Here is a 144,179-nt window from a genome sequence, read left to right on the forward strand (position 1 = left end):
AAATATTGTATAGATATTATTAGGTTCCTTCGAAAAATTAATGTGTTCAATCAAATTTAAATTATATTATTATAAAAAACAAATGCAAATAATCAAACTTAAAAATGTGTACTTATTATTGTGCAACATACAACTAATGATAAAAAATAATGTAAGAAAATAAACTATTTCATTTGTTTGCGTCTTGCTTTTGTTAAAATGGTTATCTGTGGTTAGTATTTAGATAATAGATATAAGTTTCGGCAATCGTTCGATAATTTATTTACTTGGACGTCTATTGTTATGTATTATAAAATAAAGAAGAAATGTTAATTATATTAACAAGAATAAAATATTATATTTAAATATTAAGCATTTTTATTTGCCATTCTTTAGAGCAATCACCCTACATTAGAAAATCAAAAAGAAACCTAGTATTTTCAATAAAATATTGGCCTAAAATTGCCGCACCTAAAAATTTGCGGCCCAAGGCAACTGCCTACTTTGCCTGACGCTAAATCCACCACTGCCAGGGGATTTTTTTTCCACGATTAGGACAATTTATAGATAATAAATTAATAATTATTATCGGTGGGTAATCATTAATTATCCATACCAAGCATGGGCAACTTAAAGTTACTTGAGGGCCAATTTTTAGAAAATTAAAATCTAGCAGGCCAGAGCAGAAAATACCGCCCATGTTTTTAACGTACCTACCTACCTATACCTACCATTCAAGCAAGCATTCAACAAAGTACGGCACTATAGCCAACCAATTACATTAATTAGAGACCTTAAGAGGACATAGCACTAGTATTTGTTGTCGCCGTCTTACCCGTGCGTAATATAACAAAATTACTCTCGGCAGAACACTTGTAGCTTCTTTAGTTTAAAAATTAGAGTGAGTCGACCTATTATGAAACTTGATGGTAAGAACATTATCTGTGCTTGTACGTTGGTTTTTTGTAATAATTCAATTTTTAAGTGAATTATGAACATTTTTAATTTACCGTATATTATATACATATAACTTGCTAAAAAATTGAATTACCTTCTATTCAAATCTTATCTAGAAAATGGATTTTTTCTTAAAAAAAGAAAAATGTGTATGCATAAGACCACACGATAGAAGTGAAAACTTCAACAAGGCGAAATTAATAATACGAAATACAAACACACACACACCCACCCTAACATCTTAAGCAACACACCCTAACTTTACCTAACCAATTCTTCCGAGCAAGTATGGCAGTGACGCTTCGACTATTTTTCACTCTCGCTCTGCTGACTGTTCCTCTCATGCTTAGTCGACTCGAGCCGACTTCATCCGAATGGGCGTTACATAGCCAAGTGTGACGGCTCAGTTCAATTCAGTACCCACAAAGTGCTAAACGCGCCTAAAGAAGTTTTCACTTCAAAAAGTGTCTTTCAAAATATACATTTTAATTGGTGTAAAATAAATCATACAGTATAGACTATAAAATATTGTATGATGTAATTTGAAAGTATAGCTCGGGACAGATAAAGCCACACGGGCCGCCAGTAAGTTACCCACCCCAGATTTATACCATATATTATAATTTTTCGTAGCCCCTGTCATGGCACAGCTCCGCGTTTTGCGCCAACCACCAAGAATTTTCTTGGTTATAACACGATTATAACATGTTGTTAGCGTACATCAATCTTAATTTTTATAATCAGCCTGGACATTAAGATTTAAGATTACTCATCCATTGTCCGCGGCACAAGCATAATAATTATATGTGAACATTGTGAACGCTGATCTGCTTCAAACGTACAGCAAGCACATTTCACCTTAATCTAATTTAGTATTTTATTGCGATTTTCAAAATTACAAAGAATTTGACCTATCATAGCATTTCGAAGCAAAATTATTATCCAGAATATCCCGGAGTCATTTGTTGATATTTTAATTAGTCTTACCTTAAAATTATTCTTTTTTAGTTGGTAAAAAACCAGGTTCTCTTGTTAAAAATAATTATTTATCAACAACAAGACTGATGAATTTATCTGAAGGAGAACACCATTGTGGTTTAAAAATCATTTTAATCGTGTAATTTTTGAAGTTGTCAATTTCTTAGCTTTGACGTATAATTATGTGTGTATCAAAATAATGTGAATGAAATAAATTGTCCAACGATAATGGTCTAAATTGTATCCATTCATGTTACCGTCGAAAAATATTATAAACATTAAAATTTAGAATTGACTATGTAATGAAAGTATTATCTAAGATAAGCAACAAATTATTTGCCACGTTTGAATTTTTCTCAAATCATTGTACTAAATAAACCAGTAAATAGCTCTCCCTAAGAGTGGCTTTCAACAAAAAGAACCTACTGTATGCATTGTCATCTATCGTATAATAAGTCAGCAAAAAATTTTGACGTACCTGACTGCCTGAGCCAACACTTAGGAGATACTTTAAAAAAAGTCCTGAGGTCAATTGATAACTATTTTAATTTAAAAATGTATTTATATCTAATGACTTTTATAAATTATTGTCTAAAATTGTAGAATTATTATCTCATACCTGGTGGAAGGTTCAGAAATATTCTTTTAAATCAGCAATTAGCACTATTAGTTTAAATTGGTATCATGTTACTATTATTAACAGTAACCAAGTTTATAGGAGAACAGGTAAGTGTTCTAAACTGATACATGGTGCACACCCATCCTTTCAAACTACTTTACTGTTATACCATCCCTTGCGCCCTCCCTGATTAAATCTATGCTTCTACATTTCTGCCTTTGTAGCATCCATCACAATTACCTACAGATTCATTAAGTTATTCAATAATTTCTAAACAATCTCATTCTAGTATTTAAATTTAAACACAAATAATAAGTTTTTTTTTACTTACACACGCAACAAATGAAATTAAATTGTAGGTCTTTTCAAAATTTATTTTGTACAAAAAGTTTAATATAAGGCCACATAAAAATGAAGGACAGGGTAAATAAAAAGTTGAAAAAGAATATTTTATTGAAGGTAGTAATAAACAATAAATAGGTTACATAAATTTTTTATAAAAAAGTTACAATGTACAAATAAGTGATGGAAATTGTGAATGAGAGGGGAGCGCATTGAAAGATGAATTATTCTTTAAAAATTGTCAAAAAATAACCTAAAAAATTAATGTCTTCCAATAAAAAACTTTTTATATTAAGTACTTAATATTGCATTATACTGCAGTAAATACTTGATAAGGAATAATTTTAAGTACAATGATAATTTACAAATATTTTTAATTAATGGTTTAAAATCGTAAAACAAATGTTAATAAATCCTATCACAATGAACAAATAGAAGATTAATTATTATTTGAAGATTAACAAAAATAAAATCCTGTCATAATATAAAACACTTTTTATATTAATTACTATTTAACTATACTGCAGTAATTATTAAAACAAAGGTTAATTATAATTACAATGATTATTAAAAAAAATTTTGTATAAATTGTTCGTATACATGAAACAAATATTAGTAACTCCTATTATAATCGATCAGAAGAGCGTAACTCCAGTAGTTCAAGATGAAATCTTAATTGGGTAAGAGCTTCAAATAGTTCCTGAAAATTAAAATAATATATTATTAATCATTGAATAGTTTTTTTATAATCTAAAATCTTAAGAGGATATCAACGTACCATTTGTTTTCTCCCTCCAACACAAGAGCAACATACCAAATTTACATTCAACTGAATCAAACCCTATGTTTTTATTTTTAATATTTAAGTGAATTCAATTAATATCAAACTTTAAGATAAGAACATAACCCATGTTTCTAAATTAGCTTTTAAATAATATTTTAATTTTTGTATAAGTTTAAATATTGTATAAAAGCCGAGGTAGGGACACAGGTAATGTTATTAGATTTAAGTTCGATAATAAGTGAATTCACAGAGTTGGTTAACAAAAATATGCTGAGAGAAAACGAATAGTGAGCTGACACCTTTTATTCTACTTTTAGTTCTGATCAGAGGTGTAAAAATTAAGAATAAAATAATCATATTATATTTGTTGAGATGTATTTCTTTTATACTTATTAGTTAATTTTAAGAAAAAAAGGTTATTAATATGAGTAGTTATAATGTTTATGTTTCTATTATTTCATTTAACAGATTAATGAGTTTTAAATTGTCTTAATAGTTTATTGTGTTCGTATAACACAGAAATAATAAAAAAAAATGTTTATATTTTTTTTACACATTTATGTATTTTTTATGGACAAGAGAAAAAAATATCTGGTTTTTAAGTGCTTAAAATGTGAGTATTTTGTAAATATATTATACTAATATAATTTAATTTTTAGTTACTAAAATTAATTACATTTTTTAAAAATTATTTGTTAATTACGTTTAAAAATTGCTTTAAGAGGACGTGATACCCGCATGAGTTGTCTCCGTCTTACAAGTGCGTAACATGGCAAATTTTACGCTCAGCAGAACACGTGTAGCTCCGTTAATTTAAAAATTAGTGCGAATTGACCTCTTAAAAAATCTAAAGGTAAGATTATTATCTAGTCAACCTCATAGGTTTTTTATTATATTTTAATTTTAACGCAAGCTATGAGTATTTTAAAATTGTAAATTTTTTATACATCTTAAATGTGTACACATATATTTGTTAAAAATTAAACTTACATATTAAAGCATAGGTATTTTGAACAATTCATAATTGATTAGTTGTGCATGAAAAAAAAAACATATAATTTTAATATATTTTAATTGCAATTAATATTGTAGACAAATATAATTAATTATAGCAAGTCATCCAAACCAATATATAATTTGGAATCATATTTGTGTAAAATTCCTCTTTAAACACTTATTTAGAGAGTTGATAAGACCAAACACTATTTGAATGATATGTTAACATCTTATGTTCAAAATTCAATAAAAAATTCATTAGCATAGTGCGCAACTTGGTGGCGAAATGTCTAAAGGAGGTGACATCCTCCTTAAACATAGACATTAAATTATGAAATAATTATGATAATGATCAGATCACCAATTATATATTTATTATTTTTTGAAATTGGTTAATTATTATCCTTTTTATTTCCAAGAAATGTTCACTGGAAACAAAACGCTTTCAATCCAAGTACCCAATCACGTAATGATAGGTTGTATAGTAGAAGTGGAAATGTTGGCAATTGTTTCCGGTATGTTTGTTACATACAATGATTTCATGGTTTCATCACAACAAAAATAAGTTTGTTCATATCCAAAAACTCATTTCAAATTTCTTTCACAAAGCAAGTTGCGTGGATCAAGTTTGGATAGAAAATATTTAGGGCTACTCCAGTTTTGGTGGAGCACATAAATGAGATACACCGAAAACACGATAAGGTATAGGTATCATACAATGATGGCAGTAGAAACTCGTCTGGTCAGATATATTTTTATACATTTAAATCAGTTTTTACATGAAAGAAATTCAAATGCACATAATCCACAGAGTAATAATCATTATAATTATTTTGAGTACCATTTAAATATGACTTTCTAGATTTTTTTTTGATATCACGAGAAAATTACTGTGGCCCTCAAAGTTTTTAAAAAATTATATTATTAAAAGAATAAATTAATTTTACTTACAGATTTTTTTTTTCCAATTTTTTCTTCTGTTATTGAGTTCTTGATTAAACATTTTAGAATAGCTATGCTTAGGATAAATAGATCTTCCACGCAGTAAGACAGAAAGTGGACATGGTATTAAATTTAAATATGCTATATGAGCAAAATATTTTGCAATAATTTCTGCTCTATTTGATGCAAAACTGTCACTAGTGACATAACAATATATAAAAGTAATTTTTATCATATCTGCAAAACTCTTATTCAAACAACAAAATTCCTAAAAAAAATTAAGTATTATTGAGACAAAAATAACCTGAAAAGTGACATAGTTTATATATTATATTATGTTATCTTTACTACAGTAAAACTTCCATGTAATGGTCACCAAAGAGATCAAAAATAATGACTACTATTTAGAGGTGGTTGTCCTACAGAGATGACTGTATTAATAGAAGTACAATACTTCCAGATGAAAGCTATATATGCTGTTTGTCAAGAGACTTAGACCCTTTTGAGCAAACAACTGACGGAAATATGGGAACTCTGTTAAATATCCCCACTTTACGATTAAAATTATTTTGTACACGTAGTAAGTTTGAAAAATGTCCGTGTCGGCTATTATAATAATATGCTACGTATTATACCAATGATAATAATACAATAATATTATATTATTAAGTCCATACAACACATTTTTGTTATTAATTATTTGAAAAATAACACGAAACGAGCTCGAACATATGAATTAAAATCACTATAAAATGACACTGTAATGCATGGCCCGAATTCTGAGTAAAAAGTGGTGGGGATTGACGAGTTTTTGACAGAGTATAAAGCCCATAAAAGAAACCAAATACATACACAATAATATGCACATACTACAAAAGGTATTTATGACAAAAGTCATTCACTTATATGTATGTATGAACAATTTAAAATTTAAAAGTTGTGTATATTATAAGCATGCACATATTAAAATTAAAAAAATTGAGTAACATTAATTCTCCCTATTCCAAATCTGCGAGAGCATGCACACTCACATTTTATTTTTTATAATATTCTAACGGCCTTATTATTCTGCTGCAGTTAGATGTTTTTGTTTGGACAAAACAAATATCAAGCACTTCAAAACTGTTGATCTACACTGACAACAAATGAAACATAATAAAATACAAAGATCTGGCTTGTTCATAGTGCTATTGTGAAAATTAAATAAGATAACTATAGTGCCATAAATAATAAGGGCAAACCATACACATATATAAATTTTCTATTATAATTTGACCGTTATTTAGAGTTATATAAAGGTATTAATGTATTATTAACCGTTAATGGAAGTTTTAATGTGTTATGTAATAAATGATAAAGAAAATTTAAAATTAATGATTTTCATACTTTGGGAATATCTATAATCATTTATAGAGCTTAAAAGAAACCTTTCAAATTAGTAAAATACATAAATTTGATTTAAAAAGCTATGGTATCTAAATTAAATTTTTACTTTTGTGATTAGACCATATTTCGGTTCATACGTTGCTTGTTCACAACATATATCCAATAGTGAAAAATATAAATCCATGTCACCTTGACAATGTTTTGCAATTTTTGGTACAAGCTCCGCACAATTCATTGAGTTTATAAGGCTTATAACTTTTTTTAGACACATTTTTTTTAATGATAACATGTTTTTGTCTTTTTCTATGTCATTAATATATTTCATTACTTCGATCACTAGAAAAATAATATCACTGATTAAAGTTAAAAAAATAATTTAGACTTGTTTTATATTCCCTGTGAATATGCAAGCCATGAGTACAAATTATGAAAATAAATCAGTTTGAGTTGAAAGCCCATTTAAAATATAATTATGCAAAAAGAGTAGTTTTTAAATTTGATTTATAGTATAATAAGCTAATATTTAGATTAAAAAGGGTCTTACATTCTTTTTCACCATCAAATTGATTATTAAAATCATTTACAGATTCCAATTCACTTTCTTCTTCATTATCATATCCTTGTAATGTTAATACTAAATTCTTATACATTTCTTCATTAAGTTCGAATTCGGGATCATAGCGGTAACCTTCATTGCAATTAATATAAAATTTAAGTTTTAATTTTAATTTTAAATATATATAATATATATTACCTATTTTATTTGATTTAGTAGATAAAATTGAGTGTATAGATACACAATGAGCGACTTGACACTCATTGGCTGGTACTAAATCAAATTGTTGAAACTTAAATCCATTTTTTTGTAATTTCAATATCTTTTTCAGTTCATTTGCATCCTAAAATTAGATGAATTATTTATATTAAGAATAAAAAAAATCTAATAAACCTCAGTAGTTAGTTAGTAGGTACTACCAGTACAAAATTTATGCAAACATGGAATGTAAAAATATTTTCAAAAAGTAAAAAAAAAATGTTTTAAACATTTTTTTCTTTAAAGGTACCAACAATCATTTTTATAACAAATTTTAAGACCCAAATACGAATAGCATGAAAATGGTAAAAATAAATAAATATACTCTGAACTAATAAATAACATAAAAACAATATTATTTACCTCTTCGTAAAGTTCTTCATTATTCAACAATTTGCATACCCGATCAAATACTACATTCAAAGTATCTTCATGGATTTGGCTTAATTTTTTACCACATACTTCCAAAATTACAATAGCTATTTTAATAGCTAATGAATCTCCGCAATGAAAGAAAATTGTTAATAATTCTACTGCCACTTTTTCATCAGCCTAAAAATAAACTTAATCAAGAACTGCACATTTTTCAAAATTAATTAAAAACTTACAACCCCATGGTTAACCAAATGTCCAATGAACATTGTAGAAGCTATACAATCTGATACTACATTACTAAAATAAGAACTTTTGAAGTTCTTATAACATCTTTTCAAAACTAATTCTCCTACTTCTGGAAGCTAAATACATAAGAAAGTGAACTTTTACAAATCAATTATATACGATAAATTTATTGAATCAAATCATATTACTAAAACACTAACTACAAGGTTTATGACAGAAATTAAAGTTGCATAAACATGAGTATCTTTGGTTGAAGTCAGTTGTTTTTGAATAATAAGCTGAGAAAACATATTATTAGCTCTTTTCATATTTAGCTGTAATAACTCTTTTTGCACAGTTCCAATATTAACACCATTAACTTTGTACACTAAGTAAAAAACTGCCACATGCAATTTATTCCAGGCAGTTCTCTGATAAACATCTCTAGAAAATTGAAAAAAAAACAAATTAATATTTTTTTTGTTTGATAAATTACAAAATATACATCAACTAACTAAAAAACTAAACATACTTCTTAATTGTTATTTTTTTAAGATTAATATATTAGAAAAATCTTTATTAAACTGGATAACTGTTTAATTTAGTTAGTTATTTATATACCAAATACTTATACATCTTATTTTTGTTAAATAATAATTTTGTAATTTTGAATTTTATAATTTGTATACTTTATTATAAATACGTCACTACATCAGTGATTCATCCTTATTTTAACATACAATAAATCAGTAATTTTTTTATTACAAAGCTATAATTAGTGGCAATACCAAGTATTTCATCATAATTTTTTTTTAAAATGGGCCAAATTTAATTTAAGCTTTCAAAAACATGAATTTGAATTTTATTCAAACTTTCATACTTTGACCTAATAAATTTTTTTTAAATGTAACGGTTCAAAAGTTAACCATTCCTACTTTCTTTAGCAATATGGTATTCAAAAATTATGTATTTTTTAAATATTCCAAAAGATTATAAAAGAAGCATTGTGGCATCAAAAATTTACATATTTATTTATTAAATACATCTAAAGAAACCTAAGATAAATTATATCATATAAATATTTTTCATATTATAGCTCTTATGATATATTTTTTTAATTGACAAAAATAATTATGAAATATAACAGTTACCTTGATTTATCTATAATTCCTTGCTCGTCAATATCATCTGAACTTGTCTCTGTAAAGTAAATTTCATGATTATAATACGGTTTTTAATTTTATATATTTTTGTAGTTAGTACAGAAAAATATAATGGCAAATCAATAAATGTAAATTTTACATATGAAAATTGATAATATAGATCCTGTTTAAAATTATGATTTTATAGATAATTAAGGAAACAGAAGGCTATATATTTTAATCATATAACAAAACTAGGGCCTCAAAAGATAATCAACTCCTGCAACACACAATATTTTTACAAATTTTGATGAAAACTCATAAAAAATATTAAATTTACTATAAATGAACAATGCAGTGAGCAATCTATATTATTTATAATGAATGCTATTAGCTAAAAATATTTTATTAAAATAAGTACAACCATAAATAAATATTTTTAAGAAAATACTATACCTAATATATACTACCTAAAAAGGATAAATTGTATGGTCATATTTAAAGTAGGTTATGATTCAATAGCTAAGCCATAAATAAAAAATTTAACTTAATATATTTCAAAAACAATAAATGACTATTAAGAACTAACAAAATATTTTTTTTAAGTTTTCATAGTCCTTAAAAATGCTTTTTTAAATAACTTAAGTATTTATGGTTTTAAAAAAATGGTTCTGGGTCAATCAACCGACAAATTTCACTTTTAATTTATATTCTTATATTTAAAATCTGTGCATAATGTATATTATTGACTAGGTAAATAATACATTTTTTTAATAATATTGTGCAGTAATAATATTTAATGATAAAAATAGTCTCATAGTAAATAGCAATGGCTAATTAAATATAATTTAATCGGGGACCCATGTCAAATATTGCTGAACATTTTTATAATGTATAGTTTTTTAGTTTTCAAATATGGGTTTCACTCAATTTTAATAATTTGTATAATAAAAAACACAGGTGAGAATCACTAATAGTTAAGTATACCAAGAGCTTTTATTTCCGAATATAAAACATTAATCATATATTTTAGGGAAGAGGAAGATCTTACAGTAGTGAATACATTTTGTAAATTGGTGACACATAGACTTTTCCAAAGGATCAACCCGTGGAACTGTTAGGAATCAAATTGACTCCATGCTTATTCCTTTGTACATTCCTAAAAGATTCTATAATAGTTGTTTAAGAGTTAAAACATATTTTGGCACAGACATTGAGTCAGATATAGTCGGGAAATTTAGAGTGGGACTTCAAATATGTAAAAACCACAGCAAACAAGCAAATGAGACATGAGAGCATTCATGAAAAAAGAACTACTCAAAAAAGGTTAAGAAAGCTATATCTAAGGAAAGTGGTAGGGCGCAACTAATACTTTAAGGAAAAATAGAAGGTAAGAGAAATATTGAAAGACGAATGACATCGCTCAAAAATCTCTGAGACTCATTTGGTACAACAACAAATTAATTTTTTCATAGGTTAATAAATAGTTCATTGCTAAAAAGAGAAACAACATTCAACATGATTTCCAACATCCAAAATGGATAGAAACTCTAAGAAGAAGAATTAAATATTAGTGTAATACAAAATTAAATCAAACATCAAGAACTTGAAGAGTAAAATTGAAAGTATTTTAATAGATTAGAATTACCTAATTAATAGTTAAATTATTAATGTACAACATTTAAAAAATGTAAGGAGTCGCACTAATATAACTGTATATCAGCATTATTTTTTCTGCATAATATGAAGACTTTAGACTACCTATTACTCTTCAAAACATTTAAATGTTTTACACTAATCTGTGAGTATTATAAGGTTACAAGTTTGACGGATGATAAATAATTCTGTAGGTACCAATGTACTAGTACATATATGAAGTTATCTATAAAAAAATGTAAAATTTTTATGTCAAATGAATATTTTGTAGAGTTCGTAATAAAATACCTAAATGGGGGTCTCCAAACTTGTTTATTCAAGAGCTATAAAAAAATTAAAAATATATTTGAGGGTCAAAACACATGGGTATACTAATTATAACACAATTAAGGTCGTCAAAATAAAAAATAAGTAAATAAAAGTAAAAAACTAAGTATAGAGTATAGAACTCTAAACCTAACCTTTTCTTATAATACAATTTTATAATACATAATTTTTTACTTACACTAAATAGTATATATTTTTGGTTTTTAGTTTGGCATCTTAATTTCATTTTTCGAATATAACTATGAAAGTACCTACATTTAAATATACTTTGTATGTTATTACAAATATGAAATAATCTCTACCGATGGAAATATGGAATTATTATATAGCAAGGACTACCACTTGCCAGCTATTTCATTAGACTCGGATGCGAGGTTAAGACTAATCCAAATAAGCGATGAACACGGAATTTCGATAAAAAACAAAACTAAAAAATGTGTTGAATAAAAATAAAGGCCATCAATTGATGATAAAAATTTCCAACATTTTATGGGCAGATGAAGAAATTTTTAAAGGATTACCCAAAGATATAAACATTAACGATTTAACGTATTTTAAGTACGCGCCGATCATTTAAGTGGACGTTGAAGTTTTTTTTCTGCATACAAAAATATATTGACCGATAATCACCGTGCATTCAAATTTGAGAACGTAAGAAAATGCCTTATCATACAGTGCAATAATTATTCGTAAAATTACGAAAAAAATAATTTAAAATGATCCTACTTATATTTTTTTTTGTGTTACAGATGAACATGAAGGCAATACAGATGACTAGATCCCCAACAAAAACATAACAGTGAAAAAAGGCCAAGTTCCAAACTCCTTCCCAAAAAAGTCGGCCTATCTAAGTAGTGAAATCTATATTGTGGCCAAGTCTGCTATTTTTTAATTCATAACCTCAATGCAATCCTACATTAAAGAACAACACTTCTCTTTTATTTGTATTGTTTAACACTTGGTCAGTTTCTGAATGAGGAATAAACTAGACTTGGCCGCAATGTAGATACCACTACTTACTATGATTCGCTGTCTTTTTTGAGAAAAAATCTAAACCTTTTACTTTTTTCTGAATCTTCTTCTCCCCATCACCCTCGTAAGTCGTAAGTCATAAGTGAGCACATTCGATAATGATGTTTTATTCCTCATTCTATTTATCCCTCATTTTATTTATAACTTAGCTATGTTTATTGATATTTGTATATAATTGTAAGGGGGATGCATAATTTTCGATAAAATAAGTGGAGGAATGGAAAATGTCGGTGCATCCAAATTGCGTGTGAAAAAAATAAATATAAATTGGGATGTCCAAATTGCATGCCGTCTCTTTTAGGGAAATGTCTGAATAAAATGACTAAATAACTAACTTTTCCACTGAAGGAACGGGCTTTATGTTACATTACCATACAATATATACATATTGTAGAAGACGACACTGTGGTCTGTGAATAATAAATATTAAATAGGTAACACTACTGTAGTTTATGGTAATCAAAGAAATGTATTTTACATTTTTACATGGTATTTCAAATAAATAATAATATTTTTAATTTTGGTTTGATATTTCAAGCATAGAATATTATATTAATAAATACAAATATTTTAAAATACAATATTAATAAATAGTAAACTAATACAGACGACAGTTCCAAATAATAATCATAATCGATAATAGAAAAGCTCGCATAAGACTCCGACAATTAAACAATAGCAGATATTGATCAGTTTAAAAGAAAAAATTAAAATAGCTCCGTTATTCAAATATTATAACAGTAGAAACTGGGCACTTTTATGTTGATGATAAAACGACACGTTAGATATCTTGCGATTCGACCATTAGATAGTTGGTTGATGGCATTTCCTGGACCTTGTACTTACACAAGCGATAGAAAAAGGGGATCAACGCTATCTTATCGATAGGAGAGGACTAGCAGAGATTAGGCCTATATAGTTGAGACCCAGGCACCCAATATTCAGACGTGATTTGTTAAAAAGAGTCCAAGACTCTGAAAATATTCAACTACACAAAAAATATTCAAACAGTTTTACGTTCGCAATCATGCTAATAATGATCAGATTGACTTGTACTATTTACAAATTGTCTTTCATCACCTTGTACAATTCAACATCTGTAAGAGGAATCGCTACAGTTTGGCGCAGTCGGAAAGTCCTCTGAATAACAACAGGGAGCTTTAAGTCAAAGAAATTTTTCTAAAAAGTTTAAAATTTTTTTTTTTAATTTTTAACTTCACTAATTTCCATGGAAATAATTCATTTGAACCACCATTGGAGGACTGACCTTCAAATAACTTCGAAAAAAAAAGAATCTACAGTAAAACGCCAGCTAAGCAGATTAGTACAAGAGACAACATGAACACTTAAGCCGCAGTAATGTAAGTTGTAGTTTATATTGATTATTGTGTTTAGTTTTGAGCAATTATATTTTTAAGTCACGTCTCTTTTGGACTTGTATGTCCATCGTATAAATTTTTGGAGAAGGTGTACATATATATATGTTAACTACTCAAAGAATGAAAGAAATAATACAGTAGGGTGATATAAATATATATATAGGAAATAAATAAATGTAATGAATAACTGAGTTTAAAAGAGGAAATAATTGTGTTGAAAATAAAGAGGAATATATTAATATAATAAAACGCACATTATTTGAGAGAATATGAAATAAGGAAATTTGTATTGGAATAAATTACAAAGGATAATAAAGTTGGAAGAGGGGAGTAAAGTGAATCAATGCTCGAACTATCACTATTAAAAAAATCAGAGATCGTTTGGTAACGATAATACTATCTAAAACGTGGGTATTCATAAAAGAGACAGATATATAGATGTAAGGAACCAGGTTATTTTAGGAAGAGGAGTAGATCTTATACATTGGAAGAGGCCCACGGAATAATATGTTGGAGCAGCCATGACAATCCAAAAGGTATGTCAAGTATAGCGCTGATGTGCAATGTCTCGTAGAGATATTAATGGAAGACAGTGCATGGAATATTTCAGAAAAACCATTAGTATAAGCAGGGGTCAAAGTGGGAGGGGGCGCAAGAGGACTCAGTCCCCCTAGCTCTGACGGCGGTTAAAAGGCGCCCCCTTTAACAAATTAGGATTTTATACATCAGACATAATATATAAAATTATATAATATGGAATGCTTAAAACTATATGGAGACATTAGTCCCCTCTGGAATTTTTTTCCACTTTAAACCCTGAGTATGAGAGTATATCAATGACGTAGCACAAAGTGACGACGTTTCAAAAGTGGGCGTTCCAGAGAACCGAAAACAATTAATCACGTATAAAAAACTGGTAGTATAGCAAACGAATTTTACAAAAACAATCCAAACTTTAGAGTAAATCAATGGAATAGATTCGAAACGGGTTGTATTTCAAGAATTAAGGGTAGATCAAGGCATAGGTCAGATTAACATATATCATAAGGCATGTTACTATAAATTAAGTATTCTAACCGCACAAATAAAAAACCGATATTAATATATTAACAGAAGAAGACACAACGAAGCAGGTGGGCGTTACGGCCATTTTTTATTCCAATGAGCAACCATTGAGACTGACGGGAGACGAAACAATAAAAGAATTATAAATGTACGAACAAATGGCAGAAACAGCACTAAAATGAGTAAAATGCTTTAAGGCAACTAAAGAAAGAACGCGGGCTTTTCCGGACTATAAAAAATGGTTTAATCTCTTATTGGATTGTGATAATAGAATTTCATATTTAAAAATGCCAGATACGCGAGAAAAATATATAACAGGGACAAATGTACGAATCAATAGGTTATCTACAATTATATTATATCTATCCAAAAATAACGGGGAAGCCACCACAGGACCTTTCAGGAAGAAACAGGGATTAATAAATGTTATAGGATCCGCTATGAAAACGTTATTTAGAGTATGTGATGACGATTGTGCGAAGGAAGCAACGGAACAAATAGACAAAATAGAACATAGTAACGAAAAAATGATACATATAGGTACTTAATAATCAAATAACTGTCGTAAAATCAGCGATAACAGGTATTAGTAGCGCGTTAATTGCCCGTTCTGGGCAGAAGACAGACGGGAGATGGAGCAATGCATCGGCCGGCCACTACAACCTAATGATGTGCCGGATATCATCCTGGGACCGGAACAGGAGCTCCTCCCAGATGATGCATCCAGGAGGCGGCGTATCGAGGCGATGGCGGAGGGTCTGAGGTTGGCATTTGGCAGAATGGTGGAGGCGATTCTCGGGCGGAAGGAGGATGCAGAGCGGGTTAGGCAGGCGCGTTTTTTATTTGTGGGCCGAAGGCCGAATTCCTAGGGTGGTTAGAGGCCCCCATGTATGTATACTTTTTTGCTTGTTTGTGATGTTGTTTGGTGAATAAACGATACGGGTTCGGGTGGCAGTATTGTGCTAAACAGTTCCCACCCGTTCCCGGTTTCAGAAGGAAAAAAAAAAAAAGGTATTAGTAGCGCGTCTACTAAAATAAATAAATTGTATTCAGAATTGGGGGAAAAGCAGGGAAAGCTATATGCAAGAATTGAAGAACTGGCAATAATACACACACTTTGGAAACACTAATTTTAACAAACCGAAAACATAGTATTTTTACAGCACTGTTGACACAGTAATCTTATGAAACAACAACAATAAGCGCAATTATACTTGCAGCCAAAACAGAGGTAATACATCCTTTACTAATAACACCACATGAACTCGCTAAACATTTAACCGAAATTAAATTAAGCTTATCATTAAATTTAAATTTACCTATGGGAGAACCTATCCAAGCGAAATATACGAACTAAGTAAAATTACTAAAATGGCAGTTTTCTAAAGTGGAAATCAGATTGTTACTTTAATCAGAAAACCGCTGATACATAGGAAATAGAACTAACATTAAATAGTATTGTACAGATATTACAACCCGTAGAAACAAAAGTAAAAGGGGAAGTAGATGATAAACATAGTATAATTTTGAAGCCAGAATTCCAATATGTAGGAATAACTAGGAACCATCGACAGTATACCAGTTTCATGGAAACACAGTTATTACACTGTCCCGAAACAGAAATATTTCCAATTTGAACTGAATTCCAACCAATCCAATCCAGCATGAACCTAAATATCAACCATGTGAGGTATCATTTTTTGAAAATTAGGACCAATTACCATGTGAATGAACCTAACCATTGATGCGTGAAGTGAGAATAATAATATTATCAAAAAATATACTTCATAAATTTAAGTATTTAAAGGTACAACACATGGTGAAACATCAACAATTACATGTTAGGGAAATAAAGAATCCTATATAGAAAAAATTAAAAATCAAGGTATAATAAAATTAAATCAAGAATGCAGGGTATACACAAGAGACATTATATTAAATCCGGGCGCGTGTAAATTCCGCGGTTCTAGGTCACTTTGTACGGTCGGTTAAAAAGGTACATTGCAGAACGCGGACACTTTGTACGGTAGGCTGAAAAGGTATATTATTATAATAATAATTATTATTAATATTATCATTATAATTCCGCCCGAAAATGGTAAATTCCGCCCAAAATGAACTACAGGTAAAATAAGGTACATGTAAATTCCGCCCGAAAAAAGTACAGGTAAAGAAACATACATGTAAAATCCGCCCGAAAAAATGTATTACTGTTAATAAACAAATTTGTGAAAGTGTCTTATTAATCATATTATTACCAGTGGTGTATTGGTACGGATACGCGGGTATACGCCGTATACCCGTCAGCAGATTTTCGATTTTCAGCGTATACCCAATGTAAAATATCATTTTACGGGTATACGCTCTTAAAATAACTCGAAAACCAATTATTCATAGGAAAAATTGTTATTTTAATATAATAATGAATTTTAAATTAAATTTATTAATAACATTTTGAAAAATAGATGTTATTAAAATATTATGTAATATTACCAATATGGAGTATGAATGCTCAGTCCATGGTTCTCAACCTGTATTATGTCATTTATAAATTATAACGCGCGGCAAATGTGTTTCTTGCGATGTTATGTTTTTGTAACCACTGATGTTATTAAGTGTTTATCAGGCTATGGCCAATTAAATGGTTTATGGTGTTTATTTATAGATTTATTTATAAATTATTGTTACTGCAATAATGGGTATTTTCCTTCTTGAATCTTGCTATTCGAGTTTACGACTTATTGTACTTATCGTAGTATCGTTTGACAAAGAAGAATGAATACTAGTCGGTTCCATTGATGATCAGTGTTAATTTTAATATTATTATATTAGTAAAAATACTGAAAATTTAATAAAGAAATAAAATAAAAATAATATAATATAAGAGATTAAGTCACCTAATTATTGTAATGATTATTGACTACGAGCGAAGCGAGAAAATTTTTTTTTGGTAGATTATACATATTTTATTAGTGCGTATACCCATAAATATATTTACCAATACACCACTGATTATTACTGACATAACATAGATTAAACATTATAATTTAGAAGTGAGTATTTAAATAAATATATATTTCACATATTAAGTCAATAATTACAACATAAATCATGTATAATCGTAAGAATAGTAATAATTATAAAAGTAAATATAACAATCATAATATTATAGTAAAATTAAATCATAATCAATAATTAGCACAATATATATAAAAGTATTAAAAATCGTAAAAATCATAGTAATAAATACGAGTCAAAATAAAATCATCATCAATAATTAGCACATATTATTATAAGTCGTGTATATTGTATAGCATATAAAATTGTTAAAAATTGTTAAAATAGCAATAATTATAATAATAAATACGAGTCAAAATATCACTTCCATACTATTTATTTTTTGTTCGTGTTCGAACATTTTGTGACTTCCCAATACTGTAAGTTATAACACGTGCTGCGTCGCGAAAAGTACGGTCGCGTCGTAGTCACGGAACGCTTAGTTTAAAACTAACTAACAACTTAACTATTTTTGTACCTGTATATTTTTCCGGGCAGAATTTACCATAGACCTTGTTTTTACCTGTTCATTTCGGGCGGAATTTACAATCTCCCATTAAACCCGACACAAGACATAAAATCAATTACTACAATAATTTTATAACACAAGCAGGGACAGGGAAGCTATCGATAATTCTCCCTAGACAAATAAAAAATGTAGAATTACCAAAAATAAGAAATAAATATCAATAAATCTCATAAATTAGACAACATGCACGGAATAGCGCATTCTTTAGATGAAGTACAGGATATGATAAATGACGAAATACATAGGCAGTCAGGGTATGTGGTAAATAATGACAGTCAATAGTTATTTCATTTATGCAATAATTGGATGATTAATATTACTAAAATATTACTATTCATATATATAACATACAAGTGTAGATCAAGCACTTGGGAAGCAGTTAGAACAAAATACAATCTAAACCCTATAAGTCAGAGTTAATTTAAGTAGAAACACCAATAATTATTGAGGAAAAAGATAAAAATCCACTTTTGGGGTTTACACCTAGAGCGGTGATACCAACAGCTCTACCAAGGATAAAAGATTAAAAAAAAAAAATGTAAATAAAATAAAATTATAGAATAAAACTTAGTTATAGTTAAACCTAACAATTAGAATAATAACATATGCAAATTAACCAGGCATGATGGTAAAAAAAAAAGAGAAGGAAAATATATAAACAAAAAAATTGATTAACAAAAAGAAATCACAAAAGTTTGTGACCATGGACTTTGAATTTTCCATTATTGATAGAACCAGCACGGTCCTGATATCCAAGGCCATGCCAAATAGTCTGGATCGTTTTAAAATTCCAAAACTCGAAGGGAGACCACTGGCTCTTACCAGTCAATGACGGGGTCAGACTTATGAAGAACCGGGAAGTTGTACTGGTGATAAAAGAGTATTCAAATGTAAAGAGGCTTTAAGAGATACATTAATAATACATGTTATATTATTTTAAATATAAAATGTTATGATTTTCTATTTAATTAACATTTTAGTATCCAACTAGAAAAGATAAGAGTAAAGAAAAGAAAAAAAAATAGAATAAAAAGATAAGAATATAAGAAAAATTATACTTAAATTAAATATATGGACATTTAATAAAACCTGATTGTTACTGAACTTGGAGAAGACCCACAATATAATATGTCAGAAAAACTATGAAATAACACATGAGCACAACCCAAGAGCAGACGTAATATTAACTACAGTAATCTATATTCGATTATGTATCCAAAACAAGAGTATGATAGACTAATACAGTATTTCTAAAAATTATAAAACAATAAATTTAAAAAAAAAAAATTAAACAAAAAAAGGGGAATTAAAGTAATGAAATAATGTATGTAGTAGGTACAACAGTCTGTTTTTTTCGAAATATGAAAATACAGATCGCAACTCATGTTAATTTAAAGGAGTGGTAATATGTGTTTTTATATGTCGAATCCAAAAACAACCCAATTGAACATTTTGAAGTATAGCAACGAATCATGACTTATATACGAGGAGTTGGGGTGTGAGAAAAATCGTTTAGTAGGAAACTTGGAAAATCTATAAAAAGTTAAGAGACAAGGATTCTTATAGTGAAAACGGAAAATTAACACAAAGAAAAGGAAGTAGAATAATCATTTTGAATTAGGATCAATGTTGTGACAATTTTTATTTTCTTATGGTCAATACATTGAAACTGTAATTAGTTTGATAAAATATTAAATCAAAGTAGAGGGGAATAAAAGAATAATAATTAATTCAAACAATGTTGGCTGGGACAATAACTTTTGAGAATATAAATAGTTGTCCATACAGTCAATACCACAGTCAATACTATGTCAATACCATTTACCAATTGAATAAAAAAAAAATCAACAATAACTAAGTAACCATTAATAGGAAATTGTATAAAATAAAAGGTAAATAAATATATATATATGCACACTGGAAAATATTATTTAAGTCGATAAAGTAGATTAATACTAAGTAAAAAAAAAATAACGGGTCAACACTATCTTGTCGATAGGAGAGGAGTAGAGGAGATTAGGCCTGTATAGTAGAAACCCGGGCACCCAACATTCATGTGATCTGTCAGAGTGAGTACGAGCACCTTCACACCAGCAGATTCTCTGAAAATATTCAACTACATAAAAAATATTCATTTATAAAAAAAAATTAATGGTGCATTATTAAATTATCCACTGCAGCTTAACAGTCAGTAAAACTTGTGCACAAGCTGTAGTTTGGAATTTTCTGTAATGGAACCATATTTATACTACAATCTATTAAATAACCATAACCATTTTTAATGTTGTTGGTATACAGCATACAACAATGATGCCAATATAATAACAAAAAAATTTGGTTCAATGGGCATTGGGCATAGTCTGCACCTTTGAGTTAAATCAACGATTAACTAGGAATGTGAATGCAATTATTATATAGGTATTCTACCAGATCCAGTGATAGCTGTTTAGGTTAAACATGTAAAAATAATTAAAATAACATTTCAATATTTACTAAACAAAATATGGTCAGTGATAAATAATTACTAAATGGACAGTTACACAACACCAACAACAATCCGTACGGATACCTTCATGGTTTACAACCATCAACATCCAAAACCCAATACATTTGTGTGGAAATACTATACAGTTACAGATTGCTATGAAATTACAAAACACTACATTGATAGGTATATGTACAGATGTTGAAAACGTCAGAAAACACACAAAAAAAAATTGAAAACTGTTGAACGCAGAAGAATTGTCTACGGTTGACATTGACCGCAGGTGTATTACGATCCTATTACAGATATTAACATTTTTATACGACAAAAATCGTCACCCACAAAATGTACATACCGGATCCTTCGTATTCCTCATCGCTACTGGTATACGAGCTGGTCGATGGACATTCCATTTTCGTCAGTCCGTGCAGAACGAATGCTGTGGCAATGATAGATTCACGTTTAACTCCGACCTTCGAAATAAAAACACACCGACTGAAGAGTGAAGAGTAACAGTTATCGATAACGAATAACGAATACAAAATAAGCGAAATGAAAACGTGCAAGACTGGAAAATGAAACTTTACGGTCGAGTACAGGCGCACCGCGCGAAGTGCAATAGCGGTCGACCGTCAATGGCGACTACTGAAGTACAGACTCGTCGGCGGGACAAGTAAGGGTTAAGCGTTGTTCGTCTGTCGAGTTCTGATACACTCGGAACTCACTCAACACATTTAACAATCAGAGTCACGAAATCAAAAACGGTTGTGGACCGGGAACAGAATATTAAGATACCAACGCTAAGCAATGACAACGACGCGGCGACCAACGGGCGGGACAATAACATAACAATGAACGAGACGACGACTGTGTACAACATATATAGTACGTCTGTAGTCAGAACGCCGAGTTCGCATTGTTCGCGACATCATTTTGAGGTTGCAACTGGTTTATCGTCAGTAGTTATGTTGGTTCACTGTTTGTGAAAATGCCGATGCCTATCGGCTATCGGTGCCCGAGCTGGCAGCTGTTGTAGTTCAGGGGGTTATGTAAATCCTTGTTCGATAACGGTTATCAGCTGCGGTTCGGCAGTTGAATTCCCGGGTTTTTTGCATCGTGTAAACCGTACGTCTGTTGTAATCTGTGCGACGCATATATTATATATTATATATCATAATATATTATATTCTTCACAATAATTTTTATCTTAAAATAAGGTGCTCACACGTTTTGATTCCTCGAACCTACGTGTTTCGTCTAGTCGAGAATGACGGCGCGTGTAGAACTGCTCGCTCGGACTTGATTCCGAAGTTATAGCCTTCGGAGTTCGCAAATTATTAGTCGTGACGCGCGTTATCAATGTTATCTGAACAAAAAATGCACTATGTATTAGCTGATGTTGCGTGCACCCTATTATTTTTTTTTTTTAATCTTCGGTCGACTGTAGGTACTTTTGATGCTAATTGCGAGTATTCAAAATGAATGTTCGGAACAAGTACCTATCTAGTTTAAAGGTTATAGCCATTTAAAGATGTTGATTTTAGTATTAAGCTCGCCCGTGGCACTAGGTAGTAGGTACACATAGCTGTGGTAACAAACCAGTCGGTCTCGATCTTTAAAGGAGTATTGGTCGATCGTATTAAATATTAATTAAGTACTAAAATAGTATAATAATAATTTACGTTTCAACAATGCCCAATGGTAGTACCCAATATCAACCAGAATTTAGTAGTGAGATGAATAAATTTTATTTATATTCTAAAAATGTTAGCAAATTTAGTTTCAATCAAGTCTATACAAATTATCTTCCCATTTCAGTACATACTAAAAAAGGGTAAAAATCATATTAAGATTATCCTTAATATTTAAAATGATATCAGGTACGATAGTCTACAAAACTATAATAAACAAAATAATATTTAATTTCCATACTACCTACTCATGAAAAATATAATCCATATTTGTCAAATTTCGTTTATAATTATTAATTATTAAAGGTTTATACGTCTTTTCATGTTTTTTCTTGTCATATTCTTTGCAATTAATAACAATGCATAATATTATTGAATTATGCTGAAATTAAAAAAAAAATAATTAAAAAAATAATGATGTTACATGCCATGTACGGCGTAATGAAAAACTAACAGGAAAATAAATGAAATCATTTTAATTGTCCTTTAATCGATATGGTCGTATGATAGTCATACTATGATGCCTCGTCACTGCAGCTAATAATTTCATTAAATTAATTCAGTTGCTGATTTTTTTTATCATTTATACTTCGATTTTGTAGTACCTACATGTATTATATAAATTAATAGGTGTACGAGTAATATAATAAGAGTATTTGCTTCTATTTGTATTTATTCAAATTCAACTAATCAACTAGGTAGGTATTTCTATACATCAAATGTTCAATGATATTGGTTTGAATAAAATTTTAATTACCTACTTAAAGTAGTTGGCAAATTGGAGTGTGTCATATTCATGTTCTCAATTGCAATTATTAAACATACTGCAGTGGCGTAATTTGGTCATGTTTTTTTGTGTGTGAGGGATGGGGGAGTGAAATGTTCGTGAATTTTGCATTTTTATCTATTAACCCACACAAAAACAAATTATAAATGTATGAAAATAAGAAAACAAATAATTCATAATATAATATAATATTTAAATATTCACATATTATTGATATAATGTAATATTGGACCGCTAAATGGTTAATTTTTGTACCTCAAATGCCAATATAATATAATAATATATTTGTGTAATAGTGTTTACAACAAAGTAATATTATTATCTTCGTTATGTAGAGCTCGTATTATTTCTATAAAATATACCTACCACAGTAGTGTTAAAAAAACTAAAAAAAGTAGGTACATCAATTTGGTAGGCTATATCCTGAGTAACAATAAGTTGAACCCCATTCGGTTCACCCGATTGAATGGTGCATGGAAAGTGCTAAGTTCAAGTAGTGCAAGTATTGAACTTGTAATTATTTTCTTATTTGTCATGATGCTACGTAAGTTCAAAAAGCTGATGTTCGACGGTTCAGCTAGTTAGGTCAGTGAATGTGAACTTCATATTTTTATTTGAAGGTCACGCAAATATTAAAGTATAAATATTGAACGTGTTTTTCTTATCAATATATGCCTACGTAATTTATTAATTTATTGCGCGCGCGTGTAGAAATTTCATTTTATTTTTATTTTAAATGAATAGTAAACAAATAGTTATTAAAGTAATCTTGATTCTTGATACAAGATTTTACAAAAAAAATCGATTGTTCCGCATCATTATGGAATGAGAATCAGAGGTTATTACGCCCAGCTTGAATATAAATTGTTGCTGTAAACAGATAGAAAATTGTACTATACATTTTCTAACATACAATACAATGTTAATGTAACATGCTCTACTTGGTCTTGCAGAAAAATTATTTGAATATACGAACGGGATCAAGTATATACAAATCAAATATCAAATCTATTAAATAATTTTTAAAAACGATACAAATATGATATATACACCGAACATTACATTTAGTTTATATTTGTATAAAACTATTTTATAGGATTATTAATTATTATCCTTAGTATAAACATTTTAAAAACTCAGAAACTACTCATAAGAATTTTGATTCAAATATGCACATCAAAATTTTCAAAATATCATCTGATAAATAATAACTATTCAAATTATTATTACATAAAATAATTTTCGGTAAAATTTGTTCTCGTTTAAAATATAAAATTTTGTATACGTCCGTCGTATAAATACAAAATAATGAGTTTATTTATTGATATTATAATGTTTATAATTCGAAGGAAAGAACTTACCATTACTTTTAGGTACCTAATTATCAATAATATATAATAAACCGATGAACCGATACTGACAGAATATGTTTAGACTCTTAAATGCATGTAATCAACTAATGGAATTTACGTGGTGATCAAAACTAAACTATAGTGATCTATTTGACACCATCTTTAAAGATATAGCAGAATTTTGGGAATCACAGAAACTATAATTTTTAACATTGTAAATATTTTTTAATTTATCACTGTTTTCAAAGCATGATTATTCCATTTTTCAATTTTAATTTTTTAAACATTATGTCAATATGCTTATCATCGAATTATTAGATTAATATCAATAAATAAATTCATTATTTTATATTTATACGATGTATTTATTGTTATATGGATGGCGGGGTTATAACAAACCTGAGTGGCGGGGCTATAACAAACCAGTACCAATTTTAAGACTACTAAAAAAATGAACTATTTAAAAATTAAAATCAAAGTTTTCGATAAAAGTTATTGTTTATTATCAATTATATATATTTTTTAAATATATACTTTAGAATAAAAGTATTAGCAAAAAATATCTAATACTTGACTGACTATTGCGAAATATTATAATATTTAATAATTTAACTAACAATATTTGTAAAGGTTCAAAAGTAAGCCAAAACACTGTTGTAGCACGGACTAATAATGAATGGTGAACCGAATGGGCTCCGACTTAATTTAAACTTATACACGGTTAAGGAACATTCAACCATTGAACTTTCAATTCGTTCAAAATTTGAACTATTAAACTTTTGCAGCACTCGGTTAGACCCAGGTTAAAATTTGGTATTCAAAACGACTAAAGGTGCTAGGAACCAATATTGAACAGAGTACAGCACCGTTATCTCAATGTAATTTGAACTGCGTGGGAACTTGAATTTCTACTCGTCTTTACAAGAAAATGTCGTTATAGGTATGTAAAACACTCAATCCCCCAGGGTAATAATTATGCGTTTACGCCACTGTAGGAATATACAATAATTATAACAAAAAAAAAAATCTACCATAACTATTAATGTATTGAAGAGAAATATAAGCCTATACATATGAGTATTTACTGTAACAATAATTTTTCTTTCCTAGGAAACCCAATAAAAGCCACGAAAGAAAATAAAAATTTGTTGAAACAATACAACATGATGTATTATTGGGTATACAAAAGTTTAAATTTGTTCTCCAATAGTATAGGACCTATACTATAGGTATCAATATTTTCAATCTTCTGTTTTATCAAAATAGACTGCAATAGCCCAATGTATAAATGTATTATAATATAATATTAATATTAGTTCAAATTAAGTATAGGTATTTAGATATTATACGAATTATTCCAGATTTTAAAGCTAGATATTTGTCATTATATTACTTCAAATTCTTGACTCCTAACCTCTTACAGATTTTATCTCAGTAACCACTAACCATGTATTCATAAGACTAACTGTGTAGTGTGTACACGTATTGACTTCTGGAGTCATGGTGTAATTTACCAGATACAGAACTCTAAAAAGTAGGTAAAGTATAACTCTAAAATTAGGTAAACTTAAAAATATAATACAACTTAAGCAAGTTACCTTTCCATTTATTAACCATCTTAGTTTGAATTCCATGAATTGTGTTATACAAAGCACACACTAATATTTTACTGCGCTCATCATTAGCAATCTTAGAATCTTCGATCAATGCTATTGCTGTATTCAAAGTTGCGATAGCACTTTGGTATTCGCCGTTAGTAGCATCAGTTATAGCTCGTGCTATTGCAGAACTAGACACAATTCTATTCCTGTTAATAACGCAATTAATTTCTGTTTCTGTCATTTTTATTTCATTTGTCATGTGAGGTCCATATGAATGTGTATAAAAGGGATGGTAGCCATCATATGAAAAGCTTTGAGATGTTGGAGATGCCCTGGTTTGATTGAATAATGTAGGATCAACCGGTGCTCGACAATGATCATTATGATTTATTTGACCTGAATAAGTTTAAAAAATTTTAAATGCAATATTTTGTAATAATATAAAAATAAATTATATTATTTTATTTTAAGCATGAGGTTTAAAATAGCCTATTAGAAATAAAACTCGAATAATGGTTTCACTCACTAAGTGAACTTCCACCTCTTAATAGACTTTATTCTGGAGTAACCTATAAAAATATTATTATTTGAAAAAATAATATCATGAAAAAATATGACTTAATTAATTATAATCCTTAACTTAGTTCTGGATGATATTTGAGGGTCTATATGCTTTTAAATATCAAAACTGTAAGAAAAATTATTGTTGTATAAAATACTTACAAAATATCCACCCATATTTTGTTTATATGATCTGTTCCATTGGTTTTCATAACCCGAGGTTCGTGGATGCTGGTGGTGGGTTTGTACATAGCTAGACATTAGTGGCATTCTTGTATTATAATACACACTTTGTGATGGATTTTGTATTGATTTATAGCCATAAATTCTAGTAATATCCCCATTAGAAGATGTATTAAGTCGAGTTTCAAATTTCGATTCAAACTAAAAAATTTCAAATTTTAGTATATTTACTAATAATATTTATTATAACATTTTATAATGTTAATAAGGTATGAACATGAAAAAGTAGACACATCGTTACCATGAAATATGCTCTTAATGATGGTAATGTAACAATAGGTTTTCGTCCATGAATAAGTTCATTTGGTAATTTATTTAAAATTCGATTTACACTTTTCTCTGATTTTAATGTAACAGTACAAAAACCTTTTGATTGGCCATTTTCTCGATTTTCAAAAAATTGAATATCAACGAAATCATTCACTCCAGCGTCGATTATAGAGCCCATTATATCTTGATCTGTTGTCCACTATAAAGTAACATTTTAAATAAATTGATGTAATACATTTTGTAACTTAAAAATTGAAATTTCAAGTTTCGAAACATACTACATTTATTTACCCAAGTCAAATTTCCAATAAATAATTGGTGCAAATTGGAACAACTGTTGGTGTTATTTGTCATGCCATCAGTTTCACCATCTATCTTTGAATCATCATTGGAATTAAGTTTGAAGTCATCACTAAAACGTGTACCATGGGTTGTCACAAAGTCATCCTAAAACATTAACCACAGAACGATCTAGTATGGCGGCAATCGTTGACAATTAAAATATAACGCTTAAATAGGCATTAATTATACTTGTAATAATGTGTAAGCATATGAGAATTGTGGTAGGGACTAGAGGTGGTTAAAGGATTGGCTTGGGAGGAACTTAATAGGTGCCATAAATATCGACCAATGTGGTGAACTAGGTAAGTTGGGTATCTTGTCGTTTTTGAGTGAAGAAGTTAAAAAAACAAGTTGACGAACAATAACAGATTATCGATTGCCAAAATCGGTAACGCAATCCAACACATAGGAATTGGCGGCAACCGATGAAGATGTAGCATACTGCATATTATGATTAATAATTGTTTATAACAGTTCACAGGGGATAAAATAACCATAAAATAGCAAAATGGATAAGTATCCGGGAAGTATAAGTACCTACAAAATGAGCATCGTGAATCCCCTGGTCAAATGGAGAGAACACCATCCAGGCCATGTGTATACCATTAGCTTAATAATCTGTACTTTTACTTCATAAATGTTATTGTTAATAGTGTAGTGATCCCTCACTATCGTTTATTAAAAAGAGTTATTCAATGGTGATGTCCGCCGTGTACGGATCAGGTTCGATGAAGGATAGGATAGGTTTAAGTAATTTTAACAAACGACTCTGTTTGTTAATTATGTGTAAGTTTATTAAATTATTATATAAATTTGAGAATAGAGCGAAAAGTATAATAGTATAATAATTGCACTACTTGGAATGGACTTATACTTGGCGGCGATGTTGAGGACCAAGCTCAACGACCAACCTAAGTCCTACAATTGTGGGATGTCATACTAACTCTAAATGTATTACGGACAAGTCTTATATTTATACAGAATCTCCTCTAGCTAACGAGTACACGGTAGAAACTAGGAGGGGGATTCAAAAAGTCACAGACTAGCAGTTGTTGTCGTCCTTGGGTGAATCCTAAGAAAAACACTGGCGCTAGACTTGTGCCATTAAGTTAGCCACGCTCTATGTTTAGTTTATGGCATATGACTATTTGATATTTGATATTTTTTTTGTATGTTAGCGCATTAGCATATATTATTAAAATATACTATTTAAATGCACTGTCAACATGTGCCAGTGAAATAAAGTATTACTTATAATATTCTTAGTAGAATATATACTATTTATGAAAAGTGATTCGGTTTACTACAATAGTGTACCTTTTTGTAATGATGACCCAGTCGATTCCTGTTTCGTGTGTACCGGTCTAGGTTCATGGTAATCAAACAGCGGTCAGGAACACAGTCACCGGTGTAAACAGACACGGCTGTCCGCTAAGATCGAGGTTTGAGCTTAAGTCACTTTTGTGGGGTAGGCTTCGCGATAGGCAGAAGTGTACCGAATAACTATCGACGATAACCGGTAGTACAATTTGGTATGGTGCAGATAAATTCGTGCTGTAAACGGCCGATACTACTGCTCATGGGCACAGGGAAAACGATGTTATCCAATCTGGTGATCTTACGGCGTCCCCGAGAGGCAGAAAACCACGATTTTTTACGTTTTTTTCAAACAAAAAATGTTTTGTATTCACTAAGTCGAACTGGATTTCAAGATATTATTAATACCTACTTCGAAGTAATCCATTTGAAACGTTTTCTTCAAGTTTATAATTTATAAATAACGATTACATGACAACACTACTTATAATTGACTGGATATTTGTTTTTTAAAATATTTTTTGACCAGCAACTTATTATTATATAATATTGTAATATAATGTTATAATTTATTGTATAGCGTATAGGTACATTTGGCGTTTTAACATTTGTATGAAATGCAGCTACTTATATACGTATGTTCAAATGTACAAAGATAGAATGCTTCAAGCATTCAAGTCATAAAATAAACTAACTTGGGGTGAATGGGTGCGTACAATGAACTTTTAAGGTCATAATATTATATTCCTAAAGTGGGATTACCAATTACAACTAAAACTAAACTGTTATATGTACAATTTAAACAAATATAAAAGTACCTAGGTAACAATACGCTTAATGACGAGATTTTAGTACCAATATAATTTATTGTAGCAAGGTGGATATATATATATTGTATTGTAGGTGTATAAAAGAATGACATACTTAAACTTAATTCAGACCCACAGACCCGTTGCCAAGAAAAGTTTATGGTCAATTGTCTTGTCCAATACGGAAATACCTATTTATTTGTATATCGTCTTTATCTGGTCGGATAGAGTAAGCATAGGCGTAACCAGGGTTAACCTCCATGGAGGAGGCTAAAGTTCTCATCAATGCTGTTGACTTCAAATAACCCACGTGAGGTCCACCTCTCCCTACACATCCTACTTAGTAGTTATAATCAGTGCTTGCATTTTTTCATAGATTTCAGAGTTCTCTTTCATTTAATTAAGAGAAGATATTCGTGTATCATCGGAATGGACTCAATGTATTGTTGTTCCATCTGGGGGTAGTATTGCCAAACAACAAATTAGTATGAGTGGCTTGGTGAGGCACGGTCCTAGGCTTAGCATGCGCGGATCCAAGGGAGGCTAAGGGCCATGCCCCCCTTAGACTCTGGGGAATTTTCTATTATATCTATTTTCGGCAGAAATAAAGGAGGATAAAATGGTACGGCTAAAGAGTACCAGCGACACCGATTCAGAGAAATAAAATTATGGTTGACCTTATTATTGTAAATTAATTATTAATAATATTATTTGTTGATTGTAATAGATAAAATGTTTAACTATAAAAGTCAAAGGTTTTTAATAAATAAAAAAATACATAAGGATTAAGCGACAAAAAAATACAAAAAATATTCGACAGGTGTCAACAGTAAATTAAAAAAAAATATGATATGGATTTTTATCGTGCCTCGCTAATGCTCATGTGCAGTGGGTTTTCAGCATTTTCATGGGTAACAATACTCCGGCAATTTCCGAGAGCGCTTCTGGGTGGTGACCAAAACTTTCTCGTTCTCGAGTATTTACGGTGGCGACTAGGTAGTAGAGTGGGAGAAATTTTAGTATGAAACCGTGGATCTCAATCATTTGTATGCGCTAAGGAGTAGCGCTCTCTCGGTTGTGGTAGTATACTATATGTTTAGGGTTGTCACATTTGGCTAGTCTTGTCGGGGCATTTTAGAAATTTTAGGATGGAGTGTAAAAAAATACTCAATTTTGAAATTTGGATATGGGCGATAATGTCGATAGAACAGTGAATTTTTTTTGTGATTAGTCGTAGAAATGTGCTGCTTTACGTCAGCTTTACCTCTGTGAGTAACTAATAAAAAACAATTACAAATAATACAAAGCGCTTTCATCCGTAAGCCCTTTTCTTTTTTTATAAAACTCCACTCTTTCGTATATTCATCCGAAAAATGGCACTTTCTCTTTCTCGCCGCAGACATTTACGTAATGTATACCTAAAATTACGCACTTTCAGAAAGAAAAAATCGTACCGTACACCGTCGAGTAAATAAAGCGACTGACTGCCAATTTGTCGACTTATGCCGTGTGCCCGTGTCCTACGTAAATTTGTAAATACGACGAATCCGATAATCGCTGTACGGACCGATACGAGTCTGAGAACGAACGAAAGTGTCCGACATATACAAGCGATACCTAACGATTGTGTCGATCGTGTCATGCATAAATGTATGCAATAAGCCAATAAAGCAAAATATGCAACGCAGAGTTTCAATCGGGACATTTTGGTCGTTTGTCGGACAGAGAGCTCCACATCAGTGACAGTCCCGACGTATCGTAAACATGTAACATGTTCCGTCAATGAGTATGAGGTTCTTGCGTATCTTGTGTTAACAGTTGTAGTTGAGGCCAACGATTATTGATAAGTGATAATTAATGAACCACTGCGATTGGAGGTCCACGATACCTATCACAATATTTACACAGTTCTCGACCAGTCGGCCCCTTCGTTGTTAAACGTTTATTTCTCAAGCGATTGTGAATTCTTATTTTTCGATAGTCATTGCTTCATGCTTGCATCATTGCAATTCGTCATTTAGTTAGGTTTGAATTTTAGAGAGTCAACTGTTATCGAAAACAAACAATTCCGGATATCATATATAATGGTAAGTTCATTTTTAAATTTGTGTACATCATTGTGCCGGTTTATCTATCGAAGTGTGCGATGACTTATATTACATAGATCATATACCTATATAACCAAGAAACGGAATATTATATTATGTGTCCGTGAATTAAGGTTATAATAGGGACATGTCACATGAGGCCTTAAGGTCTGATAGTGTGACTACAAAAAGTTTGTTCACTGATGCCGGCTGAGTTCATACTGATGAAAAAAATTACCGATTATCATGACTATGATAAAGTTTGTAATTATAACACTGAAGATTGAACTCGTATGCTTTGCTTTCTATGTGAAATTGAACATTCTGCATGTAGGTAATTCTCCAACCGGCTATCATAACTCTAACATAGCTCTACATTTTGCCCAATTACACTTTTACCTACTGCAGTTATCATTAATTTAATTATCATTCATTATTTAATCTTATTCTACAACATTTTTAAATTTCAATAATATTTTCATTGTTTATTATTTTCTATAGGATCATTTCATGAATCAACACATACAAATTGTAAAAGTCAACTCAGATGCTAATCATTTGTCTGGCATTCTATTGAATGTGCCATTCAATAACCAAATACAAGTTGTACCTGGTCAAATAATACAAAGTGTCCATGGGCAACAAATGTCTATTCATTCTACTACTCGAGAAAAAAACCAACTATTACAATATAATTCGGAGAACAATCGACAATTTCAGCTATTACAACTTACCGTTCGTTATTATTATTATTATTTTTTTTTTTTTTAACGACTCATCACTAATTATATATTGTTAATATGCAGCCAACACAACCACAGTTGTTTCAAGTACCAGCTAATTGGCAAACATTTTTTTACCAAGGGACACAAGTTGGTAATACACAGGTTATTTCCCAGTCACAACAACCACAGCCAACGTGTATGTTTCACTATTCAAACAATTAAGTTATTTAATGCATGAATTAGCTAATTGCCTTTTCTTTAATTCTTATAACTAAATGTTAATAGCTAAGTAAAAATTCAAGTTGATAGTTCTAGATTTAGAGTAAAATAAATTACTAAGTTATGGATTGGTGAAAAGTTTATATTTTATTTCACTTTAAAAAGTATTATTTTTTTATTATTAACAATAGTGTTCTGTTCTCACAGGGTATAGTTCATGTAAATTGCATATACTTTCATGTCTCAATCGCATGCAAAAAATTAGTAATAGTTTTTGTAGTGGGTTATATTCGTATCTTTATTGAAAACCAAATAATAACAAATGAATAAAAAATAAAAATAAAATGATAAAATAGTTTAAATTAAAATTTGTTTGTTATCATTAAAGGCGTATTCACAGCTATGTGGTATGTCATGTCATAACTATGGTTACAACTGGTTACCACATTGATTTAAAAATTGAGTTGTAGTCAACTATATACTCAGTTGAAACTTGGTTATTAAATGATATTAAAAAAGTAATGTCTACTAAAATAAAGTAATTAAATTTATTATTAGAACATCATTAATAACCACCAAATATAATATCAAATATTATAATATTATTCAATTTAGCTGAAATTGTAGGAAATAATAGAAATGTAATAATAATAATTACCAAGTAATGTGAGTACACAAACGTTGAAATGTGTATAAGATAGGTACTGAGTAAATAAAAACCTAGTTATATTTTTCTTTTTCAATCTTGTGGTTACTGTTCTCTCTATAACTTTTCTTTTTACAGTTTATATTATAATATATTCTGTGAATATGCAATTTTGTAAGCATTATTATTTACTATGCATTTTTATTTATTATATATTATAAGTTAATATTTGTAAATAATGTTTGATATTTCTGATTATTATTATTTTTTTTATAAAAATAATTTTACAAAATAGAATATATTTTAAATTTATGGTTTTAGAAAATAAAATTAACTTAAGAGAACGCAACACCCACATGAAGTGTTTTCCCCATCTTACAACCTACTCTTAGCAGATCATATTTAGCACCGTTAGTTTAAAAATTATAAGACCTATTGAATCGACCTATTATAAGACTTGATGGTAAAAACATTAAATGTATGTTGTTTTTTAAGGATAGTCTGGTTTTTTAGCAAGTTTTGGGTGTATAATATAACATGAATTAAAAAAGCTCATAATTCACTAAAAAACTAAACTGTTGTAAAATACCAACATACGACACAGATAATGTTCTTACCGTCAAGTTTCATAATAGGTTGATTCACTGTAATTTGTAAACTTACAGAGCAAAATGGAATTTGCTGAGCATAAAACGTCACACACTTGTATGATGGAGACAACATGCTTGGGTGCGGCATCCACTAACGGACAATAAAATTAATGAACTGATAAATTACTGCATAAGATAGAAGAAAATTAAACTCGTTAAGTAAGAAGTTAATTTTAAAAAAGTAACTCGTTATGTAACTTAGTTAAAAGAAACCTTAACTTTTTAACTTAACTTCAATTTTTAACTCATTAATGGCCGGTCTTGCAAAATAGTTGTTTTAATGAATTAATCATCGTAGTGTACTATATGGAACTTATTTTTTCTTGTACTTTATTTATTAACAATATATAAAATGTATAGTCCAATAATTGGTGTGCAGTAGATGAATACATTTCAAAAACATTGTTTGTTCAAAATAATTACCAGTCATAATATGAACAGCGACATATTTTGTAAAAAAAGTGTTGTGATGATAAGTTATTTTTATATAAATTCCAAACATTTTTATTGGAAGTAGAAAAATAAGTATCTTCAAAACATATTCAATACATGGTAGTATTTAAAATTTATTTAAAATTATTTTACTTGTTAATATATAGTATTTAGTACTCGAAAAAGTATTTGAATACCAATACTCAAATACTTTCATCATTGCTCATTAATATATATATATTACATTATATGCGTTATAAAATTTTTATTTTAATAAAGTTTACCACCTGGTTAGGTATAAACAATTTAAATGGGTACATAATGTTTTAAGGAAATAATTTTATTCAATTTTAATATTTACAATATTTTCTATATCTTATTTGGGTATGTTAAGAGGATTCCACACTGCCGTTTTTTGGAGAAAAATAGATCTATAAAAGTTTTCAGGTACTGACTTGAGTTTTACTCTGATAATAATTTTGAAAACAAATTTGAGTTTATTATGAAGTCTATTTTGAATCTTATATTAAGTAATAAAAAAAATTTTAAATAGTTTTTTTTCCCATTAAAATTTCTTAAAATATAACATTTTTTAAACATTTCAATTAAGAATTTTTCTATTTAAGAATAATAAATTAAGAGTTAAGTAAACTTAATAACCATAAAATCTGTTTTCAAAATTATTGTCTATCTAAACTTAAAGTCGGGTGGAACTTGTCTAGGTCTCATTTACAAAATTTTGCAATTGTAAAATAATTTTGATTTTAGGCATTTTGTGATACATGTATGCAATAAAGTAACGCTAACCCCGGCTTGCTGCTGTAGGATTAAAAATAGACTTAAAAATAAATTCAAATATGTTATCAAAATTATTAACTTATTAATGTAAAACTTATTCGGTACTTTCAAATGCGTTTGCTGTGTAGGTATATTTTTCTCTAAGAAATGGTAGTATAGAATCCCCTTAACATTAAGTTACATTTTACTCAATCATATTATTATGATCAAATGATATAATAACACATCATCATTTTTACCTTATACACCTTTTACCAATGATGCCTAAATGTGGGAAATAACTAATAGATGAGCTGTTTATTGTTCTGCCGAGTCTGTTTAAAATGTATGCTGCACTAGACACAAAATTATGTGCTCGTACATGCTCTTTTAAATTTATTTCTTATTCAATTGAGATTCTATTAAAATAAATCATATTTTTTCATATAATTTAGTTATATTAAAAATAAATAATTAAGTTGAGTTAATTTTAAGTCTTAGCGGTAATAAAGATGAAAGAACTTCTTAAAAGTAACTATTTATATTAAAAGTTATTAAATAAAAAATGCTTAAGTCTTAACCTTACCTTGATACCTTAAACACCTTATATTCTTGAAGTAAATCACCATAAACAGTTATGTTTGTTATAATTTCAGTAATTAACATAAATGGGAGTATAATGCAGTTGGGTACTACAATTACTAATGATTCTAAAACAGTAGTTGCTCCATCAGTTACTACTGCAATAGAACAAGGAGTTCTTCAACAAAATAGTTTAATGGTAAGATATTATGTTTGCCAATGTTTAACTTAAGTAATATATTATTAATTTTAAGATGCTACCAAATAATATGATTGGTATAACACAAGACATACCTTCAACATCAAATTTGTCCGAAGAAGAACCTCCCTTATACGTAAATGCCAAACAGTATCACAGAATCATGAAAAGAAGGCAAGCTAGAACAAAACTAGAAGTTGAAGGAAGAATACCTAAAACTCGAAAAGTATATTCCTACAACATATAATTAGAATATAAACTTATTAATGCTATAAATTGCTTATTTTATTTTAGAAATATTTGTACGAATCTCGTCATAAACATGCCATGAATCGTAAACGAGGAAAAGGTGGTCGTTTTTGTTCTAAATCATTGCAGAAATGATAAATATCAGCCATTCAAATTCAACAAAACCATCAGTGTAAAAATCCAAGAGTCAAACATTGTTACATTCTGGCTGATAATGAAGCATTTGATAGAATATAATATTACGTATCTACAATTATCTAATAGTTTGATTTGTAGTACAAAAAGTATGGATATCGCACCTAATATTGTCTTGAAAATAAAATCAACAATTTTTATAAACAATTTATTTGAAATAAGTGTTACGTATATTTTAGAAATAAAATGTGCTATTTTGATTTATTATCTTAAAATAAGTATAAACAGTTTCGTTAATTAATTTATAAGTAATTTTATTTTTTATTTTTATTTTTTTGACTTACAATTATAATAATATAATTTTAAATAGTTCCTGTAAAAAATGAACATATAATGTTCAATGCTCAATTTTTAAATATAAGTGCTAGATGAATATAAAATATGGATTATCCTGTATCTAATTAATAAAAATTGTTGTTAACTGGTATTTTTGGTATTTACCTGTGTCTGTTTTTAAATTTTAAATCTATTAAAACACATTGTGTGCTTATTTATTAATTTTATTAGACTGTGGCAATAAGTTCATTGACATTCATGTTAAATATTGATGTATACATATTTTTGTAACTTTATGTAGTATAAAAGCAAAGTTATAATGAAAAAAGCGGGGAAGTGGATGTCACTCTGCTGTACATAAGGTGTCTCTAGAAGGTCGTTGAAATGGCTATTTATATATTTTTTAGAGTTTTTAGTTACAGAAAAAACTGCTTAGGTGGAACCTTGCTTTAAATTTACAATCCATAGCTATAACATTTGAAAATTTTATACATTTGCAAATATAGGTAACTTACGCAAACCTATGTAAATATTCTTTCCTTCCCTTTTATAATTCTCATTGAAACTCGTGACGACTGATGCAACTTTAAAAAGCTAGCAATTCAAAGAATTAAAAGCTTATAAGCAATTAAAGCAACTAGCTAAAGCCATTTCACTATTATTTGAAAAAAGGCAAATAAGGTATAGTCAATAAACCTGATAAACCAAAATTACACAAAAAATTGAAAAAAATATATATTTTATTTATATTACCTATTTATGAAATCATAATGTATAAATTAATTATTATTGGAGTATTAATGCCGGGCCAATTGTTAACATTTTTTAAGTTAGTGGTACCGTTGCACAACCTGTTCCCCCCAAATGACGCCCCTGCACTAGACGTCATTGTTGAGCGCCTACCATTCTTTGGTAGATAGTCCGCTTTGCTTGATGGCGTAACGCGCTTACGACAGTGTACTTAATGATTTTTATGTTTAAATTATAAATAAAAAAATGTTTTACTTTATTGTTAACAAAGTAAGTCTAAGTGTTGAATTAATTTCAATATCTATCTTTCTCAACACTCATCTCAAGACTGACGACTACGAGCTACGTCCTTAAATAATTACAATGGTATAGATCGCAGTGTCCTGCACAGCGCTCACCACAATTTGGCCAGTTTCAAACATCAGTGCGTCAGTGGGCGATTGAAATCTATTTCAATTGTTGACAACGCCAAAGTGACAAAATCTAAAGTAACTGTCTAGGAATGAACTATTCATTTGCGCACTCAATTTATTATATCTTGAGACTTGATCTATACTTCATTATCACACAAGTAAACTTTAAAATAGATGTGCATTTTAAAGTTGCACCTATAGATCATTAATCGTACAATTTTAAATTTCCTAGGCATACAATGATGATGTATAATGTCAAAATGACCGAAAATTGACTGTTACCCTTTTTACGAATTACAATCTATATTATATTATTAATGCATTATTTTCGTATTTTTGTTGCATTTCAAATAATTTATTTTTAGTTTTAAGTTAATATTATTTACATGTATGTATAGGAGGTAGATATAGGTACATGCTTTTAATTTTTAATTTTTATGTATTGCTTAAAAAACAAAAATAGGGATTTAAAATATAGTAAGTATGTTACTACCTATATGCGGGATAATAATTTTGAGTAAATTGCATATCTCTGATTTATGAATACCCAGCATATTTTCATCAAGAGTATTATATACTGTCTTAAGAGGATGCTACCCACGCGTTTGTTGTCTCCGTCTTACCAACTTACGACATAGCAAATTTTAGTTCACTATAAGTTACTAATAGTTACTTATAGTTTGAATAGCGTTCCGTTAGTTTTGATATTAGAGTAAGTATTATCAAACTTTTAGCTAAGAACATTATCTATGCATATGAGTCAGAGGATTTTCGATATTTTCATTTTCAAGCAAGATACGAGTATGTGAAATATCACAAATCAAAAATGCTCATATCTTGCTTGAAAATTAAGCATTTATATTTTATAATGTTCTTACCTACAATTTTGATAACAGGTCAATTCACTCTAATATCGAAACTAACAGCACACTATTGAAAATAGGAAACGAAAATGTTTATGTCATATGTGTGTAAGAGGGAGACAACAAATGCATTGGAACACGATAAAAAATCTCAATGACAAATAATTTTATATAGAATATTATTGTAGAAAACAATTAATAATATATTTCTATTCCATAAATGTGATGAAAATCATGATTATCTTTGATTCGTGGGTACCTATTTACCACTAAAAGCTAAATAGAAAAATGATAGAGAAATCAAGTACCTCCTGAGCATATTCTGTTCAACATTGAAGACTACTATAATATATGTATCTAATAAGATTATACTTGTATAAACTGGCCAATTTGATGTATGTAATAAGTAGGAATTTATAACTATATTAAATTAATAATTGTAACTATGATGATTCAATCAATAAACCTATCAACGTATTTGCCAATCAAAATGTTCGACGTCATTGATTCAAGAATGTTTTATTTTATTTTTTATTTTTTTTAATTATAAACAGTTTCAATTTATAATAAAAAATATTTGATACATTTTCTGTTAATGGTTGTTTTTCTTACTACATAGTATTGATTTATTTTCAGGTTGGGGTTATAACCTAAAGCTTCAAATCCCTAAAAACGTGTGGCAGGCAATTTCTATTAGTTTTTTTTTTAAAGTGATCCTAGTGCATTGAATTACACTTCTGCACAACAATTTTGTTTTACACACGGCAGTAACTTTTTATTTCTTGAGGGGTTACTGAGCACTGCATATTATATTAAATATATTAGGCTTCGGTCATTATAAGGTTATATCAAATATGAAACAAACACATACTTAATGTTGATAAAACATTAAAAAAATAAATAATATGCATGTCATTTTAGTACATTAATCCCTTTTATTCGTCGTCGTCACATAAATAATTTAAATAAATACATTTCATAAATATATACATATTATAGTTTAATTGTTTGATTTACCGATGAAAAATAAAATAATGCGCATATACAGCAGCAGACGCCACTTTTAAGATATAGGTACACAAGCAGCGCATAAAACAAATCCTCGGCGATCGTCTAAATAATCGTCCGTTATACAATATAATATAGTGGAGAAAAAAAACCAAAAATGTAATGTTCAATATTATAAAATATATAATATAGTCGCTAATGTGGGTTGTGTGTAAACGTAAATATATAGTATAATAATAGTAATAGTAATAAGATTATTTGGATACCTACGATTTCTCTACTCTCTTAATGAGCTAGAGAGGATAGCAACATAAATAAATAAATACATATCATATTGGTCCAAACGCGATACAAGTGTCTACGATAAATATTATATAACAACGATACATTACTACTTAAAAAATTATACTAGTTAATTATAATAAAAAATCGTACTTCAATTCAATAATATATTATTATGTACATTTAGTTTATATAATTAAATTGGTGGGGGAGAGGGTAGAGTGTACGCAATAATGAAATCTAAAGAATGTGTGTATAGAAGCTCAAACGAAGGGATGGGTAAAAGGCACCAAAATGTCTAAAATTATACACAAAAAATATTTTATACTACAAATAATAAAGTAATTAATCTGTTAACAATTGGGACAAAAATAGATAATAAAAAAACGTGGTCATAAGAATAAACGAATGAAAAAAAAAAAACGTGAAACTAAAAATTATAAGCTACACGATAATAGTATAGAACGTAAAATATGTCGATCACGGCGGACGAAGTACGATTATTGTATTATAGGAGTGTGTGCCTTAAAAAAACGAAAATATTTGTTATTGGCAAACGCAAAACGAACGCTGTATGGACACAAAACGGAGAGGGAAAATTGTTTAAGATGATCGACGTGCCAACTATTTCTTACTCCTTTTTCTTTTGCCTGTGGGCTCAACAGGATCATCATCCAGGAACTCGAGCCGGGTGCCGCTGTCGAAGAACCGCACGAACGCAGCTGGTGGTTCTTTGTGGCCCTCTGCGGTGCGGTTGTCGTTGTAGTCGATCGTCATATTCGGTGGCAGACGGTCAGGACTGAACCTCTTGCGGGATCTGATCATGGCTGCGGTCGTCATGCCGTTTCCGGTTGCTGGATCGTTGGTACGGTATCGGACTTCACCACAGTCTTTGAACACGAAAAATGGTTCGATGTCTCCTTCGTCCAGGCTTTCCGGCACATCTTCTTGGCCACCGGTGTTGTTGTTGCGCCGCCGCTGGCTATACACGACCCGCTTGCCGTGGAACTCGATGTGGTCGCCCTCGGCAACGTCCGTGGGCGAGGCGGGAACGTAAGTCTCGGCAGACACGTAATCCCCATTGTTGGGCATCGGTTCACCGGTCGATCGCAAGAAATGGACGCGGGTGTGCTCGGCCAGATCCACTTCACCGTGCGTTCGGTACGTGCAGAACCTACACGACCGTTTCCACGACCGCTTGGACGCGGCCCCAGAAGAGTTCATCGCCACGTGGTGATGAGTGTTGTGTCGATCCAGCTGTGACCGAATGTCACACTCGAACGGGCATTGTGCGCACCGGAATAGAGATGTGGTTGTCTCGCCAACCAAGTTTCCGGTGGCTCCGTAGGCGGCATTCAGCTCGTAAGCAGTCTGCTGGTCCGATATCTCGTTCGTGAAAGTTGTGTCCTGTGGCTCTAGTTTCACCGGTGGCGGAAGCATCAGTTTGGTCGGACGCTGTGGCTTCCGGTCTTCTGTAGTCGGTCGCCTACGCATCCGTTGAGCGTTCGACGCCTCCTCCTGTTCCTTGATCATTTTCGCCCTGTCAGCGGCCTGTTCGTTGTTCTTCCGGATCTCTGCGTCCTGTGCGTGCTTCCGCTGGTGTTGGACGTAATTAGCAGTGTATCGCACTGCATAGTCACACTTATCACATTGGTATTTGTCCCGGGCCCCATGCAGAGTCAGGTGTACGGCGTACTGGTCGCGTTTGTCGAACGCTGACGGGCATTTTGGGCACTTGTACCGCTTAGATCGGATTACGCCGTTTTTTACTGAGGTCGGATAAAAGAAATTCGGGTTGCCCAGCATAACGGATCCGAACTCGGGATCGATCTGAAAGTCTTCTTGTCCGTCGTTTTCGTCGGTTGCGTGTGCCGGTTGCACCTCTGAACCTGATGTTGCTGGCAACGCTGATAAAATTACGGGCAAGGGAATTTTTTTACCTTTGCCCTTTAACTTTGATAGAGCTTTCAATTTCTTTGATGTCTTAGTCTTAACTTTTTCTCTGGCAGGTAGATCTCGGTGTACGGTTTCATGCCGGACCAAGTTGCCATAAGTGCTAACTGCATAATCACAACGCCTGCATCGGTGACGACCCGGACCACCATGTAAAGTTTTGTGGTACTGCAAGGCTGTAGATTTGAAGAACTTGCCTGGGCACATGGTGCACATAAATTGTCGTATATAACTTGCCTTGGTATTTTTAATGGGCTTTTGGGCGGTTTCACCGGTGGAGTCTTGAGCGTCATGTTTCATGGCTGCAGCGCTGGTAGTGGTTGGTTTTGCATTAGCCACTGGCATTTTAGGCGCAGGTAGTAAAGGTGGCAGCGTTGATTTTAAATTTGCGATTTTTGTCACAGGTAGTAGTGCTGGTGGCGGTGGCTTTGTACTGACAGTTTTCATGGCAACACCAACTACCAAAGAGCGACGCCGTCGTTTACTAGTGTCGTCGGCATACTCGACAGGTGCCGATTGAACTGAGGTGGAAACGTTAGGCTCTGAATGCCGCACACGTTTGGTTCGCCTTTGACGTTGGCCGTCAGTCTCAGGCGAATGTGTTTTTGAATCGTTGTTATTTGGTGATTGAGGTGGAGACCATGATCGTCTCTGAAGCTGAAGAGGTGAATTGTCACTCACCGATACAGGGTACTCTGTAGGCCTAGGATATTTAGGGTTAACTGGATATCCAGAGGCGATCAATTCGGTAGTACGTTGTGCGTACTCGTCACAGTGAACGACCTCGTGCGCGATTACGTGGATTTTTGCTCGAGCTACAAATGAACAGCAGTCGCAAGCATTTTTCCAGCCTCGGAACCTATGGAACCGGATATGGAATCGGAGGTCGGTAAGGAAAAAGTACCGAGCCGGGCAATATGGACAAAATTTAAGCTCAGGTTCATCAATTTCTGTGTACTTTGTGACGTCTTCTTGGATTTCATTATCACTTGACGTATCGGATAACACTTCATTACCAGAATAAGATAACCCACTGTTGATGGCAGTGATCTTATCCAGCAGTAAGCTTTGTTCTAGCTCCATCACGTATTCGAGGGCTCGAATTTGAATCGAGTCCACAACGGTGACATCATAAAAGCCCACCGTTGAGCAGCTATAACTTGTTGAGTGTACCTTGACATGTGATGCCAAGACCCCTGCGTTGTTGCATACATAAGTACATCGTTTGCACGGGTGTAGAGGGGATGGTGGAACTGAACAGCCCGATAGACGCTGCTGCATTTGTCTGTGATGCTGATGGTCCGGGTGGTCTGAGTGCATCCGCTCGTGCTCAACTGTATTGTGTCGCCGGCGATTAGTATGCGGACAGTACCGACATTTGAATACTTTCGTGAAAGGAGGGACGTTTTCCTTTCTGTAATGCCACACCATGGGCGGTCCAGCGGTGGTCTCATCTACATCCGTCACGTTGATTGTGTTGTTTTCCAGTTTGTTATCGGCATTCTTTGCAATCATGTCTCTTTGCCCAGCCCGAACCACGGAATCTTCTGGATATCTAAGTTCTGGTTCTTCGATCACGTGCCCGTGTCGATAATGATGGTATAAAATTGCTGCTTTAGTGACGTTGAAGACGCATTCCGTACAGTTATACAGAGCTCCCGATTCGACGTGCAGCTGCTTGTGTGCTAGTAAGTCTCTTCTATTGGTTGAATAGTACCAACACTCGTTGCATTCGAACACCTCAATTTCCATGCGTGATACAGTTGAGGCATCTCCTTCCGACACCGCTGACGCTGTAGGTGCAAGAATTTCCTGCAATTTCAAAAACATCAAATTACAGTTACAATATTAATATTTTTATTCCACTTTTTGTTTATTTACGGGTCGAATAAAGGGCTAAACTAAACTTACTTTGATAATTTTAACTGATGTGGGTTCGGTTGCTTCTTCTGCTCTGACTACTATTTCTTCGTCCTCGTCACGTTCTTCACCTCCGTCGTATTCGCAACTCATCATATTGTCGGCTATTTTATCATCAGCGGTACTGCTATAGCTGCTTTTCTCAGAGCCCTTGCTCGGTGTCGACGGTGTTTCAATAGGTGATCCTCCATCATTATCAACAAAATCAGGTTTGCACTCCACTGCCTCAACCACGACAATATTTTCGTCACTGTTGTCGAACATCACTTCCATGTTGGTCGTGGTGTTTGTGTCATCACTTCCGTTGTCGAACATTGTCATATTAGCTGTCACGTCGTCACTACTACCATTTTCGTCGATTCCTTGCATTCCCTCCTCGTCGTCATCGTTAATTGAATTTGAAGTCGATTCATTGCGTTGTTCGGTCCCATAATTTACATCAATGGCATTACCATCGGTATTTACACTGCCATCGTCCATTTCGTGCGCAAACATCATATGGTCCAACATAGCTCTGTGTTAAAAATAAATAATAGTAACATTAATATTTATTAATAATTGAAGTTCAGATTTTCAAACTGTAAATAACTCACTTTTTTTCTTCCGACCAAAACGGACAGTACTCACACCTATACTTGGTTTCTTCGGGAATATGGATGCGCTGCATGTGTTCCTTCAGTTGGCCAGGGCTAGCAGCTGTCACGTCACATAGCGGACAAGACAAAAAGTTTTCATCATCTGAAAAAAAACTTTTATGTTACCACGATAAACTGCAGTTATCATGTAAAGCATCAAACTTTCTGGATTAAATAAATCATTATAGTGATTTTAAAGAAAAATGCAATAGTTTAAATAGTATATTCAACTCGACCTGACAAAGATATGTAAATAAATATAATACTCACCATAAAGCATTAACGCCTTAGGGTTGGTGGACAATAGTAACAACGTGTCGGATGCGGTCCGATTTGTGGGGGTCTTTGTTTTCCTACGGTCGGTGGTCGGAGAATTTTGATCTACCGTTTCTTTTACTTCTGCCGATTTTTTTGTTTGGATCTAAATGAAATACAAAAATTAAATAACAATATAGTTATTAATTTAATAGAATACAAAACTTGGTCAATCACATCTAAGCACAATAGATAACTTGTCAGATATGGGTGATGAGAATACACATTACATATCACATCACATTTGTAAACATCGAGTTTAGTGATAGTAATTATTGTAACCATGTCATGAACGCGCAATTAAGTCATATTAATTTTTATATACATGAGCTAGCCAATACATGAGCATTATGTATATTAGATAACATATTATATAAATATATAATATTATAATATGAATTCAGTACACGTCTGAAAACACTATTATCGCCACTAAGAAAACCAAAAAATAACAGTTATAAGTCTGTTTTTGACTTACAAATACTTGTATCAATATAATTCGAAAAATATACAAATATTTCTACAGACTTTTTCCTCTTTGAACAACATCCAAATTTTGTTTTCATAAATATTAAATTTTTCAAATTTTTTTTTGGTTTATTTTTAAAAAAACATTGTCAATTTCCTATTTTTACTTAATCACTAGATTACTTTTACTACCAGAAACCAAAATTAAAAATTAAATATTGATAGCAACAGTAGTTACAGATGTCGTCGTACGAGCTGATCAAAAAAATAGAATAATATTGACAAAATAAGACAGAAAATTGCGTTGATATGAGTGAAAATCGGAGGAAATTGAAAATCTTGAACGGAGAATTTCGTTGTTCGGGATAAACTATAATGCTGTGTAAGAAAACTACGCATTACATATATATAATTTGATAAAAACAGAACATTTCAGGAGAGGAGGGGAGAGGGATGAAAAGTCAGGAAAGTGGATTTGAGATTAACTTAGTATTATATATATATACTTAAATTACTACTTTTGAAGGCGTCGCGTAGCCTTTTTTCTCAACATTTTTAATAAAAAGTTATCCGATAATAAAGCCATTGAAAAATAATTTCTATTGATTATCAAACGATATATTCTCGAAAATATGGTTTTCAATGAAACTTATAACAGTATTTTATCTCTATAATCACTTTCCAGTCATCATAATATTATGACGGATCTTCGTGATCTTATTATTTCTGTGCTGTTTAGACGGAGATGACAAAATTCTTAACACTCAATTATTATTCATAATATTATCCAATATATGTTTATTAGTTTTTTATACCTTTAAATTCATCTGTGATCATTGCAGGGATTATAATAATCGAATATTATTAGACTAATTGTCAGACCCAAATACGTAGTAGGTACACAGGGCGGAATGTTGTATGGACCCAAACGGGCCAAACGGCTATACCTATGTTTATTATTATACGTGCGCTATTAATTATCTATACTTCTATAGTATTGGTGAACAAATTCTGTTACAGTTAATTTAGCTTTGCCGATAAACACGGTTACACGAAAGAAAAAATAGTTTTTACGACCCGCGTGTCGAGCCATGAGACTTTGTTTTGACACGTGCGCAATATTCTACGGAATTTTGAAAAAAAAAAAAACTGGACATGCGCTCAGCTTTATGATTAATAAGTATAATAAGTTTATAGTCTCATTTATTATTCAATGACGAATCGTATTATCAACTAGTTACTATGTTTAATTATATTTTAACGCCATGATTAAAGTATAATTTGTTTCATGAAAAGAGGTTATCAATTATGTTTTTATAATGTCGCATATAATACCGTCTTTTGGAATTATATATAATTATCCAAATTTAAATAAGGTTCGCGTACTGACCATCTCTATCGTATATACTATATATACATTTTACTATTTTTTCTAAAATTAAAACTATATAATAACTGATACTGATTAATTATAATCGAGATATTTATTTCATGGTTCAAGACATCAAGTTATGTTCATGACCATCCAATTATATAATTGTATCGTTTTAACTAATAAATAGTGCGATAGTTTTAAGTATAATAGACAACGGTTAGTACGGTTGTACCAAATCAGCTTGACTTGTTCTGATCTGACGATCCGCGGACAATCACTCAATAATATTATGTTAAGAGGATGTCACGTCAGAGCACTAATTATTTTCTCTGAACCACACACGCGACATAAACAAGATTAATTTATGCAAAATCCTTTTGAATAATTTTCGAGTAATCTTAGGGCAATCTACCTTAATTATTATTTTATTTTAAATAAATATACCTTCTTGTACTTGAATGGGTATTAATTTTTTTTAGACAAAATTATTACTTATGTCAAACATTTAAATTAGTAATCGATGATTTGGTCAATTATTACAAAAATTCACAACAAAAATAATTTTTTTATGAGCTAGCCAAACAACAAGCATAGACGTTATACCTACGTTGAGTATAAGTCAGAGAGACAAAAAAAATAGTGGGCTGAAATTATTTTCAAGAATTATGAGCTGGAAGGAGGCATAGTAATCTGTACATTACACAAGTAACTACGAGTAACAAGTCAATTATTAGTTCATTTCAAAATGGTGAAAACTTGATAAAAGTTGTACATAAATTGAATTTTGTATTAAATACTAGATTTTAACAAAATATATATTATTATGTATGTTTATAATAAATTAATAATTTAAAGGTTAAAGGCATTTTGGGAAAAATTAAAATATTAAACCTTAGCATATTAAAATATTAATTTAAAGTAACTTCCAAGTGGTTATATGTCAGTAGGTGTCATCATTGTTAGTTGTTATGTAATTAAAAGATTATAATATAGAACAATTATTGTTTCGTATGAAAATAGAAACCACTTAGCTGCAGTCATAGATACGAGCCCAAATTTATACACGATAAGAAGACAATATTTGCTGTCTTAGTATTTTTATTTTTATAAAAGTTAGAAATAATTTAGAATTCGATATTAATTTGTATGTTTTTCAAACTTAAATACATTTTATTTTTCTGATATAAAATATCGTAATCTCGTGTATACATTTGGTTTTTCAACTGTATGGCCTGAGTTTCAAAAACAACTTATAGGTGTGTGTCTTCTTAAAGATTTGACTAGTGTTACTTACATATAATTCGTTGATGGATGCGTTGGCCGTGTCAGTGGTGGCTGAGGAGTCGCTATTTTGCGAAGAATTCATTCTGGTGGCACTGGTGTTGCTGCCGAACTCTCCTCTTCTGTAGTGCGCCTTGACATGGTTTAAAACAGTCAACCGATCGCAGTCTCTGTAGCGTGAAACAAAGGAAAAGGAAAAATCGCAAATTAATTATAAAATTTAAAACATTAGACTTAAGTAATAATCAAAAACGGGCATGACATGTAGAATGAAACGAAAATATATATATGTTACTGGCCATGTGGTCCTGCCCGGGCAATGTAAACCACGAATTTTTTTTAACCAACTAGTATTATTTTTTATTATTATTACCTATTTATAGTATTGATTTTTTTTTACAACAATCATTATTAATTTTATTCATGTATCATAATACAATAAACTATGAATTTGTTGAAACACTGGGTATAAACTTGTTTTTGTTACTTATCGCACTGCCTATTTAAAAATCAAGTGTAGGAAAGCAGACAGACTATGTATTTCCAAGTGCCATGCTTCTAAATCTTGTTCAAATAAATAGGTAATAATAAAATTATAATTTATAATAAAAATAAAATGATAATACTTGTTAATTTTTTTTTGTTATTCAATCAATAAGTTCGTAATATTATGGTACATGAATAAAACATGAATAAAATTAATAATAATTGTTTTTAAAAAGATTAATACTATAAATAGGTAATGATTATAATTTATAATAATAATAAAAAATAATATTGGTTGGTAAAAAAAAAAAATGTGTGGTTTACATTTCCCGTAACATATATAATGTCCACTCCAATCTATTCAATTTGGTGATCAAAAATATATCAAACAAGGCGATGCATATTTCGAAAACGGAATATTGTCTTACCATTATAATGTTATACACGGGCAAAAACAGGCATATTATGTATCATTTGATAAAAAAAATGTCATTCATCAAAATCACACAGTTTGAGATAAAAAAAAAAAATTAGGGAACTCGCACTGCTGTATTTTAGATTTCAAGTATCATTGAGTATATCGCTGCAATGGGTGTGCTAATTTTGAATTCCATTTAGCTTATATTATGACGAATATTTTATAATTTATTATTTATTTATAAAAATATTGCATAGGAATATAAGTTAGTTTGAACTAATATTTGCCTACAAAATCACATATACTATAAAATCATATAAAATGTACAATTAAGACAATATCGGCGTAAAATAGAATGGTGTATTTAATATAGGGTTGTAGAATAAATAAATTAAAAACAGATTTTTATTCATTACCATTTTAACTAGATATTACATCAATTTTCATATTTTAATCGTAGCATTACCTAAAGTATTTATAAGTTTTATAAATATTAAAAGTCGCTTTAATCAAAACATAGGAAACTTGATGATAAATCAAAATCCATTTTACATTAATAACTCGTCAAAGGCTTACTGCTGTGTCAGGTTATTAGGTATGAACACCACCTTTTTGCATGACTGTAGTGGTACTCCTATATAAGACTATAATATGCTTCTAACTTGGATCATAATATAATATACATAAGTGCAATTTGGGGGGGGGGGGCAGGATTAAAAAAACTTATTTTGTACTCCCTTAATAAGTACTATAGCGTTCGGAAAATTATATGAATTTGCATATTTTTACAGGTCGGTAGTACAGTACCAGTAAGATGCACAAATTTGTTTAAGGTAAATTAAAGTTGGTTGGCATGAATGTCTTCAGGCTACGCCAACAACCACCTCTCCACCAAGATAATTATTGTAGTCACACAGTTAAATGGAAACTTCCCACAGCCACGGGTAGATGCATAATATTAAAATAATAGTATTTACCTGAAGAAGCATTTTTTGCACTTCCAAACGGTCTTGCTGCGTCCGTCACCTCCGATAGCCGTCGGCGGAAGGAGCGTCGTCGCCGCGGAGTTATTCTGGTTCGGCTGCTGGTTCAGCTGTTGGTTCCGGATCGCCGCGGCTTTGAACCTTTTCAACTGTCCCGCCGCCGTTGCAGCCTTACCCGACGTCGACGTCTGGTGCTGCCTGAGCAGGAGCGGGATCCCGTTGTTGTGGGCAAAGGTTGGCGCCCGCCGTTTCCTGGTGATGCCGCCGCCCACGGACTTGCGGACGCCCTTTCCGTCCTCGCACTCGCCACCGGCCGCTTTGTCTGCTCCGTCCGCTATGTCCATTTCCATCACAGTCAGATACCGGTTGTACTTGCTGTAGTTCCTGCGACCCGTCTCATCCGTCATCAGCACCTTGGCGCCCTGGTGCGAGTTAAACGACGCAGCCGACTCTTCGCCGCCACCTCTCCTCGCCGACTTCAGCCGGATGTGCTTGGTGATATCCCAACGCCAGTTGGACCGGTACGCGCAACACGAACACTCGAACGGTTTGCGGTTCAGGTGGCCGACAATGTGCACGTGGAACCGAGAAGCAGTGGCCGCCCAAAACGTGCAATGCGGACACTTGAACACCTGCAGAGGAAAAACGTCGGAGGTCAGAACACATAATACTATTTATGCATTGCGCTAAGGAAAATATTCGTATTCTAATTCGTGCACAAGTACGTAGACAAACCTAAAAAGTATATTTTAATGAATACATTGATTTATATGACAAATACAAATTAAAAAAATTTACAACTTAGGATGCGAAGTCGAATAATCCGGAAACTTAGGGAATTATGTAGGTAGTTGTCCGGAGAAATTACAAACATTATTATATTATATTATTATACACTAATAATGTGAGAACGCGGGTAAAGAGAGTGAATGTAATGATGGCTAGAAGTTTCGGGGAGTTGATTTTACCAGTTAGGAGGTTGGGTGAATATTACTTAGGTAAAATTTAAATATACGTTTCCAATTAAGTGAATATTAATCTAGATAATATGTCTAAAATCGGTCATAATTACTAGATATTATTGTCTTTAAATAAATTATAATTATTAATAATATTCATATTTAAACTTATACAGATATAGATGATTTAAAACGGGCTTAGCTTCAAAGCCCAACAGTATTTTTCAAATAAAGTTTAACCAAAATCAATGGAAACAACCAAATATTGGTGGCACAGCCGAAATGGTAATATTAATAATTAGTAATTATTACAATTGTCAGAACAGGCCAAGAATACATATATGTACCATATAGTATAAACTACCTATATATATCATCTATATATGTTATATTGATAAATATAGGTACCTAAACGTCATATAGCATCTAAAAAACTTACCGTTTTGTACATTTTTCCTTCCTTTCTGATTGCGTGCTTCATTTGTTCCTGATGTTGTAACATTTCAGGGTCACAGGAGCCAATATTTTCAGGTGTATCGTTGGTGTTTATGTCGTCTTCCGACTCATCTTTAGCCGACGGCGGTTTGACGTTAGGTGACATCACGATTTCCGTCACGGTAGCAGAATCTTGTTCTTCCCGGTCGTTTTCTTCATTGTCCTCGTCTTCGGTGGCTTGATCTTCGCCGGGCGGTGTTGTCACCGCGGAGGTGTTCCACACGAAAATCTTATTCTCCATCGGGTGCAATTGCTCATCGTCGGTAACGGTTTCTTTCACGACGGTTGGACGGTTCGGGCTGTCAATCTCTGCGGCTGCAGTGGTGATGGCGGCGGCAGTCGTTCCTCGGCAAGTGGCCAAGTGCACAATCAACTCGGTACTGGTCTTGCACCGCTTCCGGCACCGCTGGCACCTGGTTGACTTGAGCTCAGCAGCCGTCACCGGCGGTGGCGGCGGTGGTGGCGGAGTAGATGTCGTCCGTTCTAGTGCCGTCGCGGTATGATCTTCGGTCTTGAGGCCATTGACGTCCACGGACGCAGAGGCGTCGCTGTCGTCGTCGCCACCATGAGTCCGCTGATGTCGCATGAACTCCGACAGACACTTGGACTCGTAACGACATACTGGGCAAGTCAGGTCCGCTGTCTCGTCCACTTTGGCTTTGAGCTTGTCGAAAAACGAGGCAGTCTTGCTCTTCGGCGATGTGATGGTGCTGCTGCTTCCGGTACTGCTGCTACTCCGCCGCCGGTCCGCTGTGGCGACGCCACTGCCAGCGGCGTTTGCGGAGGTGGGGCTACAGTTGAACGAGCTTGGCGCACAGTCCGTGTCGTCGATGATGGAAGCAAAATCGCTGAGCGCGCTCTGGCCCGCCGCCAAGCTGTAGTAGTTGTCCGCTGTGATTGCAGAAGCGTTTTCCGGCGGTGGTGATACCGTTCTCGCGGGTAGTCGCATGCGGACAATCGTGGGTACGCGCCGTGACTGCTGCTGCTGCTGCTGCTGCTGTTGTTGCTGCTGTTGTTGCTGTTGCTGTTGCTGTTCAACGATCGGTATGAGCTTGGGCATAGGCCGGCGCCGTGGCTTTTGTTCCGCGGCCTTTGTGCTGCCCTCCGGCGGGCTGGTCACTGAAATTATCTTTATTGGCATTGTCGGCAACGAAGTGGTGGTCGTCATCGTGGTAGTCTTTTTCACTACGGACTTGGACGTCGAGACACCATCGCTGTTGGCGGACACCGACGGCGAAGTGCTCTTTGTCTCGGCAATGAACTCGACGATGCCGTCTTCTTTTGTCGTCTCGTACGTTACGATCTGTAAAACATAAATAATTCGTAACATTAACGATTTTGTTGAGTGTTTGTTACATGAATTACTTATACATGTAGCAGAAATAATATACAATATTTTAAGGGTTGATATTATAGAACCTATATTGGTGTATGTCAGACATCTGCGACTTGTTTGTGAAAATAAAAAGACTATCAAAAATCGAAAAAAAAACCTTAACCCGGAGAACCCATCGGAAAGTACAAATTATTTTTAAAACTAACATTTCTTATGTTTACTCAGTTCTATCAAACCAAAAGCACGATATTAAACGTACAATCACTTTTCGTACACTAATAATCAGTATGCACAGTTAAAAATATAAAAACAATAGTTGCTAAAAAAACGATTAATTAAACCACAATTAGAATATCCAAACCACCAAACTATTGAGTATAGAAGCTAGTGGTGTGCCCTGAGGGTCGGTGTTATATCCACACACCACTGACCCCATAAAGCCCTATATTTGTGTCTTTAGTATTATTAGATATTGAAAAAATAAAAGGATAAACACGCCATTGACTAAACGAATACAATAATAATATGTGGTAAGATGATATTACAGTTTAAAGAGAAGTAGGCACCACAGATTCGTTTATTTTAAATTACTTTAGATGACCACGCATTTAATTTCATAAAATAAATACTGAATAACAATACGACGGCGAAGCCTGAAATGTAGAAAAATTAACTTTGATAAATAATTTATAATCCATACACATTAATGAAAAAAATAAAGCAGGCAGGCTCACAGTAAATAACACATAATAATATTTTACCAAAGTTTATTTGATCACTGCAGATTTTTTTCATAGGATTGACCTATTTTGTTTAATTTTAATTCTCACTTAACTATATGTCTATGTGTACTAATTAAACCTACCTACCTAATAATAAATATATTATACAAATTACCGTCGGTACATAACATAGTATCTAAATAATATATATTACGAACTAAACTAAATATTTTTTTTGTTTCCACTGAAATGCAAATACGCTCGTTTTGATAATATCACGCTTGCTAGACATCCATAAAAGTAAACGTCGGTATTAAAAACGAAAAAGAAAACTAAGGTCTCCCCGGGGCACGTTAATGTATACAGGTAATACACCCGATTGGCAGCTTGAGAATAGTCTCCAAAGGCACTATTTATCGACGATTGTAATTTATATAGTATAAAGATACGTAGGTACAGGTCCTGTAGGTTATAATACCATATATGTGTATATGCGCATTACACAGGTGACCACGTAAACGATATGATATAAAATGACGTAATGAGTAAAAGTGTTTCAAAAAAATGTACATCACGCAATTTTTCGTCACAGTTTTCTTACAATATTTGAACTCAACGAGCAACAACGGTTAACCTAACCTAACTTCCAGAACGATATAGATTTTTGCACGACACAGCAGTGTGCGCGCTGTAATATATATCATTACGTGGTCGCCTTCTACCATAACACCTACATATGCGTAGAAATTGTTCGATTTCAGTAGTAATCAAATTGTATTAAATGTAATTGTAATTATACATACGTAGTGTGAACCATCACGCCACATGATCACTGCGAAAAGCGCACACAGGAAGAAGAAACGAAGCGGAAAAACGGAACTGCTTTAAAATGAATTCACTAATTCGGATGTAATAGTCGACTAATCAGCACAAGCAATTGAAATGAACACGGCATAGAATTTTGTCTCGTCAATATTAAACTCGATTGGTAGTCGTATCACAACTTACGCGCGGAAACGACTGCAAAGACATTTATATTTAATTGTTTGAGTCCGCTTGTGATTACATACCGCGATATGCAATATCGCAATACAATACAATACAATATATATATATATATATAACAGCCGTGATGGGAGGTATAGGACAAAAAACAGTTCCCACAATATGTGAATTATGTACATACGAATTCGACACTGACCATAGCAAACAATACTATCTGCGTAAAAAAATGCAGGGATAAATTAAAGTTTAATGTTCAACGATCTATATCCGGTCCGATGCTCACTATTTGATAACTATATTTACTCTTGACAATGCACATATTTATCATGTATACGCGAGATAGTCACATAGATTGTTTTATACAATGGTCGTATAACGGAGATCAACGTAATGGACGAGAGCTCGCCGATGAGAACCATCCATTATAAAAAAAATATGTAGACTATTAATAGGTAGTATTATGTATATTAAAATTAATTTTTAACGGTACTTTCTTTAATTTTAAATATATTTAGGTGATACATTTTATAAGAAATAATAATACATTTTAGATTTAATAGGTACTCGTTAAAATATTTAAAAACCACATGATTTATAAATATATAGTTATAATACCTACATATTAATATTGATTTACAGAATAAAAATAAAAAAGGAATGCATCTTATGATAAGAATGTTAAAAATCGGTATTTTTTTTTCATTTTCTTAACTAGCAATAATTATAATGGATTATCCGCTACATACACTAAATACAATAATTTTGATCTATGCTTTCAAATTATATTTAAAAACTAAGATTATTAAAGGTCAATAATTCACTAACAATATATGATTCTGGGCAGAACTATGAATAATGAATATGTATTGATTTACTGAGATCAGTGTTTTTATTTTTGTGTCTGAAACTCAGATGAAACTTATTCAAGTAGAAAAAATGATCTGCAAGTCATTGGAGTCGATCGAGATTGATGGTATAAATTTGGATAGTTTTGGAAGTTAAAAATTAAAAATTATCCGTACTTTATAGAATTATCGATGACCTTCCAAATAGGTAGTTAGTTCGTCTTCGGTGTTTTATAGTGTTTTCTTTTAAATTGCAATAAAAAAATTGGTAAAAAACCTTTAAAATGTAAAATTAGGTTCCTTAAGATAAGTAATTAATGCTGGAATTCAAAAAAGCTGAGCGTTAATTCGCAATAGTCATGAAATATACGCGTTTAGCTGAGACTGTCAGACCGACTTCGCTCAAAATAGTTTTTCGTACGCAATGTTTTATCATCAAATTCAAATTTAACACACACATTACAGTGATTTATTTAATGTTTGATGATAAGGAATACTTGACACCTATTGAACAGCATAACAGTTATCCCCTTACTTGTCCCCCTCTTTTTGTTTTTTTTTCGTTGATTTAGTAGATTACGCAAGAAGTTTATGCAGTTTGAAATTACATAATGATAAAATATTATTTTAATAATTCTTGTAATAAGCAAAGAGCTATGACGAAGAGAACATTTAAATTTTCATTTTGGTGGAAATGGGAAAAGTATAACGCCGTATGAACAGACTTGGCAGTAAACGACAAGGTCGATTTTGACCGAAAACGGCTACACTCGTAAATATAAAGTGACCGTAGTAATATCAGATTATAGAGTATGACATAATATATAATATATCTATATACATATATTTATATATATGAGATGTAACGACGAGTTTAATATTATTGCAATTGTTGTTAGACCATACAATATCCCTAGTCATTATATGGTAATGCAAGTGGCCTAAAAATGCAAAAACACTTTTAGGCCGAAGCGAACTCACGCGCACATGCAATAGCATACGTACTCATACGACTCGAGTACATATTAATATAATATAATGCATAAAAGGCGTTATTATTTTGTCGTTACCGAAGCGGGCTTCGGCGATTACGAAGACTGTCGGGTTTTTTCCGGATACAAAATATTACGTTTTGCTATCGGAAAACCACGCGCCCCCAAAAATAATATTATATTATACATACACAACCGGGTAGGCCATCTCGCCTATAATATACAATAAACTTAATATACATTAGATACTGCGATCGATGAGTCTACTATTTTAGGTTACCACAATGGCCATAATATGTCGTTGTGGGCACTGCAGGATAAGATAAAGGAGACAATTTTTTTCAACTCGCTGTAAGACAAATTTTTAAAATGATTAATTTTTATATTATTATTATTTAAGAGGAACGCTGTTTCCTATCTTGTAAACCCAAAATGACAAACTATTATACGTTCTGAATAACCCAATTCTTCGTTGTGTTTAATATTAGAGCTAATTGACCTATAATATATCAAATTTTAAATTAAGAATATTATCAAGAATTTCATATTTTAATTTTAATGTGAGTTATGAGCATTTAAAAAATTGTAAATTGTACGACAACGCATTCGGGTTTAGCGTTTTCTTAACATTATCAGTGGTGATGGAGGTAGCACAATCTTAATTATATGTATGTAACAGCTTATACATTGTGTATTTTATAGGTAATGTACGAATTTAGAAATAAATATACAGACTCGCTATAATTAGAGCCCCCCCCCCCCACCATATAGTAAATGTTAACAGGACTCGTGTGTGAGTTATTTACGTTTGTACATAACAGCCGAATAGCGCGAACGGCTGCAGCTGTATTCGAGAAATTCGTGCAATAATTAAAGGACGACGAGGAGTGGTATAACGGTTGTCGATAACAGTTACATAGGCGTTAAAGGAACCGCGCCGACTTCGGGTCAGATATACGAAGCCGGTTATCGCGACGTACCAAAGAGAGAGAAATTCGAGCCGTGGCGACGACGACGGCGATCAAAGGCCAGACGACTGAATATAATACAAAGATAAGGGGAACGGAAAGAGATACGTCGATAAAAAATTGAACTACTCCAGAAAAAACCGTTTACTTTGCATATAACTTTGTCTGATTGCACGGTCTCAAAGTGCGATGTTCGATTGTTAATGAATAAGCAAATAAGATCTTGTTAAAGAAGCTCGTGTGGAAAATAAATATTTAAAATGGTAAGGTGTGTATATATACACCACAATCGCGCATTTGGTAGGAAAAAACATTGATAAAACATACATGTAGGTATACTCTGTTTATACAGGGTGATATTTAGTTACCGGTGTATGGTAATCCAATGGTACGGATGTTTTTATAATATGTTACACACGCATCAATATCCCAATAAACACAGATCACGAGTGCGAAATTATAAATTTCAGGTTAGAGGAACGAAATCCGACATTATACAAGGTTACAGAAATAATTTTATACTCATAAATCTCGACCGCGTGTTTTAATGTAGATAAGGGGTCCAGTCACAGTACGTTGATCTAAAGTTGATATTGTATGACAGTTACTCCTCCAGAAAAGGTAAATAATATTCGATAGGTACTCCATAAATTGTTGACCCGGATTACGAGCGGTATTTTCGGCGAAAACAAAAACTAGTGGCGCCAGCGCTTTGTATGCCTGTGCGAAGACGAACAGAGTGTCGTGGATGTGCGTGCGTACAACAGGGATAACTCATTCGAGTAGCGACAAGGAGATATAATGTTTCAAAACTTAAAATGCTCGTAACCTAGAGCAAAATTAAGAAAAGTTTTTTTGTGTTAAATTACACAAACGAACAAGTTAAATGTCATCTTAGTCAAATATCTTGAAATATATTCAACGTTAGATTTATTTCGTTAAACGTACAATAATAGGTATAGGAAATAATAATGACTTATACAATGCTTTTGATAAAACATTTTTTTTCAACTTATTTTAAAATAAAATTATGGATACCATATAAATATGCATTTGCTATGTATAAATTTCTTAAAAATGGTAATCATGTAAAAGTTTCAACATTGAATTCTCTGTAACACAATAAGAAAGGGCCGTACTATGTACTGGGTAAAAAAGGAATACTAGTCACTAGACCGCCGGAAAGAAAAAAACGTGTATAGACACTTACCGAGAAACTCGCAATAATATATTTTTGATTATAATATATAGCTACTAGCTTGACAACAAAAGCTTTAATTTTAATCGAGGCACGTGGCAACCGCAGTAAAGCATCCCTGCAGGTGCAGGTACATGGCAAGTTTTGACGAAATTACTATGGGTACAAAACGAACACAGTGCAACGAACAGCACGTACAAAATGAAATATTGTGTTATAATTTTCCAATGCCCACGACAGTGTACTGGACTGTATAAGCGGAGAGACGAACTGCAAGCCAGAAGACTGCAGATACATTTTTTATTATATGCTATAAACTTTACGATTAACGTAGCACACAAATTGTCCAACCACTATTTTTATTTACATAATAATACAATACATATTTGTAGTAATTCCTATAAGACCAGTGACGGGTGAACAGTCAGCTAACGCACAAGATTAGATAACGCGAGGCGGCGTGTTTGTGTAACACATTTCTGACTGCTGTTCCTCCTGTTTCAGCAGCAACAGCAGCACATGTATATCATGATATTATACGCAGCATAGCGTTTTATGATATATTGTGTTAGTATATAAAATATATTATTTTGTAATGTTACGCACATGCGTATGTAATAATGGTACATCACAAAATGATCGGAGATCTAAAGGTTATCGTAATTTAGAACTCTGGACGAAAATAATACAGCCCAACACACCGCGCCAGCGCGCTTAAAATCTGGTTCGTTCAATACACCGGAGTTAAAATCCGAGGTCACCGACGACGATTTGTCGCAACAATTTCACAGAAACTACTATCAACTACAATTTCCACTCGAACGGTACGTCGTTTAAAATTAATACGTTGCTATAATTTAAAAAAAAAACTGAAATTATATTCAAAACAAAATCTAAATAATAGGTAATAATTACGTATTATACTGAGTTGTATAAAAGAAGCCCACCGGCATGCTTATAGCTATGATGATGTGTTAGGTTAACTGTCGATTTTATGGCAAACGAATTTCGTTTACGCGATTGTTGGAGGTGCAGCATTGTACGAACTGCAATCGGAAGTGCGAAATTTTAAACAGTTTAGAGATTGCACTGCGTTTCTTAAGAAATGTAATGCAATTTACAAGGAAACGGTGTAGGTATTATTATTTCTCGATTTCTCAACAATCTCGCAATCCCGCCACAAATGCAGTTAACCGCGATAACCCTACAAAAGCAACAGGACGGACACGCGCTTTTTTCTACAAGAAAACTGTACTCATACGTTATACTAGGTATGTTGAAACGCCCAACAGACGAGCGGAACGGAAAATGAAATCCAATAAACTCGTATAGGCGTACACCGGTTAGGCGGCCGACGTTAAGTGCCAGAAAATTGAGTACATTTATAAATTGAAAACAATAATATTATTATTATATACCTCGACTACGTACGCGAATGGTGGCGGTGGTGGCAGCGGCGCTATTGTAATATCGTCCTAATTAGATTATAATTAAGTCCCGTCCAAGTGTTTTCACAACTGTGTTTACCGCGTGTATATTATTCGTCTACAGCTAATAACGCACGAACGACTGTTGACGAACTCACGGCCGCGGATATACTCCTCGCGCACCGAACGGACCATTAGTAGGTACCGCCACCACTACCACCACTACTACTGCTGCTGCTGCTGCTGCTGCTGCTGTTGCTCCTGCTGCTGCAACTATGGTTGTGTTATAATTTTTATGCCCATACCGCATTATACAGTAGGTACTATACATAATAACATCATGTACATAAATTGATAAACGCTGCAGCACACCAACGGCGACGAGCATTGAAATGTGTTTTGCAAGCTGCGACCGACCGTTCGCTGCAAAACCGTTTTCGAAGGACGCGACGACAACGTGACAGCAGTACGCGTAGGTAAATCATATAATAATCTAGTAAATTATAAACTATTTAAATATCTGTAATCATTTTTAGTATACCACTATGGTGGCCACGGGCTAAATCTAAATAGACGTTTTCACTTTAGTTCGTGCCAAGATATATATCAAAAATGTCTTCAGCCCAAAAATTATATTATATTCATATAGTTATTTCTTTTTTAACGATTGAATTCCAAGAATATCAAGTCCGAGTATTTGGTACTTCCTACCAAGGCATTTTCCATTCGTAAGATTGAATATTTTTTTTAACAAACAATTGTATTCGATTTTAGACTTTTAGCGGAGCAATAATTGAATTAGTTTAACAGTATGTTTAATTTTTTTTTGTGTCTGTAGATACTTTTTGTAGTAAAAAATAATATGCTAAGAAATTCGACTTTAAGGGAGAATTCTGGTAGAAAAGTGGATCAAATTTTGAGGTCAAAATAATACATTTCCAAATACTTTTCAAAATAATCGGGAAAATAATCTAATGTACCAATAATATCTTTACATTTAAAGTTGACATTATAGGTAAAACTGGAGATTTAAACGAAAAATACAAAATATTGTTATTTTGTTGTGTTTAATAAAAAATTGTATTCGTAGGGGACTTGAATTTTTTCACCATTTGTACGTGTATTATTTACCATTCACAAATAATACATTTTCGAAATATTACAGATCGTGTCACTGCTCAAAATTGTTTTCCCTAAATTTGCCACATCCATTACTTGTGAAGTATTCAATGATGAGGTTACACACCACACCTATAGTACACGTTGACTTTCCCGGTTTTTTTAAAAATTTTGTTTCTCATCTGTAAATTTTCAATGCATGGTAAGGAAACGCCCTTTCGGCATTAGGTCAAGCATTGCTTCACCTACATGATAAAGCGCGCTATATGGAAAATACACCAGCCACCTCCATCCCTCACCGCGGTTTAAAATTGATAGAAACAAGAAGGAGAGGATTTCGTATTATTATTATTATACGGATGTATAGTTTCGTATTTCTTTATGTCGCACGAAGGCTGTATAGAATATATACCTATATTTATATGGCACAAGTCCGCGGTGTATAAACGGTAGTTTCCGCTCCGTTGAGGCAGCGAAATATAGTCTAAATGTTATCGAGTCGTATATAATATACAACAATAGTACATATAACGCACCGCCCCGTCACCGAACCGCGACCCTCCAACGCCGACAGTCTTTGGAACTGCGGGGCCACCACTACACAAAGCTCTGCAGAGGATGGTCGGGGAATGTCTATATTATATAGTATCGACCAACTGAAAGCTCGTACGTCATATCCGGGCTTGCTATAAGTATAATATATATAACTGTAGTGAGCCGACCATCAACTGTTCTATATTATTATATTATATCAGATTGATTTCATATCAAAATTTTAATTTCATTTAAAATTTACGGAAAAATATTACACTTTTTTACTCGATATTGCAGAAATGTGTTATAAAAAAATAAAAATCACGGTGATTACATAACAAATATTACAATAAAATTGAAATGAAAAGTCTTAAATGTATAAGCTCCCAGGTTACTCACGAAACCAGTCTCAGGACGAGACTCCATAATAATATTACGGCAATAGCTTCCGGGAAAGCTCATATGACCGATCACTCATTATATTATTCATATTGTATAAATTACGTAGAACACTGCAGAGTTAACTGGACCTCTCATTAAGTGATCGTGTGGCTGCTCCGGTCAATTTATATGGAACACAAATATTTGTTGTGAGTTTTTTAATTATGGGGCAGGGTACGATTGGTTTGCAACAAGTGTATATGTGACAAGAATTTGCCACCAACAACCTGGGTGGCCACCCATCCGGGAACAAGTGGCACCGGTCGGTGCTGGCAGTCAGAGCACATTAGTAACTGAAGCCAGACATCGTGCTACACCAAGCCACAAATATTTATTTGCATATTGCGTAAAAAAAAGTTCATTATTATTTATATGGGTCACAATGGGAATAATTCATTATTAGTGTATGTAGCTTATTGAAACGTCAGTTATTCAAGACACCCTTTAAATCGTAATAAAGTCCCTCTAACTGGAAAAGATATAATACATAATACCTAGGTAATGAAACATAAGAGACTAACTGCGGTTTACTTTAAACCTATATAATATCAACGGCATGTTTATTTTTTTTTCATTTCATTGCAGAGCGGGACGAAATTGAAATAAAATGTCCCTGCCGGGTCTTTTGAAAGGCCGTGTGAAAAGATAATAAGAAGATGACTGCACGACAACAGAGCAGGTGTAAGGACAATATATGATATAATAGATTGGAAGTATTTTTTCGACTGTGCAGTGGTCAATGAGAAACACACAACGACTGTCGAACACAACACTAAATGACGACGATAAATGCGCACGACATGCAATTTTGCGTCAGAACGTGCACGCCAAATGATGACCGGATGGCAAACGCGCAAAATAAAAATAATTTTTAATCGATACAAATATATGATAGCGATAGAATATTATATACGTATCTATAGATTTTAACGGATGAATGTTAAAAATAATATTTTTTTCAATACAATATAATACGTAGATACCATACGTATGTACGAGTGATAAAATAGAAAAAAATTACCGACATTGCAATGTACATGTATAGGTAACCTATAATATCTGCAGTTATTGTATATTATAATATACTGAGCAGATAGTCTGATAAAATACGAACCGTGAACGTTAACTGTTGCTGAATATTTATTATATATTAATGTACCTACGCCCGACACATTATTGGTACTCGATATTTTTAAGGTTATATTCCACACACCCTCTTAAATTCCCGGTAAACTTCTTATATTGAAAATCACTTACCTATATATAATATGTATAAATTAAACGCACCACGGCGGTATATAGGTGTGCATTGTATAATATATACGATATGCATAAAAGATATGTACACGCGAGTAACTAAGCGATGTCCTTCACAAATCAAAATAATAATGACATTGTGAGTATACAGCATGACCCATCGTGCACTCCCAGACTTGGTATAATAATGTGACCTGCCAATTTTTTTAATCTGATCATCGGCCTTTAGCGGCTTAGCAGTTAATGTTGGGATTGTAAGATCAATAATGTCGTAAGGTTAATCTGGTATAATATATAATAATATAATTTAATAACTATAGGTGTTCGTGTGGACAACAGATATTCTAAAAGCTTTGTTAATCTAAAAACTGAAGTCACAGTATACCAACAGATATTATAAAATAAAAAATTACTCTACGTTTATATTTAACTATCTAAACATGGTAAATTAAAAAAAATTAAAATCAAAATGTTGTGTAGACTAAGACATTATACTAGCCAATTGTATTGAAGTCTTTTAAAAAGAAAAAATACCCGCGTGTGTGGTCTGTCTTATGCAAATGTACAACATGGCAAATTTGTGTTTAGAAGACTATTATTTTAGAGTGGATTTACCTATTAACAAACTTATAAGGAATATATTCTACGTTTTCTCATTGATTTTTTACGAATTTTTGAATTGAACTATTTTACATACTCGTAACTTACTTGAAAATTAAAATATTGTAAAATAACATAACATGATGAAACACGGATTACGCCCTTACCCTTAAGTTTGATAATAGGTCAATTTTATTCGTTCTATTATTAGGTTATTATACACAATTTAAACAGCTGAACACAAAAATATGCAATGTTGTATGTTTGTAATATGGAGACAACGCATTCCCTTTCCCGTTTCACTGCAGTCGCGTGTACAATACGCGTACGTATCATTACGAGCGATTTTAGAATTACATTATTAAGTTCGTACACGATATAGCTTCTTCAGTGGTCCCTGAACACAAACTTTAAAATCTAAATAAAAAAACGCAAGGCTATGAAACAGGCCTTAAAGAAAAAAAATATCTGGAGTTTGATTAACTAAATTCGTAAATGTTTAACCAATGAAACATAAAATTAAAATTAGGTGCACACACATATTACAAAAAAAAACTAATTTTAGGATATAAACAAATATTATACACAGTCGTGAGATCAATTTGTACCTAGGTAAACCTAAAATAATAAATATTAATACCATAAATGGTACTATTTAGAACTGAAAACTGCTAATGCATATTATACACTCTCAACTGCGAGTCAATTCATAATCGAGAGAAATGCACATCATTCCGCAAGTAATTTAGTTATCTTCTTTGAGTCTATTAAATTAGTTTGCCATAACTATGATCTTTATTTTATTACATACATTATTATCAAAGAAAGACTCAAAAGCCTTTATCAAAGTAATTAACTTCAACTAAAACTCACAATAAACCAAATTTATTAGTTAAAGCCTAAAGAATATTTTCATAAAGTTTATAGCGTATAGGTTCCTTAAATTAATTTTGTTTAATTAAATGCTTAATAAAATGTCTACCTAATGAAAATTTCGATTTTTTAAGATATTTTTTACGTCAGGATGTATCTGATAATAAATGCAAAATGTATATAACTATTCTGTATAAAATCTTTATTCTTAAAAATACTCATTAGGCACCAATGTAATCTCCTTGTTATAATGAATTGGAGAAGTATACTACTACATATTATGGCTTCCAACAACATTCAATACTTCAATATTTTATATTTATTTATTAGTGATTAATAATTGTAATTGAATTAATTTGACACATCGTATGCATTGTATAAGAAATCCTTAAGTTATGTATAACATTTAAATGATTCTGCACGTAGGTATATGATATTACATTAACACACCTATAGTCTATACTGGCGTGTAATTCGTCATAATAACTATTGGAAAATCGTACATTATGTAACAGATTTATTTAGAATTAAAATGAACGATACTATCTATATTCTATATACACGAGTAGAATAGTAACGTATTTTATTAATACAAATTGCCTTCAATAGTTCAATTGATGGATCACATACGGTGCTCAAAAACATTGTTTTATCCTTCACCTTCGTACTTTTATATATTATTTCAATAGTGGCGTTATCGTTACCTGTCTGACAAAGATTTTTTCGTCGGGGCGAGAACTTAATACGCGTGAGAGCACTGTATGAATAGTAAGTAGCCAACTATAAGGACTAGGAGTATATGGATATTAACTTTGGCAAACATCTATGGGGGTAAAATAAAATAGAGGCGCTAATGTTGGTACTATGAATATTTCAGCGGAAATTGCAGCAATTTCGAGCCTAAGATCATAAACACTGGTGAGTTATTATTCATTTTCTTGAAGCATCTTTTAGCACTGCACATGCACAAAAGCTTATTTGTGATTAGTATGATAGCATATCATTTACGACATAGTGCGGTTAATTAAAAATTAAATAAATAATAATAATTCCTACTTAAGCTCTTATTTTAATTCTCAATTATATTTCTTGTGAAATGTAAAGAAATAAAAATAATGATTAGAAAAATTAATTTCCACTATATCAAATACCGTGACAGTTTGCCCTACATCCCGTCCAATTTATTTCATCTCTGATGCAGGCGAAATAGAGACTTTGGGGCCTGATCTAAGCTTCAAACTGTAAAACGTGTTCCGAACGCGTTAACAGTAATAATATTTTATGAAAAAGTAATGGACACTGTCGCTACTACCTGCTGCAGTACTATAAAGTGTATTATTATTAAACTTATATTATCACATTTAATTACTCCCCGACATATATTGCATTTCTCCGTTATTCTGCATAATATTATGAAATGTATATACATACCTCTGTGCCGTCGACCGCTGAGCCAGGAGCGTCGGACGCGCCCACCCGGTACCGGCGGCGGTTGGAGCCGTTTGAGGGGAACACGCCGCCCACCGGTGGCACGTGGTGATTCGTCTCGTGTACGGTGAGACTCTGCTTGATATCGGCAGAGAAAGAACAGTGCGAGCACTTGTACGTGCCTGGCGCTATGGTGCTGTGGTTGCGGTTGTGCCGGTCCAGATTCCACTTGTACGGCGTCCGGAAGTCGCAGTCGTCGCACTTGATCATCGGCATCGTGTGGTACTTGACGTGCTTGGTGTACCGAGCCCGCATGTGAGTCACGTAGTTGCACTTCATACACCGGAAGAATTTCTTCTTCAAGTGCGCCGACTTCTCGTGCCTGTTGACCAGCGTCCGGCTATGGCTGCCGAACGGGCAAACGGAACACCGGATGAAGGTCACGGACGGCTTTTCCACTTTGTACTTCTTTTGCTGTAGTTTCTTGGGCGGCGGTAGTGGAGCTGGGGATGGCGTTGGGGATGGCGATGTTGGCGGTGCTGTTTGCAGCAGTGAGGTCACGGGCACACGGTCGTCCGCGTCCACTGAACCGTCGTCATCTTCGCCTTGTTCATCTTCTTCGTCCTCGTCTTCGTCCTCTAGTTCTTCTTCTTCGCCGGCCTCTTCATCATCCAGCTCTTCTTCTTCTTCGACTCCGGCTTCCGCCTCGACTTCAGCTTCCTCTTCGGCTTCAGCTTCAATTTCTTTCGCATCTTCGCCCTCACCCTCGCCCTCGCCCTCTTCGTCAGCACTGACCGGGAGCACCTCCTCGACGTCCACGTCTTCTACAATCACCAGCTTGGCCAGATGCTGGTCCGTAAACTTTTCGAAGCGCTGCACCCGGATACGGACAGGCGGCACTAGAAGCGGCTTTCCGGACTCGTCGAATCCGTGGTTTTTCTTGCTACCTTTGCTATCCACTTGGTGCACCATATGCACGTGTCGCTGCAGCTTCTGGCTGTGCTTCGACGCGTACAGACAATGTGAACACTCGTACACTTTTAGTCGTTCGGCGTGTACGTTCTTCTGGTGGTGCAGGAAACTGCGTGGGTTCTGGGTGTAGTACGCGCACTTGCCGCAAGCGTAGTTCCGCTTGACCTTACACTGGGGCAGCGGGAGTTTCGAGTCCGGCAACGTCGACGAGGACGGTGCGGACGAAGACGATTGCTGTTGAGTATATTTCGGCTTCGGCCCGGGCTTTTGGCGGTGCAGGTTGCCCGAAGAACTGGTAGACGGAGACGGCGAGGCCGTCTTCGCCATTTTAAAGTACCTGTGAATCAAAAAAAAAAAACGTCATTTATCAGTTGACCGAATCGTTGTGCAGTGGACATGGTAATACCATTGACTATTGAGTGTAATATTATATTGTATATACTCAATGGTATTACACAATAATTAATACTCGACAGTCAACCAGCCGCGTTATCATATATTATTCTATTAATAAATATACATTATAGGCAGTCATCGGGCGTAAAAAACTAAGAATTCCGCTGGAGCTTACACGACGCATATATACGCGGTATGTGTAGGTCGTCCGCGGATACGACCTTAGCTATATGGCGACAGTACGTACTATGTATAGCGGCAGAGCTGTGGCGGTTATTATTACCCATATAAGAGTCGAGCGTACACATGGCTGACGTCCTGTGCACGCCATAATGCAGTGTTTTGAGTTATTATTACAATATACACAGGGTGTTATGACAACAATATAATATTATACGACTGTCGTCCGGACTCTTTACTGCAAGTAAAATGATCATTTATTATTTATTATTATCAACGAACCGCCGCTGATCGCCGGAAAACATGAAACGAAATCGTATAATACGCGGACATGTAGTAGTATTTTATATACGACGCGCCGCCGGCAGAAGCTGTGCGCCGCCGCCGCGAGTGCTATAAATAACGCGGCGAAGAAGACTGCCCGCTGCTGTTGGTGCAACGCCGCTCGCGCGAAAGTCCCCCGACGACTGCGACGCAAATATCGATGTCAAGGAGGCGCGGCTACGCGTAAAACCTTGGCGTATATTATACACTCGCAGCACCGGCAGCAACACACGACGGTGTACGGCCAACTATATAATATATAAGTGCACATAATATTTTATATATATATCATGTACGTATGTATGTATGTAGGACATGATATCGTTATCGTTATTATTGGTGCGAATACCGCATGCGAGTGCGACGCGATGAGTTTCCGACGGAAATATCTGCCGATGAATCTCGCGGATGAGATGACGCGCGCGACGATGACGGAAACTCGCCGTGGCCGTTATCGTCGCAATTGGATAATTGTCGTGTCCTGAACCTCCTGCGCAGCCTTCGCGGTCCATTTATTATGAATACACTACTGTATATATATATATATATATAGGGCGGGAAGGACACGGCAGCAGTATGGGTAGGACGTGGGTAGATGGATATATACTGTTGCGCCGGGAATCCGAGCCAATATCGACTTTTATCGTTCGATTCCGGCGGTGCTTTTCGAAACGATCGCGATTCTATTAATTGTATTTTCTTTTTTTCACGCCACCGTTACCATATACGAAGCGTAACCAGTTAAATCGATATAGTTGGTATATGTTGAGGTATTAATATTGTAACGCGTCTGCAGCGGGCGGGACACGCGCCCCGCAATGTTTCGACGTCCGAAAGTCGTCAGCTACCTGCCAATATTATACACTATACCTATACAGGCGCATTGTATTATGGTTTACAACATTAAATACAATTTTCTCGGGCAAAATTATTTTCATAAGTACCATTATACGATTTTCCTGAGTCAATTTTTCGAATTGGGATCAAGCGTGTGATGGCGAACACTGGCGATATGGCGAGTGCGCAGGAATTATGTCGATACATATAATATTATCGACGTCAGCGCAATTGTGTAAGTAAAATAAATACAGTATATTAAAACACATCATAAATAACCCACATATCATGGTAGTAATAACATGACGAGTCGAACAAAAGCAGACTATATAGGATCAACATTCTGGGCGGGGGCCGGCTTCATCCCTTATTGTTATTTATAGATGATCCGTAAATGCAACATTTTGAATGAATAAAATAAAATGTATAGATGAATATAATGATAAATTACTTGTGACGCGATATGTCACCGAAACTATAAAATATTTGAGTACAGCAATTTAGTAACTACTTATTTCACATTTATATGATATTAATAGCATCTGCAGGAACCTCAGTAGCTCGTCGACAATAGCCTCAATCGAGGTTACAGCTAGTTCTAATTCGGAGTGTCTAGTTATGCCTAAGACCGGGTTTCCATTAAACCGTGTTGTGTAGTAGAATTTAATATAACAAATAACTTGTGTAGGTAACCAACATTTTTTACTTATGCACGAAACACGACAAACCACAGTGTGTAGTCACCTGGTTTTCGGCTAAAATCTTGTAAGAATGTAAGATGAAAATATAGGTAGGTTAGATATTGAATGTTGGTATCACCGATTACGCATAGTGCTTTGGTGTACCTGGGTACCTACCTATGGGTGAAGATTTTTTTTTATGTAGAAAAGTATTGAAAGTTGAAAGTCAATGGGCACGTAGCTACATAGTTATTTTCATAAAAATAACAAGTAATAAATATTACATTTTACTAGATTATAACTGTAAGCAGCTATTATTGCAGCATTGAAAAACTACCTTATTATTGAATACAATAATAGCTGTATCTAATCTTAGTGACTAATTAATGTATGAGTATAGGTACGATATTGAAGTCTCAAAACCATTTAATTATATGTGCATTGAATTACTAATTATTATAATATAGTCATATCAAAAACAAATCGTTTAGACATTGCGCTATCGCAAAACAAATGTCACCGCGATATACTTAAAATAATATATATATGTCTTATGATACACAATATACCTAGTGAAATGTAAAAGGCAAAAAAATTATGTACAACGAATAAAAAATGAATTTATTGTGTCTTATCAATAAGTTGATTTTTATGACTTTTTAAATTTTGTTTGTGCCTATTATAGTAAAGATATAGCAGCGTTCCACTAGCTTCGCAATTTTGCATTTCATCTGTTTTCTTATCTTTAATGGACTAGAAACCATCATTCAAACAGATATAGAATGTAAGAAATTATAATATATTACCATATTATTAGTTCACTGGAATATACTTTATATAATATGTATTTTTATTTTTTATTTTTTTATTATTTAAGAAATAAAAACATCTGCAGCCGTGGCCATTGGTCTGACAGTAACAAATCGTTATATTATTAAATTCGATACGCTTATCATATGCTTAACTAACATTGCTTAAACTAAGGTATAGTTCACATTTTGCTGTATGTATTACATTTTTTAGATACTTAAGAAGACTTCGCACTCGCATGTGGTGTCAGTTATGAGCATTTTCATATCTTAATATATTACTCCTGACTCACTTAAAAATTAAAATATAGTAAAAACAGATAATATTCTTACTTAGAGGCTTGATAGTAAATAAATTCACTCTAATGTCAAAACAACACACCATTGAAAGTGGTGAACGAAAATTTGCTACGTCGTACGTGTAAAACGGAGCAACACATGTGGGTATGACGTCATCTTAATTATTTTATTAATCGCTGAAGAGTGAAGACAGTATCATTTTCTACCCACTTGATGTACGCGCCGCATTCAGGATAAGAAAAATCCGAAAAGGTCACGTCGGGCAGCCATTGGGCCATATCAAATGTCATTATGAGCAATGAGCATACCCTAAAGTAAGGAGCATTGAGCTATATATTATGTTATAATATTTGTTCGCGCGTCGACAGCGGTTTCGTGATCGAGGCGGTTGCGATTTACACGTCATTCTGGTCGGAGCGAGAAGAAACGACGATCGCGGCCTACTAATAATAAAGTATTACACTGACACCGTGTGTTCCACGAAACACTGCGGTCCGTATTCCACGTAACTATGTGGTCCGTGTACATAATTGTCTTATTATTCACCAAATCAAATAATATCATAATCTCATAATATTATCATAATCATGTACTAGTATAATGAGATCTGAGATCATCATACTATAATAATTAAGAGTACGCCCCACCCGCATGTGTTGTCTCCGTCTTACCAAACGTACAATATAGCAAAAACTGTTTTGCTCGAAATAGAACTCAAGGTGTAGTCCAAGCTAAGCAACCCAATTTTCACAATATAAACAAGAGAACATTTACTGTGCAACATCGTCTTTATTATTACGGTATCACAAGTTCAAAAAAAGTTAGTATTGTTCAAAAACTCATTATTTCAAACTTAAATAACTTCTTTTGTAATTGTGATATCGAAAAAATAAAAACGATGTTTCACAGTAAATGTTCTCCTCTTATTAGTATGAAAATTTGGTTGCTTAGCTTGGACTAAAGCTAGAGTGGTTCTATTTCGCGCGAAACAGTTTTTGCTATGTTGTACGTTTGTAAGACGGAGACAACACTTGCGGATGCGGCGTCCTCTTAAACGACTTTACTAGTCACATTTAAATATAACTAACTGACTCACAGAGAAGTGGAATATTTTCAACTATATGGTATAGGTAGGTACTGTGAAAACCACACACAGTTTACACGGAATACAGAAACAGTGTAATAACACCTGCAGGTCCCCCTATTACGAAGACGTTATCTCCATCTCACAAATGTACAACACAACAAAAACTGTTTTGAGTTGGACGATTTTACTCAACATGTATTTAAAGTAGAATTACCAAATTTCTTCAACGTTCAGGAAAGAATTTCATTTGTGACGCGAATTTTTAATTTTTTTCATAACGCACTAACCAATCATTTTTAATAATTAAATTAAAAAACCTAATGTTTGCAACTGGAAACTTTGATTGTATTTTTGCTATCTAAATAATAAAAATTCTTTTCGTCGCGGATAAAGTTCTTCTCAATACGCTGTGAAATTTTGGTCATTCTACTATAAATACAGAGAGAGAGCATTCCACACAGTCCCAAGCAAAACAGTTTTTGCAATGTCGTACATATTTTGTAAGACGGAGAAAACACATGCGCGGGTACGACGGCGTTCTCATAAGTCTTAATACTATCAATTTACGACGTTTTTCTCGGGCTGTAAAACGATTTCTGGAAGAAGCCTCGCCGCAAATCCCGGTGGTCGAAAACCCACCGATAATAATAGCCACAAGCTGCGCGCTTACGGTCGAAAGTTAATCGCACGTGGCGCGTCTCACTTGCAGAAGCAGAGAAAGTTAAACGTGAACGCGTAATTAATAAAAAAAAATCATCGTCGCGATGCACATAATATTATTTTATTATTATAACGTGAGTTATTTGTCATCGTCGTCATCGTCGTCGTCGTCGTCGTCAGTGTGTACAACAATGTACATAGGTAATATAATAAATTTGGCTACAACGCGGCTGTGATTATTATTATTATTATTATTACAACGACAGTTCGCGGACTGACGGTTATTTATGTTTTAATTATACGAGACGAATGGTTTGCGCGAAAAACGAAATAGGTATATCGTTTCGACGGTATAAGTAGTATCCATAAGAACGAAAAAAGAGAGAAGCGATTTCGTCGGGCGTTGGCGTTAAAACACCGACCGTTCAGAAAAACGGAAACGTCCGAATTCGGGGTACGGTAACGAACAACAGTGTGACAATGCACTAAACCGGCCGCATGAATATTCTACCGCACCGGCAGTGGCACTGTTTCGCAACACTACAAACAATATTGCTATTTACCTAACTACATGCATAGGAAGGCATTACAATACACTCGGGTAAGTCATGACGTATATATACGGGAATATCGTGTGTATGGACAGCGTCGAGGTGCCGGCGGCTAAGGTATTTTTTTATTTTTTGTTTTAAAGCGTATTATGTGCTTTTCGAAACGAAATCCTGCAGCGAGCACGTCGTACATATGTGTATAATATGCGAGACTGGACGCCGACTTTCTCTCGCCGAAAAAACAATGTGCGGCGGTCGAGGATGGCCAGATGACGGACGATCAACACTCGACCGCGCGGTGACGAAACAGCGCGCATCACTTACGACGACGATATCGATCCACATAGCGTCGTTCTCTGCGTGTCGGTTGTATACATTCTATACAGGCTATATTACATTTCTAATAACCAATTACATATTATACTACCTATAGGTTATAGTTGTATGGTTGTATAGCAGTGACGGCGGCGGTGGTGGAGGAGGAGGTGGGGTTGGTAACGGCGGTATTCGACATACTCTTGTGCAGTAAATAAAAACAGACGACTTCTACGCGCGGCCATTGGTCGGATTTAAGTATAATAAAAAGTCAAGGCCCCGTCCGAGTACAACATATTATATATTGTATTAAACAAGTCGAGTATATTTTTAATTCAATAAAACGAAATACTACCATACGCACTGGCGGCGCGTGTGTATAATGTGTGTACAGCCAGGACCCCAACCGCCCTGGTAACGGCGTATACTATTATGCATATATTATACACCTATATAGATACACCAACATATATTATTATTATTATTATTATTGTTATTATAATAAACAACAACAACAATATATTATACGAGACCAACCATGAGCCCCTTTCCCCTTTTCCCTCTCCCGCACACAACCCGTTCGTCGAGTCAAATTTATTTCGTTACGATCATCATCGGAGGTAACCCCCTCACCGTTATAATAGTCGCGGCCTATAAGATTAGTAAAAAAGAGCAGAATGCAGAGCTGCTACAGTGTCCATGTTATAATATTATAACGTCGAGTAACACACATACGACGACAGTACCTACGACACACACACACACACACACACACACACAAACTCGACGATAACGATTAGACAGTCAAACACTGTTATATAATTATATATATATGTACACACACACACCGACGTGCGAAGACATAATAATAATAATAATAATAATAATAATAATAATAATAATGTAATATAATATACGAACGATTATTAAATAGAAAAATATATGTCGAGCGGCGTTCGTGCATAGATAGTGCGTAGTAATAAGTAGTAACTAGCAGTGTACGTACACTACTTAAACATACTATCGTTGTAACGAAATTACCGCCAACATTCGGAGCCGTACTGTACACACGTGCGAGCTAATAAAACGATGTCGTTATGTCGTATTATTTACACGCACTCGTATACCTCACCTTCTGTGTGTGTGTGTGTGTGTGTGTATGCATGTACTATGTAGTTGTGTATTTATGTATGTATGTAGTATAGTAATAATAATATAACAATTAACTATGTATCGTACGTAATCGTTACCTCCACCGACCCAACACACTTACGCCCTACGCGTAATTGATTTAGACGGCGGTATAATATTAATATGATATTATGATATAAGTGCTGTAACCAAATACGCGGTTACGCTTTGAGATATTTTCGAGTTATACTACCTAAACAATGTGGTCACTCATCATAATAATATTGTAGATATATAGAGTTATAACGCGTTACAATATAATATTATATTATACCTAGAGGTCTAATGTTGTGATAATATGCACGTGTAACCGCCGAATGACGTTTACAGGTCACGATTTGACGGCGGCGATGATCCGGTGTTGGCGCGAAAAAGAAGACAGCACGAGAAGTAATTAACCGTATGCTATTGTAGTTAGGTACTGCTCCGCGGCAAGGAGAACCGGAAGAAGAACGCAGCAGCGGTGGTGTCGTGGACGACGCACGTGGTATGCGCGCGAGAAAGGAAGAGGCGAGCGAACGGGTTTTCTGGAGCGGACGGAAACGGTCATCGGCGGCGGCGACTAAATATAGGTCTTTGACCTCGCCGACGGTGGTATACGCGCCGCGGACGACGGCGCAGCAGGCTGTGATGGCCCTCGGCCGCCGAAGACACTGCACCGACGACGTCCGCAGACACCGTGACGTGTAGGCGAAATGTGGCCGTGCTTCGAGTGGCGTCCGCGGTGTCTGAACCCGGTTGCTTACAGCCGGTGGCCGCGCTCCGTCATACGCCACGGCGGCCGGGTGTGGGAAACCCGCAGAAGGTCGACAAGACGGACTCGTGGAGACGGCGTTCGCGGTTGACGCGGCTTTTTGGGCACGTCAGTCGCGGTCGACGTATCGAAACATGATCTGGAGCCGAAGAGTCGGCCAGTACCGGCCTCGTTCCACTTCGCGCGCGAGAGCCGCCGACGTCCGCGCGGCGCAGCTTTCCACCGACCGGACAGCCGCCGACCGCCACACACGGCCGGATTACAAAATCTTTGCGCGACGGGCGTTTTCGGTTTTTTCCACAACAATAATACGTACATTATTGTAATACGATGGCCGCGACCATCGGTTTCCGCGGCGACACGTGTTCAGTGCGTGCGAGCACAAATTCACTGTGTACGATATTATTTTATATCTGACGGAGCAAATCGGACACGACGTGGGGGGAAAATCAAGCGGAGCGTCCGTGCGTATACGCGAGCTGCCGCCGCCGCCGTGCAGCAGTGGTTTCGCGCGCTCGGCCCATAATCCCGGCACTGCGGCGGTTCAGGGTCGAGCGCGCCTTTTGTCTCGTCGTCGTCCGGCGAGCGCGGCGCGGAGGTACCTCGTCACCCCGCCGCATGTCACCGGCGGCGGCGGCGGCGGCGGCGCGAATACGACGACGACGACGACGACGACGACGATAATATAATATTATTTAGGTCACACGCGCGCACGCCGTAGTCGTCGTCGTTACGGGTTTGCGAACGCGTATTATGTACACGTCGTCGTTAAATATTTATGGGCAGCGGTGCAGAGGTCTTGCGTTGTCGATCGTCGTCGTCGTCATCGTATACAGTCATCGCGAGGTCGTCTCGATCTTCGTCGTCACTGCCATAATCGTTATCGGCGAATCCGTCGTCGTCGACCTTGCGCCAAGTTACACATTATATTGTACCGTCAAAAAGCTCCACTGTCGCGCTGCTCCGGCAATAGTAATAATAATAATAAATGATTATGGCGTACATATTTTACTACCATCATAAATCACGAGTCTTATGCGGCGATAAGATTCCGGTGCAGCGTTGCACTCTTGCACTGCTGCATCGCGAGCTCGGAGTTTGGCCACGCGCATGAAGTACGTTCGAATCGTTTGGAAGCGCAATAGTCGAGCCGCCGCCGTGGAAGAAATTCTATATGCCATTATACTCGTGTTATGAAAGAGAGAGAGAGAGAGAGAGAGAGAGAGAGAGAGAGAGAGAGAGATAGAGAGTGAGAGAGGGAGAGAGAGGGCCCGCGAGGAAATTCTTCAATACGGCCCTAGAGTTTTATATTTTTCGCGACCGACGACGACGTTCAAGCGGTTTGAGCGATGGTATGGAAGAAACGTGATACGGATCGCGTAGGTATATACCAGAGATAGGTTAACAACATAAAAACCGCAACGATCGATACTTTATTAATATACGAGCAAAGTATACCTTGTGCTGCGTATATGATATTATTATATTAAGCAGTCGACGGTCGGTCGGTAACTCGAACTTTGATATCTCGATAGAAGTCGACATTTCGAGTGAAAAAAATTCAAACCATTAAGTTTAATTGGTTTTCGATATCACGAAATCGTTAATAACTCGAATGTTGTTTCCCCCTTGAACTTCGAGTGAACCACGAGCACTTTGTGGCGTCGGCCGTGTCGAAATATATGCAGTATTATATAATATTATATTATCATCGCGGTTTAATTCGCTAGCAATCGCGAAACACGCGTTGGAAACTGCTGTGGGCACAACGCGTTCGGAAATCAAACAGACGTGCAGAATAACATCTGTATAGACCGCGAGCCGCTCTGTATATTATTATTATTACCCGACATGGCGGCCCCGAGGACGTGCGAGTGCCACAACATTGAAACGATGGGCGAGACGACACTATATATTTTCCTCCGAAAATGAGATAAAAAAAGAAAAGTACTTTTCATTTTTCTACGCGTCGTATTTTTTTTGGACTAAATTCATATCATGAACATGTACATATGTACATTCAATTTCGTAATATTATATTCATTATACTTATATAAGTTATAAAAGTTCTAGCATTATATAGTATTATACCAGATATTTTAAACGGCCTTAACTATTGTGTACTGTAGTATACAATGAGGTACTAATAACAGTCGAGAATCTGGTAGCTCTTAATACGTTTTGGTATAATAATATATTTGTATCAACTTTATTACATAAAAGTATAATCCACCAGTATTTTTTTCTAAAAATCCAGTTTCAAAAAAAACTGTTCCAACTGTTCTTTAAAATAAAATAAATATTATGTATGGCAGTATATTGAAAAAAGTTGTTTTATAGCCAGATCTAAGTACTACACCCGTGGAGTATTTGTACTTTTAATTATTTGGTTTGTATTCGTGCGCATAAAAATATATTTAAGGATATAATAACTAGAAAATGAATTTTTAGGTTTTCACATATACTTTTTGGCTTTATATAGCTCAACATGGGTCATAATCAGGACAACTTATTCAGTAAAGAATTCGTACAAAAAAATGTATGTAGCAATATTATTACAGCGTATTTTAAAGATTAAAGAATATTCAGCCTGTATTTCTTATTTAAGAATATATTATATTATTTGTTCAGAAAAAAGTCATATTTGTTCATTTCTAGAGTTGAAATATTTCGTCAAGCGGAAAAAATGAAAGAAATTGTTCTATAATTTGTAATTGAATTGAATATTTTTTAATTTGTTTGATTGTTAAAAAATATTAATTTTTATCACAGCGATATCTAATTTTAATTTATTCCATAAAAATATTGTAGAACAATAATATGCTCGGCCGTAATATGAATATGATGGGTACCTATATTATATTCAAATCAACGAGAAGGTGACAGGATCCTATTTTGATAAATACGTACATACCCATTTCCTTTTTAGAGGAAAATAGCTACGACCGAAACAATACACCCTGCAGCGGAGCGTATTAGGTCTCGTGTGCCTCACCCGTCCCACCCACCATAGAACGCTCGGAAATAGATCGTCGTCTACCTGGCGATTGGTATAAAACGGCGACGAGAGCGGACGTCTCCGCGGCACAGTTCTTGCCAAACGATGGCGGCGGCGGCACACTTGGCCGCGGCGAAGATAAATATTTCGAGCTCGTCCGTGCCATAAGAATCTACCGACGAGCAGAGTGGCGGTCGTACCTATATATCACGACGTATATATATAATATAATAACAATATGTAATAACATAATATTATACGTATAATATATTTATATGGCGATGCGACGACGACCTTGACAAACAATATTCGTAACGTTTCCTACCGTACATAATATTTTATTAAACTCGACGTCGTCGGTGTCACCGCTGCAGTTTATCACGTGCAATAATAGTAATATTATCAATCGACATTAAAATAGTATAATACACTGTAGCGGACGGGGAAAAAAGCCAACGCGAAACACAATAACTGCCTCACGAGTAACACCTTCTCGGGACGCATGACATTACATAATATGCGTTTTAAACACGATATTATTAAATTATTATGATATTATAATATACTACAACTAGTTGCTGTGACAATATATTTACGAAATAGTTTATGTTCAAAAATGCGTTTGCGTTGCACTTTACTGATATGCACACGAACGGAAGAATTCGTGTGATGATATAATTTAATTTTAGTTTTATTTTTGCGAACTTGACCACCTAAAAAACTAGACAGTTTCAGATCGACGGTTGAGTACGGTTTTGTTTCCACCACTCGTGGCTGGCAGCCGGGACAATAATACACACCAAGGTACACACCTCTCTGTCGAACCACATAGCAGCAGCTATAGTATACATGCGGATCCCACGGACCCCAGGGGCATAAAAACGATTTTCTTGTAGTTGGATGCGATACAATCATGAGAAAATGACCAAAGTTATGCCCCCCACATCTACCAACATATTTCTTAAAGTAATTTTCAACTATCAATATAATTAATTGCCATAGGTATAGTTATTGAAATATGTATACACAATGTAACTGCGTATTTTTGTGATAGCTGTTTTATTTATGGGCGATTATAGGAATGGATAATGTGGGTTTTGGATTGTTAAAATAGTTTGCAATTTAGTTTTTATAGGTTAATCACTATGAAAAAAATCTATAGAAAGCCAAATGTAAACGAAAAAAAATTAAGAAATTTGAAAAACAAACAGTACCTCAGAAATCAGATGTAGGTAAACGTTATTAAATATTGATAAGGAATCATTGTCGCGTCATCATATTTAATATTAATGACTGGGTTCTTAAATCCTCCCCCACCCCCTCCCACTACTTACACAAACGCCAACGGGATTACTACTATGTGCGAAAAAACTTCACATAGTATGAGTTTATTATCTTTATCGCACGATGTATATGGTATTATAATATATAATTATTATGACGATACGATGCTTACGGATACAAAGTCACGGCTATACGACGATTATTCTCGGCCGACCGAACCTTGGTGCGCGCGCGCTCTTTATAATCGCTTAACGCTTCAACCACTGTAGCACTGGCATCGTATCGGCGGACGAGGAGTTGGGTGGGTGGCGTAGGTGGGTAGGAGGAAGAGAGACGGATATGTGCATTGCTACATTTTCGTCATCGACCAAGACACGACGGAAAAGGAGCGGCGGCTGCGGTGGTCTTCTCGTCATCATCGTCGTCGTCGTCGTCGTTCATACGCGCCTAACTTACTGTATACACATAATAATATAATAATATAGTGTAATGTATATTATTATTACTGTTGTACACTACGCGCCGCGAGGACGACCGCCGTCGCTGCATTTCAAGAGCTATACGACACAAGATGCGTCGTCTCAAGATGTTGTCCCGAAAACGTGCGCGGCTCGAGACCGGAAAACAGACCGAATGTTCATTACATTATGATTTAAGTATAATATTGTGTGGTATTTGATCGCAATTAGGTCTAGGTTCTGGCATAGGCGTACTGCCGTCGGGTAAAACTATCACGCGGCTGAACATTTTACTTTCGTTACATTTCGCCGACCTTCCGCGGTGCATAGGTATTTGAGGTATTATATTTTTTTATATTGAATATAATATCAAATCGTAAGATCGTAAAATCGTAAAATCACCGTAACTGGAGTGTTTTGCGCAATATTATTATAAAACGTTACAGCTCTCGCACAATCTGTACTTTTAGGATCTACAATATTATTATAGTGCTATATACGCTGCAGAGTGACGACATATTTGTCGGTTTTCGCGCTTGCGAAGATAAAACTACACTATTATCATTGTAATACGTGCAGTTGGGCAAGTGGTGAGGAGGCAGGAGGGGGGGGGGGTTATAGAACCAAACTAATTTCGTACGAAAGTCGTTATAGGCGTTAGCTTGGTAAACGGTATATATCGTCCGCTGATGTGCGCTGCAGTATACGCCGCCAAACAAACACACACACACACACATTCACTCACGTTACGCACGCGTGTTTAATTGTCGTTGTCGTGTCACGCTTCATTAGCTTTATTATTAGCGTTGCTTCGTGTATATATTATTATTATTATAATGAATCGACGAGGAAGACGATACGAACTACTCTGTGCCAAGGCCGCTGCCGCCAAAACGTAACTCGTCGGCATATTACAATAATAATATATACAACAACAATCCGACCATATAGTATATCATTAATGTACCTAGCACACCAAATGAACGCAGACCACGCGAAAGAAAAACCCGCGCCCCAGTTTGGCTGCGTTAATACTCAACATTCGATTTTACGATTCGTTATTGCGACGACTATAATATCCGAAGAGTATATACAAAAAAAAAAACAAAAATGCTCGGCGCGATCGCTTGAGTTGATTCAATACGAGATGATGAACAAACAGCGTCCAAACACTCCAAACCGAATCGATTTCACTTTTTACGATTTGTTGGTTCTATCTGAAATCCCGTAGAGCGCAGACGACTTTAAGCACGAGACAAAAGTTATTGAATTAATCAATAATATGTTAATGGCGATCGAGGGAATGTAACCGAAGAATTGAAATAAGCTACCACCAACTCCGGGAAAATAAGAACGTGGCTTTTGTACTTTGTGCGTCGTGTTTCGTCATCGGGCACGCGCAAATGGCATTGTATCTGATTATTACAAATCACCTATGCAAATATACTCTGGTTCAGTCGACGGCTGTACATTATTATGTTTATTATGCGTGCATTTCGGAATGATATAATAATATTATGTCGAACGTCTATGAAAATAATGCAGTTGGAAACGCGGAAAAAACTGAACGTCGATAAACGTCGAGCAGGTAACACAAACAGCGAACGAAGTTTTCCGCAAATAAATTACTCGCCACCAATGGACTATACACATGACCGACGACGATCCTCCGCCTCTTCGATGGCATTCGGTCCACGGTCATACTAAATGCACTCATGATGCGTCACTCGGAAGTCTTTCTGGCCGAGACCCCTTCCCATGTCCCGGTCCGTATGCTTATGGACGGGTTTATTATATTATTTAGTCTTCGAATATACCAGCCCATATTCGTCGCCTTTTTTCGTGTGACGGAAGTTTCGGCACGGCGGAGAGTGTGCGAAATTCGTCGGTTTTTCGGCTATAGGGGTAACTGGCGGTAAACACGATGCTGGACGGTTCGTTTAAATTCGCCGTCACTTGTGCAGTTGTGCCACGACGAGCATTTGGCCGGCGGTCGGGAGGTTATTATTACATACAGACGCGAACGCCGTTGTATAGCCTCAAGAGGGTGTCACGCGGCGGGGGTTTAAAAATAACCAGTGGGCCGCCGCCGCCGCGACGTCGAGCGCGCGAAACTTGACGATAATAATATAATATACGCACTCGACTGACGGATGAACGCGAGCGCGAAACACACGCTTGCGGACGGCGTTTCCGGTGCAGTGCGGTTCTCGGCCGCCGCCGGTCGGCGTGTATAATAGACACCTTATTATAATATTACACGGGCCACGACAAGAGTACGCGATGATAAAATGTAATTTGCGAATAATAATTGTATACGCCTGCCGCCAACAACGACGACTGATTGCCTAACCAAACACACTGCTGCACAGGTCGATTATTCTACGACGACTGCTCGAACGGGCTGCGAACCCTCGAGAATTTCTGGTGCGAAAATCTCGACTCGAAAGGTCGAATCGCCCCATCAGCGTCGTCGAGCTTGCACCTCGGACACTTCCACGTTCTCGACTATATAATATACCTATCATATACGAGTGAAGACCGGACGTCTCGGTCACACGAGGGGTTTCTGCGAGTGGCTTCTGCGAAACGTATGGCTGTCCCCGTCCCTTCAACGCAACAAAGATGTCGAGATACGAGAGATCGCGAAGAACGACAAAGACGACGACGAAACATTGCCGGCGGAAACGACGTGCCGACCTTATTGTTGTTTCCGGGCGTAGGTTAATTTACATAGTCGTCGGACGGACGGAAGATGCGTGTAAAGACCGGAGGTAGTCTTGGCGTTTCGCGAGATCAGAGTGAACGAGCTATATTATTACATCGATGCGAAAAAGGCGTAACTGAAAAACGAGTCGAGAGGGTCCTCGAGCGCAGGATCACGGTGTCCTGTCGACGCGGCCGCCGCCCGGCAGTTCGTATGTCCCTTAGGCGCGAGTCCTCAAAATAAGTGGCACTACGACGACGATGGAGGTAATGATGGCGGCGGTTTGGGCGATAGTGGCGGCGGCGGCGTGTAGTGCTACTGCTGCTGGCACGTTGTAGTGTATTATTATGGTGGAGGGCTTGTCGTCGTCGTCGTCGGGTTTATCGATTCCCAGCTTTGGCGCTCGCGATGGTTACACAACGCGCGGCTGCGGCGGCGGGCGGGCAAACAGAGGGGTTACCCACCGTCGCTCGCAGCGAAATTCGGTGACGGCCGGCGGTGTATATCATAGCGCGCGCGCCGAGGTGGCCACCGATCGTTACATACCGTCGCCGTCGGAGCGCGATGTGAAAAAGAAGCGTGTGACAAAAACAAAACCGGTAAAGTGTACGGCAGGGTAACCACCACGCTCACGACAAACGCACGTCTGCAGCAGAGATAGCCTGAGCAGCAGCTAGCAGCACGCAGCGATGCCGGTGACAGGTGGTGTCTGCGGCAACCGGGAAAACCTCCGGCGTTCGATTATATTAAAATGTCACCAAATACCGATATTATATATTATTTTACAATATTCTACGTGTCTTACACACTGCCAATACGCTCAAGTACTGTGCGCGATAATACTAGATAAGTAGGTAATACAATAATATTATAATATACATGATAATAATTTATATAATTATTATAATAACAACAATATACTATAATACTATATACTGTTATATACTATAATATATTATCATCTTATTGTGTGTGAGACGTATTATAATCGTAAAGTAGTGGGCGTTGAGTAAAATGATACTTACGAGAATTATAATAATTTTCGTTACGTCCACGGCTTATGCGAAGAACACGCGGGTACACATCGTATCATTAATATTATTATTATTATTATTATTGTTATTAATTGTGCGCGCACACGCACTGACAATACACGCGGTCGCAGCAGCAGCTGTCGTGCCGGTGGGCTGCTGCTGGCTATCGAGTCTCGTTCTGTTCCGTCGGCCGGCGCACTACAGACTAACCGACCGCACGAGGCGGGCAGGCAGGCAGGCAGGCAGGCAGTCGGCGCGGCGGCGGCGGCAGCCGTTACGAAGGTTGCACGGTTACCACCACCACCACCACCACCGACCGCCATTTCCAACGTCGCCGCCGCCGCCGCCAACGACGCTGCTGCCGCCGCCACACCGCTCTTGGTATGATACAGCGTACCATCGTCGTCGACCAGACACGGGCACACCGCACACGCATGCACGACGCGCACGTACAAGCGCCGGCACCCGCACACCCGCACGCACACGCACCGGAGGAGCGTCGTCCCTACTTTTCGTGTCTACAGAGACCGTGGTCCACGATCACTTGGGGGGAAAAGAATCCCGGGAGTATACAGAACCCGCAGCTCGCAGACGTACAGAACAACGGGAGGCCGATCCGGAAGCGACGACGGCCAGTTTTGTTCGAACGCGTGGGAACGCCGGATGCGGATAAAATTATCGGACGACGGTGAAAGACGCGTGTGCCGAAGATAACGAAACCGACTTTACAATATTGTCATTACGACAGCGTGTGTATAGTATCATTACAATATTGGGTACGATTCCTCCGCCGCCGCCGCCGCCTTCGTCGTCCAAGAAGAGAGATATTTGCATATTGCACAGGCGTCGCGCGTGCGCCATGTATGTCAAGGTGACTGTGCATCGACGACGCAGTTTGAAACGACGCAATACTTGGCCGCGGCGTAATATTTAGTAGCACCGAAACAGTACCCACATAATAATCATCAGCGTACATTTGTGCGTGTACGAGCGTATGACCATAACGTCGTCCGACCGACCGTTTCTGTTCGCCGGTTCCTACGGAGGGAGCCGTAAAAAACCGGCCGGCGAGAAGGGTGGCCGACGACGGCTTCCGTCCGAACCGGTTCGTCGAGTGGTTGCGAAATGCCGACCAACAGTGAGGGCCACACCGGACCGCGGCCGCGTCGCGTTATAACCGGCGGCGGATTTCGCCCGGAGCAGCAGCTGTGCACCGCGCGCAAAGGGTTGTGCGCAGACAACAAAGTGCACACTTGCAGCCGGATCTGACGAAAGCGTCATCGGCGGTTGCTGCGTACGCGGTGGCGGCGCGTGCACAGCAGAGGTTCCTCCCACCGCTCGCACTACCGTTCCTCCGGCCGTATACGGTTATTCTGTCTGCTACGCTGCGGCCACATGGCCCTCCTGATCGACGGACCTCAAATTCCTAAACGTCCGGTCATCGTCGCCGGGTGCGGCCGTGCAGTTGGCGATGTGGTGGGTGGGCGAGGTGAGAGTTCGTCAAGCCGGCGCCGTTGACGAAAGACTTTTATTCGAAGGCGGCGCAAGTCATATTTGTTCATTGGATAAGAATCTATGTAACTGTAATATTGTTAAAAAATATGTTGCGTTTGTGGCGCGGATCCGAGTGACATTGACAGACGTCGATGATGGCTTCAGTGGCAAATAAGTAACAGCCGCCACACGTCGACCGTATCGGTAGGTACTCAACTTCTTCAGTACGATAATATCACATGCGAATGCCGTACGAAATCGCGAGATCGAAACGAACGAAACAGGTTACGAGCAAGAACCAAGATTGTGAGCTGGTTAAAAAGTCGTAGAGAATAAAGTATGATGTATTTTAAATCTCTCTAAGAAGATATTGTAATACACTAATACCTAATGATATTATACATACGTAAGTTATGACACCAGTCACCTATCGTACATTATGATTAAGACGACAAGACTAGGCGAACAGGTACGAGACGGTAATCAGGGCTGGATCTAGATAAGCGACAGATAGGCAAATTAGCAGACCAAATGGAAGTGCGTTTTTATGTTTTCATTATTGTGCAACCGATACTCAGTACCACAAATAGATTGCAATCTAAAGTACGTGATCAAACTGACATTTACAACATTTTCAACAAAAAAAATTACAACTATATTACGTAAATGATAAGTATTTTATAACTCATCGATAAGTACATAAGGGTAGTATTAAATTATCAGATATTAAAGTGAAAAATTGACAGTATATTCTATAATTTATTACCTTAAATTTAAGTTTAAACCTCGAAAAAATTCAGGTTTAAGATCTCTTAAAATGTAAAAACACTTTTTATGACCTACCTTAGATATGTTATATAAATAATTTTCGTAAAAGAAATCATAATATTTATAAGATTTTGTAAGAATACTTTCTGTATGACCACTAAAACTATACTAAGAGTAGGTAGGTACGAATATATATAACAGCCGCCATCAAATTCATATCCATTTTGAATGGTGACTATAATATAATGTTGTTACAATGAAATGTGCAATCAAAAATCTCAGTCGCTGAACTTATTTCAATGAAAATGATACTATGTGTACTATCATTATCCCCCGCACGTGTTAGAATTCTTAGACACCGTACAACATCTAACACGAACGACTCGGCAGATATTATTTATGTTTGTACGTTTAGCACGCGTGTTCGTCTATGAATGCACAGCGACGTAGTTCAGCCGACGAATATTGGTTTATCGAGGAGAAAAAAAAACGCGGACGAACGCACGCCACAGCAATTATTATTATTATTATTGTGCACACACGTAGACGGAGTGTGTGGAATATAACAATGATAATTGTTTATGACAACATTATAATATTATGATGTGTATTACACGGGCATAGCGACGGCGAAGAGAGCACACGGAATCGGGGAATGCATGACGTGCACCATAAAATATAAAATGATGTGAGTAAGCACTCTGAAAAGCCATCGATCCGAGTGCATATCGGTCAATGTTTGATTAGAGTGTACAAAGGTCACACGATATGTATAATATCAACAGCTGCAGCCGTATGATATGCGAGTGTTATATTTTATAGGTTTAACGACGTCCGCCACACACCGACAAAACGAAATAGAAGCGACGTTTTATTGTATTGCTCCCGAAAATATCGTATAACACCATAATATATTGCCCATTAGCATTTCGATCGTTTATAGTACGTGGTTTCACGTTTTGGACCGCGATCGGCTTTGTCGGCACCCAATCCAATCAACTTTACGCCGCGGCATCGTCCATACGATGGACTGTGTCAAGAACGAACGGCTCTATTTTATTGTTAGGGGGGAGGGGGAGGGAACGTTTGAGAGCGTTTTTGGATAAAATCATTGATCATCTGAGTGCGATTTCAGTCGTGACCATTATACGAGGTAGCGTTATACTTAAATAAAGGACCTAAGCTTATAGTTCTAGATTTGTCGGTGTTAGTCGCAGTAGCACCCAAATGAGTTACCAAGTTGTTCAACTTGATTCAAACATGCGCTCTCGATAGGGGATGTATGTAAATCATTGGTGTTACAGGGAAGGAATGTAAATTACAATAATTATTTTCTGCATACTATAGTATGATGACTGATTTATTTAAATATTCAATCATTTATATATATGAAATTTATAGGCCACATTTGCATATCTATGTTATAAATTTATAATATACTGCTTGTTATTTTTGGAACCTATAGTTGATCATTTGATGAAAAAAGGGTCGATTGATGATAATATGTTTATTTTTAATTAAAATATAAGAATCACTGCTGATTTGGTCTAACTATAAGATAGTTGTAATCTCGATTAGTGGCATTCAATTTTTTTTTATAGAATATTTGAGAAAAGATTTTTAGATTGACGATAGAAATTTTGTTTAGAAATGTTTTTGTATTGGTTACAGCTTATAAATCATAATACTATAATGGAAATAGGAGAAATTATAGTGTTTAATGCTACTGGTATTATATTCGGGTAGAAGAGTTAAAAAAACATGCATTAAATCGTCTTGCCTATGATTAGGTTAGGTTAGAATAAAGAAAAAAGAAACTAAATCTTAAAACAAATATGAAATTGAATGTATGTTTGTGGCTTATATAGGTACTCAAAAACTACTTAACTTATTTAGTATGAGAATTTCAAATCGTTCTTTGAGATAGCAGGAAAAGCGTATATAAGGATAAGCCTATATCAATATATTTTATATTTTTCACGGGCGAAGTTGGTTATATAATGGACACAGTTGGTCCTAGACCGTTTTAAATAACAGTTATATCAATAGATTCCTTGAGACTTGGAGGAAGTTTATTTCTTATTTTTTCAACTCCTATATAGGTAGCTAAAAGGTAAAGGGTAGCTGATACTTAATTTACATTTTTTAAAATATATTTATTAAAAATACAAATCCTTGGCCCAGGCAAAGCCATGTGGGGAGCTAGTTGACTATATATGCATAAATAAACCAAGCACACGAACCGACTTTAAAAAGTCTGTTGTCTGTATGTAGGGACTATAGGTAATCAATATTTTATAAGATTCAATCTAAAATGTTTAAAATGAAATATTTTATGTGAATAGAATCATCATAAATGTAACAGTAAATATGTTTTTATACACAACTATCGAAAAAAGGGTAGGTGGGATGATATTGTTGTTAACTGCGTGTGTTCTCGAAATTTCTTTGTGCACCACTTTGCCGTTTTTTATTCATATTTTCTTTTAACAAAACGCCCACAGATAACTAGTGCATTATAGTAGTTTGGTGGTTCAGTTGCATTGAATCTCGGTTAAAAGTCTTCAGCCGAAAAAATCTTCAACCATAATCAATAATTGTTCTATATGTAACAAAAAATGTAAGAAAAGTGGTGTGTAAATACGACTTCTGGATAGTGGTTTGTTGTAGAATAAGAGCAACTCCGTTAAATTACGAATTTAACAAATTTCAAGAGCAAAGAAAATCGATTTAAATCGAGTTAAAAATATTCATAAAAAAAATACACGTTATAGGCCTATCAATAATAAATAAAAATGTTCTGATCTCCGGGACCACGAATATTATGTAAGTGATAAATATGTCGTGAGTTCGGGTGTTTCAAGTGCAGAGTTTTCAAAAACTTCGTAGTGTCGCTTAGGGTACGTTACCCAAAGTTGAAAACTAACCCAGTCCAAAATCCTTAACATCGCTCGATGGCCTCGGGCATAGGGGCAACAAAAACAGCGAGAGCGAGCCAAAAACTTTGGCAAAAAGAAAATGACGTAAATTCTTTATCCGTGGACTGTATTCATTGAAGATTTAGTTTGACGACTGTATGTACAGTGTACACTATACACACTGTCGAAGTCATTATTCTTTCATAAATCGATGACTGCTGTGAGAGAAGTGCACAAGAACAAAAGTAATATTGAGTGACACAACTATTAGAAGCTTATACTTATACTCTGTAATAAGCTGTAATACATTATATTTTAATAATTTAAGAGCGACATGCCAATTTATGTATACACTTTTCGTGTTCGATGGAAATTCAAAACAAAATAACGATTTCTACCCTTCCTTGCTTGCCCACATCAAACAATGTAACAATGTAATATATTTTATATAGTCAATTGATGCGACGAAGTAATAATAATGTATACTTTAGCCAAAGTCGGACATGGGTCGCACTGACTGCGTTGACATCAATAACACGTAAGTACGAAAAGTCGACAGCCGTTACAAGTTTACAACTAATGCAATATACTTAACTACTATACCTACCTAATTTCATTTATCCCTTGTTATGGTGGCTGTAGGTAAGTTTATTAGGTATACACATACAACCATGGTTGTTATACAATTGATATTTTTATTGTCAAACGTCAATAATTATAATATGGATAGTATAACGTATTAATATACCGGCCCCACTATCTATATATATATGACATTGTGATATATATGATATTATGGACACTATAATATTGGACTATAGTTATTGGGCACTTGGTCCACAAATCACAATAATAATGTAAATAACTACAGATTGTATTTTAAGACGTGTATAGGCGTTTATATTATTTGGATAGGTTTATACTACAAATAGTATTTTAAAATCTTAAGACATTGGTAGTCATTGTTCAGACGACATCTATTTTTAATTTTAAGCCAATAATACGTTTTAGTGAATACACTATCGACATTTTACCGAAGAAATAGAAAAAAGAATATATTATAATTATATATATAGGTATATTATAATATATATAATATATTCTCTTATTAACATTTGCTATTGATTATAATACGATAAATTAATGTGGTAATAAAATTCACGGTTTTCTTTCACTATACATAGCATGTATGCTGTACTCAGTTGTAGATAATTTATTTTACTAAAAATGTATTCAAAAACCAAATGTGTTATTTCATTACAGCTTGGCTATTATTCATATAGGTTCAACCTACATAATACGACATTCTGACCAAATCAATTTTCCATCACATTTCTTTGATATCGTAATTATTTTAAGTACAAATTAATTTTACAATATTAGTACCTACCTATATGCTATTATGTGACTAATAATTAATAAGTTGTAATTTTTTTTTTATTTTTTTAAATTTTTTTCTCTTGTCCAAATAATCTGTACACACCTAAAATATATGTATTGTGTATACTATTGTTATAATATTTTTTAAATTATCTGTCATGATATGACATAAACGTTTATAGCAAATATAATATTCAAAAAATATAATATCCGTTGTATTTTTATCGCAGGATATAAAGTTCAAACTGTAATGTGTTCGTCACTTTAATTTCTAAAAAGAACACCATATCGCGGCACAGAACTAATTAAGATGCTGTCGATGTTGTCGTACTGAACTATTCCACGCATTAAAAATGTAAAATAGATTGTCGATACTAATAGATTGCATTTTGATTGTTTAGCCTGTCAAATTTCATTATCAGAAATAATTATTGTCGATGGTTTGATTAGATGCAACTCATCGCATGGACATTTAATTACCAGTAAAGCAGAATATTTACTGTGGTGCCGATATACAGTAGCAGTATCTCGGTACTATACAACTTGTATTTTCTCCACAGACTCACACCAGGTTGTAATGGTTTTGTTTATATCACTGCTAATATTCTGGCTAGTATCGTGCGTTGGTATTCTAAACAACAAATCTGTGCAACGCATTGCAATAATATCAAAATCGACGCAACAACTTTAGAAGTGAATAAATTGTCTACGCAGAAGCTCTCCAAACTCACGTGCCTGTTTTTTTATGAACAGCATATTCCACTTAAATTTTCAGTAGTAAATTTGATTGAATGTTTCTAAAATAAAAACATACTACGTTAAACACGCGTTTTTGTAGGTGACATTTTTTTGTTAACGCGCCCATTCATACACACAGATTAGTGTATAATATAAATCATCAAATGTTCAAAAACACACAGCCATATAGGCTATACAGCAGTGTTATCCAACAGGTTCATATACGACAACTCGAAAAAACACGACACGGTTTGCCTGATATATTTGTATACGAAATCACGTCATATCGGTTAATAAACAGTAATAAAATACCAGCTACACACATAGCACTCGTGTGCTCGTCCATTTTCGTTTACTGATAAATTAATGAATACACCACCTTTAAAGGTTCGTGCATCGTCCTCAATCACCATGCGAATAATTCCGGTATTATTTTCAGTCATCGTATAATAATATAATAATATGTATACAATGGAAAGGGGATGCGGAGGCGGGGACAAACGGAACTTAATCCTTAATCTTAGAGAAAAACTTAATTTTTTAATAAACCTTCATCTTAAACTTAATCAACCTTTCTTCTTACATCAAAATCGTCATTTGATAAAATAATTTCGAATCATATATAAATAATAGGCTCGGATTTTGTAACAAATGCATTTTTGGCGGAGAATGTGATAAAAAGACAAGCCTTATATATATATTCACTATGTATCATAGCGACTGTATAATGAAGTAAACTTTATTTTAATTTGCTTTTTTTCTTACCCTCCCTCAAAAAATACCTTGCTCATGTTTGCAAATAAAATTCACAATATAATATTAAATTGTATTATATTACCTATAGTCAGAGAAATCTAGACGAAATATTCTTGTAACATAATAGAAATTATTTCGTTTGTTATTGGGTGCACCTAATATATTTAATAATAGAATAATTATCGAAACACAGGTTATTGAAGTTTTATCAAAGTGACCGTTTTAACTTTTTAAGCGGTGGTGGTAAAATTCTTTTGTCTTGGAGATGCCGCCGCGGTGGCAGTACAATTGTGTCCGGCTTCATTTTGCCGCAATGCTACCACCACTGGCACAGCTGCAGTGTGTGGGAAACTTAAGGTAAAAATAAATTGTTATACTTTTCAAGATTTAATTAAATAAACGCTTTTTAACGATTTATTTTCCTAAAAAACCCGAACTCTAATAATAAGTTTTAAATATTTTTTATGCCAATAATTTAATATACCTACCTAAAAGCACTAAAATAACTTTATATATTTTATATGTTTTTTTTCCTAAATAGTATTATTTTTTCCATAGTACAAATTACATTAAATTATAATAGACGCTAAACGGCCAACTTCACGGTAAACCTCAGGTAAATACATTTTTACTTATTCTAATGTAATCTAAAACGAAAAGTCGGAGTACAGTCAAAAATAAAATGGTTGGATTTCCAAGAGGAAATCCTATATTAGACAGGAGCCTATTATAATTGTAATGTCATCATAATATCACCAAGGATTACTTAACCGGTCGCGACCTACTTTGGCATTGACTTAATGCGGCAAGACAGGCAGCGGCTCATAAAACATAATAGTCCTTTATAACAATCCTAAACAGATACAAATATTATTCGGAAAAATATTGTATCATTATTAAAATGTATGGTTAAATATTAATAATTTACCTAATAAAATTAATACTTGATCGTTGAATCCATTAGACATCAAACGCCACTGACTTTAAACGCAACACTTTAAAAGTTACCCAAAGTTGAGTAACCGTGTATGGTAAATATTTTGTTGGTTTTTAAATAAACGAGAAAAAATAGCTACGTCTACCTCGACGTCTACCCACGTCATGATATTATTATACACGCTTTGAGCATAATATGGGCCCCGAAGCTTGTTTTGCGGTACGCGCACTCAAACTAATCGTGAAAAAACTAAACTCGATTTATTTATTACGGGAAAAAATGGAAAAACTCTCATGCCTAGATACAGGGTTAAGACAAAAAAAAACATATTTTTAATTATGATTTGATGGAGGGGTTTTTAAAGATCAGCCAGGTATATGAGCAAATGGAACTCGAATGATTTGTCTAATTATAATCATTTTTATAGGAGCGCCTCATTGTTGTGTTTTACCGGCTTGCATGTCGGATTACAAATGTATGCGTATGGCGTGCACAGAGTATAGGCCATGGTTTTTAATTCTCCTCTATTTAAACACTTAGCGTGTTCAAAATGTATTGCTGACTGTAATGGTATCCAATTTACGATATGAGCTGAGAAAATCTTCAAATATAAATAGCGAAATGTATCTATGTAATTAATTAGAAACAGATGACAAAAATTCACTTAACCATAGTTTGACAAGTAACTGGAAGTTTATTAAAATCGGTAAGTACGAGAGGAGTTGTACTCTCCGCCCGCAGCCAACTCCCACCGACAAGTCATCGACATTTCTGCATTTCTGTCGATTTTTCTTATAAAATATTGAATTATAATATTAATTAAATCATTAATATTTACTCCCGGTGTAGCGTCAGTGAATGTAAACGATTTTTATTTATTTAGATACATTATTTATGCAACTATTACTGTTAGTAATTATTTTTTTTTATATACCTGCTACAATTTAAAAATCATAAAAGTGCACTCGTACTTATTTAGTTTTAGACTCACTGCGCGTAGCACAATGGCAGGGCTGTACTAGACCTAACACATAGCACGTTCGCCATCCCCTTAGATGACGGTGGAAAATATTCGTTTTACACCACCAGTAAATGTACAACATACATTTTTTCATTCATGAAGCTTATGGCCTGTAGGATCTATAACTGCGTGTTAAAATGTATGCATAAAAGTTATTTAATTTACCTGCAAACTTGATTAAATAATGATCATTAATTTGGTAGGTATTAACGTAATAGATAATGTATTATCATTGGAATAGAATTATGCAGAAACTACAATTTTAAACACATTTATGATTATATACCACCTAACGCATTAACCTGTACAATCGACTCATTACAGTTAGATATTGTGTATTAATTGCATTAGTGTGAGAATTGTACTTATATTAGGACAAATAGTTCAAATATATAGAAGAAGGATAAAAACATTCAAAAACAGCTGTTTCAGCCATGGCAAATTGGGGAGGATTGATCGTTTTAGAAAAGAAAATTATGTAAGCATTCCACTGCATCGCCGGGAATCAAGTTCAATAATTCACTCAACTGTATGACTGTATCGGAAAACAGTTCCGACCGTTTACACATTTTATAGACACAGGGGCACCGCCTGTATGTATAGGTACCTACATAATATTTTATGGCGGTCTAACAATTCCGAAAGACGTCCGTTTTAAATTATAAATTGTTATACACACACCGCGGCGAAAGACATGGTATTGTATACTGCTGCAGGTACAACGTCTACAAATCCAACGGATCAAAGTCAAAAGATAAAACACCAGTATGGGTACTCGACTCTGGCCTCTGACACCGCCACGTAATAGAGTAGTTGTTCCTGGGCATTTTTTTGTATAAACATTACACATAAAGTTTATAAAAACTCTGGCCGTATCTCAAGATTACCAGACCAAATCATTATAAACTATATATTACGCACCCATATTACCTACTCAGTATTATACGCGTACGTCGTGTATAGAATAACGACCATGTGGTATGTGATATACGCGTATTAAATAAGAACTATTTCATCTACTGCTGCACGGCAATAATATAATTCTGTAATTTGTAACACTATACGGCTTACGGTCTGAATATATGAGACCCAAAGGCCACTGCGACTACGAAAAACTGTTTTTATCATCAACTTCAAGTAACAGTATACGATTTCTACAGACGGTCGATTTCTGGGTGTAACCGAATCTAACCTATATATGTTACCAACTAGGTATCTAAAATATTTTTGTTCAAGTTTAGTTTCCAGATTTAAAATAGCAACGATTTGTCGTAGATACGATCCGCCATTTAATAGTTTACATGGGCTAAGGTTTCGAAAAATTAACAAAAATAATAAACATACGTATCAAACTAAAATATTATGTTAAGAAAGGTAATAACAAAAAAATAAGTCAATGATCACGACTATTTTTCAAAATAATTTTTACGAACTCTGCGAAAATATATGGCTATATAGCCATCAGAAGTTTTACGCCCGTTTGCGTCGATAAGGATACGACGACAGTGAGTAAATTAAGCACGTCGTCTTAATAATAATATTGAAAACGACAAGCTAATCGAAAAAGTTTTTGCGAAAATGAGATTCTGGCCGTTAGGTCAATATTTATTTTAGTTATATATAAGTATTAAATGTTTGGTAAATTTTATTGGTAACGCGTTACGTAATCATTAATACAAAATATATAAATGTATAATAAATAATAATATTATATGACAGTGACGAGGTAATTGGACGGGTGTTATGATAATATTGTCACTATGAGTTTTATCGGCGATTGACACACTTGCAGAATATCCGCAATCGTCGTAAAAACACGTTGTTTTAAATTAATGTGCTCGTCATCGGTAGAAATTCGAGAAATTCGGAATGGGTAAAACAATATTATTCCACAGCGTGCCTCGTTTTGTCCGCGGTTTGCTGACGGATTTTTTCCGCGGTTGAACTAAAAATTAGTCAACATGTTAGTTTAGATTACTAATAAGTGTAATAACACACACACACACAATACATTTAATATATCGATGGTATTTGGCGTACCGATAATGTATAAAATTATCATTAATTACTTCCCACACATATTGATTCTTCAACATTATTTTATAATATTCATGGATAAAAATAATGATCAATTATATTCGTAATGTTATGTGCCAATAACGATCAGTATATTTGATTAGTTGTACATCACTTGAACTAATAGGTACTTCAAAAAAAATAACAATTCAATCTTGTAAGTCACTATTTTAAGATGGTGAGTGGTGTTACGAGTTTACGACCAAACCTGAAAGTGTATTTGCTATACCTAACAGTCTGCTGCAGGCGTCTATCAGTTTGCTAACACATACTGCAATCTTCTGATGACCGATGAATTCCCTTTTATATTGTCTTATTAAAAGAGAAGTGACTATATGATTTTGTTAGGTGGTGCATCAAATTGATACTCGAATGGCCTACCTTTTGATGGCCATGAAGTCCGTCTTTCCTTGTAATACCTGAGACTTATCTAAATGGTCGTATTAACAATATTTAACAGTGCGCGGTAAGGTTCGGTTTCTATGAATCGCTGTAAAAATGTCCGGAGTAAAAGTCCTAGAAAAAAAGTCAGGGTAAAAAAGTCCGAAGTAGCTAGATAAGTCCTAAGCCTAAAAAGTTCGAGATCAAAAAGTCCGTGGTAAGAAAGTTCGGTATATATATTATATGTGTGTAACAATATTTGAAATACCTAGTATAATCTATACTATTATAATAATAATATTTAAAAAAAATCAATGATTATAATTGGGTACTCCGTATCATTAGTTACCATCATATAGATAATATATTATAATGATTTGTTAGCTTAATTATGTATTAACTATCTAGTTAACTATCAAAATTAAAAAAAATCCGGTATATATGTACGAAGAACAATATTTAAAATAATATATTTAATCGATATATTTTGCCGATACTGGTACCTTCAAGATAATGTATTAATTCCGTCAGGTAAATCATTAATACGAGATATTGGAAGTTTGATTGAGCATCACATCATATTTTTCCTTTTACCTAATTATATGTGCCAGACTTTTATTACCCGGATTTTTTTACCTCAGACTATTTGGTAGTATACCGGTTTCAATATATTGCATGTTCGATTTGCAAATGGCCTTATTATAGTTATTATGGGTGTCATCATAGTTTTCTTTCAATATTAACTGTTATTTCGTATACAGTGTACCTGTATACTTAGCATACTTAGATGAAGATAATAAATTCGAGTTTGCAAGCACGAAGCACCGATACCATTTTGTAAGAAACACGAGAGCTTCGATCCTTTTTTGTTCAGCACCGTATATACTTATTATTATATATTATGTTTAAAAAATAACGAATAAACGATAATGCTCAAACCGGCGGCGGCGGTATATTCATTACCTACATACTTTTGGACCCGGAAAAGGAACCTGCGTCGGGTAATTCAATATATTATATTACCTATGCAGAAACGTTTGAAACAATTTAGTCGATACTCGGCGACAACGGCGGCGACGTACACAATGCACGACGGACAGAGTTCACAAAAGGTTGGGCGACGGGGTCGGGGAAAAATATGTAAATATTTAATAACTACAACGGCGACGACGTGTACACGGTGTACAACCAACGTTTTTTACACCTCGTCACCACCGTGCGTTTTTCGATTTATTTCTCTAATAAATATTAAATGGTAAAAAGTACCCTCCCAAGTGCGGACATGAAAGAAAAGAAGTGTCGGGGCCACATTGGCGAGCGGTTTCTATTTTCAATCTTTTAGTCGGACTTGACGGCAAACGCCAGAGTTAAAACCCTGCCACTAAACAACTGTGACAATAAAAATATATTTTTCAACGTTTTAGACACAAACAATTTTGGGATATTATCGTCAACACGTCATAGCACGGTTTTTAAAAAAAAAAAAAAATTCAACTCTTCAAAGGTTTGTACTTTGGTTTTAAAAGACCACTCCAATATGATGAGCTACGCGTCACTATATAACATATACCAACTTTTCTATACAGTGCAGTAGACGTAGACACTTAACAGTGAATTGTTTGCAGCCTTTGTAGACCCGTCAACGAGGCTTTATCGCACAACGGGCGTTGATTCGTTTGCTAAGTAGTAAATATTATAGATATAAAAAAAAAAAACATGTGGCATTTATTGCAATGTATTATTGAATTCATACGAATTGTGTGGAATGAAAACGGCTGATGAAAACGGCCCAATAACTCTGAGTACGCAGTTGTAATAAATATTACACAAATACTTTGACCTTTCAGTAGTTTAAATATAAGTAGGCACATCATTTTTCATATTTATTCATAATAGTTCTAATTTTTAAAAGTAGAATAAAAAAAGGGATTTATATTTTTGGTAGCAGTAATACCAAACAAAGGACAACCAAATGCCAAATGCAAAGATTTACAAAAATGAAAAACAACGAAAATATGTAACAATATTTAATATTGCTTATAAATTATAATACATACAATATGCATCGTGTAAATATTTTTCCGTTTTAAACTAATAAACAGGCGTGCATAGCATATATTATACTATATACCTATGTAATCTAATAAAATGGGTTGACGGATTGCGAGCGCTCCGTTGTAGTATTGCATACGAAAATATCTTGTAATTAAATGATTCATTAAATAAATAAATACAGTAGCGATCACTTCCAGGTCCTTAAGTTATAGAGTTATACACGTACAGACATTAATAGAAGAAAAATATGCTTAAAAAAAATCCTCAAATAATCTATTTTATTGTGCGGTTAGTCCCACCCAGACTAGGACCATTATCACCGGAAGTCGACGGAAACCATTGTCGGACGCAAACAGTTGGACAATGCATTTTAATACCATCGACGCAGATAATAAAGTGACACGGCATCAGACATTGTATTGCTGAGCTAATATTATAATAAAACAATGTTATATAGGTCCGTTCGTTTTCAGACAAAAGCTCGAAGACTGGCGCAAAACACGGAACGGAAAAGCGAAGCAGCGTCGGTGACGTCAGTTGGTGAATGGGCGAAGCCCCCTTCCCTTCTTTATCGAGCTATACGCCGCCGGAAAAGGAAAAAAAAACCGTAATCCGGACAAATGATGTGCGACGTAACTCCTATTAAATTCCCGAGATCGACACCGAGGACGGGCTTTTCGCGAGTAAGCGCAGTACGAACAAGAGCGCTTGTGGTTTCGAGTAACCTTATACCTTACGGGATGCAGTAACATGATTTATCATCAATACACAAATACACGATGATGGGTGTTTTTACATTTTGTACATTATTATAAAAAGGTGGCATGTAGCGATATTAGTATTATTCGTACCCACAGTAAGTTTATTCGTTTTAACAAAAAGTGTACACATTCGGGCAACAATAATAACAATAAATAATGCTGTATACCAATAAGTATTGGTTTTAAAATAGTGTAGTTGAGCACACTGTACTTTAAAAATTGTTATTTTGGTGCACACGGGTGGAAATGCAAGTGTTGTATTGGAGTTTTGACGCGAGACCAGATGTTAACGGTAAACCGTAAAAAGTTCAGGAAAAAAAACCCGAGAGAAAAATATTATCATTTTGGCATACCGATGCTAACAAGTAACAACCATACGAACAGCTGATTTTATTCATAGTTTGTTAATAGCACACCCTACATACACTTCCTCTAGTACATTACATCACATATATGATTTTTTAAACGAACAAACCTATATTTTATTATTACCTATTATTACGACGGTGTTTTCGTCAGACAGTGCAATCCGATTACGACGACAAGATCTCCGAGCGATAAAGGTAAAATACAACATGTAGGTACTCATATTATACTGTATGTATCCATTTATAATATCGCTGGAAAATTTGCTCGATTCTTCTTGGCGACGTTTCAGAAAACTGTGCGCTCACGGTCGAATACCGCAGAAAAAGCCGATAAAACGCCCCCGTCCGAACAAAAACTATAATTTAATAATAATATGTACCTATTACCTACATAATATTATTATAACATTTTAAAATCGCTTGAATGAATGCGTGCTTGCAATGTGTATTAACTATATTATGAAGTATAATAATAATATTACAGTATTTACGTATTTGACACCTGTTGGCGGACGACCTATCGACTCTGCAGCGTTGACGACACGCACAAATGCATAATAACAATGTGAAACATTTCGTCCTGGCCAATATATATTATGAGACGATACTATAACTATACGTTATTAATCATTAATTATTTTTACTAATTTTTATTATGACATTAGGTATTATGATGTGTTATGTAATAGGAGTATAGGACTTACTCAAAATTTACGTTGTCCGCAATGATTCGCTGGTGCCGCCGCATTACGATCGTGGCGGTAGTGGCGGTGGTGGGGAGAGTAGCGACTACTTTGATGGGAACAGGAGCTGGCAACCCTGCAAGTCTTCTCGGCGACGCGTAAGCGCCTGGCGCCGCCAACGCCATGCCGTCGCGGTCGTCTCGGAACGAGTCGACAATAATATTAATATTATGTAAAATATATTATAATATTATTATTATGGTAAAATATATTATAATTAATAGTACACAAATCGCACTAAAAAGTTGCCGAGCTTTCGCGCCCTTGGAATTCCGAAAAACAACTCTACCACGTGACACAACGTTGCGCAAACCGTTTGGCGCGTCTGATAGTATGTCAGATGAGGGGGGAGAGTGGTCGAAAACGCCGCGATGACCGCATACAGACGTCGGTTTGGAGGTGGACTGCAAGTCCGAATGTGCGAAACGATTATAATATATTATATACACCACGAACAGACAGCCAGATGACACACGTTGCACACGGTTACTGTGGGAGAACTGATCGGATGCAATAATCTAAAAAGCGAACACCACACGTCCTCGTGTTTGTCGGTCGGCAGTGAAGAAACGACTAGGAGGAGTAGTTAGGCAAGGTGGCACACCATTATACAGGTACGAGTGAAAATAAAATCAAACACACGACGACCTTGACCAAAATTGCGGCAGAGGCTTCACGAAACACCCGAAATCGAACAGGCCTAATTCGCCGTCGTCGACAATAATAACAACGATAGAATTCAATAAATACACAATAATATGTCTGCCGTCGCTTATCATACAGGATACTCTACGTAGAGGGCTATGCAGAGCAGCAAAAGGTCATAGACACTATAGAAAGGGACATTTTTACAATACCTATGTTGTTTGTCTACTGTACCATAATGTGTACGTGTACCTAAATAATATGCTCATCACTGAAAACCACTTTTCGAATTCATACCATATAACACATTATAATAGACTATTTCCTGCAGTCCATACGATTCAGGGTTCCTACATCGTTATTGAGGTTTTTATACCACCTTAAATAATTGTAAACGCACGAACAACAACTATATCGTTTATGTGAAATACTTCATTTTATTTCGGAGAAAGAATAGCTACAAAACAAGAAACGACGATTCATTAGAGTGTATAAAAAAAAGTATAGTATAACTATATTATAGTGACCAATGCGTCCCTACGAGTCTACGCCGACATGCTGGTAGGTAACAATTTAGACGTAACGGCAATAACGAAGAGATTGTATAATATAGAGTAAAGCGTACAACAGTACCCGGTAGAAAAATAGCCTTAATCCTGCGGTTGTCCTACTGTCTACACCACCATCCACCGCCATACGTCATTTCCTTCGTAGTTGTAAATTAACTGAACTGCGTGTCGTCCACATCAGTGGCGGCCGATTTATTATAAAAGGGTTCCCTCCCCGCGGCCCTTCTGTGTACGCGTCGCGTGTATTATTATTAAAAGACCGATGTGGCGGCGCGGTCAATTTAATTGGGATGAGAATATTATGGGAGGGTTTCAACGCTCGCATTAAGCCACCAGGGATGCCTAACTCAAAATTACTAATAAGTCGATTTTTCAAAACAAAATCGATATCATCTTATACAAATCTACAATTTCTTTAACGTCAATACAAAGTGAAATTAATTCATTACACTTTTATACAAATAATTACATTATTAGAACGACCTCCTAAATTCAAAACACAAAAAACAAAATAAATATACTGCTTTATACATTTTTTGAAAAATGAGTTTTAGGAATTGACAAAACTTTTTGTAAGGTTAATTTTACTAAAAATATAAATATATATATATTATTATAATATTATATAATATAATTTTACGTAAAATAAATTTTAACCGAATCTCATAAACCTTGAATATCAAGAATTTTAAGTTACATTATAATTTATAATAATTAAATAGTAATATACAAGCAGAATAGATATTATATAAAATGTGTTAAAACTGTTTATATATACCTAATATATATTGTTATTTATTTTATTAACATAATTTAAATAAAATGTGGTAGTTTGGTTCCAGGAGTTGTGGTTAACAAAGATTTTAGAACTTACAACGTTTAACTGAAGTAAGTTACAACTGAATATAAAGTGCTGATACAGGTTTTTTTATTGATTATAAGCACCCACAATTTGTAAAAGTATTTTAAACCAAAACTATACCTTAGAGTTGTTTTTTGAATACAACGAACAAGATTGTATATTATTACGTTATTATTTATTAATAAAATATTAATAAACCGCTATCTTTCACTATAACATTTAACTAAGACGAGCAAAGGGAGGAAGGAGCCCAACCACCGATATGCCTGTATTTCATCTATCTTTTTCATTTTGTTAATGTGAAAAATAAATTGAACAAATTGAACAAATTCGTACAAAAACACACGGTGGATCGGAAAGTTTTATAAATTAGAGGTTGATGCGTTAGTTAGGTCTTATGGACTGCCTACATTATACTATGTACAATATGTTTAGATTTAAGTATATACTGTTGTATACTCGTTAATACTATTTATTACTTTGTTAGAAAGACAATATGATTGTACTCGATTTATTACATTTATTCTCAAGTCTCAACCTACTTGAGAGCTGAGGCTAGCTAGTTAACACGTACGACGTCGGATACACATATTATTTACATATACTATATTTACATAATATGCGGATATGCCAGTAGACAGTGGCGCCGATGAATAAAAAGAAATTTAATTTGGTATTTTCGCGCTATGCGTTTATATTTTGAAATGCATATAGAGAGCGAAAGACTACAACGAAAACACACAAAGATACCTAGTAAAACTCAAAGCGTCTGTATAACACATAAAGCTAGGGTTCCCAATTATCATAATATATTTCATATAAGTATGTAACTAAAACCGAGACAAGAAAATAATAATTCATAGTCAAGAAAGTGTAAAATCAGTCCCACTGTCCCATCTGAATATCTGATTTTTTATGAATACGAATTATACGAATACGCCAACCCATGGATCTGGACACTGAACAAAACGTTTGCTAACTAAGTTTGTAATGTTTAATTACGTACGCTATTGATATAACATATACCTACCGTTTACATATCTGCCACCAAAATGTTACCTAATAATTATTGTTATTATTATGGTGTTCAAGTATTGACAATAAATATTTAAACGACTATCTGTATACAATACTGTATAGATACTGGATAGTGTATACAGTATTTGGAACTCACTATGTATTATAATATACTCGAACATAATTTATACATACCACGTATGTGCATTGTCCATGGGCCTACTATATTTTTTTTAAAGAGATCTACCAGCACGAATTTATACTATGAAATTTCTAAATCAAAAATGTATTACAAACTCTTGATTTTTCTAGGGCCTCGTCGAGAGTTGTGCTGCATTGCATCGTCCGCATATTTTACGGCACTGCAAGCGAGATTTCTTGTCGCCAATGCGGCGGCAATAACCTATACTGAAACGCGTTATACTCGAGGGGAAATTATCGCAGTCGGCAAGAGCATCAAAGGGGCAGTAGGTTGAGAGGAAGAGAGGGTATTTATCAGTTATAATAATATGATCATGTTATGGAGTATAGACCCTTCTTTTTTTCTGGTTAAAACGACACTTTAAAACGAATTGTTGTCAGTCGCCGAGATATCGACCTACTCTTCTCCGCCTGACCACTATTCATGATGTAAATTTATTATTATTATTAACGTTATAATTGAGTTCAAAGTTTAAATTAAATCAACAGAGGTTCAACGAATCGTTTACAAATCGTTTATAAATTAAAAGTTTATAAATAATAATTTATAACCCTCGTTATTACGGTAGAAAAACACGGTTTAAAACCGATAAAATTCCAGGAAATTGATTTACATTGACACCTATTATATATATACCAACACACAACCAAATGCCTAAATCGGATTAACGTAGTAAATAAAATCCATTTTATGTAAAAAAAAGTTTTTTAATCTTTACATTGTAAGTATTTTATACAATATAGTTTTTGAATATAAATGCAAATATAAAGAGTATAGTTTCTAAAACGTTTAATCCCTTAAAAGTATCATAATCCGCTTCAATGCGAAATTAATCAAAATATGTTTTATTTACTCGTATAACGATTCAGATAATTTACACCCCAGTGTTATGATATACCTATTACCTATATTCCAAGTCACTATTTAGTACTAAGTTAACTCATACCCAAGTAACTGTTTATCATTTTATAATAAAAATTAACATGTAGATATTTATTTTCAGCAAAACAGTTAATATACAAAAATTCGATTTACCAAGCCACTGCTCTAGCCCTGACCTGGCGAGGCCGAGCTGTTCCACTGTTTGACGCGGCAGAGAAACCGTACCCGGAGACAACGCATGCGGGTGCCATTTCCTCTTAAATTAAACATCTAAATGGCATCAACATTGAATACGTTATTTAGTTATTAATCATCGAGACAAATCTGTTGTAGGCATATAGTTTTTGTAGTTATCAGTTGAGTGATGGTTATCCAACCGAGTGTATGTACTATACCTATATTACGCACTGTCCCTGTCTCCCTGATTTAATTCAGTGTATTGTTTTATGGATTATCATGCAATAATGCGGCGTCACGACAGTCAAAATATTATTAGACTGCAGACATTTGAGTGATGAAATCGTAGTGATAGATTTCTAAATCTGTTGCATTCATAATAATAATTAATAAAATTCATAAAATCGTTTATCAGGCTAATTTCGCTAATGTGCTCTTTGAAGTTGAGCCAAAAACCGTCGCTGTATAGTATTATCTTTGCGTAGACATTCCCAATGTCTTTAGAATTACATCGTGTTTTGGTTTAATACAGTTGTCGTACAAAGAGCTAATGAAGAATATAAAAGAAAATTCCATCCCGAGTCCTGACGCACACGAACACGTGTAACTAATGATAGTATACAATATAATATACTAATGTCTTATTGTTTAATAATATTGTTGCCGATACACGTTATGGACTAATAACACTAATTACTGATTAGTAATAAAATACGTTATGATATTAAATACAATATTTCAGTATTAAATACTAAAATATCTACCATTGAAAATAAACATACTTAACATAGGTACAAGTTATAATCGTTGTTGTCCAAAATAGGGGGTTTTACATTTTTAATATCAAATCAATAATACCACAATAATATGTAGTTTAATGACGTGATTTAAAGCGTTTGTTGTTCATATATACGTATAAGTTATAAGTTATAATCTGTATAAATAAAATATATTAGGTACATATTAAATACGTAATATGTAACAACAAAATCAAAACTAAGAATACACTTTATTCCAGTTATAAATGCTTATAATAATTATAAACCGTTTAACTAGAATACTAAGTATAAGGTATAATATCTAATATTAACCTATATATTCGAGTAAGTGACACAATTAAGTTATAATATGATTTATTAACAACACTGCAGAGTGTTATTAAAATTGATTAAAAATTTAATAAGATAAGGTAATATATTAATACTATTAAGTAATAACTAATAAGATAAGAAAATATATAATATATAATTATTATATAATGATAGTTAAATAAATAATCATACTTTGAAAAAAGTAAAAAGAAGTAAACAATTACTCATAATAATTAATTACATAGATTAAGGCTAAAAACGTAAGCTCACAACTTGTGAATTATGCCAGTTGGTTCGACAACGGTCACAATTCCAATAGACAAAAAGTCGGTTAATATCAATGGCAAGTACCTATTTGTTGATCATCCGATGGCGAATAAGTATCGGTTTAAGATTTAAAATGTCAAAAAAAGTAAAATAAAAGTTAATTTCTTAAAATTTGTTTGAAAAGAAACAGATTTGTATAAATATTCTACCTTTGAAATAATATATTGAAAAAAAACATTTGCCTCAATATCCTAGTCCTCTCTACGGAAATGTGGCGGCCAACAACCGATGTCATTCCATGTATTGATGAAAATAATAACCCACTCCACAAATGGCCACATCCAATATGCGTTCTAAAAAAACTAAGATTAGGTTAAGTATAAATTGATTTAAAATAAAGTAACCTAACTTATTAGTTACTGTAATGAATACTATAGAAATATTAACTTATGTTGGTCTTTTTTGAACATTGTCAACTGCGGAGATTACATGCTATAAATTGTATAATGCAATTACGTAAAATAGTTAATAAAAATAAAATAAAAAATACCTGTAATATTATAATACTCTTAATATAGATATACCCAGTGCCTAGTGGTCGGATTGGCTCAAATAAGCGGAGGGATCTATAATTACGAATTATGTGATTTGATTACACCATTTTTTTTTACAAAATAAGGAGGTTAAAATCCCAAATTCAAATATTGATCTGGCTAGACGTAAAATAATGAAAAATCGGTGTTCTTCGACGGAGCTTATGAAAACTGTGTTGAATAGAATAGAAACTATACTCTTATTTAAATTGAAAGTATTAAATACATAGGTACATGGAAATTATTGCCCTGAATTATTGAAAAGTATTTTATTAGTTACATTTTACTTTAAAAAAAAACTGAAGGCGTGCGAATTCAAAAAATATTTTCATTTGGGTGACGAGATCATAAAATAAAATAATTTTTGTTTCAAAAAAACATATTATATTTTCAAAAAATGTTAAAAATAACGAAAGAGATCAAAGTAAATAAAACACTATTATTTGTTTGTGTAACAAAATCTACTAAAAACTTGTCTTAAGAGGGAGGCCACCACACATTTGCTGTCTCCATCTTAAAATAGTGCGTAACTGCAGCAAACGTACGTTTAGCAGTTCACGTTTAATATAGTTAGCATTATGAAGTTAAGTTAATTTAGTGACCTATTATCAACCGTAAGAAGTTATATCGCATAATATTGTACAAGACGCGCCTCCTTCTGACTAGAAACGGATTCTTCGGAACATTAAATCGTGCGTGCTGTGAGTTAGTGTGACGGAGACAACACATACGGGAAAATCTTGTTAGATTTTCGTGATATTTAAATATATATGAGAGTAATGAGTAATGAGTAATGAGTAATGACTTATGAGAATATATAAATAAACAATTTAAATATTTTTAAAAACCTACGTACAAACACAGATTATATTTTCACCTTTAAATTAGATAAAAACAATTTAATTCACTCTTCTATTAAAACTAACGAAGCTAAACGTTAACTGTTAAACGTAAATTTGTTTCTATGCACTTGTAAGACGGATACAGCAATAATAATTGCGGATACACGTCCACTCAAGTTCTTAACACTGACAAAACGACATGGGATATTACAAAATATTCTAAGAGTTTACTATGTCTAGATTGACCTTTGTCACTGGCGAAAACCCGAAACCTTGTCGAGATAGTGTTCGTAATATTATATTATCGCGTCAGTTAATAGTTACTATTATCGTGGTACTGCGATAAACGATGACTGCGGGAGAAGGCACTTAGATTTCCTACAAAAAGCGCTCAGCGGTCCACTAACAGTTACAGCCTTACAGGCCACAGCTCACAATGTATATTATATTTATTATTTTATTGTCATATTGCCATTTTTAAGAACTTATCAATACTATTAACACTAGTTTTACTTAGTATTTTACTACGTAAGTATTACCTACAAGGCTACAAAAAACGATATTGTATTAACAAATAATACAAATAAGTTCAATCGAGTTTCTTCGATGGCCAAAAGTCGATTGTGTCGATTATCAACGAAAAAACATAATAATATTATAACACAATATCGCGATGTTGATGCAACAACTTATTATTATTTATTACAATTATTATTACCGTTAATATTATTTAGAGCCCTTCCCCTCCCCCCCACAACCATCGTACCACCCGCATGACTGTATGACGGGTCACCACTGCGGACCTTGCCCAAATGTAAGCACCTACCTTATAGCTGTGCCGTAACTCTTATTGAAAACTTTTTAATACCCACCTATTATCGGCCAGGGGTGGTATAATAGGAACCAAATGACCAAAAACCACAGAACAAAAAAAGCGCCACAAGACAAACCCGACGATGCGAAAACGGTCGTGGCGGTTGGCGTTTTCGTATCGCGTTCAATTAATATACGTAATATTTAATAGTCACCTACTTCGGCGGCGGCACAAAGCATACAGTACTATGTTTTCACATTATTGTCACATTGCAAAGCACGTGACTAGCGCACGGCGACGGCGGCGTTTCCGATTCGACGGTTCGCAGAAAAACAGCACAGCAACGTTGCACACTCGCACATATAATACACAATGACGATGTGTGTGCGTACTCGACGTGTAAAAAAAAAAAAATAATAATAATAATAATAACAATATATAGTACAGATGCGCCTACACATTAGCGCAAACTGAACAGATATTGCGGTTTTGCCGTGCGTGCCATGCGATCACAGTCGACGACGGTTTGAATACAAACACAGAGCGGTGCGAGATGAAAATAATCGAATTAATTAATTTTTTTTCGTCTAACTACATACATATTATTTTGTACAACATCTACATAGGTCGCCAACCAAATGTATTATTATATAATAGCTGCGGCCTATCGAATAAATAATACAGTGAAAACAAAATAACAGTTAGACGCCCGCACGTCCGGTTGACGACTGACGATTACAATAATAATAATAATAATAACAGCAATAATAATTACGAAGAAATGCTCCTCCCTCAAGGATTACACAGGATTGTAAAATATTATTAACTCGTCGTAAATTAAAAAAAAAAACAGTTCTTAAAATTTAATCATGCGAAAAAAAACGATCTTACCTGCGATCGAATTTCAGTAGCGGCTACTGGTGCTGCATTAAAGGTGCGCTGCTCACACACGCATACACACAGACGCACATGTAACGGACGACACGGGACTGGACCAAGTTGATACGGAAATGCAGAAACGGCGAGTTCCGGCTCAAAGGCGCAGCAGGGTTGGTGGCGACCGAACGCGAACGGTCGTCGTGGCGGAATGACTGAATGAGCCGCCCGCCGTACTGGTGCCTGTGCCGCCGCTGCTCGCTCCTGCTGGCGATGTCGCCGATTGGCTGTAGCCGCGATGCTGCTGCCCTGCTGGTACTACGACGCACTGCTGACGCGGTGGCGGCCGGCGAACACGTGTTGAACGCCGCCCGCCGACGACGAGTGTTTGGAAATAATGCGGCGATCCTCGCGCTGCGGCACTGATGCTGTTGTGATATCACAACATTACGGTGTACAAATAATTAACCGTTTGCATTAGATGTACTACCGATAATCAGTGCGTACCGGCAATCGGTTATCAGTTTTCAATTCGAGACAATAACGTTATACGAAAATAAAATATTGTCATTAAACAATACACGTAATCACGGTTTACACGGACAGGAGGAGAAAAACAGGTAACTGATGACTCACTCGGTTACAACAAGTACATCGGTACCGAAAGCCGGCATTTGCAAGAGTGAGGACGTATAGAGACATATAAACATATTAATATGTCGTACACGAGCCCGGTTGCCGAAATATAGGTGTTATTAATATTATTAGGTATTTTTGTTATTATTACTGTCGTTGTTGTTGTTGTTGTTGTAGCGTCGTGCGCGGACGGCAACTACGACTGCTGGCGGCGGATGTGGATTGCGGATGGCCCTCGGCGGCGCACAGAAAAAAAAACCAACGATAAGCTACACACACACAGCGACGGCGCGGCGCAATGTTGCCAACGTGTGCAAAAGTTCGGCCGGCCCGTGTGCACACGTACAACAGCGGCGCGGCAGAGACGTGTCACGGTCGTAGTCGGTCGGTGCGCGCGCGAGGAACGACTATGATGGCGGTGGTCGCCGCCGTTGTTGGTGCTGCTGCTGCTTCTGGCCCCCCAATATCTGTCCCACCGCCGGTGACGATGACGTTGACGTTGACGCATTGTTGTTGTTGCGTCCGCGTCCCTTCCGGGCCCGACACCCGTCACCGGATGAACACGCGCGCATGAAAGACATGAACCGTCCGAGCTCGCGATATCGGGACACCCGGCAGCCGCGGCCGCTGACGTGCGTGCGTCTGACGGTCGGCCGAATTCGTCACCCGCGGCCCCGCGACGGATCTCCGCTGCAACGGTATATGACAATATAAGAGGACTCTGTAGACGCGGAACTTAACCCACAGCACCCACCACCCACCACCCGACGACCATGCGCCACCCGTTGCGATTCGAGGGCGGGCGCACATCGCAATACTCGTCGTAGTTTTTGCGCGGTCGTCGTGAGGGTTTTATAACACAACGATAATATGTTATGTACACACTATACGACAACGAGACCGGCGGTTTCGCAATAATGTTGCTTTTCCAATTCCGAAAGAAAAACGTCGTCACACCGGAAATGCGCCTTTCCTGCTGTTGAACGACGTCGACCGCAATCGCCTTGTTTACGAATTCTTTTGAATCACCGCTCTGCCTCCCCGCTCGTCTCCCTCTAACTCTAATCCACACGTGATGCACACGTCAGACACACATCCGCCGCCACCGGTGGTCTTGTCCCGCTTCTCGACATTTATCCTGACCACTTAATAACAACGAGAGTATGGTATTTATCGTTCAAATTCAGATACCCAGCCATAAACAATTCCAGACATTCGCTGTTGTTGGTTTTGTTTTTATGTTTCGAGAATCATTGACCTACGACACCTACCCGCATCTATTGACGTTCGCGATGACTTCACGTTTGAATATTTTTACATACGTAATATTTGATTGACAGCTGCTTTGTAGTAAGGTACTATGAAAACATATCAAAGTATTATCATTTATCACTATATAGTCACCAACTGGTGGCCGCCGCCGCCGATGCATCCCCGTATACATTACACAATATTTATATTATTAAATTCAAAATTTAATGGCGGATAAACCAACGGATCAGTAGTGTAACTCAACAATTTGTCACCTCCTTCCACCATATACACAAAAATGAAAAAAAATGGTCCCTATAGATGCTTTTGTATAAAGATCCGCGATGCTGTAAAAACCACTTAATCGCAAGCAGCCACGACAGCACAATAAATTGGTATGATATTATATACATTAATATATTATATTATATGTGCCGGTCGTTACAGCAGAACTTAGAAACAGTGTTTTGACTTTTATTGTTTCGGAATATATAATTATTAGTTAACAGTTCATTACTTATTATAGGTAGTGTAATATTTAGACACGATGAAATATACTTTTGTTATAAACACCCATTGCAATTCAATTTCGGATAAGTTAATCCTTCGACATTTTTTACTCTACTGGTTCAATTTAGTCCAGGGTTATTTGCGTATTAGAAAATGACACCAAATGTACGGGTGCCCTCCTCGACGAGGGTTCGCAGGCCCTGAGTTACACCATTTGAGCTGCAGATGCGAAGATACCCAGTGTAAAGTTTTCCAGGTTATCCCATGCACACTCCAAGACGATATAGGTAACGAAAGCTTAATATGACGATTGCCGAGAGGTCGAGTGAGTGCCAAAAATCACGTATATGTTCAGATGATGTCGACACACCTACGCATCATGTATAGAATATCACTCAGTCTATATGTACACACATGGTTGTATAATCCTGATAAATATATTATCTTTAGACGGCCGGTCGAAAAAACGTTACTGTAATGTGAAAGCATATTGGATCTTTTTTTTATCACCTTAAACATAATATTATTATATTATTGCTGTTTATGTTTTTTTTCTACTATTTAGTTACCAACATCCACCGGTGACTATTAAAACCGGAACGACAAGGTGAATAAGACGTGTCGTAAGCCCGAGGCTACTACGTATATATTTACGCATTCTCCAATTATTTTATTTCAAAACGGTATGCAATTGACAGTGTAGTTATATAAATGCAAAAATATAATTTCTAAGAAATGTTTACAAATAATAATTGTTTTTTACTTTGAAAGTACGTAGTCAATATAGTCATTAAAGTCGAACCTGTACCTATTAGGTACCTACGTCTACACGATTAATAATGAACTTTGTATTAATATGATTATACGAATACCTATTGGCTATTGTTTGTTCAGTTAAAGTCAAATCGTGAAATTAGTTCATTATTGAAATGAAAAAAATGCTATACAAATAACACTTTTATATGGTTTTTGAATAGCTTAAGTGGATTCCACAGTCCGCACTATCGTTTTTTGGAAAAAAAAAATGCATCATACCAGTTACAACGTACTGGCATGAGTTTTACTCTTATAATAATTTTGAGTAAATATTTGAAGTTATCATGAAATATATTTTGAATCTCTCGGCAGGGTTCGGGGTAAGCGTTACGCACTCACATGTACTTGTTTTTTAGACACGTGTCAAGACTAAAATCAACATTTTTCACAACGAGATGCTGTAAATAAGACCTTAATGAGTTCTGATATACTGACTTGAGTAATACACCGATAATAAGTACTTTGAAAATAAATTTTATTTTATTATAAATTCAATTTTGGATCTTTTGAGGCACCACTTTGTTGATTCATTATTCTTAAAAAAAATCTTGTACTTAAGAATTTCAATGGAAAAAATACAGTTTTATAATTCCGACTCAAAGAATTCAAAATTAATTTGATAATAAATTCGAATATGTTTTCAAAATTATGAAAGGAGTAAAACTACTCAAGTCAATACGTTGGAACGCGTATAGTCCAAAACTCGATAATTTAAATCCCTTTAAAAAAGAAACATATAGTTAGATAACTGGTGATACCACCAATAAGGCAAACTGATTAGTGATTACATATTTATAAAGGATTGGTGCTTCATCCCTGCAACGGACGCTAAAAAATTTTCCATTTGTGGCTTATCAAATTCTCAAATTGGGAAACTTAAGTATTCTAGTGAATATTGATTTTGATGCCTTACAAATATACGATTATACTAACTTTACATTTTATTGAAAATGAAGTATAACTTGAAAGCAACTCAAAAATAAAAAAAATCGGGATTGAAGGCAAGTATACGCTCGTATAATATACTTATCTAGTCAGTAGTAGGCATCCTAAAACCTCTGTGGATACGCTACGCGGTTGTAGTTCTATAATTATAATAAATATAATAACTTTTAAGTATTAACGTTTACAAATACGATGGCTTGCCACATAATTTGTTCGCCAACAAATTGGCAGCACATTCATTGAAAAACATTAACAGAGTGCATTCGAGAATAATATCTCGCCGAATGAAAAAAAAACTCGATGGAAACACTAATTTGTGAGCTTTTAGACAGACGTCGGAAATCGTCTCCTCACGGCGAAAAGAAAAAACGCAATTGAGATAAAATAGAGTTTTTCCAATGTTCATTATGTTTTCATTTCTTATCCGATCTGATAATACATAGGTATATACAATAATATAAAGTACTAGAGACCTGCACGGTCCAAAAAGATTACTCGTCAGTCGTCAATAATCATTAACCGCACTCCCGCGACAGTCCGAAATTATTGTGTACCTAGAGTTTAGCGCCAAAATAATATGTCTTATCAGTTATCAAAACGAGCAATATCGGTCATTCGGTTGAATCTGCTCTATTAAAACAGTTGGTACCTACATATTATATTCTACGATATAATATGTATTATTTACTTATGTTATTTTTTATCTTGAAATATAGCCTGCGGGTATCTTTCATTTATGGATGGTTATAAATTAAAATATAATGCTCGCCGTATTATAGGTATAACAATAATGTCGGGAAAAAACAACGAACTTCGTTGCCACTTGCTATTGAATTCCTGTGAGGCAAAAATTATTAATACAATGAATTTAACGCTGAGCAATATTATCAAGTGTGCCTACAATTGATGTTGGTCTTTATTTATTAAGTAAATTTTTGTTTTCGTATTACAACGTCCTACTTTGTAAACTACCTACTGCTACTTACGTTATTTTTATCTTGAATTGTAGGTATGTATCTTTCGTTTATGGATGGTTATAAATTAAAATACAATGCTCGCCGTATAGGTATAACAGTAATGTTAGAAAAAAACAACGAACTTCGTTGCCACTTGCTTTTGAATTCCTGCGAGGGCAGAATTATTAATACACACAATTTAACGCTAAGCAATATTATCAAGTGTGCCTACATATATTATGTTATTGGTCTATATTTATTAAGTATATTTTTGTTTTTTAGTTTTATAATGTCCTACTTTGCAAACTACTAAATACTGATCTTATAACATTCCGAAATAAATGTAAACTGTTCATAAAATTTGAAATCAATCTATTGACGGAAACAGGTGCAGCCGAACGTATTTAAGTTTTGTACAACTTTTAAATCGTAAGTGGTTGGTTCATTTTTTTCTTGTGGTAAGTAAGTGCCTAAAGATTACAAGTGAGATATAAAAAATTTAAAAAAAAACTCAATCAAACAATGACCAACACCTAATATTAGTATACAAGTTCAATTTTTTTTTAAATTAGTAAATACCTAAGTAAAATATTTATTTTATTTATTACGAGAAATAAAACGAAACAAATATTTTTAGATAGTTATGGGTACCACAAAATACTAAAAGCACTTTGTAGTTATAACGTTTTTCTATAATATACTGTTAATACGTATTAATTGATATTTCTAGCCCCCTCCCCCCAGATTTTTTAATCATATTTACGACACTACCAAACACAGCATTATTTAAAGATAAAAATCCAAACTATTCTTTAAGTGAATATTTAAATAACTAAAATATATCTACTACATAATTTGATTACATATACGATGCTTAATAAGATTTTGAAATTATTTCTTAGTCAACATTTTTTTCATGAATTTATTGTTGTATACTTGTTTAATCGATTTTATTCAGTATCATAAGTTCAGTAAGTATACAAAATATAATAAATTTTAATTATTATTTTTTTACAAAATGAATTTGTTTCTTTAGATGTGACTTTTAAAGGAAGGGTTGAGATAGAATTAAAAGTTGAATTGCTTAAACTTTAAACAGAAGTTATTTCACACAATTGTCTGATAAAAAATCAAAATTTTCGTTTATTTCTTGTTTTTCATATATTTTTTAATTTTGTTATAGTTATATACATATTACATATTAACCACTAAAAAATTGTTAAGACACCAGTTGGATGTATTGGAAAAACAAAGAGCATTGAAGTGTTCAGCATATTTAATCATAATATTTAATTTGTTTTATAATATATGCATGAGGTTATTTTATAAATTATAAGGCAATAATTAAATTATTATATCGATAAAATATTACATTTTCTAATACTAATGATGTATCATATCTTATTCTATTCGAATACTAATGTTTCATATTTAATAGTTTGTGTTAGAAATGTACAGTCTAAAAGTTCAATATCTGTATGCATTGGCGTGCCTAGAAATTTTTTCGGGAGGGGGGAGGGGGTTTTATCTCCAGACCTAGTCTAATCAAGTTTCACATATACATATTATATTATATTATGGTCAACTTTTATGAATAATTATTTTTATTTTTCGGGTAGAACATGAATGTTTTATCCGTGTTTGAATGTTTCTATTGCCAGTTCGGATATCATAATAATTATTGAGTTCACTAGAAAAGTAGGATATAATATATTATATATACGATATACCTACAAGATATATCAAAATGTTGACATCTGATTCCACAGATTTTTACAGTGTTACGTTATGCATACAGTATACATTATCAATGACAATAATATGTTGATAGACAATAGTATTTAGTACTTATATAAATGTACTAAATAAAAATTAAAAACATGTGTAATTTACCGATGTAGAATGGGTAAGCATTTCAACGAAATATTACAATTGAGTTTGTATAATCTTGTATTCTTGAATGCATATGCAAATAATAAACGAACTCAATTGTAATTTGTTTTATTCAAGATTAAATATAAAATTAATTATTCTAAAATTTTCAGACACTATAGATATCTAGATATAAATATCTTAAAACTTGTAAGAATATTTTGAAAATTTTATTGTGTTGAAATCAATATATTAAAAACCTTGTATTTTTACAATAATAATATAATATTTTTACCTTAAATTTTCAAACTTTTTGACCCAATGAATTAAATTTAAGTGACATTTATAGAAAAATAAACTACAAAATTTGGCAATTGAAAATGTCCGTTAACAGTTGAAAACAAGTCACAATATTTTGAAAATTGTATAGTGTATATAAAATGCTAATATAACCATTCAGTGAAAATATCATATATCTACGATAATTTTGAGTTACACCAAACACCAAAATTAATTAACCGGCTTTGAGTGCAAATTTTCATTTTTCCTTAATTTTGTTTTTGTTTGTTCCGGCGCTTTTCAAAACTATTGGGAATTTTTTACTTTTGTCACCCCAAAATACTAACTGATTCATTTTTTTACCAGAAAAAATGCTGTTAAAGAAAATCGAAGGACCTTTACTGATGATAGACACAAAAAAAAAACACACACATTATTGTAAAATCAACACATTTATCGCTCCACTCAGAATCTACAATAGACAACTTCAAATGTCTAAAAATTTATTCTTAAGTCGTGGTATTTTTAAAATAATACCTTTCCTATAATTTGATTTGGTATCGAAATTTCTGATATAAAATAAAAATTGAAAGTCTCTACGATTGTTTCTTACTTAATTAAAAAAATATCGATTTTGTTGAATCTGACAAAAGCTGCATATTCCTGTTTTTTTTTGTTAGTTTTTCCCAACTATTAGAAAAGATAGTGGTATTTTTAACTACCTGAATAACCAACAAAATTAATTGTTTAACAGAGATTACCGTCAGTGTAGATTGATTGGAGATGATTTATGCTCCAAATCGTGGACGTTCACACCAAAGTATTTTTTTTTCAAACATTGTAAAACCAATACATTATTATTATTGCTTCGATCTGAACATTAAAGTATGTGGGTTGTATATCCTTAAATAAATAATTGTGTTTGATCAATTTTTCCATACAAGTATTTCAATACTATAAATAGTAAATACGACTAAACGCAGTTTCCCCTTTGATCTTTGTCCTTTGGACTTGTCAAAAATATTTCGCATCCACACAGAGTTTGAAACTATCATTTTTTTTTAACTACAAACTTGAACCTTGAAGTCTCTGTTTGGAAGCATCCATAGTCTATGTTGCCTATAAACAGTAAAAATCAATTCCGATAACATTATTCAATATACACACACCACTACAATAGGTATAACAAGTAACAACATCCATATACATTATACATATTAGTAAATGACATGTACGATATACATATTTTTTTTCCACATACGTAGAACTGTCGGGTTTTTTTTTTTGTCAGGACTAACCATCGGATGTGTCATTCTAAAATCTGTGAGCCAACACTATATACTGATACCATTGTTAGCTGTAACCTCGTTACGTTTCTTTTCGCTATTGTTTAAATGTTTGCACTTAGTTTCTTTATCGCTCAGCAGCTTCTGTACGAGTGAAAACAGCTCTCCGCTTTATGTTCGTCTAAAAGAGTGTATGTTAAGCGAAGATAGGAAGCCGTATCCATAATATGTTTAATGTGAATGGGACCAACATTCAAATATGTATATAGGTATACAATGTAGCTTATGAGTCAACAAATATAGGCAAGACTTAATCTCGCCTACTATTTAAATATGCCATCTTACGCGTATATTTTGTTGATCATATACCTATGTATAGGCCTAAAATAATTTCGTTGTTAAATGTCGATGAACAATAAAAGGATATGACCTAACCTTACCCAACAACCTGACCATAAGAATTAAATTATATTAGATTATGAACGTACTGGGTAGCAAAACAAAGGCATCCATACAGAATATTTTTGGATACTTAAACCTATGTAAATTTAAACAGACCTAAATTATTCTTAGTGACTGAAATAGTTTATGTGCTTTCAATTTTAATGGACCGTACCGAAGGTTGATGCCAGTTGTAATAGTTATTGGTTTTCGTATATACGTATATATATTATTATGTATACTGTATAGGTATAATATGGTGCAGTACTTACCTGTACATAATGTAGAACTTACGTATTATTTACATAGAACTATACAAGATATAGGTATAGCCGGCTAGGTTGGACGAACCTAGCCAGAATACTGGATAATTGTTTTGTTTTACAATTAAGTATAAACTACTCTTCAGGTGATTTATTTTAAAATCGAACTACCTATAAAATTTGTTATCCAAGCTAATAAATTGATATTCAATAAATGTAAGATCTTAGTACCTTCTATACTCTTTTTGCACAGTATTTTTTTGATTGTGGTTCAATCACCGGGCTGAACCTTATACTTTGTTCGTGGCTGTTATTACTTACTAAACAATTTATTGTATAAAACAGGAAAAAATCAACACATTTTATTTTATAAGATTAAATAAGTACCAACTTAAAAGGATGGATTTCATTATTGAAAATACTTTTTTTTTAAATGATATTACATTGTTATGTCTTTCAGCAAAAAATCTAATAAAAAAATAAAAAATGATAGTAAAAAGGTATTTTGAAAATATTACATCGACGAATGTCGATAAAAGCTTACACAAAATATATTGCATATTATTCACTCCTATATTATATTGTCAAAAAATTTGAATTTTATTTTATTATATTATAGGAACTATATATTATGTTTCTAGAAATATAAGCACATTCAGAAAAATATTAATACTAATAAACTGTATTTTTTTTTAAATGAAGGTATTTTGAAAATAATCTGAACACATAAATAATATAATTAATTTAATTTAAAATTAAGTTCAAAAGCTATCTCCAATAATATAAAAAAAATACATATTATTTTGGTACACCCAGTATTATATGACTCAGAAATATAATAACTCAGAAGAAACAAGATTGAACGTGGTAAAGAAATAATCAATGACGGATGAATTAGTAGGAAGAAAAAGATTGATAGTTAGAGCTGTAAGTATAATTGAATAAACCAAGAGGAACTGAAAAAACCCATCTTGTCCAAAATGGGAAGACTGTGTCGAAAAAGTTGGTTAGAATCTGGAAAGCAAATGGCATGTAACGGCTGAAGCCAGAGAGAGGTTGAAGAAAATATGTTTGGAGGGCTGGTCTAGTCCATTGCTCTGCTATTATCCCCCCCCCCCCCCAAAAAAAAAAAATACCTATAATAAATAAATACTAGTTACCAAATTCAATTAATAAATTATAATTGGTAGTACTTTTAATATTATTGTGTTACATATTTTAATTATTCCACTTGTGATGGAAACTTTATCACGTATGCATTAATTATATAATGTAATGTACCTATACATGTACCACTAATATAACAGTACTAAGGCTTTATTTGTTTACAGAAATTATGGGTGGAAAGATTTTTCAAAGGCTCGTAAAATCCAAAAGGCATAAAATATGGCTGATAGCGTTCTATGGGAATCGTGCCTCCGAACACATGCGATACGCTTATTTTTTAGTCAATAAACCTAAGAAATCTACGAAAAAACATAAAATTTAGCAATTTTATTTTTATTTTAAATCTTAAAGAAAGCGTATAATAATAAAATAATTATTTGTTTTTTATAACTTAGAACAGGGGTCAAGAACATTTTCGTAAGAAAGAGCCACATTTTCGAAAAATTACAAAACCATGATATCCAGGGAGTTGTTAGTATAGACAATATATTACAGAATATTAAAATAAGGATAGTATTATTATTTCATTGAAAAATTGTTAGGCATTAAAAACACAATGATACGTCTTAAATTTAGAACATATAGAAAAATATTTAATTTTTAATTCATTATTATAATAATTATCGTTTATATAATTATAATATTATTTAACTAAATACAATAACACACAAAACAACGTATCTACTTAATATTAATGGGAATTTTCCAAAGAGCTGCAGGTTCCCGACCCCTGACTTAGAATAATAAATAAAATTAACGTTTTGAAAAAAAAATCATTTTGAATGAAATCATATCTTTTGCGAGTAATTTAAACTTCTTTTGTTTAAATCACTTGTATTTTTACCCTCAAAAGCCATTTAAAATTGAAATCTGTTAATTTTTAAAACACACATATTCTTACCTGCTGATTGTTTTTAATTCTTTACTCTCGATGGCTCATCAAATGTATAATATAGCACAAGCCATAGTGTCTTAAATATTATTATTGAATTAATACTAAAATAATGATTGAGTATAGTTAGTACAAACGGACAGATAATTCATAAATAATTCAAGCATGAATTTATTGAATTTAAATGGCTTGTGTAAATAAAACATACAACTATACCTGCCTACAAGACTACTAAAAATTGATCGGATTGGCCATTACTCATTACTCATTAGGCACTCGATCGGCATAACCCCATACAGTTCGCGTATTATAATTATTCGTACTGCATGTATACGCGTGATGTCATATATTATATACCTGCTATATATAGTTCGCGTTTTATATAAATGAAAAAAACCATTGCTTTCGTCCTGTATACTACGTTGTGTATCCATTATAATCGATAAACACCGACACAACGTTTTGCGGCATTGTATACATATTATCAACTTTTCGCATCAGCGGGTACTCGGAGCGAATCGTTTATAATGGCACTTGGCTCGCGATAAGGCGATTGAGAACAGAACCACGCCGCAATGGTACGTCACGCGGAACCAATTCCGAATTAAGACATTTATTTGCAAAAATCGTTTTTATATATATATATGTTTACCATTGCACCTAAAATAAGGGCGGTAACAAACAATTTTCTCTCGCCCGTAGACGTACAACGTCTGAAGGTCAGAAATCTTTAGCTATCACTCGTTTAATATATTATATTATATAATGACATTCTCGCGGATTAGCGGTACCTAGTCGGTAAATAATCATAATAACCATATGATTAGTAAACTCTTGAAAATGAACAACAATTTAAAAATAACGCTTGCATAGCACATGGGCACTTCAGCTTGAACCAGACTTACTAATGTCGTATTTTGTGAATAATATAAACATTAAACACACATAGAGTCTTAAATTATATATAGGTCTACACTAAGATATGCATGTACGTAATTAACATAATATTATACCGATGTATTATGTTAAATGTTATTATAGTTTTTAAATATATTTTAACTAAAATTATGTCGAACTCGTCATGACGTCTTGCTGTATTACGTTTGTCGGGGACTTGAATTTTCTGTATGAGGGTGAACCTCTTGGGCACTCGTATAACAGTTAATGATCAACCCATCAGGATACCCCATACCTACACATATTATATAATATACGACGTTTTATAATAAGGATTTCGACCCAAACACGGTTATTCCCATGTCTGTTATACAACCGTTACTGCAGCAATTACATCATATTATATATATATATATCTCACATCGGTTACGACGGTAAATCGATGTTTTCTTCAATATTATATTTAATACGGTACCAAACATTAAAAACAACGCGTCTCGTGTGGATAATAATAATAACAATAATTTGACGATACTCATAACGCGTTGGCACCTGCAGGACGGCCTCCTCGGAAGTTAAATCGATAAATAAGTATAATAATATTATAATATCATATGCCCATACGATGGTTGTCGTACGCGTGTATGTCATAGACGTATTTTATACGGCGTGCACAGTGTCATCGGTGTATCGGAGCGTTCATAATAATATTGTATAAAATATATTAGCGACTAAACGCCGCTGTCGTTGACTTATTTGGTTATTGAAATCGCTTTGAACGTTTTGTATACGTTAAACCCTGCGACGTTTACGCTTCTAATGCGCAGATTCCTGACGCTGTACGTATATATAATGAAATTTCGCGTTCCTTTTTGAATGGTCTTCCACGTTTTAATTTCTATGTCGCTTTGTATTTCGCTTATTTCATTTAAAGATATTTTTTGGAAAATCCGAGTGCACGTCGGATTTGACTAGAATTTCAAAAGAGGTCACAGGCCACAACCTTCAGCACTCGTATTATATACCACCCTCGCCGACGAGACGCCGCCGGTACACAATGCGAAGTATTTCCAAAGTGTCAATCTGCTGTCGTCGTCGTTTGACCTTTCACTTTAAAAATGTACAAAATATAATCAGTCACTGTGGTAAAGAATAAAACCACTCGATTTATCATTTATTATAAAATGTATTATACTGTAATGCGTATCGTTTTACACGTTTACTCATGAACTACGGCATCGACAACTATCGGACGATACACCGAATGAAATTTAGAATACAAATTTTCCGTTGAACGACGATAACGACCGCTGCCGCATTCGCTTATTATACAATGTAATAATAATTAATAACGATCGTGGGTTTTAAACTATCCGGTAGAGTCCTCGCTACACTAATAACCATACACTTATACTCTGCGCAACTACTTGACTTTCAGTTAGATCGCACTCTGCTGGCCATTGTAATAACGGACTTAAATGTGTTGTGATATAGAATATTTATCGGCGGTACTGAAATTAGCCACCTAGTCTTCATCGATCAGCGAACGTGAGGTACAAATCGCCACGGACCAGAAGTCCCGTTATACATATGCTATACTCAATGACGTTTGTACGTCCGATCAAGGTCGGTATATAGTCGGTATAGTATATTTCGTGTTTAACGCTTTTATATACAACACGATCCGCGTAGATCGTCCCTGTATGGTGGTAAACAATTATAACATATACACGAATAGAAGTATATACCTATACGGATATTGTATTCCTATACCTATTATAGTCGTACGGACGCGATCCCATCACGGAACGTCACGAATAACGCCAAGAGTTGATAATGTAACGCTATTGTTGTGTGTAAATGTGCAATGTGCAGCGTGTAGGTACCTATATACAGTACCGTGTATGGTGTACCTGTATTATACCACATTAATTACGACAAACCGAGAGACTATAATAAGCGTCGTAGGCAAATGGCTAAGCACGGAATTTCGGACGCGTATATGTGTAGCTGATAACAAAAAAAAAAAAAAAAAACGTGCAAACGTTTTGCACTTTTCTCGCGTTGGGATTCGGAATGGCGTACGGTTCGATCAATTTATAGGAGTATGTATTGTAATCCCGATCGTATACGCTGACCATAAATTAAAGTGAAATAGTACGATATTAATACACACATTTATGAATACCTATTTTTATTTATAAATATTACATACCTATAGGCCATAACCTATATATATACACATATTATATACTATAAAACATTTCGCATTCCATACAGCTCGCTCACAATCGCTGTGTACAGGTTATACGTCCACCATATAGGCGTGAGCAGAGTTTCATCAAGTCGGGGGCAGCGAATATTTTTACCAGCCCATTTTTTCAGACAAACGGCCCATACATAAGTATTAAGTTAACGTTTTAAGCTCAAAAGCAGAATGTGAAATCTTTGACTTTTGTTGACATCTCGTATACAATATTACGTCTTTCTCTCAAATCTAATAATAATTTAATAGCACTTAATACATATTCTAAATAACACAATTATGCATCTATATTATATTGTATTTTATACGCAATACGTGGTACATGACGTATTGTTCTATATAAGTATTTATTTAGTTACATAAATTATATCAAATTTGATTTTGAAAAAAAAATATATTTCAACATAAATATTACATTATCTTAATCATTAAGTATCTACAAAACCAATGAATTTGTGTTTAATGCAATTCATGACTTTTGAATTAGAGATAAAAACCTTTAAACGGTATCATTGGTTAATATTACAGATTGTTTTTGCTCAACACTGGTATACCGTATCGAAATTAATAATGCATTATGCTTTATAGTTATTATAATACAAACCGACGAATAATCGTGAATTATTGTTTAAATTTATCAATCACACTATGTACATCAACACTATTTAGTATTTGTTAGTTCTTGTTCAACAAATAAAAAAAGTGAAGCGTTCGACCTTTCTTGGGCCGCGATAGTATTTCTTAACTTATTTTAGACAATAGTTAATTTAGAAAACGTACGCTTACAAGAACAGTTCGTAACAGGAATGATTGTAAACATTTAAAGACAAAAAGAAATTGCTTGAAAACGGAAGAACAATAGCAAACTTGACCAATCGAATGTAATAATAATAAAGTATTTACTGCAATAGAATGGGGGGGGGGGAGGAGGGACTGTGGTAATGAAATTAATAGTAGTATCTACATACTATCTGTGTAGTGTGTACTGCATGAATTTTTTTTTTATATACTGCTCATATTATGTACATGATACATCTTAACATCTGTAATGACTTATTATTTTCACTTTTTGGATAAATAGTTTAATTTTGATTGATCATTACGCCCAACTTGGACCAGTGCGGCCCTTACACATCTATTAAAACCGTCCAGAGACAGCAGGAGCACACCCTGCTGCCCCTGTGCGCACACCTATGCTACTGATGTTTATTCGATAGTCACGAAATCCATAAAACCTCCATTGTCATGTGTGAAGTTACCTCCCCCATCTCAAGTTTTCAAAATTACACTAGAAAAATTGTAAGTTGTGGATCTCAGGTCATTCGTGAGTAATTATTATAGGTGGGTAATCAAATAAAACGACATAATATCAACCTCAATATTTCAATAGTCAAGACTATGGTCACACATAAGATACTGCCATCATTCATCTCGCTGTGTCAAATGTGGCGAGCCTCATGAGTCAGATAGCTGTACCGAGAATCGCTCCAGTCCAGCTAAATGCGGCCACTGTTCCGAGGATCATAAGGACAGTTTCAAGAGGTGCCGGTTATAGTGTTCTACCAATCCATTCTAAATCGCCCAAAAATCGAGTCCTCCAACTCTCACAAAAGTACCTCATAGACAAAAAACTTATTCCCCTAGTCCCCTCCACAACAACTCTCCTCTATTTTTCCCGTCATCGTATGCCTCCACAAAATTCACATCTTAATTTAGCTTTTTCAAAATTCCTTTCCGTCTTAACTTCCATTATAAACTCATTTCTATCTAACATATTAATGAACAAATAGTCAAGACATTAACTCCCAATTATTTTTGTCATTAGGTTTATACATTAATTACGGTTCTCTTTCTTATCTGTGTTTATTATCATTTTTAATATTATACCATTATGCTTAATTACTTTAACTATCACTTATATGATACGTGTATAATATGTATCATATACTTATATGATATCTGTAAATACTTTAATTGTGCAAAATCAATATTTTAACTGTCGCACTGCAACAGTTTTTACTAGAAGTTCTAAATAAAAAAAAAATAATAATAATAATAAACCATAACGGGTAGTATTATTATAGATAGCTTGTACAGTTATAATTAACGTACATCGTAACATTTTCTGAGACATAATCTTCGAAGATTTAAAATTAAAATCTTATTTCATGAACATGGTAGTATCCATGACAAATAATTTCTAAATTATTCGAACCACTCTGCAACGTGATCGGAAGAATGTTGTTACGGTATTAGTTATCCAGAGAAGGTTTTCTATTCCTTATTCTGAAAAGTATTCTGTATAGCTGGGGGTTAGAGCACTAGCTGTGTATGAGGTTTTTATTAATAATAAGACACGTTTGGTTTATAGATCTATAGTAATTATTATATTTAAAATAGTACTTTACTGTCTTGGAAATGGCTGTTAATAAATGTATAGATGATTTCGCTCGTGTTGATGGTTATTGTCGTGTAACATTTTAATAATGGAAGTCATAAATTGGACAGGTCGGACAGTGTTGGGTGTGTACATTTTGTACTAGAATACCATATAGTATGTGTTTAATGTATAATATATAAATATAGGGTGTGACAAATGTTACCACTTGAATACAGCTGGAGCGCTGTCTTTAAAGTTGTCAATAGTTCAGACACAAATATTGGTTCAGAGTCGTAAAATGTAGTAAAGAAAAAAACATATTTTGCTATATTTGTGCACATATATTATAATCAATTGGTACTTGAATTTACTTGTTCAATATTATACTCCACTCACATTACTCTATGCTCAAACTGTTATCCAAACAATCTTGCTTGACGTGCTGGTTTTGGGTCTCACCAAAAAAGTATTACTTACTTGTATGATGTATATAGCTATGATATTATTTAAAACGATAATCATTATTAAACTTTACTGAGATATGATGAATTTGTAATCTCTGTTTAAGGTCCACAACATAGGACATTTACGATCTGTGTAATGTGGATATAATCTTTTACTTTTAACATTATTCAGTAATTGATTGAAAGTATAATAACTCGAAAAAGTAAATTAAAAATTTCATATGTCTTATGGAGGTATTTAAATAACAGTGGAGGTGCAGCAACAGACAATGATCATAATATATCAATGTCCTTAATGTCAATTTTTCTCCTGCATTTCACTTAACTCATTTAAACTTTTGTAATATATTATAGCATAGTTGTTATAAGAACTTAAATTAACATAAAAATGACGATAAATTATTGCAACCGCGTTTATATTATAATTTAAAGAGGTCTGAAAAAACAACACCACCTAGCTTATTTAATCAAATATAACAATAATTTAAATATGTGGGACAATAGCGGCAATGAGCATACAACTATAAAATAAATATTTGTAGAACTAGCAAATAAATTACAAGACCTTGCCCCTTGGGCAGTTAAAATAGACATAAAATTGAACTACTTTTAATAAAGACACCATTATTATTTTTCCAACGGACCAATGTTCGGCGTAAGCATTAACTGGGGTCTGGGAACTATATTTATTTAAATATATATTGTGATTCACCAAGTATGCTCACCGATTTTTCTTCAATAATGCAGTTATTTAAAACTTGCATTTAAGAATCTTGAAATATACTTGAATGTACTACTTAAGGAATGTTCTACTTAAAGATACTAACTTTTGTTTTTTAAATGAGTACTCCCCTTTTCCATTATAAATTATTCAGTGTATTTTTCTGTAAATCTTGAAAACCCTACCTGTTGAAATCCCCATTTGAAGGAGTAGTTTTTGAATTATTTAATTTTGTGTACTAAGTAATGTGTACTATATGATGACTTTAAAGTTGTAGTAATTTATAATAATCTACACAAATTTATAATTAGTGAAAATGGTCAAAGTACAATAATTACTAATAAATACTAGATCCAATATTATATTTGTTTTATATTTTCGATAAAACATTTTTAAGGTATTTTATCCTTAGTACGAACATTTTAATAACTGATAAACTACTAGTTGGAATTTTTAATTAGATACACAATAATTAAAAAAAAAATTAAATATGTATTATATTATTAGTTGTATTAATTATGTAGCATATAATTAAAAATATAGGTAGGTAGGTACCTATTAGGTGATGAACGGCTTTACAAATGATTGCTAGAATTTCAAGTATTGTTACTGCTTGATCTTTTACCGTCTAGTGTGAATTATAATCATAGTATATTTTATAATTTTACTATAGTAACTCAATAATAGTTATATTTAGTACCATGTCACAACTTTTTCAAACATTTAAATTTTTTCATGTCTTCATAAACAAATTATAAATATGATATTATGATATTATTCATTGAATAGGTAGTTGTATGAATCTCAGGATGAAGAATATAAGTCCAACCATATTATAATTATTTTTTGCCTTATTTTTATGACTGTTAGACCAATCGAATATTCATCACATTTTCAATCACGAGAGTATTAGTTGATTCAAATTATTTTTAATAGCAAATTTGTAATTGAGATTATTTTAATTTGACTGTATAATAGTTGACGCTGAACTTGATCGCATACTGGGATGCAAAAATAACGATAACCCGTTATCAACTGGTAATATTTTGTAGTAGGTACATTGACAAAACTTAGGCATTGGATATTTATTATAAATCAATCGTTAAACAATAGACATTATTATTGTTCTTTTTTTATATATTTTTATAAATTCAAAATTGTATATAATATACAATTGTTTCTATAATTGTCTTTCTATAAATACATATTCGTTAAAATATGTATGTATAATATGTGCTGTGTATCATGCTATATACTGGAAGTTGTTTACTTAAACATCATTACAGTTACACACTTATGTACATCTACTGCAACTTGCAAGTATGCACATCAAAACGACGTATTGATTATACATTTATACTATTATAGTGTATGCAATACATTTCTCAATCTGACCTAACCTTGGCTTTTTATCAATAAAACTGTGTAAAATATAATATCAAGAATTTGAATTTAAAATGGTTTTCTATGAACATTTAAACGTTATCTCGATTAATCGTTCATTGAATAAATCAGAAATATACGGAAATTATTGTTCTCAGGAAGAATATATTATTTTACCTTTTTATGAATAAGTAAATTCTTCTTTTATTAATATGTTAATCAAATATTGATGTACAAACAAAAACACATCATCTAATTATTTTTCAGTGGACGACGAAAATATTTTTAATATTATTTCTCAGAAAATATTTCTGATAGGGAAAAACAATGTATTGTCAATATTTGCTTTGACGTTAATTAATTAGTTATTATTGAAATAATATGATTTTACAGAAGCTTATCTGAAAATTACAGTATATTTATAAAATATATAATATTATAAAATAGATAGGTTATATTACATACATGATAAATACATAGATATATTCTATTTTCGAAATCGTTCAACTGAACTTCAAGCTAATTCTAATTTCTAACTAATATTGCCTTTTGGGTTAGTAATTTATAGTTTTTAGTAAAAAAAAATTAACTCTAACATTTTGATCATTTTGCGAAAAAAAATCCTATCAAAAATATATTCTAAATTATATACCTACTTAATATTAAATTATGTTGTTAAAATAACAGGAATATTATTGGATTTTTGAAATATATTATATTATACCTACCTAGGATTTTAAACTGTCTACTACTCTATTATATATTTTATGAAACAAAATATAGCTATTAACATGTCATAGAGTTATTTACAGATACCATTTTAAAGTTTCTTTAATTATACTATGTATTTTTTTTTTTTGTAATTTAAATTAATAAATTAATCCAGAAAATGATAAAATGTATGATAACAAAATAACTGTGACGCTGTTACGAGTTAGAAGCTATCTTCATTCACACTCTATCCCGAGCAAGGTAAAAAATATCTGTCCTCAGTCGACCAGCACAAATAATAATATATTATTGTGAAAGGAGCCGAAAATATGTAATCAAATTAATTATTAGACAGAAAAAAAAATGCAAAGTAAAAGTTAATTGTTCTATTAGTTATTACTTATACTATATAAGATGACATTTCACCAAATGAAAATAGGTATTTAGTCCTAATATTTCTTATTAAATCGACCTATAAAGATCATTCATTTAACGTTCTCCTTAAAATGATTATGTACCTTTAAGTCACAATTATAAAGATGTATAATAAGTTTTCTTTAATCATGTTTGTAGTTTTCAGAACATGTAGTGTCTCTCAAAGAGCTTAAAATATTTTCCTCATCAATTATTTGGTTCACGAGCAGTCATTGATGTCTAGTTAATTAAATACATTTTTATTCGTGTTGTAAGTTGTAGCTTCAGTTAACCTCGGATTAAGGATGAATTGGGCCTCGGGACACAATACACTTATAGTTGGCCCCCTTTCAACTTTAACATCAAAAAAACTGTATCACTACATTTTTAGTACTGTAGATATATTATAATTGCATAATTGTGTACTATATCACCACATACAATCATAGATGATAAAGCCTTTATATCATCTATGCGTACAATATGTAGTACATAACTCCCGTTTTATAAGCTTCATCATATTGTAATCAATTTAATATCTATTATCGTTTAGACATTTTTAGTGATACAAAATTCAGAATATTTTTATTTTGTATTTACTACCTACTTATAACTTTTTTTTTTAAAGATTATAAAAAAATATGCTGGGGATAAAGATGGAACCTGCGACCGTGTCGCCCCTGCCCCACTTAATCCGGGCTTGGCTGCCATAAGTCCTAAAGTCCCTACACAACTTGTCTGCGCTAGTATAAAAAAGTATTTATTTTATATGTATAATTATGATCACGATTGTCAGATCTAATCAATTATTATTTAGGTAGCTTATAATAAAAGTTAAGTTTATATTAGGCTTTGAATGTTGACATTTATTGGAACTATCTTATTAAAATTAAACTATCATTAAATCAAATCGATATATCAGTTGTTGCTTAATCTCTATATATAATATATACTCAATTTATTTAAATATTTATCATTTCAAAAGATTAAGCAACGACTGATACAATGATTTAATTGATTTAATTTTTTTCAGAACATAGTTCCATTAAATGTTAAATACGAGTATGCACAACTTATAAATATAATTGCTTTTTATATTAAGTGTAAAATTAATACTTAAGTTTATAAAAAGAAACTAAAACAATAATGATAGTTAAGTGGTTCAATAAAATCATTGATTTAAAATCAAAGTTATCAGTTTTTTATAAGAATTAACGAATAATAATATTGACTATATTGGTATGTAATATAATATAATATAATTATATGTTAAAACTAAATCATAAAAAACACATAATTTGACATGTTTATTTGATTAAATATCTTAATCATAATTATAAAATAATTTAATATATACATACAGCCATACAGGGTGATTTACCAAGCATGCTCACCCCCTTTTTTCTTCATCAATTCAGCTAATCAAAATTTGATTTTTTTAATTTTTGAATATACTTTCAGGCCATATTTTCAAATTCTTAACATTTTTTGGACTACTTAAGGAGTGTCCCGTGGAGATGCAAAATTTTGTTTTTCAAATGAGAACTTCCCTATTCAACTATAAATTATACAGTAGATCATTTTTCTGAAATTTTTGACGTATCAAAATCAAAATTTGTATTAGTAGGTTTTGAGTTATTTAACTTTGAGTTCTAAGGATAAAAGGTCTATAGCAGGGGTCACCAATTAATACTTTCCGTGGGCCATATTATTAAGAATTCGGAAAATTCTCGAGAGCCATAAAAATGCAAAGCATGTACATAATATTTATTGTAATATGCCGATTGGCCAAAACTAATGTACAAAGATAAGATATTATCGGCTTCTTTTCTCCTAGTCTGCGGGCCGGTTACAATTCATCAACGGACCGGATGTGGCCCGCGGGCCACCATTTGGTGATCCCTGGTCTATAATAGTAATGAGTTTATAAGATATTTAGGCCATGGTGATTTGAAAATTGTATTAATTAATATTAATCAATCGCTAATAATAATTTTTTAAACATTTTTTAATAACAATTTTTAGTATCAAAAATAGCCCAAGTATAATAAATACTAGATCCAATTTTAAGTCTAATTTATATTTATGTAAAACTAGTTTTAAGGAATCTTATCCTTAGTACAAACATTTAAATAACAACATCAACATTTAAAAAAAAATTATCAATTAATTTACAGGGAGGTTCTCATCTGAAAAACAGAAGTTTGTGTCACCACAGGGCCCTCCTTAAGTAGTGCAAAAAAATTCAAGATTTGAAAATATGGTCTTTGATTAGATTGAAAAATTCCAAAAATCAGAATTTGAATAAATTCGTTATTAAAGGAAAAAATGGGGATGAACATGCTTATTGAATCACCCTGTATATAATATATTTTTTACTAGTTGATATATTTTCAACTGTCTTATGATTGACAATAATTTATGCATTTCTACATAGGAAAAGCGATAAAGAACGTTCGTTAGAAGGAGCATGTCTTGTATAACATTACACGCTCCCATACGAACTGAACACAGATAATAATAATATTCACGAACGCATAACGAGCAGTAATTATATTTACAATAACGATATCAATACATCCTGCATAACTATATAACGACGACGATCGAAGAAAAAAAATTGACATAATGAAAAATAAAATGCCCAACAAACGACCATAGAAAACATGTGAAGTAAAATACGATTATATTAGCATAATATATTATTATTATATCCCCAAGGTCGGTGTTCTGGTTTCAGTGTCGCCGTTCTCTGGTAAAACTGCTTCTCTGAAACCTACAAAGTGAAGATCATATTTATTTCGTCGGCCCGCAAATAATATAATAATAATTATTATTATAACGTAATTACAGTCATAATATTTACGGTTAATACCCGATTACATACAGCGATAATGAACAGCTCATTTTCTTATACTGCTGTGCTGTGAATTATATAATGAGTGTTCGACGACAATACAATAATATAAAAGCGATGCAGCCACGGTACACGAATACGAGCTTGTCGAGCTTTCTACGTGTCACCATCTATACATAAATATATTATCTGTTTAAGAAACCTCTGCAAGTACGGCTGTATACAGGACGCGCACGTTGTGTTTCGTCCTTTTTCCTGTAAGCCTAATACGGGAAATCGAAAAAAACCGCGTGGTGGTCCATTCTGCAGTGCGTACAGAAAGTTGCTAACGATTTACTTTCTACGTGTATATGTTTTTTTTATACGCCAATAATATACTTATATGCCACTCCGAGGCTCTCATTATTACATCTCCAACGCGTTGTACTCGTACTGATTTACAGATTCCGAACGCGTTGTGCCTGCTGGGATTGATGATTTATTTTTTGTTTCCACAACATTTTGTTTTTCGAAGACTCGTCGGCTAAAATATATCCATACGCCGAGACGTAAACAATTTGTTCTTTTTATTCCGCACTAGTCACGTATCTTGAAAAATATTCAAAGCATTTATAATAATTTTAGGAATGCGTGTCAAACGTGTTCCGATCCGCGCGAAGAGGAATACCTACACACCTATATTATATTTTACACATATTGTGATATGATATAGCTACCGCGGTAACGGTGACTGCAAAGACCCCCAGTGATATGTGTCAGTAGAAAAACATTGCTGATTGGTTAAATTAAATTAATTGTCGTCCTCGTTTAATTAAATACGTTATAGGTGTGATAATTTATTTATTTTTTCTCCGAGGACGGGGAGTTTGACGAGTAAAACTAATTATTGTACGTAGGTATACTGCTGTCTGCAGCCTGCACCGCGACTGTTGCGGCTACAACAGATCTATAAATCTGTCTGAAACACGAAATCGTCAACATTTCAACGATTTCCATCGCGCGCATCGTGTAATATAAGTATACCATGTACGCATGCTTACTGTGATTGAGCCTTAACACAATCCCTTTTTTTTTTCGTTTAATTCTACGTCATCCGCATTTAAAATGAAAAATAAATTTACAAATATTTGATAAATATTTTTGCTCGTATTTTTATCTAATTGCCTAGTGCAGCGTGATTATATATACATACGCACATACATAATCCGACGTAATTGTCTGTACCTTCAATTAAACAAACGCTTTGCTTGCGTATAAATTAAACGCTGTTGAGATTTTTCACATGAATCATCTGTAATTCTGCTGATTCGACGAAAGTTTTCTTTGCACACATATTATAATGTATATTTAATTGTGCTGACCAATTGTATTTAGGGAGATACTATATATATACACCATCCCCCACTGCAATGTGAAATTTCACGACGTTTCCAAATGTCGTCACCGACGTTTCCTCGGAGCAGGAAAAAATTAATCATTATGTTATCTGATGAGCTTTGTCGGCATGTGATAATAAACGTATTATATATTTTATAGAATACAAGTATACAATGGCGGTTCTCCCATACCGTTTAAATTATGTTATCCATAAATACACATTGGAATTAATTATTGGGCTCATTCAATGACCATTAGGCGTAATCGTATTTCTTTCTGCCTAAAAAATATTTATTTGTCTAATGTATGATATCATAACGAGATTCTCCTAGTATAGATATGCACTGTAAAATCAATATTTGTATAATGTTGATCCCACAGTCTTATCTGGCAGTTTCAATATGTATTAATATTATAGTTTATACACTACGAACACGGACAATGATTCTGCAGTGATTCATTACTAAAATAGCTTAATATTATGTTAGTTATGCTCACACGAAACGTTGATGTGATGAAATTATGTGTATGTATGAGACGAGCAGACATCAATAAGACTAACATATTAAAGTTATTTACTTATTATTAAAATCAATAAACAGCATGTATAGAGTGTATAACGAATATAAGCTTTTATAAAGACCAAACATTACCTACAAGTATACACATTGAATATTATTAAATTATCATATCGGTGATCGAGAGATGTATACCTACATTAGTAGTCATAAAGGCGCAAATAGCTGGTGCCTATGGGGGTGCTTAGTCCAACGAACTTGAAATAATCTACCAATGATTGATTTTTTAATGTTTGATCAACTAAAGGACAAAACTAATAATAGAAACAATTGCAACAGAGAAATGAATAAATGTGAACCAGTAAAGATGTTATACTGCCTTAAATTGTATAAACCGTTATTAGATGATATCATTTTCAAAGTAAATGTATTAATTACTAATTAGTAATTCGTGGCATTATAATTTAATATTTGACATATTTCAAGATTTAAGTTATAATCAATGAAAATGTTGATAGCTAAACATTGTGCATTTAAAAAAAAAAAGGAGAATTTTGTTTTGAATTTTTTATAACAAACTATTTGTGACTACCTATGTATATATCCAAATAGATATGATTTATTTAAAGTTGCTATTGTATTACTATGTACCTATATAATATACCATTTTTCCGGCAAAAAAAGTTTCTCTGCCATGCGCTGCAGAATTTAAACTTGCAAAAGATATTTATACTGAAAATGTTTGCTGAAAAAACAGAATTTTAATATACCTACAAAGTTATTAGAATGTTTTTTTTGTACATAGAAAAACTTTCTATACTGTAAATAATTAGGTTAAAAATGCACAAACAGCTAAGAGTACCTATATTTTATAATAAGAATAGTTTGAAGTAAAGCAAATTTTAATTCGCATAGACAAAAGTGCAACATAATAAACATAATGTAATAAGTAAAATAAATTGAACACTAAAATTAATAATTTGAATTTATATACAACGTGTATAATAATATGTGGAAGATTTTTATCCCACTTCTCGTAATCTAATCAACAACAATTTTCACTAATTATTAGTCATAATATACTTTCTTCTTTTTTACAAAAAAAAATAAAAATAAAAATACTACACTGTCCGTTTCAGATTGATTTACGAGTTATAAAAAAATACACAATTATTGTGGCAACGGCCGCGGCACTGTGCTTTCATAAATCTTAATAAATAAATAAATTGCCGCCAATCTCATTAATATTTTTTTCGAGCTATTTACATTTGTACCCTCAATAAAGGTCAATATATTTAAGTTAATTCCGCTATGGTCCATTATATGGTTCATCCGTCTTCAATCCACATTTGTATATTTTTCTTAAACGATGTTCACTCGACAAATCATTTAAGATGACTCAGCACAAGGTCACTCGCTAGCTACGACGTCCACTTATACTGTTTAATGGCTTCACGTTTCAATTTGCAATCCATTCCTTCGAGTTATACATACCATCTTGTAAACGGTTATAGACCTATTATGTGCCATTTACTGAAAATACCGTACAATATAACATAGAAATATAAAACAGATAAGTATTTGATAAATCATTGCGTTCAATTCGAAAACAATAAAGATAATGTAATTACATTACAGCATAAATAATAATCGTCGTTCTTCAATTTTGTTAAGTGGTTGTAATAGTAGTATCCGTGCCTTATTATTTACTTCAACCATCTACTTATTGGGACATTGGTCACTATATATATTTAAAGACACAGAGACATTCAACAATACATAAATATAGCCATTTATATAATATATAGGTAGTAGGTGCTTGTAGAACAGTAGGTAAGTACTTCTGTAGTTGGTGATTTCGGCCGTTAGTGTTTTTATACTCACCGATCAATTAATAAACCATAAGAACCTGTTCCTGTATGGGTATACAATATACATATTTAATACATTTTTTATTGGCATATTGGTTGTTATAACATAATACTATATGGATATAGTTAGTGACCACCGTAGTTTTTTATTTTGTTAGATATTAATTATTCTGATTGGTACCTGTCAAAATTGTTGAATTATGAAATTAGTTAAGCTACAATTGCATACATGACAGGAAACGATCTGGTTAAAATACAATACACATATATAAACAAACTTTCTATCCGAACAAAATATTATAAACGCGTATATGCAATAAATTGAATCTGACAAGTACCTACCTGAATGCAATTTATTTAGTGAGAATAAAATACATTATATCTGACTCAAAACGGGTATCTCACGTATTAGTTTTATTTCATTTTAGATTCTGAGGGCATATTGGTTATGCGAAATGTGTTATTTTTTGTCTGGCCTCACATTCAGGAACAGTACAAATGCTTTAATATTGAACATTGAGGGTAGTTTTAAATTTTTGCAAATTAGATCTAGTTGGTATTTTTGAACGGTACAAAATGGGAGGTTGTTCCAAAGTAAAAAATGTTCAGTACTTTCCAAAATAATCGGTACAAAAATACAAATCTAGAAAGTAAATAAAACCAAATTTCGATTTGGTTTTTATTGTTGTTGTAATTAAAAATGAATACATTTATGTACAATAAGATATTTGTTCTTATGTGAAAAATCTGGATTAAAAAATACTTTCATTTTACGTGTTTAACACATTTATCAAATTTATCAAAATCACCAACATTTGAAAATTATTTTGAAGTTTATAATCCAGAAAATTTGTAATCTTAACAACTGAGGTTTGAAAATAAAATACAAAATTTTTCAAAAGTTTTTTTGCTGTAAATTAAACAAAACGTTAAAGCTAGCTAATTTTTATACGATCGATGGAAGTTAAAACTAGGATGCTCACATGGTTTTTTTAACAAATTCTGTTCTCGAATGATTTTTGTTATATTTCTGTAATTGAAAAAATATTTATTATGGTAAATAGTAATTAGTACCCCTTGTATCTTGATGATTTTATCCCAATATTATTTAAACTATAACTTTCTATTAGCAATGACATTTTCAAAATATTTAGACAAACTGTAAACTATTTCTACCATGAACCCATTTACACCGTTATACGGTATACTTCAGTGTCGTGTTTAAAATAATTGTGGATAATTTTATTATATGGAATAATATTAAAATAATTTCTATGTATACGATTTGATTTTGGCGAAAAATAGTTCAACCTAACGTATTACTTAGCAATATAATAATACATAATAAAATACCCTAAGAAATATAGGCTGACAGTCAATCAGAATCGTTTCTCATATTCATAGGTATTATAAATATTTAGTTCAAATTTAACTAACTCATGTGACCTCAGTGACCTATTCAATGACAAGTTACACACGACAACTACGCTATAATATAGGAGAGAGACTTCCCAGGTTTTTTTCTGCGTAGGTTTGAATAAATAATTAATTTTTTATAAACATGGATATCAATATAAATATGTAGAATTTAAACCAGTGAAATCAAAATTATTTTAGGGTTTAATAATCGAAATATTTAACAAATTATATGGACGAATAATTATGACAATCACGTTATTAATGATAAAATGTTTATTATAAATAATAGTCTCGTTGCTATTATATTTTATTACACTACACCAATAAGTAATAATAACAATAACATCTGAACATTATCTTCATATAGTTGCACTCGTAACCATTATACATTCAACGATGAGACTCAAGAGAAGTACTTAAAAAGTTGTTATTTTCAACAATAGTAATTTGATTTATATTCATAAGAAAGCGGTTTAATCAGACGTCGCATTTGTGTGGCCACGGACGACGGCGCATAGGAAAAATTCCATTTCCTTTTCTTGTATCTCCCTGTATAAACTCGAGTGGATTTGTTAAATTTTATTTCAGGGCCAAACAGTAAGTTGTGTCTATATTTATACTAGGTGGGGATCTGAAGAAGGACACTGGACCACAAGGAAAGGAAAGAAACCGTTTGAAATTAAATTTTATTAGTTTAAATTTGGTTAGGTAATAATATATTCGTTTGAGGGATTAACGGGACTCCTCCCATAGGGAAAAAAAACGTTTGAAAGGACGCCAATGCGGTAGAAATGTGGCGCCTCTCTTAGTTAGGTACCAAACAAGTTTGTCGTACAGAGATATACAATTCTAACCGGGCAAAAAACATTATATTTGTAGAGAAAATAGAGATATTTGTTGAGTTTCGTTCCACCTACGCATGTCTTTTATTTGTGTGACATTGTCCAACAACGTCTTTTTCTTTTTCCTTTTTTTTTTTTGGTTATTTTTGTCCCCATCTTATTTGCATATCGTCGTCATTCGTTTTGGTAAGTTGTATAATAAGGTATTATAATAAATTTAAATATCGTAGATTTTATCATGATATTATTGTGTATTTAAAACATCGAGTCGAATGTTTTATAGAGCGCCATATCGTGGACAAAAGTGACTTAGATATACAATCACATAATATTATCTGAACTTGAAACGACACAAATCAACTCGTCAGATTAACATTTCTTTAGAGGAGTGCACAATACAGGAAATAAGTTTATTTGTATTTTAAGTATGTTTAGGTACGTTCAATTCTTATAGACAATTGATAAAAATGACATAGTTTCATTTTCGTTTTTCAAAGAAATGCCCGTATAATGTATAGAAATTAAAAATAGGTGTGCAGCGTCATTGGGCCGGTTCGTAAATAATATTATACTTACATATAGCTGTACAATGATAGAAAGAAAGATTTTTGATTTTGTAATCTAATCTGGTGAAGACTTTGGTGCAACTGTATTTGATTCGAATGCAGTAGGTAAATTATTATAAATTCTATCTATAACATTTTAGTCAATAATACATTTTTGTGATTGATGGATTTCATAAGAACATCAACTACAAAGGCTTACTGGACATTTATGATTTTTGACTAGTTAATACAAGAAAATATTAAAATATACTACCCAAAAGAAAAAAAATTGTTGCAAATCTTCTAGTTCAAAGCAGAGTACACGTGGAAAATAAACCTATTAGATTATCATCGCTCCTCTCAAAATAAAAAAATGGCACAATATTTGAACGTATAAAACGAATTATAATTATTACTATACTACATTTTACTATTTAAACAAATAAACAATCTCTGTTAAAAATATGTGTAATCAATAACGTAATTTATTTTTATGTATTCAAATATTTAGATACTTTTCTTTATCTTACTCGGTAAAATAATAATTCTAATACATTAGTTAATATACTTAATATTATGCATAATGAATTACAAATACAATTTTAATAAAAGACAAATGCAAAAGATAGGTAAATACGATTTCCCTGTCATCTAGAAGTAGCAGTAAACTTTGTGATTATAACATACATATAATTATATAAATTGAATATAAAAGTCCTAAAAACTAAAATTAACATAGAAATTATACTTATAACAGTTAATGAATACCAGAAAATATTGTTTTATGAACCTTAAAGGTTACATTTCTCTTATTTTCTGTATGTTTACAATACATTAATTAATTAATAATTATTATTTATATAATGTAAACCTACAGACTTATACAAACTAATCAATAAGTCATCTTCTGAATTTTTTTTCAAATATATAAAAACTTAGTAAGTACTACTTTAGAACTACTTGAATGATGTTTAAATTATTTTAATAATTATTAAACTTTGATGTTTGCAATGTTTAAAGTAAAAAAAATTGTATATTCAAGTTACCTCTTGTACAAAATATTTTTTTGATCTAACGGTTTTGTAAAGAATTTTAAATATTTAATTACTAAGTAATAATATTACAGGTAACTGAGTTATATACTTATATAGTAATTTATTTTGTCTTAATCTTAAAGATTATATATATAAATAATAAAAATATAATACCAAACATACAAATATCACATGTTCAACGTTGGCAGGTATTGTTTTTTAATTTATATTTCAGCATTTCCCTACATTAGATTCTATTATTTCACAAGTATGAATAAATTTAATAATACGTAAATATTAGATATTATAGTTGTAATGACAAACACTTTTGTCGATTTAAGATTATTTTTTTCATAGTGTGGTGAGAGGGGGGAGGGGCTAAAATTATAAGGAATAATTTTGCACTACCTTTTGAAACTTAATAAATTAAAATAATAACTATCACGATTATAAACGCATAGCTACTATCAGTTAAGACACACCATGGGGAGCCGGCTCAAATCAAGGAAAAATTTTTTGAAGACAACAATTAGCCTATCACAAACACCTGAAGCAACGAGAATAGACTTATGGAAGGAGGCAATGAAAGAGCATAACTCACTGCTATGGAAGGATCCGAAGGAAAGCTTACCGACCGGAAGTCACTTACCATGGTCGGTATGGAAGACACTGAATAGATTACGAACAGAAACTGGAAGGACAGCGAGTAATATGAAAAAATGGGGATTGAAAGATGATGGGAAATGCGAATGAGGTGGAGAGCAGGATGCGGACCATCTGTTTGTATGCCCACAATTACCGAATAAGTGTAGAAAGGAAAATTTTTTGACGCATAAAATTTCAGACAAAGCAATACAAATTGCGGCTTACTGGGGAGCGAAGGGAATATGAAGACCGATACGACAAGAAGAAGAAGTTAAGACAAACAATGTCCAAGTAAAATTTACTTACATGTAATAAAGAGTTATGAATTTTCAACTAAAATAATAATTAGAGATTTTTTGTAATTTTGATGAACAAAAATTATTGTAATTATTTTAATTATTAAAATTATTTATATCTCAGTTAATAATAAAAATATTAAAGTTAATAATTTCAAATTTTAGTTGTGTCTTATAGTACTATAGTTCATTATACCCACCAAAGGTTCAACTATTGAAATTTTTCTGGGAGGGGGCTAGAACAGCACAAACCCTGATGGGAAGGCTAAGCCCTCTCCAAGCCCCCTTTCACGAGCCTATGATATAACCAAGTAGGTAATACATCACAATTGTGGTAATTGTGTAATTATTTTCTCTAAGAAGTAACATATTAATGATAATGAAGTAACTTGTAACTTTAAATTTTACGAAATTAAACAATGATGGAAACTTGCAACCAGTTACAGACTTTCAAAAGTATCTTAAGTAACCTAACCCGTAACAGTGAAACGTGTAACTTAGAACCAGTTGCAACGAATTGAGTAACTACCCCATCTCTGATTATATTAGGTATAATAAGTGAGGGTAAGTGCGTGACCGATAAATATTACTACGTCGTGGACTATATATACGATCTTGAGATAATTCTCAATATTTCTTCATCGTACATTCATGCCCCATGAAATAATGAATACGAAAACTTCTTTAAAATTGAAATATATCATATTACAATAGTTATTCGATTGTTGGTAATTGGAAGTGGTTCAACTTCTTAAAAATACCCTATTGCTGTTCCGGAACTCAAATAATTTTGGCGAGATACGATGATTTATAATTTTGAAATCGGACTTGGCAACCTTCCGGATGTTTTTGAGAAGGAAGCATATATTTTGGAAAACCAAAATTGATGAGAAATTCTATATTATACAGTTATTTACACTTAACTCAATTTTACGTACACCACGATTACAATAAATATCGTATAATAGTTTTTCGTTTTATACCTATCGATTTTTTTAAACTTATTAGGGTCTAAAAATCACAATTATCAACTAAAACTATAAAACGTATACTTATTCGCACCAAGTATGTTGGTACAATAAACTTTAGTACTATAATACAATATACGTATTACTTGATATTAAGTTTTGCTGTTTATTATAATCACTATAGACTATAGAGTCTACCCTTAAAGTAACTTAATTTCTCTTTGTTCTCACTTTCCGTTAATTATATTTAACTGTTTCTCACTTATAAACATCTTTTACTTATAATTGGCTTTTGAAAATTACACTTGTAATTTACAAAGTGCATTCATTTCTATACTAATAACTGTAAAATACTAATGTACGCAGTGGCACAATATATATATAGGTTATAGGTACCTACCTATCACATTCCAAAATTATTTTATTATCACAGATGATGGATTATATTATGATTATTATATAATTGTTTATAAGAGGGTATATCGTACAAATGCTTTTGGCTATAATTGATTGATTATGATTTGTTTTCTTATAAAAATGGAAAAATTATTAAAAAAAAAATATATATGTATAAACAGCTATTATTTTTACAAACAATTTACCACAATAACGCACTACCTAGTTGTTTTTTTAAGCATTATGAATCAATTTTAAATTGCTTATATTAATCAACTTAAAATACATGGACACATATTTTGAAGTTGATTTGTTTATACGCATACAGAGTTTTAAAAGAAAACTAGCTGATCCCGTGCACTTCGTTGCCCGTTAAAAATGCCATCTCTATATTATAAGAGACTTGATGGTGATAATGTGAACATTATATTATCAGGTAGGCAATCCACCTGTGATGGATTGCAGGCCCCGCTAGATGAATACTATATTACTATTTATATGATTATATGAAAAATATGTTTAATTGTAGACACTCCGATGATCGGCTATAAGTGCAACTCAGCCCCCTCGGTAGGAAATATGCGAAGATTCGATTTGATGCATGCTTAAACCTGTTCTGCCCGATTAACCATTGACAAAACAAAAAAAAAATACTAGCTTCCACTAAAAAAATAAGTTATTGATTAAAATAAACGTGTACATTGTACACGTTTGTGCACACATTTTGTGGCTCGGCAGCCCGCGGGTTTCTAATAACCAGCAACCTGACCTTTTCGTCTGTCAAATTATGTGTTTTACTTGATATTGTATATATCTTTGACTTGTAGCATTGCGAGTTCCACGACTTAAGTTTGTGTGTCTAATTGCTAGCATTTTTAAAAATAAAAATATTCCATCAAAACTAAACCAAAACTCCTAATAGTATTGCAATGCTCTGTTGTTTTATGTCAATTGTATGTATTTTATCGTTTAAAAGTTATATTGATACTAATATTCGGTAACCAGTGTTGCTGGAACGCTCGGTGCGTATTGTTATTATTATTATTACGCAATAAATAAATATATATTATACGTATATACATTAATACCATGCTCTATTTCAGCCCCTTATAGCTCTTTTTTAGTATTAAAAAGTACCCTATGTCATTTATCAGTGTCTATGTACCAAATTTCATTTGAATCGGTTCAGTAGTTTCTGAGCCTATTCAATACAAACAAACAATTAAATCTCCCTCTTAATAATAATATATAGATATAGATAAATAAATAATATATAAGGAGCACCTATCTGTTTATTGATTAAATGAATATCTTAATTTCGAGGTTTTCAAAATTCTATAGATCTAAACATTTGAACATTATTCACAAATATTAAAATGTTCAATTACGTATTGTAGTAACTATAGTTTAACATGGTTATACTTAGGCACTTAGCCTTTAACCAATTATTCTGTACAGCTCTAAGTGCAAATAAGGAGCTCTAATAATAAGTAGGTATTATTAGTATTAAATATGATTTCTGGATAAACATTCGTTGAAGTCTATTCGTAATAATAATAATAATTTGAACGAAATACATTAGGTTGTTGTTAATATTGTAACTTATAATTTATAACATTGGATTTAAAACAATAATATTTCTTAGGGAAAACATTTTCTTTGC

General features: G+C 33.2%; 4 protein-coding genes across 9 annotated transcripts; 1 reads left to right on the forward strand and 3 right to left on the reverse strand.

The window, feature by feature from the left end:
* Positions 1–2,986: 2,986 nt before the first annotated feature.
* Positions 2,987–21,977, reverse strand: LOC111032777 (pre-mRNA-splicing factor CWC22 homolog). 2 transcript variants are annotated; one of them, XM_022313233.1, is made up of 10 exons: positions 21,425–21,977; positions 9,549–9,597; positions 8,619–8,841; positions 8,406–8,534; positions 8,161–8,349; positions 7,738–7,882; positions 7,528–7,671; positions 7,090–7,319; positions 5,607–5,865; positions 2,987–3,562 (listed from the first exon to the last, which is right to left on the reverse strand). In XM_022313233.1, exons 1-10 carry the CDS (start codon positions 21,480–21,482, stop codon positions 3,501–3,503), a joined length of 1,488 nt encoding a protein of 495 aa, XP_022168925.1. In that variant the 5' UTR covers positions 21,483–21,977; the 3' UTR covers positions 2,987–3,500. The 2 variants fall into 2 exon arrangements, with proteins under 2 accessions (XP_022168925.1, XP_022168926.1); XM_022313234.1 differs by having other exon boundaries at positions 3,441–3,575.
* A 5,050-nt stretch (positions 21,978–27,027) lies between these two features.
* On the reverse strand, positions 27,028–29,290 carry LOC111032730 (cleavage and polyadenylation specificity factor subunit 7-like). The gene is made up of 5 exons (XM_022313168.1): positions 29,234–29,290; positions 27,866–28,021; positions 27,546–27,773; positions 27,224–27,445; positions 27,028–27,069 (listed from the first exon to the last, which is right to left on the reverse strand). The coding sequence occupies exons 1-5, from the start codon at positions 29,288–29,290 to the stop codon at positions 27,055–27,057; spliced, it is 678 nt and encodes a 225-aa protein (XP_022168860.1). The 3' UTR covers positions 27,028–27,054.
* A 2,902-nt stretch (positions 29,291–32,192) lies between these two features.
* Positions 32,193–36,972, forward strand: LOC111032753 (nuclear transcription factor Y subunit alpha-like). The gene is made up of 6 exons (XM_022313200.1): positions 32,193–32,459; positions 32,631–32,864; positions 32,936–33,050; positions 36,235–36,359; positions 36,415–36,585; positions 36,654–36,972. Exons 1-6 carry the CDS (start codon positions 32,376–32,378, stop codon positions 36,741–36,743), a joined length of 819 nt encoding a protein of 272 aa, XP_022168892.1. The 5' UTR covers positions 32,193–32,375; the 3' UTR covers positions 36,744–36,972.
* A 3,045-nt stretch (positions 36,973–40,017) lies between these two features.
* On the reverse strand, positions 40,018–109,419 carry LOC111032761. Of its 5 annotated transcripts, none has more exons than XM_022313213.1 (9): positions 109,214–109,419; positions 66,432–67,737; positions 51,628–52,986; positions 50,224–50,861; positions 48,356–48,512; positions 45,174–45,324; positions 44,862–45,006; positions 44,260–44,782; positions 40,018–44,160 (listed from the first exon to the last, which is right to left on the reverse strand). In XM_022313213.1, exons 2-9 carry the CDS (start codon positions 67,725–67,727, stop codon positions 41,020–41,022), a joined length of 7,410 nt encoding a protein of 2,469 aa, XP_022168905.1. In that variant the 5' UTR covers positions 67,728–67,737; positions 109,214–109,419; the 3' UTR covers positions 40,018–41,019. The 5 variants fall into 5 exon arrangements, with proteins under 5 accessions (XP_022168905.1, XP_022168903.1, XP_022168904.1 ...); XM_022313211.1 differs by lacking the exon at positions 109,214–109,419 and adding an exon at positions 100,323–100,501; XM_022313212.1 differs by lacking the exon at positions 109,214–109,419 and adding an exon at positions 83,957–84,177.
* Positions 109,420–144,179: the final 34,760 nt, after the last annotated feature.

This window comes from Myzus persicae, unplaced genomic scaffold, assembly GCF_001856785.1.
Source record: "Myzus persicae strain clone G006 unplaced genomic scaffold, MPER_G0061.0, whole genome shotgun sequence".
Lineage (NCBI taxonomy): Eukaryota > Metazoa > Arthropoda > Insecta > Hemiptera > Aphididae > Myzus > Myzus persicae.

Excerpts from the sequence above, each read along its gene's own strand:
- LOC111032730 (XM_022313168.1), bottom strand. The coding sequence starts at position 29,290 with ATGAACCTAGACCGGTACACACGAAACAGGAATCGACTGGGTCATCAT. Across the intron at positions 27,774-27,865 it reads TTATTGGAAATTTGACTTGG|TGGACAACAGATCAAGATAT; the intron begins GTAAATAAATGT and ends GTTACTTTATAG. Across the intron at positions 27,446-27,545 it reads CATTAAGAGCATATTTCATG|TTTGAATCGAAATTTGAAAC; the intron begins GTAACGATGTGT and ends GAAATTTTTTAG.
- LOC111032777 (XM_022313233.1), bottom strand. The coding sequence starts at position 21,482 with ATGGAATGTCCATCGACCAGCTCGTATACCAGTAGCGATGAGGAATAC. Across the intron at positions 8,842-9,548 it reads GGAATTATAGATAAATCAAG|AGATGTTTATCAGAGAACTG; the intron begins GTAACTGTTATA and ends TCAATTTTCTAG. Across the intron at positions 5,866-7,089 it reads AATATGGTCTAATCACAAAA|GAATTTTGTTGTTTGAATAA; the intron begins GTAAAAATTTAA and ends AATTTTTTTTAG.
- LOC111032761 (XM_022313211.1), bottom strand. The coding sequence starts at position 100,486 with ATGGCGTTGGCGGCGCCAGGCGCTTACGCGTCGCCGAGAAGACTTGCA. Across the intron at positions 44,783-44,861 it reads TTTTGGTCGGAAGAAAAAAA|AGCTATGTTGGACCATATGA; the intron begins GTGAGTTATTTA and ends TTTTTAACACAG. Across the intron at positions 44,161-44,259 it reads CATCAGTTAAAATTATCAAA|GAAATTCTTGCACCTACAGC; the intron begins GTAAGTTTAGTT and ends TTGAAATTGCAG.
- LOC111032753 (XM_022313200.1), top strand. The coding sequence starts at position 32,376 with ATGACTATGATAAAGTTTGTAATTATAACACTGAAGATTGAACTCGTA. Across the intron at positions 32,865-32,935 it reads TTCAGCTATTACAACTTACC|CCAACACAACCACAGTTGTT; the intron begins GTTCGTTATTAT and ends GTTAATATGCAG. Across the intron at positions 33,051-36,234 it reads ACAACAACCACAGCCAACGT|TAATTAACATAAATGGGAGT; the intron begins GTATGTTTCACT and ends TTATAATTTCAG.